Below are 144,179 nucleotides of genomic sequence, written 5' to 3'. Positions count from 1 at the left end.
AAACTCAACATTCAAAAAACTAAGATCATAGCACCCAATCCTATCAATTCGTGGCAAATAGATGGGGAAAAGCAGAAACAGTGAACGAATTCATTTTCTTGGGTTCCAAAATCACTGTGGATGGTGACTGCAGCCATGAAATTAAAAGACATTTGCTCATTGGAAGAAAAACTATGACAAGTTTAGACAGCACATTAAAAAGCAAAGACATCACTTTGATGAAAAAGGTCCATCTAGTTAAATCTGTGGTTTTTCCAGTAGTCATGTACAAATGTGAGAGTTGGATCATAAATAAGGCTGAGCACTGAAGAACTGATGCTTTTGAACTGTGGTTCTAGAGAAGACTTTTGAGATTCCTTGGACTGCAAGGAGATCCAACCAGCCAATCCTAAAGGAAATCCATCCTGAATATTTATTGAAAGTAACTGATTCTGAAGCTGCAATAATTTGGCCACCTGATGCAAAGAGCTGACTCATTGGAAGAGAACTTGATGCTGGAAAAGGTAAAGGCAAGAGGACAAAGGGGCCACAGAAGATGCGATAAATGGATGGCATGTCTGACTCAATGGGTGTAAGTTTGAGCAAACTCAGGGAGATAGTGAAGGATAGGGAAGCCTGGCATGCTGCAGTTCGCGGGGGTGCAAATTTTCAGATATGACTGAACAACAATGTCATTTATCTTCACATCTCATGATGTTTAAAAGAGTATATGGCACACAGGTGTTCATTCACAGTTTTTGAATCACATAGTCCTTTTGAACGAGACAGTGGATATTTTGTTCAATCAATGTTATGGTCTGAACTGTGTTCCCTCCAAGTTCATATATTGAAGGCCTAATCCAGAGGACCTTAGAAAGTGATTATTTGGGGATACAGCCTTTCAAGCGGTAATTAAGTTAAAACAGGGTCATTATATTGGAGCCTAATTATTGGGCTTCTCTGGTGGCTAAGATGGTAAAGTGTCTGCCTGCAATGTGAGGGACCTGGGTTTGATACCTGAGTCAGGAAGATCCCCTGTAGAAAGAAATGGCAATCCACTCCAGGACTCTTGCCTGGAAAATTTCATGGATGGAAGAGCCTAGTGGGCTACAGTCTAGGAGGTCAAAAAGAGTCGGACACGACTGAGCGGCTTCACTTCACTTCCAATATTATTAGGATCCTTATAAGGAGATGAGATTAGGGCAAAGACAGAGAGAAGTCCATGTGAGGACATGGTGATATGGTAGCCATCTACAAGTCAAGGAGAGAGTCCTCAAAAGAAACCAAACTTGCCAACACATTGATCTTTGAATTCTATCCTCCCTAGAATTGTGAAAAAATACATTTCTGTTGTTTAAGTCACTAGTCTAGTGTTTTGTTATGGCATCCCTAGGATACTAACAAAATCATTTAAGTTTTGTACACAATCTAAAATGAAATACATTATTCTTTCATAAAGTTACCATTTATTGAAGCAGGATGATTCACAAAAATTGTTTCAAGTTTCAAATTTCTCACCATGACATTGTAATAATTATAAAACTACTCCATATCATGGTTTTGATATGAATTATATAAATGCATATAATGGACATAGTTCACCAGCTTTCACATAGTCAGTTTTTGACAAATGCTGCCTGTTTCCTATTACCTTCATATTTATTCACATGTAATTGATTTCAGGTCAAAAATAGTGTGTTTATAACATTTTCTCTCTTTGTGTTGAGTGTTGTTTGATCTTTTATCCACTTATTAACGTTACAAAACAGAATGTCATAAATGTTATAAATATTATTCCATTTATCATTTTGCATTTTGTCATCTCTTTACTTTTATATTAAAATTTTTGTGACTTATACACTCATCAAAAATGTATTTTTTTAAGTTTTTACTTTTTTAGATATTATTCTAGTCACTGGAGATATCAAAGTGTCTTCACTCATAAAATATACACAAAATACAGAGAAATAACGCTCTGAAACACTATGCAATAAATGAGCTTATGGCAGGATATCTAAAGAGAAAACAAAATATACAACAAATCAAAAAAATAAGATCTAAATTATATCCCTGAGGAATAACAGAAATTTATATTATTCCATAGAAATGTTTTTGTTACTTCTCTCATTGACTACTCATAAAAAGACTGAAAGCCTCTGATTCAATGTTCCTTTGAAATTTAAAGTGCTTCTGGCTTAATTTCTCATGAGACATATGGATTATCAATTTTCAATTGCTCTTACATAAAGAAATAAGGAGACACTGATAGTTTTGTTTTTTGAATCTATATTTCATATGTCATCTGCACAGTTTATATATATATAAAGAAATCCAATGTGTGAAGGAAGGAAGGAAAGAGGAAATAAAAAGAAAATGCATTTTGAATATTGGTCATCATTGTTTCAATCCTTAAAGGTAGAGAGATAAGCTTGACTGAGAACAAAATGGAGAAATGAGGAATAGAAAGCATCTAAAATATCCCTGATAAGACTGATAATCCTTTCTCAAGTTAAGTAATATTGAAGCTAAAACCAAAAATTAAACAGACAATATAGAAATCTTTTTAAAATTTCCTGACAAAGTTTGTGGAAATTTGGAAGATCCAGAAGTGGTAGAAAGCATAATATTATTGATAAGATTTTTTTTTTAAATTCAAGACGGTTGACTATTTATTGTGAGATGAAGAGAGGCAAAATATAAGGCTGTGATTAACATGATCCATATTTGTTTACAATCTTATTTCTTATCTCCTCTACTAGAACAAATTCTAGGAGAAGGAAAAGTTTTTGACCATCTTGCTTGCTATAATATACTTACTACAATATACTCACTAAAATATGGTTATTTCCATGGATAGTACCTGTTTTTATGTTATCTGATTGGGACCTCCTTTCCATTGATAAAATGTCCCAATTTGGACAGAGAATATTATTGCTATCTTAAATAGCATTTACTCAAAAATTATCTACTGAGTGGATGAGTGATAGCAACATTCCCTTCAGTTCAATCGCTCAGTCATGTCCGACTCTTTGTGACCCCATGGACTGCAGCATGCCAGGCTTCCCTGTTCATCATCAACTCCCAGAGCCTGCTCAAATTCATACCCATTGAGTTGGTGATGTCATCCAACCATCTCATCCTCTGTTGTCCCCTTATCCTCCCACTTTCAATCTTTCCCAGCATCAGCGTCTTTTCAGATGTGTCAATTCTTCGCATCAGGAGCCCAAAGTATTGTAGTTTCAGCTTTAGCATCAGTCCTTCCAATGAATATTCAAGACTGATTTCCTTCAGGATGGACTGGTTGGATCTCCTTGCAGACCAAGGGACTCTCAAGAGTCTTCTCCAACACCACAGTTCAAAAGCAGCAATTCCTCAGTGCTCAGCTTTCTTTATAGTCCATCTCTCACATACAGAGATGTATAGCCTTGAGTAGATGGACTTTTGTTGGCAAAATAATGCCTCTGTTTTTTTAATATGTTGTCTAGGCTGGTCATAACTTTTCTTCCAAGGAGCAAGCATCTTTTAATTTCATAGCTGCAGTCACCATCTGCAGTGATTTTGGAACCTCCTCAAATAGTCTCTCATTGATTTCATTGTTTATCCATCTAATTATCATGAAGTAATGGGACCAGATGGAGAAGGCAATGGCACCCCACTCCAGTACTTTTGCCTGGAAAATCCCATGGACGGAGGAGCCTGGTGGGCTGCAGCCCATGGGGTCGCTGAGAGTTGGACACGACTCAGTGACTTCACTTTTACTTTTCACTTTCATGCATTGGAGAAGGAAATGGCAACCCACTCCAGTGTTCCTGCCTGGAGAATCCCAGGGATGGCGGAGCCTGGTGGGCTGCCTTCTATGGGGTCACACAGAGTCAGACATGACTGAAGCGACTTAGCAGCAGCAGCAGCAGCAGCAGCAGCAGCAGCAGCAGCAGCAGCAGCAGCAGCAATGGGACCAGATTCCATGATCTTATTTTTCTGAATGTTGAGTTTTAAGCCAACTTTTTCATTCTCCTCTTAGGGCTCTTTAGTTCTTCTTCCCTTTCTGCCATAAGGATAGTGTCATCTGCATATCTGTGGTTATAAATATTTCTCCCTGCAATCTTGATTCCAGCTTGTGCTTCATCCAGCCCAGAATTTCTCATGATGTACTCTGCATGTAAGTTAAATAAGCAGGGTGACAATATATAGCCTAGATGTACTCCTTTCCTGATTTTGAACCAGTCTGCTATTCCATGTCTGGTTCTAACTATTGCTTCTTGACCTGCATACAGACTTCTCAGCAACATTGTGAGGAATATAAAATTATACAGTATTATTTATTGTTTATTAGTTTAAAAGTAAAAATATTCATTATATATATAAATATATATATAAATATTCATTATGTATATATATAAATATATATAAATATATATATAAATATTCATTATGTGTATATATATATATATATATATATATATATATATATATATATATACATATGAATTGTTTTACCAGAATGGTGGTTTATAGTCTGGATTGAATGGATAGCAAAAAATTTGAAAAAATTTTACTGGACCCATGATACTTTTGGAGAAAATTAATAATCTGTGATTATTTAAAGATGCTATGTAAATTTTGAGCTTGTGCAAGTTGATGGAATGTTGGTATTTGGAATAAGGAACACAAGAAAATTTCTAAACCAAAGGAATTTTTTTTTCTTTGTCAGGTGTTTATTTATTTTTTAAAATATAAATTTATTTATTTTAATTGGAGGTTAATTACTTTACAATATTGTATTGGTTTTGCCATAATTAATTAACTTCACATACATTGAGATTGAGATACTTCTGAAAAATCTGGAATGTCAGACAGGCAGGTGGCAAACTGTTAAGGAGATTGGATATGTAAATCTATGTACCAATTGCACATTTTTGTAACATATCCTGCAGGAACATATACAATTTACTCCAGAGATAAAGTACAATGAAAGTTAGTATTGTCTTTGAACTTAAGTAATTTCAGCTTTTAATGTTATGTAAAAGACAAGCAAATGAGATAAAGATAAAGTAGGTAAAAGGTTGAGGACAAAGAGGATTTATCATGAAAGCCAAATAAGAATATTTCAACACAGAAAAGAACTGAGTTCTTGCTTACTGAGTAACTTACAGCTTGAAAAAAGTCAGTTCGATTTAACATATGGAAATCATTGATTACCTTGTATTAAGACTTGTGGAAATGATGAATATCGTCCAAACAAGCACAAAATGCATTGAGATTGAGTTGGGCTGGAAGAAAAAAAAAAAAAAAAGAGAGAGAGTGAATGTAAATAGGCTCTTCAAGAAACCTGATTTTGAAGAGGAGATGAATAGAGAATTAAACATGAGAGATGAAATGAGATGAAACATTGGAAGGAAGTAATTGAATATGATAAGACTGAAAAATATTATTTTTAAGATTTTCAATTTAAAATGGAATCTACTGATTCTTCAGTGAAAAGAAAAAAAATGAATTAGATAAAATAATACTGGCTTGGGTATTTGGGCAGTTGTACTATGAAAAGTGAGAAGAAAAAGACTTTAAAAACATTGGTAATAATACTAAAATCAAAATCTATGGAAACTAATCTGAGTAAAAATGAAAGTGAAAAAATATATAGTTAATTATTTGGAAAATAACTAAGAATGGCCCAGACTTCCCTGGTGGCTCAGACTATAAAGAATTTGCCTGCAATGCGGGAGACCTAGGTTTGATCCCTCAGTTGGGAGGATTCCCTGGAGGAGGGCATGGCTACCCACTCCAGCATTTTTACATGGAAATTCCCAAGAACAGAGGAGCCTGGCAGGCTACAGTCCATGGGGTCACAAAGAGTCAGACGTGACTGAGTACAAAATACAGCACTGCACAGCAAGAATGGCCCACTGATTCAAGGTCTAACCAAGGTTTTAAATGAACAAACGAGTTAAAAATATTACTGTAAGAATAATCTTTTGCCAAAAAAAAAAAATTATCCTTTGAAATAGTGATTTTCTAGTTGAAACCATTATAAGTAATGACAAGATCCAATGTGTGATCATGGCCATTAGGGGCTGATGCAAAGCGCAGCCAAGATCAAATGTAGATGAAAACTTCAAAGCACTGGAAGTTACAGATAGTTGATCATGTGAGGTTTATAGTATCACATGATTGTGGTAGGGCTTAAGGATTAAAGGACAATGAAGAGGAGTAAAGGTGAATAGGGCGTGCATGCCATGCTAAGTCACTTCAGGCTTGTTCAACTCTGAGTGACTCTATGAACTGTAGCCCACCAGGCTCCTCTGTCCATGGGATTCTCCAGGCAAGAATACTGGAGTGGGTTGCCATTTCCTTCTTCAGGGGGTCTTCCCAACCCCGGGATTGAACTCGTGTCTGCCTGTGTCTCCTGCATTGCAGGCAGATTCTTTACCCACTGAGTCACCTAGGAAGGTGACTCAAATATTATTCAAAAATGGCAACAAAAGTATCATCAGCTACACCTCCTAAAACTGAGTTATATGTAACCTAAGAAATCATATAAAAACAACATAAAATGGCTATAAAGAAGATTTTTTAATGAGAACATTTGAGTCTACTCTCCTAGCAGATTTCAATTATGCATTACAGGCTTATCAACTACAGTCACCATGTTTTTCATTAGATCTTCACACCCTCTTTATAAAGATAGAGTATTAAACTACTTGGAGAATTAGGTTTAAGATAAGGCATGGAATTAATGCCTTCAGGAAAAAGGTTGGAAAATACTTATTTTTCTGATCTCCATCTCTTAAGAACCGAGTAGGTGCAAGAGAGACCCCTGGCCCACAAAATCTATTTCCTAGCTCATCCTATCCAGAAAAGGTTTTGTTTCATTTTTCCGCTTTTGCTTATTTTTGGAGGGAGAAAGATTTCTTGACCTTATTTTTGTCCAAAAGAAACAATGTGTGTGTGTGTGAGTGTGCCTGTGCTTAGTCGCTCAGTCGTATCAGACTCTTGTGACCCCATAGACTGTAGCCTGCTAGACTTCTCTGTCTATTGGATTCTCCAGGCAAGAATACTGGAGGGAGTTGCCAATTTCTTCTCCAGGGGATCTTCCCAACTCAGGAATTGAACCTGGGTCTCCTCCATTGCAAGCAGACACTTACTGACTGAGTTATGAGGGAAGCTCTAAAAGAAACAATGGGTGCAATCCTCCTGTGATTGTTATTATTCAGTCACTCAGTCGTGTTCGACTCTTTGCAATTCCATGGACTATAAAGAATCAGGGTTTATTTTCTTTGGGTTGATTAGTTTGATCTATTTGTAGTCCAAGGGACTCTCAAGAGTCTTCCCCAACACCACAGCAAAAGTATCAATTCTTTGGTGCTCAGCCTTCTTGGTGGTCCAACTCTCAGTCCATACATGACTACTGGAAAAACCATAGCTTTACTTATACAGACATTTGTTAGAAAAATAATGCCTTTGCTTTTTAATATGTTGTCTAGGGTGATCATAGCTTTTCTTCTAAGGAGCAAGAATCTTCTTCTTCTTCTTCTTTTTTTTTATGGCTGCAGTCACCATCTGTAGTGATTTTGGAGCCCAAGAAAATAAAGCCACTCACTGTTTCCATTGTTTCTCCATCTATTTGCTATGAAGTGATGGGGCCGGATACCATGATCTTAGTGTTTTGAATGTTGAGTTTTTCCCTCTCCTTTTTCACCCTCATCAAGAAACTCTTTAGTTCTTCTTCCCTTTCTTCCATAAGTGTGGTTTCATCTCCATATCTGAGGTTATTGATATTTCTCCCTGCAATGTTCATTCCAGCTGGTGCCTCCTCTAGCCCAGGATTATCTTTTAGGATTTGAAATAGCTCAGCTGGAAGTCCACCATCTCCATTAGATTTGTTCATAGCGTTGCTTTCTAAGACCCATGTGACTTCACATTCAGTGACTGATCACATCATCATGCTTATCTGGGTCATTAAGGTCTTTTTTATATAGTTCGTCTGTGTATTCTTGCCATCCCTTCTTAATATCTTCTGTTTCTGTTAAGTCCATACCATTTCTGTCCTTTATTATGTCCATCTTTGCATGAACTATTCCTCTGGTATCTCTAATTTTTTTGAATGCTCTCTAGCCTTTCCCATTCTATTGTTTTTTTCTATTCCTTCACATTGTTCAGTTAGGAAAACTTTCTTATCCCTCCTTGCTCTTCTTTGGAATTCTGCAAAAAGTGGTATTCTTGTGATACCTCCTTGTTAAACTCAATGTCACAGATTTTCCTATTTTGAAATGTAAGTTACAATGCTGGTGATAATATGTCATGTCAGCTTAGTCATTCAGAAACTGAAGGTGAGTCAAGCATGGAAAATATAAAAAGAAATAACTGTGGTAAATGTTCTCCAAGAGGATTTTTGTTGTGTTTTTAAATCAGGGTATAGTTGTTTTCCAGTGTTGTTTCAGTTTCTGCTGTACAGTGAAGTGAATCAGTCATATGTACACATATGTCCCTTCCTTGTTGAACTTCCATCCAGCCCATCTAAATCACCACAGAGCACCAAGCTGAGCACCCTGGATATGCAGCTGGTTCCCAGTAGTTATCTGTTTTACATGAAGCAGTGCGCATAGATCATTTCCAGTCTCCCAATTTTTTCTGTTCCTCCCTCTCTAACCCACCACCCAAATTCCAGACATCCATTTTCAACATCTCTACTCCAGCCCTGAAAATAGGTTCATCTGTACCATATTTTTTTTCTGCCTATGTAAATTGTTCCAACACTGGTTGTACCTGGTTTTCTATTCTCTTTGTTGCCTCCTTCATGCATGACACTTCCAACTGTTTAGTTGGGAATGTGTGCTCCCTGTTTTTAGAATCCCGATGGAAGTGAATTTATGGCAGATCAAAATTCCCCTATACATTGAACTTTATTTTAATGTAACAGTCTATATTTTCCCACTGAAGCCATCTCTTTACTATACTTTTTCTGTGAAATAAAAAGTTGCTCCTGAAGCTCACCATTTCATTATGTCCATATGTAACTTGAGGGACATTTGTGATACTCATTAAGAATTTATATTAATAATGGCAACAAAACAAAATTTATATAATACATATATGAAAACACTTGAGAATTAATATTTTGTTACTTCCTTCCACTTTGAACTTTGTTTACTCAAACTTTGTTTGGTACAAGTTTAGCACTTATACTAGCTGGCAACATTAACTAGTTTGGTGAAAATAGGATATTTATATATATTTCGTTTTCTTTATAATTTTATTTAGTTCTAGGAACTTGTACGCTTGAATTTTTATTACCACCATTAAAACAAATCAGATGTCTTAAAGACTTTAATGCATACATACACGTTTATTCCATTTTCATCAAATACCAACACTGGTAAACACTGTGGTAAACCTTTGTTTTAACAGTGAACTAACTGGCAGAATTTTTCTTTTTTATTGCATATTAACTAATGGTACAGGTATAGACAGAGACCATACATAATTAACACAAATAACCTGAAATTTTCTATGGTTTACCTATAAGGTACTAGGGCTTATAGTCTGGTTTACAAAATATTTTATATCAAGTTATTGACTCTAGATGTTTTATTTCATTTTAAGAGCTTTAAAATATCATTTATTTTGTTTTCTTAACTAAATTTTATTGCCTAATAAAGGTAGCGTTTTCTGACAAGACTATATATATAGTTGTTGTTGTTGTTTTTCTATTTACTGATATAATCTAGAGTAAGGCTTCATGTCCCTGCTCTTTAACAGAGGTTAAATTGCCAACATCCACTGGATCATGGAAAAAGCAAGAGAGTTCCAGAAAAACATCTATTTCTGCTTTATTGACTATGTCACAGATTTTGACTGTGTGGATCACAATAAATTGTGGAAAATTCTGAAAGAGATGGGAATACCAGACCACATGACGGCCTCTCGAGAAACCTATATGCAAGTCAGGAAGCAACAGTTAGAACTGGACATGGAACAACAGACTGGTTCCAAATAGGAAAAAGAGGACATCAAAGCTGTATATTGTTACCCTGCTTATTTAATTTCTATGCAGAGTACATCATGAGAAATGCTGGGTTGGAACAAGCAAAAGCTGGAATCAAGATTGCCAGGAGAAATATCTTTATCCTCACATATGCAGATGACACCACCTTTATGGCAGAAAGTGAAGAAGAACTAAAAAGCCTGTTGATGAAAGTGAAAGAGGAGAGTGAAAAAATTGGCTTAAAGCTCAACATTCAGAAAACGAAGATCATGGCATCTGGTCCCATTACTTCATGGCAAATAGATGGGGAAACAGTGGAAACAGTGGCAGACTATTTTTGGGGGCTCCAAAATCACTGCAGATGGTGATTACATCCATGAAATTAAAAGACACTTACTCCTTGGAAGAAAAGTTATGACCAACCTAGATAGCATATTTAAAAGCAGAGACATTACTTTGCCAACGAATTTCCATCTAGTTAAGGCTATTTTTTTTCTGGTGGTCTGTATGGATGTGAGAGTTGGATTGTGAAGAAAGATGAGCACCAAAAAATTGCTGCTTTTGAACTGTGGTGTTGGGGAAGACTTTGATAGTCCCTTGGACTGCAAGGAGATCCAACCAGTCCATTATAAAGGAGATCAGTCATGGTTGTTCATTGGAAGAACTGATGCTAAAGCTGAAACTCCAGTACTTTGTCCACCTCATGCAAGAGTTGACTCACTGGAAAACACTCTGATGCTGGGAGGGATTGAGGGCAGGAGGAGAAGCGGACAACAGAGGATGAGATGGCTGGATGGCATCACTGACTCAATGGACGTGAATTTGAGTGAACTCTGGGAGTTGGTGACAGCCAGGGAGGCTTGGCTTGCTGCAATTCTTGGGGTTGCAGAGTCAGACACAACTGAGTGACTGAACTGAACTGATATATACATATGTACTATTTTATAATCTGTCCTTTTTGATCTAAGCTGGTAAAATATCACAGATTTTAGGTTTCAGGTGGCACCTTAACACTTCCTGGTACAACAAATCCATTCTAGGTACCTAGTTATCTGTCTAGTTATCTATCTATCTAGTTATCTATCTGCTGCTGCTGCTCTGCTGCTCCTAAGTCACTTCAGCCGTGTCCAACTCTGTGCGACCCCATAGATGGCAGCCCACCGGGCTCCCTTGTTCCTGGGATTCTCTAGGCAAGAATACTGGAGTGGGTTGCCATTTCCTTCTCCTATGCATGAAAGTGAAAAGTCAAAGTGAAGTAGCTCAGTCGTGTCCAACCCTTAGCGACCCCATGGACTGCAGCCTACCAGGCTCCTCCATCCACAGGATTTTCTAGGCAAGAGCACTGGAGTGGGGTGTCATTGCCTTCTCCAGTTATCTATCTAGTTATCTGTAAAAATCATTCCATACTGAATGGGTTTACACAACAGCAATTTTTAATTTTGCTCAAGAATCTGAGTTTGGGAAGATCTTTTTCCCAAAGGTAACAATGCTGTGCTCTCTGTAGACTCAGCTGGACAGATTGACAGAACAAAAAGGTTGACTTAAAGGCAGCTTAGTTCAAAGAGTGGGACATACATGCTTCCTAATACCCAGAGAGCTCAGCAGGCAAGGGTCCTTCTCTCATTCTCATCTCGGGGTTCTACATGAGGCTTTTCTTTTCCCCCAGCTTGGTAGCTTGTTAAGTGAAAGCTACCAGTATTTTCTCATCTTTCAGTATTAAAGAGAAAATGATTTTATCATTAGGACTGATGTCTCTTCCAGCTACAGAAGTGAACATACAATCCAGTCTGTCCAGTAAGAACCTTGTATCTCCCTAACAATATTGATTCAGGCCTGAGCATCTGCCTTAGTTGAAGCCAAGTAAATCACAAACAAAAATTATAAGCAAATATTTGATAATACGCTATTTATAGTTAAAGGATGTTTGGATTTTTAGGGAATAGCTATGTAACTATTTGCAGAGTCTCTCTGGAAATTATAGCAACAGAGAAAAATGTTGTCATTAGAATAAAAATTATTTTGTAATAATGTGTATCTATCTTTGCCTTAAATAAATGCTCACTCTAGATTTTTCAGTTCTGGGAAAATACATTCCTATTTTGTAATAGTTCATTAACCTTGCTTGAGCTGGACTTACTGTCCCTTTCAAGAGATTGATCTCGATTAAAAATGTTTTGTTTCTTACCATCAATCTCTAATATGTTTATTTATTACACAATTTTCAGAAATATTTAACAAGAAGGTAAAGCTTATCTAGAGACTTTCCTGGCAGTGCAATGGTTAAGACTCTATGTTTCCACTACAGTGGGCACAGGTTCAATCCTGAGTCAGGCAACTAAGATCCCACATACATACCGTGTGCCATCTTTGCAGGCATGCTCATTTGCTCAGTTGTGCCTGACTTTTGCAACACAATGGACTGTAGCCCACCAGGCTCCTCTGCCCATGGGATTCCCCAGGCAACAATACTGAACTGGATTGCCATTTTCTCATCCAGGGGATTTTCCTCACCCAGGGATCAATTCTGCATTTCCTGCATCTCCTGCACAGGCACACAGATTCTTCACCACTGAGCCAGCTAGGAAGCCCATGCTCTGTGGCACATCAAAAAAAAAAAAAGATAAAGCCAATCAAAATTTTACCCAGCTTATATTTTCAGTCTTATTTCTATTATATCTATTTTTTATCCATGGAATAATTCTATATTCAATTAAAGTTTTAATTTATTTAATGCATTTGCAAAATTGCAACATTAGCTTAGATAGCTCTTTCCATACTTACTTGTAAAGGAAAAACCTACTTATATTTCAGCTAAACCTATAACTAAATCTTCAGCTTATCTAAACTTTAGCTGAAGTATCAGTCATCTGTGAAATTTTTAATACTCTTATCATAGATGAAATGTGGTATTTCATCTATGTTGCTTTCACTCTTATTTCATATCTTTTATTTTGTTAATGGCACATGTTACAGATACTGTATGTTATTAATTTGTACAAGACTATTGTTGAAAATTAAGATCAGTAAGATGCGAGGCATTATTTTCTCTAAACGTTGATTTGGAAGTCAAAAGTATTTTTTTTTTTTTGATTGTTAGAGTGCTTGCATCTAAATAATAAATTCAATGTGGAAAATACTGTTGAAATAATTTGGACACATGATATATATTAACTAGGATATTGCGGAAATAAAGTAATGCTTTGAAAATTTAAATATACCCTCAGAGACTAAAAATTCTATAATAGAGTAGTTGAATATTGGCTTAAACTTTATTCTTGTTTCCTTTTCTTTAAGAGAGTCTTTGAAAAATTTTCTTGTAATAGCTTTTCCAGTCTCAATTTTTACCCTCATCTCAATAATTTCAATAACTTTATCTTTATATATATTTAAAATTTAGTATTTCCATTCTTAGAAGAAATGCATTATGTATCAAAGTTTATGTAATCGTTATCAAGGTGAATGCTTCAGGTAATGTATTTCAAAGACTTGTGAAACTATTATCCATTACAGTGGAAAAAGAATAAACTACACTTTCCTTTATTTTCTGATAGTATACACAAGTGACATTGTTAAAATTAGTAAAGTTAATCCATGAAGAAAGATAAAAATATTACAGTTTTTGTGATGGTTGAAAACATCTGTACATGCATTGTTGTGAGTTTGGATTAGTATTTTCAAGAGGGTGTTTAAATACTGGTAAAATGTTCCATCTTCAATAGAAAGGGAAAAACAAAAGAAGTGGCTTAAGGGAATGATCAAACATTTTGTCTTAAGCATAGTGAATTTGATGTGATAGAAAGACTTTTAAGTAGATATGTCTGGGAGACAAAGAATGATATGGGACTACTCAGAAAGAAAGGGGTCAGAAGTAGGAGAAATCTTTCTCTCAGTGTAGGTAGGAAGCTGAGGTGGAAATGAGAGGTTTAACCACATGATTACACAGATGTAAGAAAACTGAGAATAGTCCATAAAATATAAAAGGAATTACCAGTGGCACCCCCCAATGCAGGCTTTTTTGTACTAAAATCATGTATATATTTTTTTTGCCATTCATGAAAAGCTTTCGCAGGCATTATATAACTGTGATAATGTGTGTAAGAGTGATAATTATAATTATTTTGTAGGCAATAGTGGTCTGGTCTATTGATTTACCAGCTATATTTTTAATAAGTCACAAGTGTCCCTAAATATGTCCCAGATTAACTGCTTAAGAAACAATTTGATAGAGAATGTATTTGAATGAAGATTCTGCTACTTCTTTCTTCACTGTAATGTTCACTTCCCCTAGCCAAGTAATATGCTCAATATTATTGTCCACCTGCTAGCCCCAAAATTTTGCCCACCTCCAAAGTAAACAATGTCAACTTTCCGCAAATTTTTGAGCAAGTCTTGTTTTCACTCACCCAAATCTCTCAACTATAATAATAGCAAAAATTACATAGCAACTAAGTGCCTATGGATATTGTATGTTTTTTATGGACAACGAGTCATTAACATCTCACCACAATAAGTTAGTAATAACTATTATCATTAAGAAGTTGAGGCACAGATAGGATAAGTGATTTCCCAAGATTACACAGGTAGTAAACGTCATAATTGGAATCTGATACTTGGCTTTCTGTTTGTATGTGTGTATGTTTGTGTCTGTGCATGCTTCACTAAGAGATGGTGATACTTAAAAATGGACAGCAGGTAATTTACTGATCAATAGTTTAAATTTTTGGTTCCTATAATACAAAGATTCATGTATTCCACTCATAAGCATCTTCTATGTGCAGACACATAGTATATAGAGGTAGTGCCTGTAAAGAATCCATCTGCAAGGCGGAAGTCCTGGGTTTGACCCCTGGTTTGGGAAAACCCCCTGGAGAAGGGAAAGGACACCCACTCCAATATTCTGGCCTGGAGAATGCCATGGACTGTATAGTCCATTGGGTTGCAAAGAGGTGGACACAATTGAGTGACTTTTATTTCACTTTCAAGCATCTTTTATGTGATGGACACATAATGTATACATTAGTGCCTATGCTTAGTCACTCAGTCATGTCTGACTCTTGAGATCACACAGACTGTAGCTTACCAGGCTTCTTTGTCCATGGAACAAAGATTTGAGTCTATGGTAGCCCTAATCTATTCCATAAAATGACCCTGAGATATTTTAACTAGATGCTAACTAGACTTATTGTGGTGATCATTTAACATATTTTGATATACAAATATTGAATCATTATGTTGCATGATTGAAACTAGTATAGTGTTGTATGTCAATTATATCTCAATAAATGGTACAAAAAATAAAAACCCTGAAAGAAAAGTACATGCAATATAATATATATGTGTGTGTGTATATATATATATATATATGCACACACAATACATATTTTTTCAGATGATATATGTCAAATAATAGTATAATGTAGTTATTATTTTTAATTCATAAAATTTGCTAATTTAATAGTGTCACTTGTGAATATAAATCAAAAGGTTGATAGAGATCTCTCTACTCTAGAGATAGAGTAGATTCATCCTTTTTCCACTATAAGAGATAAAAGTTACACTAGTCTTTGAAATACACTACCTGAAATACACACACACACACACAAATACACACACACACACACACACACATATATATATATAAATTAACAATTACAATGGGAAAGGGAAGAATACCTACTAGAACACAGTTCACAAGAGACAATATAAAAATGGCCAGAAATCACAGAAGAAAAGGTATTCAGTACCATTAGAACTGGACATGGAAAAACAGACTGGTTCCAAATAGGAAAAGGAGTGCTTCAAGGCTGTAGATTGTCACCCTGCTTATTTAACTTATATGCAGAGTACATCATGAGAAACGGTGGGCTGGAAGAAACACAAGCTGAAATCAAAATTGCCGGGAGAAATATTAATAACCTCAGATATGCAGATGACACCACCGTTATGGCAGAAAGTGAAGAGGAACTAAAAAGCCTGTTGATGAAAGTGAAGGAGGAGAGTGAAAAAGTTGGCTTAAAGCTCAACATTCAGAAAACGAAGGTCATGGCATCCGGTCCCATTACTTCATGGGAAATAGATGGGGAAACAGTGGAAACAGTGTCAGACTTTATTTTTGGGGGCTCCAGAATCACTGCAGATGATGACTGCAGCCATGAAATTAAAAGACGCCTACTCCTTGGAAGAAAAGTTTTGAGCAACCTAGATTGCATTTTCAAAAGCAGAGACGTTACTTTGCTGACTAAGGTCCGTTTAGTCAAGGCTATGGTTTTACCAGCAGTCATATGTGGATGTGAGAGTTGGACTGTGAAGAAGGCTGAGCACCGAAGAATTGATGCTTTTGAACTGTGATGTTGGAGAAGCCTCTTGAGAGTCCCTTGGACTGCAAGGAGATCCAATCAGTCCATTCTGAAGGAGATCAGCCCTGGGATTTCTTTGGAAGGTATTATGCTAAAGCTGAAACTCCAGTACTTTGGCCACCTCATGCGAAGAGTTGACTCATTGGAAAAGACTCTGATGCTGGGAGGGATTGGGGACAGGAAGAGAAGGGGATGTCCGAGGATGAGATGGCTGGATGGCATCACTGACTCGATGGACGTGAATCTGAGTGAACTCCGGGAGTTGGTGTTGGACAAGGAGGCCTTTCGTGCTGCGATTCATGGGGTCGCAAAGAGTTGGACATGACCTGGCAACTGAACCGAACTGAACTGAACCATTAGTTATTAGAAAACTGCAAATTAAAACTGCATTAAGATACTACTTCCGTTCACTGAGAAAGTTTTTTAAAAAGTTGACAGTAGCAAATGTCATGCAGATATGGAACAAGTGGGACTCTTAAACCTTGATAGTAGGAATGAAATAAAGTATAAGTACATTAGAAAACTGTTCTTGAGGAGAAAAAAAACTGATATTATAAAAAGAAACAAAATGAATGGATATGAAAGCTGTGGTACATATACACAATGTAGTATTACTCAGCCATTAAAAAGAATACACTTGAATCAGTTCTAATGAGGTGTATGAAACGAGACTATTATACAGAGTGAAATAAGCCAGAAAGAAAAACACAAATACAGTATACTAATGTATATATATGAAATTTAGAAAGATGGTAACAATAACCCTGTATACGAGACAGCGAAAGAGACACAGATGTATAGAACAGTCTTTTGGACTCTGTGGGAGAGAGAGAGGGTGGGATGATTTAGAAGAATGGCATTGAAACATGTATAATATCATATATGAAATGAATAGCCAGTCCAGGTTCAATGCATAATACTGGATGCTTGAGGCTGGTGCATTGACCAGATGGATGGTACGACCCAGAGGGATGGTACAGGGAGGGAGGAGGGAGGGGGGTTCAGGATGGGGAACACGTGTATACCTGTGGCAGATTCATGTTGCTGTATGGCAAAACCAATACAATATTGTAAAGTAATTAACCTCCAATTAAAATAAATAAACATATTAAAAAATAAAAAGAAACAAAGTAAAACAAGATATACAATGGAATTCACAGAGCATATTTATTCATGGTGTCCAAAACTTGGAAATATTCTCCATCAATGCAAAATTAAATACATAGATTACGGTATAAAAAACACTGAGTGCTGGAGAATTGAAGCTTTTGAACTATAGTGCTGGACAAGACTCTTGAGAGTCCCTTGGATTACAAGGAGATCAAAGTAGTCAATCCTAAGGGATTGGAAAGATTGTTGCTGAAGCTGCAATACTTTGGCCACCTGATGAAAAGAGCCAACTAATTGGAACAGACCCTGATGCTGGGAAAGATTGAGGACAGGAATAAAAGGGGTGACTGAGAATGAGATGGTTGGGTGGCATCACTGAGTCAATGGACATGAATTTGAACAAATTCCAGGAAATAGTGAAGGACAGGGAAGCCTGGCATTCTGCAGTCCATGGGGTCTTGAAGGTCAGACATGACTGAGGGACTGAACAACCACAAGAGCCAATAGAATGGAAAATACATCAGCATTTACCTGTGGCGGATTCATGTTGATGTATGGCAAAACCAATACAATATTGTAAAGTAACTAACCTACAATTAAAATAAATAAATTTATATTAAAAAAGGAAAAAAATATAAAATAAATACATCCCTAATAAAATAATAAATAAATAAGAACAAACAACAACAATGCACAAAATCTCAAAAGCATTGTTTTCAGCAAAATAAGCCAGGTAGATAAAATTATATACAGTGTTACTCATTCTACATAAGATCCAAATACAGGCAAACTTGAAACAGTTTTATGTTTATTAATATTATGCAGTGGTTCCAAAAATTATAAGAATAGGGATTTGAGAAATGTGATATTAACTGGATAAGGAATTTCCTAGCGGAAGAACAAGGAGCACTTGAGAGGGAGAAGGTGAAATGTTTTATATTTATTTTGGGTAGTGGCTACTCAAGTGTACACAACTGCCAAATTTCCACTGAACAGTTTATTACACATTGACTATGTCTCAATAAGGAACAATTTGTTATTCATATAACAGTCTTACCAAACTCATGTTCCGCTCCTCACTGCTTGAAAGTCAATACTTGAGAGACATGTGTGAATAGATAAGGAAAGGTTGCTTTATTCAGGAGGTTGGCAACCTAGGAAGAAGGCAGATCCATGTCCCAAAGAACAAATTCCCCACTGCCTATCAGGGGGCAAGAGCCTTTAAAGGGGGAGTTTCAGGAATGTACAAGTAGAGGGAAGGGGCTGTGTATAGAATGCCACAGTCAGCACTGATAGTCATTTCAAAATTTGTCATATAGTGGTCTAGTCACCATCAACTTGATTGTTTTAAGCGCAGTTAAACTTCAGTTCCACAGTTGGTTTGTTTCCACTCCCTTGAGGCCAGTTCTCAGAATTGTGTAAGATGGAGCAGCTTATGTCACGGCTACAGTGGGGTCACCATGTGGTTAACTTCGTCCACCTGGCAGAGGTTTCAGTGTCTGCAAAACTGCTCAAAGGATATGGCTCAGGATATTATTTATACCCTTTTAGTTCAAGGTCCTAGACTTTGGTTAATGGCTAAACTGTTATTATTTTATCTTTTTTGATTACTTTCCTTAGATTTTGCAGTTTCTCATTTCTTGGATTTAAACTTATTCCGTGACTAAAGAGTCTTTACAGACAAGGGGCAGGCAGAGGACAGGGAGGATCTCTCCTGGGAAGGCCCCATAGGGGCTGCTCCATTATCATGGATTCATAAATTTCAGTTTATTTCTGATTCTTTAATACAATAATTTTTTTCACTAGAGCAATGGAGTTTATCACTACTCTCTTCAGCTCAGAGTACTATGTTAAAAACTTGACAAAGCATGAGAAATATTTTAAGTTGACATCGATTATAAGCTACCAACAAGGAAATCACTTAGTCAGAACTGCTGCTTCTGCTGCTGCTAAGTTGCTTCAGTCGTGTCCGACTCTGTGCGACCCCATAGATGGCAGCCCATCAGGCTCCCCCGCCCCTGGGATTTTCCAGGCAAGAACACTGGAGTGATTTTTTTAATCACACAGAAATCCATAAACAGAAAAATGTTTGTTTAAATAGACACTATTCTATACATGATATATGGGTCAATTCAGCTTGGCTATCAAGGCCTTTTGTGATTTTAGCTCATTCAGTGATGGCCATTTATTCTCTTTTGCTTCCTTATAAGAAGTTACTTTTTCTGTTTGTAGATTACATGATTTTAAATATTGAAAATCCTAAGGAATCTAATTAAAAACGTAGCTAAGAAACAAGTGCAGCAAAATTGTAGTATATAAATGCAACATTCAAATGTAATTTTTTTCCTATACACCAGCAATGAAAAATCTGGTAATAAAAATTATATTGAGAAAATAGTTGTATTTACCATAACATCAAAAAAGAATAAAATGTTTAGAAATACATTTAAACAATAACAAGCCATACATTTAATATTACAAAACACTACTGAAATAGATCTACAATTATGTAATTAAAAAAAAAAAAACTGTGTTGATGGGGTGGCAGGCTTACTAAACTTGAAGTCCAATATTCCCAAACTGATTTGCAATTCAATGTAATCCTTTTCAAAATTTCAGCTGTCTCATTTTTTTTTCAACTGACACCAAAACACATGTGAAAATTAAAAGATGCTGATTAGTCAAAATAATCTTGCAAAATAAAGACAAAGTTAGAGGAGTCTTACTTTACAATTTTAAAACATTTTACAAATTCACTGTAATCAGGATTCACTGTAATCAGGACAGTGTGCTAATGACCAAAGAATAGACATATAGATTTGTGAAATAGAATTGAGAGTCAGAAATCAACACATGAGTCCTCATATTTAGTCAGTTGATTAGCATCAAGGGTACCAAGAACACTCAATGAGAAAAGATAAATAAATGGAAAAAATAAACATAATGTGTGCAACATATATTTCTGGGACAACTGGATACCCATCTGCAAAAGAATGAAGTTGGACTATTGTGATATACCATTTAGAAAAATTAACTCAAGATGGATCAAAGACCTAAAAGTAAAAGATAACAGTATTGAATTCTTAGTAGGAAACCAGTAAAAATTCTTCATACCTTAGGTAAAACTTTCCTAATGCACAAAAAGCAAAAGACATAAATAGGCAAGTTAAACTTGGTTAAAATTAAAAACTTTTGTTTATCAAAGGACACTATGAATTAAAGTGAAAAAAAATCAAAGAATGGAGAAAATTTCCACAGATTATATTTCAGATAAAGATCTAGTTTCTAGAAATATATAGAAACATCAGTTACAACTCAATAATGAAAAGGTAAATAATCCAATAAAGATGGACAAAATATGTGAATAGATATTTCTCCAAAGATTATGTATAAATGGTTAATAAGCTTATGAAACAATGCTTCATTCCATTAGTCATCAGGGAAATTCAAATCAAACCCACATCGAGGTACCACATCATATCTATTAGGCTAATTTTAGACTAATTTAAAATAATTGGAATCATATGAAGTATAATATCACATCAAGTAAAACTGAAGGCTAACAAGAGAAAGAAAATTGGAAAATTCACAAACAAGTTGAAAATAAGCAACACACAACTAAACTAACAAATGAGTCAAAGTAGAAATCACAAGTGAAAATGGAAAATACTTCCCTGTGATTGAAAAATTAAGATAGAGTATGTCAACATACAAGAGATGTCACTAAAGCAGTGTTTAAATATACCACATTACAAGAGAGGAATGATCTGACTTACCTGGTGGCCCAGTGGTTAAGCATCTGCCTGCCAATGGAGAGGACACAAGTTTGACCCCTAGTCCCAGAAGATCCTAAACACCATAGGGCTAGGTTTGTGAACCAAAACTACTGAAGCCTGTATGCCTATAGCCTGTGCTGTGCAACAAAAGAAGCTACTGCAATGAGAACTTATGCACGGCAACAAAGAGTAGCCCATTCATTGCTACTAGAGAAAGCCTGCATGCAGCAACAAAGACCAAGTGCCATAAATAAATAAATATATAAAATGAAAATTATATTCTAAAAAGAGAAAGGAGTGATCTCAAGTTAATAACCAAATATTTTCAAATAGGAAAAGGAGTACATCAAAGCTGTATATTGTTACCCTGCTTATATAACTTCTATGCAGAGTACATCATGAGAAACACTGGGCTGGAGAAAGCACAAGCTGGAATCAAGATTGCCAGGAGAAATATCAATAACCTCAGATATGAGATGACACCACCCTTATGGCATAAAGTGAAGAACTAAAGAACCTCTTGATGAAAGTGAAAGAGGAGAGTGAAAAAGTTGGCTTAAAGCTCAACATTCAGAAAACTAACAGCATGGCATCTGGTCCCATCACTTCATGGGAAATAGATGGGGAAACAATGTCTGACTTTATTTTTCTGGGCTCCAAAATCACTGTAGATGCTGACTGCAGCCATGAAATTAAAAGACGCTTACTCCTTGGAAGGAAAGTTATGATCAACTTAGACAGCATATTACAAAGCAGAGACATTACTTTGCCAGCAAAGTTCCGTCTAGTCAACGCTTTGGCTTTTCCAGTGGTCATGTATAGATGTGAGAGTTGGACTGTGAAAAAAGCTGAGTGCCAAAGAATTGATGCTTTGAACTGTGGTGTTGGAGAAGCCTCTTGAGAGTCCCTTGGACTGCAAGGAGATCCAACCAGTCAACCATAAAGGAGATCATTCCTGGCTGTTCATTGGAAGGACTGATGCTGAGGCTGAAACTCCAATACTTTGGCCACCTGTTGCAAAGAGCTGACTCATTTGAAAATACCCTGATGCTGGGAAAGACAAGGGCAGGAGAAGGGGACAACAGAGGATGAGATGGTTTGATAGCATCACCAACTCAATGGACATGGGTTTGGGTGGACTCTGGAAGTTAGTGATGGACAGGGAGGCCTGGCATGCTGCAGTTCATGGGGCTAAAGAGTAAGACATGACTGAGCAACTGAACTGACTGATTTCAATCTTAAGTAATTGAAAAAAAACAAGACTAAACTAAACCCAAAAGAAGCAGAAGGAAGTACATAGCATTGATTTCAGTGGAAATTAATGAAATAAGGTGTAAAAATAAATAGAGAAAATCAATAAAACTAGGAAGTCATTCTTTGAAAAGAATTAGGAAAGTAATACATTTTTAGCTAAAATAATCTAAAAAATAGAGAGATGAGTCAAAAGTTTTACTAAAATTGGCAATGAAAGAAGAATATTATTGCCATCCCTGCAAAAATTGAATAAAATAATGCTATTTTGATTTTAATATGAACAATTGTGAAATGATTGGATATATGCACCAGAATACTGATAAAATGCAAAAGTAGGAAGTCAAGTGATAATGGGAGTAACAGGCAAATTTGGCCTTGGGTTATGAAATGATTTTGGGAACACATGTAAGAATTAAAGATTTTAAAATTAAAAAAATAAAAAAACTAAAAAATAAAATAAAAATTAAAAAAAAATTAAAAAAAAATTAAAAAAATGAAACACGTCAAAAAGCTAACAGTTTTGACAAGGAAACACACTGAAAATAGCAAACACCCTGTTCCAACAACACATGAGATGATGCTACATATGGACATCATCAGATGTTCAATAAAGAAATCAGATTGATTATATTCTTTACAGCTAAAAATAGAGAAACTCTATAAAGTCAGCAAAAAGAAGACCAGGAGCTGACTGTGGCTCAGATCATGAACTCCTTATTGCCAAATTCAGACTTAAATTGAAGAAAGTAGGGAAAACCACTAGACAATTCAGTATGACCTAAATCAAATCCCTTATGATTATACAAGGGAAGTGATAAATATGTTCAAGGGTTTAGATCTGATAGATGGAGTGCCTGAAAAACTATGGAAAGAAGTTTGTGACATTGTACAGGAGGCAGTGATCAAGATCATCACCAAGAATAAGAACTGCAAAAAGGCAAGATGATTGTCTGAGGTGTCCTTACAAAGAAGTGAGAAAACAAGAGAAGCTTAAGGCAAAGGAGAAAAGGAAAGATATATCCATCAGAATGCAGAGTTCCAAAGAATAGCAAGGAGGGATAAGAAAGATTTCCTCAGTGGTCAAAGCAAAGAAATAGAAGAAAATAACAGAATGGGAAAGACTACAGATCTCTTCAAGAAAATTAGAGATATCAAGGGAATTTTTCATTCAAAGATGGGCACAATAAAAGACAGAAATGGTATGGACCTAACAGAAGCAGTAGATATTAAGAAGAGTTGGCAGGAATGCACAGAAAAACTATAGAAAAAGATCTCCATGATCCAAATAATCACAAATGTGTAATCTCTCACCTAGAGCCAGACACCCTAGAATGTGAAATCAAGTGGGCTTTAGTAAGCATCACTATGAACAAAGCTAGTGGAGTTGATGGAATTCCAGTTGGGCTATTTCAAATCCTAAAAAATGATGCTGTGAAAGTGCTGCACTCAATATGCCAGCAAATTTGGAAAACTCAGCAGTGTCCACAGACTGGAAAAGGTCAGTTTTCATTCCCATCCCAAAGAAAGGCAATGCCAAAGAATGCTCAAACTAGCACACAATGGCACTCATCTCATGCACTATCAAAGTAGTGCTCAAAATTCTCCAAGCCAGGCTTCCACTGTACGTGAACTATGAAATTCCAGATGTTCAAGCTGTATTTAGAAAAGGCAGAGAAACCAGAGACCAAATTGCCAACATCTGTTGGATCATAGAAAAAGAGAGTTCCAGAAAAAAATCATCTATTTCTGCTTTATTGACTATGCCAAAGCCTTTAACTGTGTAAATCACCACAAACTGTGGAAAATTCTGAAAGAGAAAGGAATACCAGACCACATGACCTACCTCTTGAGAAATCTGTATGCAGGACAAGAAGCAACAGTTAGAACTGAACATGGAACAGACTGGTTCCAAATCAGGAAAGGAGTGTGTCAAGATTGTATATTGTCACCATGCTTATTTAACTCGTATATAGAGTACATCACATGAAATAATGGGCTGGATGTAGCACAAGCTGGAATCAAGGTTGCTGGGAGAAATATCAATAATCTCAGATATGTAGATGACACCACCCTTATGGCAATAAGCAAATAAGAACTAAAGAACCTCTTGAAGAAAGTGAAAGAGGATAGCGAAAAAGTTGGCATAAAACAACATTTAGCAAACTAAGATCATGGCATCTGGCCCCATCACTTCATGGCAAATAGATAAGGAAACGATGCAGACAGTCAGATACTTTATTTCCTTGGGCTCCAAAATCACTGCAGATGGTTACTGCATACATTAAATTAAAAGATGCTTGCTCCTTGGAAGAAAAGCTCTGAGCAACCTGTACAATGTATTAAAAAACAGAGACATTACTTTTCCAACAAAGGTCTGTCTAACCAAAGCTATGGTTTTTCCAGTAGTCATGGACAGATGAGTTGGACTATAAAGACAGCTGAGTGCTGAAGAATTAACTTTTTAAACTGTGATGTTGAGGAAGACTCTCTAGAGTCTCTTGGATTTCAAGAAGATTCAACCAGTCAATCCTAAAGGAAATTAGCCCTGAATATTCATTGGAAGGGCTGATGTTGAAGCTGAAACCCCAATACTTTGGACGCCTGATGTGAAGAACTGACTCATTAGAAAAGGCTCTGATGCTGGGAAAGATTGAAGGCGGGAGGAGAAGGAGATGACAGAGAATGAGATGGTTGAATGGCATCACTGACGATCGCCATGAGTTTGAGCAAACTCTGAGAGTTGGTGATGGACATGGAAGCCTGGTGTGCTTCAGCTCACGTGGTTGCAAAGAGTTGTATATGACTGAGTGACTGATCTCACTGAACTGAATGATAAAATATATTCTTGCAAAATTTATACCTGGATTTTTATTACAACATTATTTAAAGGTGAAAAATTGGAAATGATTCAAATATCTATCAATTGATGAATAGATAAATACAGTGTAGTATATATCCATATAGTGATTGTGATTCAGCAACAAAATGTCTTAAAGCTCTGTGTCATGCTATGATGTGGAAAAAAAAAAAACTTGGAAACTTATACTAAATGAAAGAAATCAATAACAAAAGATTTCATATTGTAAGACCCCATTTACATGAAATGTCCATAATGAGCAGATCTGTAGAGACAGAAAACAGAGTAGTGATTCCTAGAGTCAGAAATATGGATTTTAATGGTGACTTCAGGAGGGCTGATTACAGCGTACAAAGTTTCTTTTTGATCTGAGGAAAATACAACCATCCCTCACCAGCTCTCATCTTCCCTCTGGCTCAGCTGGTAAAGAATCCCACCTGCAATGTGGGATACCTGGTTTCAATCGCTGGGTTGGGAAGTTTCCCTAGAGAAGGGAACAGCTACCCACTCCAGCATTCTGGCCTGGAGAATTCCACGGACTGTATAGTCCTTAGGGTCTCAAAGAGTCGGACATGACTGAGCGACTTTCACACTTTCTCAGTCTCAGACAAGGGTTGGTTCTGGATTCTAGAATCTGCATGCTCTCCTAGATAAAACAGTGTCGTTTCTGTGGGTTTTGCACCTGTGGATAGGGAGAGCTGACTCTGCTCTAAAACTGATGGAGTGATAGATACCATACTCTGAATATACTAAAAATCATGGTGTTGTGCACTTCATAAGGATGAATGCATGCCAGTGAATAATATCTCAAGCTGTTAAAAATATAGCAAGTATACATATAAATAACCACTATGATGATTTGACAAAACAAATGCAAAGATGTTTAACAAATAAAGATGTTTTGTTACTATTTATGGAAAGATGGAGATTCAAGAGAGAGATGCAAATGAAAAGAAGCAAGTAAACAAAGCGCACTGATGGTACTGCGTTGTAGAACTAAGGATAGAACTATCTCAAAGCTCTGCACCTGAGACCCAAATAAATACTAGGAGGTAAACGATATTACACTGTGAGGATTAAATGAGCTACAAAATGTCAGGCACAGAGGAGGAACTGAACAGATGGAAACTATCATTGTGATTAGTTTTGTTGTGAAAACAAGAGAGGGAGAATGACCTTCAGCATCTCAAGGCTTCTGGAGTCGATTTCTTAGCTCACAGTGCATGCCTGCGTGCTTAGCCACTTCAGTCTTGTCTGACTCTTTGTGACCCTAAGGACAGTGGGGTCATGGCTCCTCTGTCCATGGGATTCTCCAGGCAAGAATACTGGAGTGGGTTGCCATGCCCACTCCTCCAGGGGATCTTCCTGACCCAAAGATAGAATCATAATCTCTCATGTCTCCTGCACTGGCAAGTGGGTCTTTATCACCAGCGTCATCTGGGAAACCCTCCATATATATGTATATATACATAAATATTTATATATTATGTGGTTATTGGCAGGTTATTTTAACCTTGCAAAATCATTTGCGATTTTGACCAAAAATATTTACTTATTTTAAATTGTAAGGATTCGATAAAATTGTATGCTCCTGTCACTTTGAAGATACTAAATACCTTCTATCATGTAATTGTCTTAATTATGACAAACTATTCTGAAATGTTTAGCAGATCCTATGTAGCAAACTAAATTTGCTTAGTATTTGTAAAAATATAAGACATTTCTATAAAAATGAATAAAATGTAATTTTTCTGTGGCAAAACTTTAACTTTGAGGCATAATAAATTGAGAATATCATAAATCACAAATAAATTATGCAAAATATAGATATAATGTATTTGTAAGTACAGAGTAATTACAACCATGATGAGAATGTGAGAAATTCTGAAAATAATCACTATATTAAGCCTGTAATCATACAACATAGAACTAATTTGGTATTTGCATTTCCACTGACACAAATGATGAGCTTTAAAATCAAAGTTGACAGTTTTATGCCTACCTAAGACTATGACTATTCCACACTTACACATTTTTTCTTTGAACTTATTTTCTTAAAAGTCCTATTATTTGCTCTTAAATCACTTTTTTCTCTTTCATGAAATGATTGCTTTAAAATATGACAGTTAAAATAGTTACATTTTATTAATGGTATTTCATCATTCTCTGTCTCCACGATCAGCATTTGATTATATATTATAAGAAACTATCTATCATTCAGTAGTCATGTATGCATGTGAGAGTTGGATTATAAGGAAAATTGGGTATCTAAGAATTGGTGCTTTTGAACTGTGGTGTTGGAGAAGACTCTGAGAGTCCCTTGGACTGCAAGGAGATTCAACCAGCCCATTCTAAGGGAAATCAGTCCTGAATATTCACTGGAAGGACTGATGCTGAAGGTGAAGCTCCAATATTTGGCCACCTGATGCGAAGATCTGACTCACTGGAAAAGACTCTGATGCTTGGAAAGAGTGAAGGCGGAGGAGAAGGGGACGACAGAGGGTGAGATGGTAAAATGGCATTACTGACTCAATGGACATGAATTTGAGCAAGCTCCAGGAGTTGGTGATGGATAGGGAGGCCTGGCATGCTACAGTCCATGGGGTCACAAAGAGTTGTACATGACTGAGCAAGTGAAATGAACTCATCTATCATTCATTTATTTATCTAGAAAACTGTATGTAGATTATCTGTATCTATTTAAATAGTTTAATAAAAAAGAGAGCACATACATGTGTGTGTGTGTGTGTGTGTGTGTGAGTGATGCACTAATAGACACTGATAGGTTTCTACGGGAATGCTAGCAGATGGGTTACCTTTAGATTTCTGCATTTTCATTACCTTTGAACAGAGCAGTTTGTCGTTTATCTGTTCATTCATTTTCATACTTTCACACAGGATTGCTTGAAGAAAGAACACCCAGATGAGAAATAATGTTGGAAATCATCTCCTTTAGAAGATTAACTTTCTTGTTGTTAGCATGCACCTGCATCTTACCATATCCTAGCATGGAATGATCAGAGGCTTGAAAAATAACAGCTTCCTCTTGGCTTGCAGAAATATCACTAAGCTCTTAGGATAGAATTTTCCTAATTTAACAAACTCATTAAACAAGTTACAGAAACTATTACAGAGCTTTTAAATTAGAAAAAAATAAACAGGAAATAAAGGAAAAATCCTTCAGGTATATTTCCATTTTATCATAATTACAGAGAATTCCTGTGTTAGTAAGATTTCTATATAACTAATGATAAAGGCTTGATCTGAAAAAAAAATCTAAGAATCTTTTACATTTGTGTTAAGGATTCAAACTTGCTATAGATGAAATATTTCCTTTTTCTGTTCTAGAAAGTGTGTAAATTAGCAAAAACAACTAAACTATATTCTGCTTACATTTTAATAAGAGAATATTTATTTTTAAAAATTGATTACACATAAATATTATGTACAAATATAAAAGAAACAATAATCTTGAGAATCAATCACAAATCATGAAAAAAAGTTTTTCTTTAAAGCAAAAATATATATGTAAGATAAATAGAGATAAGTATACAATTTTATCTTGCCAGCATATTTGTCCATTTTATTAGTTGAGGCCATTCTATGCTATCAAAATAAGCAACATTCATATCTTAACTGAATGCTCAGCCATCTACGGCAACATTATATATAAAGCTCAGTCAAGCAAAAAGAATGGCATAGGGTAAGCTCTTTAATTAGTTGAGAGGATCTGTTCAGGAGTTCTGGAAGACAAGCATGTCAGCTGTAGAATTATCATGGCACCTGAAGCAGCTGATAAGTTTACATTGTAGCTATATCCTAATTCACGGAATAAACACCTGCCATCAACAGGTGTATGGCACCAAAACCTGTGCAGGTGGGTTCTGGCCTTAGCTTGGCCTTTTAATGAAGCTAGAGAACTCAGTATTAGAAACTGTTGATTCCTGACCCTGTGAACAATAGCATGCTATATCTCACATCCCTACTCAAAGAAGCACAGTCAATAAACTGCCAAGAGAAATGAAGGAGGTTTTTGACCTCAATTCCACAAGTATTTTCACCTTATTTCTGAAAGCATCCCACAGTCACCAGGCTGGCCACATGTGTGGCAGCTGAATTCCCTAGCAGGTGCTTTATGGTGAACTAAAGCCTGGCTGGTAAGTAGGAGAAGCAGTTTAAGGGCACTAAAGCAGAAATTAAAGTGGCATAGTATAGTGGCTTGTCTGCTGGGAAATAAGGGAGCAGCAGATGGAACAGACGAGAAAGCAGCAATCAAAGCCGTATACCATCAAAAACCTGAGGAAGATACTGATACAGAGCAAGAAGAAAAGCAAATTCCACCAGGCTCTGCAAATGTGACAGGCTCTACAATCATTTAACAATTCTCCAGGGTTCTTGTGTAACTTTTCGTCATTGATTGTATTAGCATAGCATTGTACAAATAGATAAGGAGAGGTTGTTTGAAATCCTATTCAGTATTTTAAATTTAGAAAGCACTGGTCTAAGTCTTGGGAGGAATCAAAAAAAAAAAAAAAAAAAAGCAATCCATATCCTCAAGTACAACCCAGAGGGAAATGCAAGACTTCTGCAGGACTATGTTCAATAACTATATGGATTATTTCTTCATCCATACTCTTAGACTAATACTGACAGGAAGGCCTAACGTGGAAACATTTTTAAAAACCCAATACACAATAGCCAGCTGCATGGAACCTCATTTCTAAAGGAGATCTGACTTCCTGGGAATGATTGTGAAGGCAAGGTGTGTATAAGAGCTTCCTAGGTGGCGGGACTGGTAAAGAACCCGCCTGCCAATACAGGAGATGTAAGAGATGCTGATGGGATCTCTGGATCAGGAAGATCCCCTGGAGAAGGGAATGACTACTCACTCTATTATTTTTGCCTGGAGGACGCCAAGGACAGAGGTGCCTGGCGGGCTATAGTCATAGCCTTGCAAAGAGTCGGACATGACTGAAGTGATTTAACATGCGTGGGGCTGTATCATAGGAGATCTGAAATAAGCTATCAATATAACATACTCGGCAGAAGGAACAGAAATTATTCTTAAATATTATGCACACAACCATTTTAGGGACACTGAAAATGAAATGAAGATATATATATCAGGGTCTAGTTCCAGAACGTTCAGTGATAAAGTCTAAATATGAAATGAAACAGTTAAAGAGAGCTATAAATGAGTTTTGTTCAAAATAGAAAGTATTCAGGAAAATACATTTGGAAAGTACATAGATAATCTTTGAATTAGGCTTTGAATAATAAGCAGCAATTCGCCAGGAAGGAACGGAAAGCTACCACTCCAGGAACATCTCACAGGAAGTAGAAAAGCAAAATATTAAATATCCCACCACTCAGTTCTTCAGTATGCTTGTTAAAAACTACTTCTAATATTTTTTCTAGTTTTTGTAAGCATCTATAGTTTCTCTAAGTTTTTTAAACTACGGCAAATGTTGCTATAGCTCCTGTATCTAGTACAAGCTTCTTATGTAACACATGTTTGGTAAATATTTTAAATAATGAATAGAAGAGTGAAAATTTCACTTTGGTCCCCTAATGTTTACTTATGTCACCATTCATATGAAAATACTAGCTTACTGGATGACATAAATGCTAGGTGCTCTAGTAGATAAACCTCAAAATATCAGTGGTTTCACACACTTCAAGTTTATTTCTACTCAAATCGCATATTGCAAAGCAGGTGTATCTGACCCACAACTTACCTCTGGGAGAGGCAGAGCACTAAAATTTGTTCCAGCTTGTGGATGTTTACTATCTTCTCCTCATGGCTCCCAAGGTTATCCTGAATATTTAATTACATTTGTGCCAGCTAGAAGAGGAAATGGAAATGGTGGGTTATCTATGAAGCTTTTTGTTTCAAGTGAGAGGATTAAAAGTAGTGTATATTTAGTGATGTCCTGAAGCTGGCTTGTAAAGGCTCTGGAGAGCCAACTGTGCAACTCTCTTTCCAACTCTGTGTTCAGTTCATGTTGTTAGTTTGATATTGGCCATAGTCAGACTATTTAAACCACGGAGATAGGCCAACTCCACAAAGGCAGGTTGTTATTATTTACTATTATTAGTGTTACTAATCTTATTTTATGGAAAGCCTATTGCAAATCAGCGTAATATTACTTCAATTCACTTTCTATTGATCTAACAATGTAATACAATGCAGGATGCCCACTAATATTTAAATTTCAAACAAAGAATGAATGTGTTTTTTAGTACAGTTGTAGATGTCCCAAATATTTCATGGAACATATTTGTACTAAAAACATATACCTGTTTATTTAAAATGCAAATTAAAATGTATCTTCTGCAATTATGTACATGTGAAGGAAGACTGGGAAGTGGTTTACCTGTGTCCTCAGGAAGACTAGGACAGAAATTTTAGCTAACACACAGCAGTATGTGTCATACTAACTTAAATTTGTTTTACATGTATAGACTGAATGTTCTTTTTGCCTCTCCAGATAAATTTCCCCCATCTTCAGCCTGCCCTGTTTTTGGATTAGACTGTCACTCCTCCACCACACACACACACACAAACACACACACACAGACATGCATTTTTTGTCCTTCTGCTTCTGGATGAATGTGGTCATTAGGAGAAAGAGGAAGGAGCCTGAAGAATCAGAATGAATTTGGATCAGAATATTTATTCTTTGCCATGTCATCATTGCATGGCTCCATTCCCTTACTGAAGACCACAGTTCTGTCAAAAAACTTCTCTTTTATATGTATATGGAAGTTTTTAAACCTATTTTCATCAGCTCCTCTTTGCATATGTATACACTTTGAAAGCATTTGCTGAGATTTAGAATTAGCAATTAGATATCTATCATTATCCTCCTAGGAACATAGACCATGTGGCTGAGAATCTTGAAGCCCCAAATATCTCTAAACTTTCTTACCAGAAGGAAAGAACTCTATTGCTCTGAATAAATAAATAGCCTCTTGGATAAATAAACAAGCACTATCAATGACTAGATTTGAGGACATAACCTTGCAAGGATATCATTTGTCCTCAGAAGTCATACTTACCAACACTGTTTTCCATAAAACAAATAGTTTAGGGTACAGAACTCACAGGAGCATGAAGGAAGTGTATCTTAACGGTTTGACAAGGTAAGCTTGAAAATCAAAAATTATATATATATATAAATTGTTAAAAATAGTAAGAAAATATATGAACATACACACTCATCTGTATGCGCACACACACACACACACACACACACACACAAATCTCTCAAGTACATGATTTCTTTATAGTAGCCTGAAAGTCCTAGTCCTGTGGGGGGGAAAAAAATTAGCCTTTAGCTTCTGTTGTGTCAGATATATCTTAGGTTTGTATGGCAATATTGATTTTTAATAAATTATAATTCTCAACAAAATGCAATAATTTTGATAGTTCAGATCAGTTCAGTTCAGTCACTCAGTCGTGTCTGACTCTTTGCGACCCCATGAATCGCAGCACCCCAGGCCTCCCTGTCCATCACCAACTCCCGGAGTTCACTCAGACTCACATCCATCGAGTGAGTGATGCCATCCAGCCATCTCATCCCCTATTATCCCCTTCTCCTCCTGCCCCCAATCCCTCCCAGCATCAAAGTCTTCCAATGAGTTAACTCTTCACATGAGGTGGCCAAAGTGCTGGAGTTTCAGCTTCAGCATCATTCCCTCCAAAGAAATCCCAGGGCTGATCTCCTTCAGAATGGACTGGTTGGAACTCCTTGCAGTCCAAGGGACTTTGGAGAGTCTTCTCCAATACCACAGTACAAAAGTATCAATTCTTCAGTGCTCAGCTTTCTTCACAGTATAGCTCTCACATCCATACATAACCACAGGAAAAACCATAGCCTTAACTAGACAGACCTTTGTTGACAAAGTAATGTCTCTGCTTTTCAATATTCTATCTAGGTTGGTCATAACTTTCATTCCAAAGAGTAAGTGTCTTTTAATTTTATGGCTGCAGTCACCATCTGCAGTGATTTTGGAGCCCTCAAAAATAAAGTCTGATACTGTTTCCACTGTTTACCCATCTATTTCCCATGAAGTGAGGGGATCAGATGCCATGATCTTTGTTTTCTGAATGTTGAGCTTTAGGCCAACTTTTTCACTCTCTTCTTTCACTTTCATCAACAGGCTTTTTAGTTCCTCTTCATTTTCTGTCATAAGGGTGGTGTCATCTGCATATCTGAGGTTATTGATATTTCTCCTGGTAATCTTGATTCCAGCTTGTGCTTCTTCCGGCTCAACATTTCTCATGATGTACTCTGCATAGAAGTTAAATAAGCAGGGTGACCTTATACAGCCTTGATGTACTCCTTTTGCTATTTGGAACCAGTCTGTTGTTCCATGTCCAGTTCTAACTGTTGCTTCCTGACCTGCATATAGGATTCTCAAGAGGCCAGTCAGGTGGTCTGGTATTCCCATCTCTTTCAGAATTGTCCACAGTTTACTGTGATCCACATAGTCAGAAGCTTTGGCATAGTCAATAAAGCAGAAATAGATGTTTTTCTGGAACTCTCTTGCTTTTTCGATGATCCAGCAGTTGTTGGCAGTTTGATCTCTGCTTCCTCTACCTTTTCGAAAACCAGCTTGAACATCAGGGAGTTCACAGTTCATGTATTGCTGAAGCCTGGCTTGGAGAATTTTGAGCATTACTTTACTAGCATGTGAGATGAGTGTAATTGTGCGGTAGTTTGAGCATTCTTTGGCATTGCTTTTCTTTGAGATTGGAATAAAAACTGACCTTTTCCAGTCCTGTGGCCACTGCTGAGTTTTCCAAATTTGCTGGCATATTGAGTGCAGCACTTTCACAGCATCCTCTTTCAGAATTTGAAATAGCTCAACTGGAATTTCATCACCTTCACTAGCTTTGTTTGTAGTGACGCTTTCTAAAGCCCACTTAACTTCACATTCCAGGATGTCTGGCTCTAGGTGAGTGATCACACCATCGTGATTATCTTGGTCATGAAGATCTTTTTTCTATAGTTCTTCTGTGTATTCTTGCCACCTCTTTGTAATATCTTCTGCTTCTGTTAGGTCCATGCCATTTATGTCCTTTATAGAGCCTGTCTTTGCATGAAATGTTCCCTTGATGTCTCTAATTTTCTTAAAGAGATCTCTAGTCTTTGCCATTCAATTATTTTCCTCTATTTCTTTGCATTGATCACTGAGGATGGCTTTCTCATCTCTTCTTGCTACTCTTTGGAACTCTGCATTCAGATACTTATAACTTTCCTTTTCTCCTTTGTTTTTCACTTCTCTTTTTTTCACAGTTATTTGTAAGGCCTCCTCAAACAGCCATTTTTCCTTTTTGCATTTCTTTTCCATGGGGATGGTCTTGATCCCAGTCTCCTATACAATGTCACGAACCTCCTTCCATAGTCCATCAGGCACTCTATCTATCAGATCTAGTCCCTTAAATCTTTATCACTTCCCCTGTATAATCATAAGGGATTTGATTTAGGTCATACCTGAATGGTCTAGTTGTTCTCCCTACTCTCTTCAATTTAAGTCTGAATTTGGCAATAAGGAGTTCATGATCTGAGCCACAGTCAGCTCCTCATCTTGTTTTTTTGACTGCTGGGAGCCAGCGTGAGGAACTCCACCCTTGGCAAAGGTCATGAGGAAGGAAACTTCGGCATACGCAAAGGCAGATCGAGCCTCAAGAAACCCCCTGTTCCCAAGCATCTACCCCCAAACCAGAGTCTACCTACTTTGCTGTTTCATGCTCTCACCTATACCCCTGACTTTACAGGGGGCTAACCCCCATTACCCCTCTCTGATAAGGATTTAACTTACAGCTCCAAGTCAATAAAAATTCCTGGGCATGACAAGAGTGTTTCAACTTAGGAACTCCTCTGAAGGTTATCTAGTCTGCCTGTACAGGTTTGTCCGGCCACAGGTGATTGTTTACAGCCTCCCAACTTTGAGACGCACGAGATGTTTTAGACTTACTAAAGGCAGATTCTTTTAGGAAGTTAGAAATTATTAGTATAGTGGGTTGGTTAGGAATTATATTGGTGAAGGGTTTTTCATTTGTTGTGCCAATAATTGCTGCTAATTCCCTGCCCTGGGTGTGACAGGGTGTCTTAGGTCAAACCTCTCTGCTGACAGACTAGCTTGTGTGACAACCTCTCAACCATGAACAGCACAGAGAGTTTGGAGTATTTTGAAAGTCTTAATTAACATAGGGCTTTTCTCATTGTTGAATCAATGATTGCCGCCAGGCCTCCATATCCTTAGGCACCTGGGAATTTTTAATCAATGTATTTGGAATACAGAAAAGGAAATACAGTAATTTTTGATGTTACCAATACTAGAACTTTTGAGTTAATGAATTTTCTCTTTTGTTATAGATCACTGTACTTTGTTATAAATCACTGTGTCCTTGCTATGTAAAAATGTTAACTTTGTCACTATCTTAAGACTAAATAGATCTTAAGGGGAACATTGGTGAAGGGTTTTCATTTGTTGAGCTCATGTTTGCTGCTAAATCTCCATATTCCCTGCCCTTATAATGAATATAACTAGCATATAGGAGAAATAAGTATTAACCATTAAGATTAATCATGTTAACCTTAGGTTAAATAAAGTCCTTTCTTAGTTGTAACCCACTACAGCCTCACCTTATAGGAATGCAACTTTATCTGGTACCTTCAGTGGGTGGCGCCTGGTTTAAGAAAAAACACCCTTGGAAAAAATGTTTTTTTTTGTTATCAGAAAGAAAGGATCATAAAATGTCAGCAGGCCTCATAGCCAGAAGATGATGTAAAACGCCCAAGACCTTTTTTTATACTTTTATGTGAAGCACCTGATTTTGATAAATGTCAGGACTGCTGAGCCCTGCATGACTTTAAAATTTCCATTTGTCTCTATGTATAACAAAAGGTATATAAGCAAACCTAAAAAATAAAGAAATGGGATCAGTATCCGGAAAGACTGATTCCCTTGTGCCATTTCTTTTTTGCTCCCCGTTTTTCTGGCTGAATTCCTATCTGGGGCGTGGATACTCACCAAGCCTGCTAATTTTGCCTGGGCTTCTAAGATTGGACCGGGGAGGCCTCAGTGCCTCCTCTCCTTTGGGAGAACGGAAAGATGCCTGTGGCCTACATAGGTGGCGATTGGTATTCCGCGTAAACCAAGTTATTCAGCGTCTTTTTCTCCACTAGTATTCCCTACTACACTATCCGTTTCTAATCTCTCTATATATCTGTAATTAAATAAGTTTTTTCCTAGGACGCCTACTCCATCTCCCCTTTGAATTACACTGGATCCACCGGGGCTGGACCCCAGCAGTTGACTGTATAGAGCCTCTCCATCTTTGGCTACAAAGAATATAATCAATCTGATTTTGGTGTTGACCACCTGGTGATGTCCATGTGTAGAGTCTTCTCTTGTGTTGTTGGAAGAGGGTGTTTGCTATGACCTGTGCATTTTCTTGGCAAAACTCTATTAGTCTTTGGCCTGCTTCATTCCATATTCCAAGGTCAAATTTGCCTGTTTCTCCAGGTGTTTCTTGACTTCCTACTTTTACATTCCAGTCCCCTATAATGAAAAGGACATCTTTTTTGAGTGTTAATTCTAAAAGGTCTTGTAGGTCTTCACAGAACCATTCAACTTCAGCTTCTTCAGCATTACTGGTTGGGGCATAGACTTGGATAACTGTGATATTGAATGTTTTGCCTTGGAAACAAACAGAGATCATTCTGTCGTTTTTGAGCTTACATCGAAGTACGGCATTTTGGACTCTTTTGTTGACCATGATGGCTACTCCATTTCTTCTAAGGGATTCCTGCCTGCAGTAGTAGATATAATGGTCATCTGAATGAAATTCACCCATTCCAGTCCATTTTAGTTTGCTGATTCCTAGAATGTCGACGTTCACTCTTGCCATCTCCTGTTTGACCACTTCCAATTTGCTTTGATTCATGGACCTGACATTCCAGGTTCCTATGCAATATTGCTCTTTACAGCAGTGGACCTTGCTTCTATCACCAGTCACATCCACAACTGGATATTGTTTTTGCTTTGGCTCCATCCCTTCATTTTTTCTGGAGTTATTTCTCCACTGATCTCCAGTAGCATATTGGGCACCTACTGACCTGGGGAGTTCCTCTTTCAGTATCCTATCATTTTGCCTTTTCATACTGTTCATCAGGTTCTCAAAGCAAGAATACTGAAGTGGTTTGCCATTCCCTTCTCCAGTGGGCCATATTCTGTCAGACCTCTCCACCATGCCCGCCCATCTTGGTTGGCCCCACAGGGCATGGCTTAGTTTCATTGAGTTAGATAAGGCTGTGGTCCTAGTGTGATTAAATTGACTAGTTTTCTGTGATTATGGTTTCAGTGTGTCTGCCCTCTTGCAACACCTACCATCTTACTTGAGTTTCTCTTACCTTGGACGTGGGGTATCTCTTCACGGCTGCTCCAGCAAAGCGCAGCCGCTGCTCTTTACCTTGGACAAGGGGTATCTCCTCATTGCCGCCCCTCCTGAAATTGAACATGGAATAGCTCTCTGAACTTGGAATTTTGATAGTAGTCTTTATTTTATTTGTATTTTATTTAAAGTAGTTGATTTACAATGTCATATTAGTTTCAGGTATACAACACAATAATTCAATTATATGTCTATACACATATAACTCAGTGTATATATATATAGATAAAACAGAATAAGGATATAATCCCTGTAACTGAATATGTATGCATACATATAATGAATTACCATCCTGTATTTTATATATATATATATATATATATATATATATATAAATAATATGTATTATAGGTTATGTAGATTCTTGAAGGTCCCTTGGACTACAAGGAGATCCAACCAGTCCATTCTGAAGGAGATCAACCCTGGGATTTCTTTGGAAGGAATGATGCTAAAGCTGAAGCTCCAGTACTTTGGCCACTTCATGCGAAGACTTGACTCATTGGAAAAGACTCTGATGCTGGGAGGGATTGGGGGCAGGAGGAGAAGGGGATAACTGAGGATGAGATGGCTGGATGGCATCACGGACTCAATGGACGTGAGTCTGAGTGAACTCTGGGAGTTGGTGATGGATAGGGAGGCCTGGCGTTCTGCGATTCATGGGGTCGCAAAGAGTCGGACACAACTGAGCGACTGAACTGAACTGAACTGATGTAATATATATTTATATTCTTTTTTTAGATTCTTTTCCCTTATAGGTTACTACAAAATTTTGAGTGTAGTTTCCTGTGCTATATAACAGGTTTTCTAATTATTTATTATATATATAGTAGTATTTATATGATAATTCTAATCTTCTAATTTATCTATTTCATCCTCTTTTCCCTTTGGTAAATATAACTTTGCTTTCTATGTCTGTGGGTCTATTTCTGTTTTGTAAATAAGTTCTTTTTTTTTTTTTGATTTCACATATAAGTGATATTATATGATATTTGTCTTTCTCTGGCTTAGTATGACAGTCTCTAGGTTCTGGGTCTATCCATGTTTCTATAAATAGCATTATTTTGTTATATTTTATTCCTTCATGCCTTGAGTATTTTAAATATTGTTGCAATAAGCATTGAATTTCTTGTATCTTTTTGAGCTATAGTTTTCTCTGGTTATATGCCCAGGAATGGGATCTCAGGATTATATGATGACTCTATTTTTAGTTTTCCACTGCTACTGCTAAGTCACTTCAGTTGTGTCCACCTCTTTGCAACACCAGAGATGGCAGCCCACCAGGATCCCCCGTCCCTGGGATTCTCCAGGCAAGAACACTGGAGTGGGTTGCCATTTCCTTCTCCAATGCATGAAAGTGAAAAGTGAAAGTGAAGTTGCTCAGTCGTGTCCCACTCCTAGTGACCCCATGGACTGCAACCTACCAGGCTCCTCCGTCCACGGGATTTTCCAGACGAGAGTACTGGAGTGGGGTACTGTACTCCACAGTAGCTGTACCAATTTACACTCCCATCAGCAGTGTAGGAAAATACCTTTTTCTCCACATCCTGGATAACATTTATTATTAGTAGACTTTTTGATGATGGCTATTCTGAATGGTGTTAAGTGATCACTCACTGTAGTTTTAATTTGCATTTCTCTGGTAATTAGCATTGTTCAGCATATTTTCATGTGCCTCTTGGCCATCTATATGTTTTCTTTGAAGAAATGTCTATTTAGGTCTTCTGCTCATTTTTTGACTGCTTCAACTTTTTACTTTGTGTTGGGGTATAGATGATTAACAATATGGTGACAGTTTGGGTGAATAGCGAAAGGACTCAGCCGTAGGTATACATGTATCTTTTCTACTTATAGCACGCTAAACTCTGCTTACTGTTGTCACAGCCTAGATGAGGGGGGAGTTTCCGGGAGAATGGGTTGATTTTTATTTTTTAAATATTAAGCTCTATGAGTTTCTTGTATATTTTAGAAATTAAAATCTTATCAGTCACATTGTTTGCAAATATTTTCTTCCACTCTGTAAGGTGTCTTTTCATCTTGTTTATGGTTTCCTTTGCTGTGCAAAAGGTTTTAGTTTAATTAAGTCCCAATTTTTAAGTTTATTTTTAATTTCCATTATTCTAGGAGAGTGAGCTAAAAATATATTACTGTAATTTATGTCAAAGAGTGTTCTGCCCATGTTTTCCTCTAGGAATTGTATCATAGTCACTCTTACATTTGAGTCTAGAATCTATTTTGTTTTTATTAGCGTACATAGTGCTAGTGTTCTAATTTTATTCTTTTATGTATAGCTGATCAGTTTTCCAAGCATCATGCATTGAAGAGACTATCTCTTGTCCATTGTATTGATATATTCTCGTCTCTCTCGTCACAGATTAATTGACCATTCAGTTAAGTTCAGCTCAGTCGCTCAGTCGTGTCCGACTCTTTGCGACCCCATGAATCACAGCACACCAGGCCTTCCTGCCCATCACCAACTCCCGGAGTTCACTCAGACTCACGTCCATCGAGTCCGTGATGCCATCAAGCCATCTCATCTTCGGTCATCCCCTTCTCCTCCTGCCCCCAATCTCTCCCATCATCAGAGTCTTCTTCAATGAGCCAGCTCTTCACATGAGGTGGCCAAAGCACTGGAGTTTCAGCTTCAGCATCATTTCTTCCAAAGAAATCCCAGGGTTGATGTCCTTCAGAATGGACTGGTTGGATCTCCTTGCAGTCCAAGGGACTCTCAAAGTCTTCTCCAACACCACATTTCAAAAGCATCAATTCTTCGGTGCTCAGCCTTCTTCATAGTCCAACTCTTACCTCCATACATGACCACAGGAAAAACCATAGCCTTGACTAGACGGACCTTAATTGGCAAAGTAATGTCTCTGCTCTTGAATATACTATCTAGGTTGGTCATAACTTTTCTTCCAAGGAGTAAGCGTCTTTTAATTTCATGGCTGCAGTCACCATCTGCAGAGCTTTCTGTCCTGTTCCACTGATATCTGTGTCTATGTTTGTGCCAGTACCATATTGTAATTTAATGTTTATTAAAAAGATGGAATAGAAGCAAATATGGGACCAAAGGATGTTGCGACATGTTAATAGTGAAATATTCTCTCAGTTATTGATACAATATTTTATTCTTCTCTTAATAACTGTGTTTGAATTAAGCTTAAAAATGTTAATAGCATGAGTGGAAAAGCACTATCTTATTTTAGTATAACTATTGGTATTTTAAGCAAGATATAACATGACAATTTGAATTAAAATTTAATTGTTCACCTTCAATTAAAGCACAATACTTGCACTGACTTTTCTGATAATTTCTGTTTAGAAAATAAAAATTAAATTGATTATGAAATTAGTAAATTTAAAAAAAGATTTGAAATTCTATATCAATACTTAACCTGACATACAACTGGAATGACTGCATATCAAATATTTATAATGTAAACAAATCTATTCCTTATATCTGATTAAGCTTGGATAAGTTTACAAACACTGCTCATTTTCTAAATGTCAGACTCGAAATAAAATGAACTAAACTGTCATCAAAGAAAACAAGATATCAGTAGCTGGAGGGATCGATCACAGGCTTATGACCATTAAAGGAAGAACACTTCATGACCATTCAAGCATTAGCCATTCTGTTGGTTTCAGGTACTTTTAAGACTGGTCTGATTAGATATTAAGTGTCTTTATTCATCTTTCCATGGCCCATATAAAAACTGTAACTGTTATTTAAATAGGCATTGACAATCCCCAAAACTTTCATTCAAATCTAGCTTAGATAAAATTTGTAAATGCACAAAGAAATAAGTTACATAGTCTTCTGATGAATTCTATTGAAGACAGTACAATTTACTAAAAAGTGTATGTGACAATGAGGTTTTCTTCAGTTTAAAACACGTACAGCTGTTTCCTACTTTTAATATTTGATTATCTGTGTTCGTATACTCAGTCACTCAAAATGCATTTTTTAATCTATCTTGTACATTTTCTGTTTTGTGTATATTATGAAGATAACAAGTTATATACTGTCCTCAAAACTTTATTTCTCTATAGAAAGACTTAGGAAATATAGCTCAGAAACATATTTACTAGAAAGCCCACAATGAATTTCTAGATGGATTTAATAGTTTTATTTTGTGCTCAAAACAGCTTATTCATAGTTCTATAATTGATTTACTATATTTCATGAAAGTATTTGCCTGTTTCACCAACTAACCTATTGGTTAGGAAGGCAAGAGATGTATTTTATGTCTTTCAAAAAAAAATATATATTTGTGTCTTTAAAAATGAAAATACCCTAGAACAAAAGATAGAATTTGTGTGCATGTGCATGCATGCTCAGTCATGTCTGACTTTTTGTGACCCCAGGGACTGTAACCCACCAAGTTCTTCTGTCCGTGGAATTTTTCAGGCAAGAATACTGGAGTGGGTAGCCATTCCCTTCTCCAGGGGATCATCCTGACCCAGGGACTGAACCCACGTGTCCTGCCTTGCAGCAGATTCTTTACTATTTGAGCCATCAGGGAAGCCCCAAATAAGAATAAATTAAGCTAAATTAAATAAGTCTATACAGTTCAAGGGGTTGAGAAGCTGTCATTTGGTTTTTGCAAATGGAAGGAACTGGAAGAAACTAGAGAGATGGAGGCATGTAAAATAGAGATATTTTTCTTTCAGTCCTTAACTCACTACTCTTATGATGCAAACCTCACCAGAGCTGTTTTCTTGGGTTTATACCAACTATGTTCCCTTTATCTTTCAAGTATAAAGGTTACATGGCTTTCTCTGTTTGCCAGTCCTGAAGTACTAGTTCAGCCTTTATTAGGTTTCTGATGTTTCCCGAAAGCTGAAAATTAAAACAAGTATTTATTTATATCCGGCTGGTGGTGCAGTTAAAGAATCCTCCTGCCAGTGCAAGGGATGCAAGGGACCAGTGTTCAATCCCTGGGTCAAGAAGATCCTCTGGAGTAGAAAATGGCAACCCATTCTAGTATCCTTGCCTGAAGAATCCCATAGGCAGAGGAGCCTGATGGACTACAGTACATGGGGTTGCAAAGAGTCAGACATGACTGAAGCAACATGGCATGCACAACACACATGCAGGGCTGCCACTCTATTCCTTTTTTATATGCTTCCATCTCTCCATTTTCTTCCAAATTCCTTCCATTTGCTGGACCAAATGACAGCTAGAGAGCAAGTCTGTTTGGACAGCCTTTTGAGTGAGAAAAAAAAAGTAGAATGGAGAAGTGTAAAAATGTGAATATAGAGACAATAGAAAATACCCATCACAATAATATGTTAAAACGTGTGTGAGTGCTCAGTCACTAAAGTATATCTGTCTCTTTGCAACCCCATGCACTGAAGGATTTCTCTGTCAGATTCCTCTGTCCACAGGGTTTTCCAGGCAAGTATACTGGAATGGATTGCCATTGCCTCCTCCAGGGAATCGTCTGACCAGGGATGCAGATTCATCCTTGGGTACTTAAATAATGATACTTAAAGAAAAGTGTAGTTTTGCATTAGGATTTACTGAAACATTATGGATCTTTGGATGCAAACCTACAATGTTCTCAAAATTAAGCTGTTGTCTTTTAGAAAACATATAATACTGTAGACATCTACTGCAAAGGAAAAGACAATTATGAAAAAAAAAAGACAGAGAAAAAAAAAGGACTCTAAAAAATTTAAATGTAATTCCATATAATAGAGACAGACCATTGAAAAGGGACAACATCTACAGTATCTGAAAAAATATAAAAGCTCTATAGTCCAAAGATCCACAATGACACTTAAAGAAAAGTGAAGTTCTCCACTAGGGTTTACTGAAATACCAATTATCTAGAAGATAGATAAATAAAAGGAAAGTTTCAAGTATTTATACTACTTTACTAGGTAAACTATGATTCAGAATAACCAAAGAGCTAATCAGGAAAGCTTTTCATATTTAGAGAAGTTTGAAATTAAAAATGAAGAGTTTTTCATTATTGTCTTATAAATATAATGAAATAATGTTGTTTACCTGATAAGTTATGTCTCTTTTTTAAATATTAATTCATTTATTTTTATTAATTCATTTTAGTTTATTTTAAAATATTGTATTAGTTTTGCCATACATCGACATGAATCCACGGGTGTACATGTGTTCCCCATCCTGAACCCCCGCCCCCACCAATATCCCTCCACATCCCATCCCTCTGGATCACCCCAGTGCACCAGCCCCAAGCACCCTGTATCATGCATCAAACCTGGACTGGTGATTTGTTTCACATATGATAATATACTTGTTTCAATGCCATTCTCCCAAACCATCCCACCTTCGCCCTCTTCCATGGAGTCCAAACGACTGCTTTGTACATCCGTTTCTCTTTTGCTGTCTCGCATACAGGGTTATCATTACCATCGTTCTAAATTCCATATATGTCTAAATTCCATAATACTATACTGTATTGGTGTATTTCTTTCTGGCTTACTTCACTCTGTATAATAGGCTCCAGTGTCATCCGTCTCATTAGAACTGATTCAAATATATTCTTTATAATGGCTGAGTAATACTCCATTGTGTATATGTACCACAGCTTTCTTAGGCATTCACCTGATGATGGACATCTAGATTGCTTCCATGACCTGGCTATTATAAACAGTGCTGCAATGAACATTGGGGTACACGTGCTTCTTTCACTTCTGGTTTCCTCCGTGTGTATACCCAGCAGTGGGATTGCTGGGTCATAAGACAGTTCTATTTCCAGTTTTTTAAGGAATCTCCACACTGTTCTCCATAATGGCTCTACTAGTTTGCATTCCCACCAACAGTGTAAGAGGGTTCCCTTTCCTCCACACCTTCTCCAGCATTTATTGCTTGTAGACTTTTGGATCGCAGCCATTCTGACTGGTGTGAAATGGTACCTCATTGTGGTTTTGATTTGCATTTCTCTGATAGTGAGTGATGTTGAGCATCTTTTCATGTGTTTGTTAGCCATCCGTATGTCTTCTTTGGAGAAATGTCTGTTTAGTTCTTTGGCACATTTTTTTTTTTTTTTGGATTGGGTCTTTTATTTTTCTGAAATTGAGCTGCAGGAGTTGCTTGCATATTTTTGAGATTAGTTGTTTGTCAGTTGCTTCATTTACTATTATTTTATACCATTCTGAAGGCTGTCTTTTGATTTTGCTAATAGTTTCCTTTATTGTGAGAAAGTATTTCCATTTGTTTATTTTTGCTTTTATTTCCAATATACTGGGAGGTGGGTCATAGAGGATCCTGCTGTGATGTATGTCAGAGAGTGTTTTATCTATGTTCTCCTCTAGGAGTTTCATACTTTCTGGTCTTATGTTTAGATCTTTAATCCACTTTGAGTTTACTTTTGTGTATGCTGTTAGAAAGTGTTCTCAGTTCAGTTCAGTTCAGTTGCTCAGTCGTGTGCAACTCTTTGCGACCTCATGAATTACAGCACGCCAGACCTCCCTGTCCATCACCACCTCCCGGAGTTCACTCAGACTCACGTCCATCAAGTCCGTGATGCCATCCAGCCATTTCATCCTCTGTTTTCCCCTTCTCCTCCTGCCCCCAATCCCTGCCAGCATCAGAGTCTTTTCCAATGAGTCAACTCTTCACATGAGGTGGCCAAGGTACTGGAGTTTCAGCTTCAGCGTCATTCCCTCCAAAGAAATCCCAGGGCTGACCTCCTTCAGAATGGACTGGTTGGATCTCCTTGAAGTCCAAGGGACTCTTAAGTGTCTTCTCCACACCACATTTCAAAAGCATCAATTCTTCGGCACTCAGCCTTCTTCACAGCCCAACTCTCACCTCCATACATGACCACTGGAAAAACCATACCCTTGCCTAGGTGGACCTTTGTTGGCAAAGTAATGTATCTGCTTTTCAATATGCTATCTAGGTTGTTCATAACTTTTCTTCCAAAAAGTAAGCTTCTTTTAGAAGTGGTTGACCTATTTTCCCAGCATCACTTGTTAAAGAGATTGTCTTTTCTCCATTGTATATTTTTGCCTACTTTGTCAAAGATAAGGTGTCCATAGGTGTGTGGATTTATCTCTGGGCTTTCTATTTTGTTCCATTGATCTATATTTCTGTCTTTGTGCCAGTACCATACTTTCTTGATGACTGTGGCTTTGTAGTAAAGCTTGAAGTCAGGCAGGTTGATTCCTCCAGGTCCATTCTTCTTCTCAAGATTGCTTTGGCTATTCAAGGTTTTTTTTTTTTTTTTTTTTTGTATTTCCGTACAAACTGTGAAATTATTTGTTTTAGCTCTGTGAAAAATACCATTAGTAGCTTGATAGGGATTGCATTGAATCTATAGATTGCTTTGGGTAGTATACTCATTTTCACTATATTGATTCTTCCAATCCATGAACACGGTATATTTCTCCATTTATTTGTGTCGTCTTTGATTTCTTTCACCAGTGTTTTATAGTTTTCTATATATAGATATTTTGTTTCTGTGTCTAACTATTTTGCACCCTCTTTAATTGTAGCTTGCCAGGCTGCTCTGTCGATGGGATTTCCCAGGCAATAATACTGGGAGTGGGTTGTCATTCCAAGGGATCCTCAGGGGATCTTCCTGACCCAGGGATCAAACTTGCCTCTCCTGTGTTGGCAGGCAGATTCTTTACCCCAGAGCCACCAGGTAAACCCCATAATGAAGTAATAGACCCCTGCAATTATCATCAGTGCAAGTTAAACTGTTGGGTAAGTGAGAGATGGGGAAATTTATTTTGAATAGATTAAGCTGAAAATTCTTGATGTTATTTCTGGAAGAAGGGACAAATAGCACTGTGAAGATTATCTTGTTATGCAATAGAATGTAAACCATACAACTTGTGTATTTTTTATTGCCAAATAATGAACTTTAATGAAATAACTTTCCAATAGGTTTTTAGAAAATATTATTCAGTTGAAGAAAAAGCTAAACAGCTATATGAAGAATTCACTTAAAATTTGAGGGAAATCCTCCAACAAAAGACCCATTTTTATCAGGCATGATATGAAAATGGCATAAAAATGGAGAAATGAAATAAAATGTGTTTAAAATATTAAATAAACATGACATATATCAGCTCAGTAAAACCTGTTAACATTTTCATGTTCTAACACTGTGTTAAAGATCCTATCCTAATATGTTTGAACACTTCTATTGTGAAAGTGAAAAAAAATAAGAAAAATAAACACTTTAAATGCTATGTAAAAATGGATTATATATATTTCAAGCAGGGAAATGGGAAGTTACTGAAATTACCTCAAAAAGAGAAGATGGTGAAAAGGAGGAGGGGAAGGAAAAAAAGAAAGATGAAAGGACAAAAATAAGAGGTGAGGAAGAGGTGGAGAAAGGAGGGGAAAAACAATTTAAAAAAACCCAAATGTATATAAGTAAAATTCAGGGTTTAGATACATGTAGCTTTAGCCACCCTAGCAAGGTAGAGAGTTAGTTCTTTCAAGGTAAATGGTATTTAACAGATGAAATAGCTTTTAGTAACATTTTGAGGATTGCTCTTTACTTTTCTTTCTTTTGGATTTTGTAGTAGATAAAGAAAAATAGTTTAATCATTTGTGTGTGTGTGTGTGCGTGAAAATGACCTTTGATATGTTTGAAGTCATGTTGTATGTTCTGTTTCAAGTTTTTTGGGCCAAGCTATAACTCCAAACATCCATGGTCAAAGTAAAGATTCTTACTTTTATCTAAAATGGGTGCTATTTTTTCGATGTCTAAAGATTACAACATTTCCTTTTGTGTCCCTTTGAAAGCAGCGAGAACATTTTTATATTAAGGAAGTGATCATAATCAGTCAACTTGCAGTATCTTTTCAATTTTTACTCAAATTTGAAAATTTATTTATACCACCTTTAACTGAGGATCATTATCCTTCAAAAGCATTATTTCAATCTGTTTTGGGTTGTCCTGCAGACATTAAAAAAAAATTGCTGTGGTAGTAATATTAGTGACTTGCAATTTTGCACAGAGAAATTATGAGCACTTTAGGTAGAAACTACTTACTTTACTATTGCTTTTTTTCTTACATCTAGTTCTTTCAAGCATTTGCCATACACTTCCTGTTTCTGAATATTCTTAAAATTAAAGACACCACTGCATCCAACGTTGTCTTGATTATATTTTTGGTTTTGTACATTTTGCTCCCAGGATATTTGTCTCATAATATCCATACAAATCGAGGTAAAGACAAAAAAAAAAAAATAAGATTTTTCTTTATTCATGTAATCATCTAATAATCTGATGTCATTTTATCTTGATTATTTTTCAATGAACTTTTATAGATATTAACAATACCTTACTCTGCATCTTCTTATAAAGTATGTTCTTGCATTTATCAGCAAATATTTATTGTTGATACCTTTGAGTGAAGGTTTACCAGTCTGCCGAATAGAAAAGGAAAATGGTATGTAGAATTTGCTTTTACTTCTTCAAGCCAGTAATTTCAGTTTCTGTCTCTGTTAAGCTCTTGTGTAATTATTGCATAATTGCATATTAATAATGGAGATTTTATCACCCTTAACAGAAGTTTGATAGTCTTCTCTATTATCTTATATCAGCAAAATACAAAATCATAATTCTCCATAATGCCCAATTTTAATGGATTTAGCTATGGTATCTGAATTGTCAGGAAAACATTATATTTTGCAGCTAAAATCTTTTTTCACTTTTAAAATTTTCTTTTTCCTATATTCAGTTTCAAAAAACACATTCTTTTAGAAATTAGTCTGTTTTTTTTTTAATTTTCTTTCCCTAACAGATGCTAACCCGCTGTTTTCCTTTCTTGATGGACAGCAGTTTGTTCTATGATATAGACTCTAAATTAGTGATTTACAAGCTGAAATTCTATTCTGATTGTTTCCTTAAATTGTCAGCTAAGAATTATGATTGTCTCAAACAATAATAATAACTGATAAATATTTGTGTTTAATTTTTTCCAGACACTGTTCAAAGCATTTAGTAATATACTGTCTTTTTTTATTGTTTTTTTTTTAATTTTTTAAATTTTAAAATCTTTAATTCTTACATGCATTCCCAAACATGAACCCCCCTCCCACCTCCCTCCCCACAACATCTCTCTGGGTCATCCCCATGCACCAGTCCCAAGCATGCTGCACCCTAAGTCAGAAATGGACTGGTGATTCAATTCTTACATGACCGTATACATGTTAGAATTCCCATTCTCCCAAATCATCCCACCCTCTCCCTCTCCCTCTGAGTCCAAAAGTCCGTTATACACATCTGTGTCTTTTTTTCCTGTCTTGCATACAGGGTCGTCATTGCCATCTTCCTAAATTCCATATATATGTGTTAGTATACTGTATTGGTGTTTTTCTTTCTGGCTTACTTCCCAGAATTCTGGAAATAAAAGCAAAAATAAACAAATGGGATCTAATTAAAATTAAAAGCTTCTGCACAACAAAGGAAAATATAAGCAAGGTGAAAAGACAGCCTTCTGAATGGGAGAAAATAATAGCAAATGAAGCAACTGATATACTAAGTCTTAATTAAAGAAATTCCTCAGACAGAGTCATCTTTAATAGGTACTTTATCTGTTTATCAATATCTATTGCAGGTACACAGGAGGTTTCAATTCTCCATCAACCAGAAGTTAGTTATGGCTGTGTGATTTACTTTGGTAAATTAGATGTGACTGAAAATAATTTGCTACACTCAAAGATAGGATTATTTAATTGGTTGAGTTCAACTCCTCAGTTTCTTCATGTGAACCGTGCTTTCCTGTGATATTATGGAAATACTATAAATTCCAAACAATCTTGGATTCTAAGCCCACCTATGGATAAAAGTATTCCTGATAAGTCACCCAAACCAGTAATACACTTTGTATAAAGGAAGACTAAACTTTAGTTGTATTAATTTATTGAGGGTTTGATGTGAAGGTCTAATGTACCTCAGATATTTTCAAAGAATTCTCTGAAAAATAAAAACTCTTTTATATTTAAAAAGCCCTACATACACGTACATAAAAATCACTGATATGTATTAATAGATGATATTTAAAGCCATGAGATTGGAGAAGATCTTCAAAAGAAAAGGATAAAGACTGAGGCATGCAAACACTCCAAAATTAAGAAATCAAAGAGCAAAGAACAGTAAAGGAGTAAGAAAGGAGAAACAAAAATGTAGAATCAACCATGTCAAAATCTTCTGATAACTGAAATAAATTTATATTCAAGACTTAATGATAGCACTTGGCAAAGGTGGAATGTTGGTGACTTGAATGAAACATATAGAGAAGAGCGATATGCAGAAAAAAACAATTTTTAAGTAAATGTACACTAGTAAGCTACACTATATGTTAGGGAACTCATTTCCATAACATAACTAAATTATTGATATACAAAATATATTTGTTTAAAATCACAATTTGAGTATATAATTTAGGTATTTTTATTGACCACTTGAACTGGAAAAAATCTGTTGCATTCAAAAACTAATGTGAGAACAGATTTGAAACACAGATATAAACATTCACATATACCAAATTTTACATAATTGATGCAATTTATAAATAATACTAGCATATGCTATAGCAATCAGGTATGACCTACATCAAATCCCTTACAATTGTAAAATGGAAGTGACAAATAGATTCAAAGGAATAGATTTGATAGACAGAGTGCCTGAAGAATTATGGATGGAGATTCCTGACATTGTACAGGAGTCAGTGATTAAGACCAACCCAAAGAAAAAGAAATGCAAAAAGGGAAAATGGTTGGCTGAGGAGGACGTACAAATAGCTGAGAAAAGAAGAGAAGCAAAAGGCAAAGGAGAAAAGGAAAGATATACCTATTTGAATGGAAAGTTCCAAAGAATAGCAGGGAGAGATTAAAAAAAAAAAGAAAGAAAGAAAGAAAAGGCCTTCCTCAGTGATTAATGCAAAGAGATAGAGGAAAACAATAGAATATGAAATACGAGAGATCTCTTCAAGAAAACTAGAGATACGAAAGGAACATTTTATGCAAAGCTAGATACAATAAAGGACAGAAATGGTATGGACCTAACAGAAGCAGAACATATTAAGAAGGGGTGGCAAGAATACACAGAAAGTGAAAGTGAAGTCACTCAGTCATGTCCGACTCTTTGCGACCCCGTGGACAGTAGCCTACCAGGCTCCTCTGTCCATGAGATTCTCCAGGCAAGAATACTGGAGTGGGTTGCCATTTCCTTCTCCAGGGGATCTTCCCGACCCAGGGAAGAACTATACAAAAAAATATCTTCATGACCCAGATAACCATGATGGTGCAATCACTCACTTAGAGCCAGAATCCTGGGATGCAAAGTCAAGTGGACCTTAGGAAACATCACTATGAACAAAACTAGTGTAGGTCATGGAATTCCAGTTGAGCTACTTCAAACCCTAAAAGATGATGCTGTGAAAGTGCTGCACTTAATATACCAGAAAATTTGGAAAACTCAGAAGTAGCCACAGGACTGTAAAAGGTCGGTTTATGTTCCAATCTCTAAGAAAGGCAATGCCAAAGAATGCTCAAACTACCCCACGGTTGCACACATCTCACATGCTAGCAAAGTAATGCTCAAATTTCACCAAGTGAGGCTTTAACAGTACGTGAGCAAAGAATTTCCAGATATTTAAGCTGGATTTAGAAAAGGCAGAAGAATCAGAGATTAAATTGCCAACATCTGTTGGATCATAGAAAAAGAAAGAGTACCAGAAAAACATCTACTTCTGCTTTATTGACTATGCCAAAGCCTTTGACTGTGTAGATAACAACGAACTGTGGAAAATTCTTAAAGGCATGGGAATATCAGACTACCTGACCTGCCTCCTGATAAATATGAATGCAGGTCAAGAAGCAAGAGTTGGAACTGGACATGGAACAATGCACTGGTTCCAAATCAGGAAAGGAGTACATCAAGGCTATATATTGTCACACTGCTTACTTAACTTATATGCAGAATGCATCATGTGAAATCTTGGGCTGGATGAAGCACAAGCTGGAATCAAGACTGCAGGAGAAATATCGATAACCTCAGATGTGCATAACCACCCTTACGGCAGAACGCGAAGAGGAACTAAAGAGCCTCTTGATAAAAGTGAAAGAGAAGAGTGCAAATGCTAGCTTAAAACTCAACATTCAGAAAACTAAGATCATGGCATCAGGTCCCATCACTTCAAGGAAAATGAAGTAACAATGGAAACAGTGACAGACTTTATTTTCTTGGGCTCCAAAATCACTGCAAATGATGACTGCAGAAATGAAATTAAAAGATGTTTGCTCCTTTGAACAACAGCTATGACCAGCCTAGACAGCACATTACAAAGCAGAGACAGTGATTTGGCAACAAAGTCCATCTATTCAAAGCTATGGTTTTTCCAGTAGTCATGTATGGATGTAAGAGTTGGAGCATAAATAAGGGTGAGTGCCAAAGAATTCATGCTTTTCAACTGTAGTGTTGGAGAAGACTCTTGAGAGTCCCTTGGTCTGCAAGGAGATCAAGCTGGTCAATTGTGAAGGAAATCAGTCCTGAATATTCATTTGAAGGACTGATGCTGAAGCTGAAACTCCATTACTTTGGCCACCTGATGCGAAGAACTGATTCACTGGAAAAGATCCTGATGCTGGGAAAGTTTGAAATCAGGAAGAGAAGGGGGTGATAGAGGATGAAATGGTTAGGTGGCATCACTGATTCCATGGACATGAATTTGAATAAGCTCTGTGTGATGGTGATGGATAGGAAAACCTGGTAGGCTGCAGTCCATAGGGTTGCAAATAGTTGGATATGATGGAGTAACTCTACTGAACTGAACTGCAATAACTTTCAAATCGTACTAAGATGCATTTTTCAGACTCTATAGATATGAATAATATCTAGAGTTTTTATGATCTTAATATCAACTTTTTCACACTAGCAAGATAGTATTTCATAAAAGCAATTGGGATTTCCTTCAACATCTTACACAAACCCCCTGAATTTTTGGCCAACCCAATACATACATCTTTGGAAACACATAGTTTTGTAGATAAAAATGCAGGTGGTATAGAGCCAAACATCTTGAACAAATGACAGAATTACAAAAGTCAATCAATTAATAAAATAATGACATTAAAACTAAACTTTTAGCTCATCCTGTTTCTGATGATTTGGAAGGCAGTTTGAGATCAGGAATTGCTCAGGTTATCCTTGGGAGCAAATGGTATTGATAGATTACATGTGAGAATTATTATTCAAGTCAAAAATGTATCGCCTTTTATTTATGTATGATAACGAGAACACTACTTGCATCAATAGAAACTTGACTTGCAACTATTCTCATGCTACACGTGATGTTAAAAATTATAATTTTAATTTCTTTTAGCATGAGATTTTGAGATATGGATCATAGTATTGATGAAACAATACACTTTCTGAGTACATTGTAGAAAGCAATCATTTGGTTTAGTGTTCTCTTATTAAAAATATATTCATTGTCTAACTATTTTGTGCTTACACTATTCTATCTTTGAAACATTTACATATATGCCCATTTCATTTTATTTTAATGATGTGCAACTACATATACCAAATAACATATATTTGATAAATTATAATAACTATTTATACATTTCCAGCTCTTTGTGACTCCATGGACTGCAGCATGCAAGGCTATTCTGTCCTTCACCATCTCCTGGAGTTTGCTTAAACTCATGTCCATTAAGCTGGTGATGCCATCCTACCATCACATCTGGCCAAAATATCAGAGCATCAGCTTTAGCATCAGTCCTTCTAATAAATATTCAGATTTAATTTACTTTTGGATTGACTGCGTTTCATCTCCTTGGTATCCAAGGGCAACTCAAGAGTCTTTTCAGCACTACAGTTCAAAGGCATCAATTCTTCAGTGCTCAGCCTTTTTTAATTGTTCAACTCTAACATCCATACATGACTACTGGAAAAACCATAGGTTTGGCTAGATGGATCTTTGTTGGCAAATAATGTCTCTGCGTTTTAATACACTGTCTAGGTTTGTCTTTGTTTTTCTTCCAAGGACCAAGAATCTTTTAATTTCATGGCTGCAGTCACAGTCCACAATAATTTTGGAACCCAAGAAAAAAAAGTCTCACTATTTCCATTGTTTATTTGCCATGAAGCAATGGGATCAGATATCATAACCTTAGTCTTTTGAATGTTGAGTTGTCAGCCAGCTTTTTCACTCTCTGTTTCATCTTCATCAAAAGTCTTGCTTATTCTTCTTAACTTGTTGCCATGATGGTGGTGTTATCTGCGTATCTGAGGTTATTGATATTTCTCCTGGCAATCTTGATTCCAGATTGTGCTTCATAGCCTGGCATTTCACATGATGTATTCTGCATATAAGATAAATAAGCAGGATGACAACTTACAGCCTTGACGTAGTCCTTTCCCAATTTGGAACCAATCCATTGTTCCATGTACTAATGTCCTAATGTTGCTTCTTGACCTGCATATAGGTATCACAGGAGGCAGTAAGGTGGTCTGATAAGGTGGTCTTGTAGAATTTTCCAGTTTGTTGTGGTCCACAAGTTCAAAGGCTTTAGCATATTTAATGTAGCAGATGTGTTTTTCTGGAGTCCTCTAGCTTTTTCTAGGATCTGATGGATGTTGGCAATTTGATCTGTTTCCTCTGCCTTTGGTAAATCCAGCTTGAGCTTCTGGACATTCTCCGTTCACATTCTGTCGAAGCCTAGCTTGAAGAATTTTGAGCATCTTTACCAGCATGTAAAATGAGTCTAATCCTGTGGTAGTTTGAACATTCTTTGGCATTGTCCTTCTTTGTGACTGTAATGAGAACTGACTTTTTCCAGCACTGTGGACACTGCTGAGGTTTCCAAATTTGCTGGCATACTTAGTGCAGCACTTTGACAGCATCATATTTTAGGATTTGAAATAGCTCAGCTGAAATTCCATCACTTCCACTAGCTTGTTTCATAATGTTGCTTCCTAAAGCCCACTTGACTTTGCATTCCAAGAGGTCTGTCTCTAGGTGAGTGATCACACCATCATGGTTATCTGGGTCATGAAGACCTTTTTTATAGTTCTCTTATGTTTTCTTTCCACCTCTGCTTAATGTCTTCTGCTTCTGTTAGGTCCATAACATTTCTGTCCATTTTTGTCCCTGTTTTGCATGAAGTGTCCCTTTGGTATCTCTAATGCTCTTGAAGAGACCTTTAGTTTTCCCCATTCTATTGTTTTCCTCTTTTCTTGGCATAGCTCACTTAGGAAAACTTTCTAATCTCTCCTTGCTATTGTTTGGAATTCTGCTTTCAGGTGGATATATCTTTCCGTTTCTTCTTTGCCTTTTGCTTCTCTTTTCTTATCAGCTATTTGTAAGTCCTCCTCAGGCAACCATTTTGCCTTTTTGCATTTATTTTTTACATATAGTTTTCATCACTGCCTCCTGTACAATGTTATGAACCTCTGTTCATAGTTCTAAGGCACTCTGTCTATCGCATCTAAACCTATGAATCTATCTGTCACTTCCACTGTACAGTCTTAAGAGATTTAATTTAGGTCATATCTAAATGGTTTAGTGATTTTGCCTACTTTCTTCAAGTTAAGTCTGAATTTTGCTATAAGGAGTTCATTATCTGAGCCATAGTCAGCTCCTGGTCTTGTTTTTAGAGATTGTATAGAGCTTCTCTATCTTTGATTGTAAAGAACATTATCATTCTGATTTAAATATTTACCATTTGGTGATGTCCTTGTGTAGAGTCATCTCTTGTGTTGTTGGAAATGGTATTTTCTATGACCAGTGCATTCTCATGGCAAAACTGCTAGTCTTTGCCCTGCTTCATTTTGTACTCCAAAGCCAAGCTTGCCTGTTAACTCCAAGTATTTCTCGCCTTCCTACTTTTGCATTCTGGTCCCCTATGATGAAAAGGACATATTTTTTGGGTATTAGTTCTAGGTCTTGTAGTTCTTCATAGAACCATTCACCTTCAGCTTCTTTGGTGTAGTAGTTGGATTACTGTGATATTGAATGGTTTGCCTTGGAAATGAACCAAGAATATTCTTTCATTTTTGAGGTTGTGACCAAGTGCTGCATTTCAGACTCTTTTGTTGACTCTGAGGGCTACTCCATTTCTTCAAAAGGATTCTTGCCCATAGTAGTAGATATAATAATCATCTGAATTAAATTTACCCACTCTTGTCCATTTTAGTTCACATTGAAAATATCCTTTTTCTAATCGACTCTGTGTGACCCTTTGGACTGTAGCATATTAGGCTCCTCTCTCCATGGTCTTCTCCAAGTGAGATCCATGACCCAGGGATCAAGCCTACATATTTTACATCTTCATATTGACAGGTGGGCTCTTTACCACCAGCACCACCTGGGAAAACTACTAAATATACCAAATAGTATATATTTGATGAATTATAATAGCTATGTATACATTGAAATATCCTTGTTTTAACAAGTAGATCAAAATATTGCTGTCTCTTCTTCATTACAAGTTGGAAAACAAGAAATTTTGAGTATACCAATAAATGGTAGGAGTGACTATGATAAAATATTGTATGCTATAATTGTAGAAGCAAGAGTGCTAAATAGATTCACTCATGTGTTTATTAGTACTTTTAAAAGGAGTTGAATTTTATTTATGAGCATCTAGTGTCAAACTTTTCAGTATACCATTCTTAAAAGTAATACACAATCTAGTACTTTTCTGTAATTTCTATTCTCTCTGCAAAGAGTATGGGACCTCAGTTGTCTTGAAAGTGATGATGCTAGTCATCAAATATTTGTCATCATAATCATATAAAATAACAGAAAGCCTGTGAGCCTGTGTTGAAAAGTTCGAAATTAAAGTTTTCAATGCATTAGACATAACAACAACAACAAATTGCAAGTCTAAAGTAAGATCTAGATTCTCTGTGACAATTGAAAAATAAATATACTTGGTCATCTGTTGAGAACTCTGTTAATAATGGACAATTTTACAGATAAAGCCAGCTTAAGTGTTTGCACTAGAGCAAAAATGAAAGCTGAACAACATACTATAAATCTCTTTATAGACTACTGAGATAGAAAAACAATGGTTTCCCCCTATTTTCTTGTTTTCTACTACAGTGTGTGTGTGTGTGTGTGTGTGTGTGTATGTGTGTGTGTTGTGTATGCTCAATTATGCCTGACTCTTTGTGACCCCATGGACTGTAGCCTGTCAGGATCCTCTGTCCATGGAAATTGGGGATTTTGTCAAGCATGAGTAAAGGAAACTGAATGAATTCTTTATACTTCATTCTGACAATGAAATTTACAACTAGAAAAAAAAAACAATGATAATAGGATTATTTCTTTTTCAGTTTTTATGAGCAAATTATCTACTAATTAATCTTTTTGTATATTTATCTTTTGATTCTCCTTTCCTTATAGTTCTATCTATTAAGCAATAGTAATCATTGGAAAAAGTCTAAGGTGAATTTCAAATACTGCGTAATATTCTCTTTACTTTATACCTTCCTAATTGATATCATGAGAAATGCTGGGCTGGACGAAGCACAAGCTGGACTCAAGATTGCTGAGAGAAATATCAATAAACTCAGATATACAGATGACACCACTCTTATGGCAGAAAGAGAAGAGGAGCTAAAAAGCCTCTTAATGAAAGTGAAAGAGGAGAGTGAAAAAGTTGGCTTAAACCTCAACATTCAGAAAATGAAAATCATGGCATCTGGTCCCATTACTTCGTGGCAAATAGATGGGGAAACAGAGGAAACAGTGTCAGACTTTATTTTTGGGGGCTCCAAAATAGCTGCAGATGGTGATTGCAGCAATGAAATTAAAAGAGGCTTACTCCTCGGAATAAAAGTTATGACCAACCTAGATAGAATATTGAAACGCAGAGACATTACTTTGCCTACAAAGCTCCATCTAGTCAAGTTCAGTTCAGTTCAGTTCAGTTCAGTCACTTAGTCATGTCCGACTCTTTGCGACCCCATGAATCGCAGCATGCCAGGCCTCCCTGTCCATTACCAACTCCCGGAGTTCACTCAGAGTCGCATCCATCGAGTTAGTGATGCCATCCAGCCATCTCATCCTCGGTCGTCCCCTTCTCCTCCTGCCCCCAATCCCTCCAGGCATTAGAGTTTTTCCCAATGAGTCAACACTTCGCATGAGGTGTCCAAAGTACTGGAGATTCAGCTTTAGCATCATTCCTTCCAAAGAAATCACCAGGTTGATCTCCTTTAGAATGGACAAAGCTATGGTTTTTCCAGCGGTCATGTATGGATGTGAGAGTTGGATTGTGAAGAAAACTGAGCACTGAAGAATTGATGCTTTTTACTGTGGTGTGGAGAAGACTCTTGAGAGTCCCTTGGACTGCAAGGAGATCCAACCACTCCATTCTGAAGGAGATAAGCCTTGGGTGTTCTTTGGAAGGAATGATACTAAAGCTGAAACTCCAGTACTTTGGCCAACTCATGCGATGAGTTGACTCATTGGAAAAGACCCTGATGCTGGGAGGCACTGGGGGCAGGAGGAGAAGGGGATGACCGAGGATGAGATGGCTGGATGGCATCACTGACTCGATGGATGTGAGTCTGAGTGAACTCCGGGAGTTGGTGATGGACAGGGAGGCCTGGTGTGCTGCGATTCATGGGGTCACAAAGAGGCGGACACGACTGAGCGACTGAACTGAACTCAACTCAATTGTTATCTATTCTGTACAAGGTAGGTTTACTACAATTTGCAAAAGCAGAAACGTTTCTCTATCTCAGGAGCTTCAGTTCAGTTCAGTTCAGTTGCTCAGTCATGTCCGACTCTTTGAGACTCCTTGAATCACAGCTCTGCAGGCCTCCCTGTCCATCACCAACTCCTGGAGTTCACTCAGACTCATGTCCATCAAGTCAGTGATGGCATCCAGCCATCTCATCCTCTGTCATCCTCTTCTCCTCCTGCCCCCAATCCCTCCCAGCATCAGAGTCTTTTCCAATGAGTCAAATCTTCACGTGAGGTGGGCAAAGTACTGGGGTTTCCGCTTTAGCATCATTCCTTCCAAAGAAATCCCAGGGCTGATCTCTTTCAGAATGTACTGGTTGTATCTCCTTGCAGTCCAAGGGGCTCTCAAGAGTCTTCTCCAACACCACAGTTCAAAAGCATCAATTCTTCAGTTCTCAACTTTCTTCACAGTCCAACTCTCACATCCATACATGACCACAGGAAAAACCATAGCCTTGACTAGACGGACCTCAGTCGGCAAAGTCATGTCTCTGCTTTTGAATATGCTCTCTAGGTTGGTCATAACTTTTCTTCCAAGGAGTAAGCGTCTTAATTCATGGCTGCAGCCACAATCTGCAGTGATTTTGGAGCCCCCCAAAATAAAGTCTGACACTGTTTCTACTGTTTTCCCAATTATTTCCCATGAAGTGATGGGTCCGGATGCCATGATCTTCGTTTTCTGAATGTTGAGCTTTAAGCCAACTTTTTCACTCTCCTCTTTCACTTTCATCAAGAGGCTTTTTAGTTCCTCTTCTCTTTCTGCCATAAGGGTGGTGTCATCTCCATATCTAAAGTTATTGGCTTGCAATATGTTAAAGAACAGAATAAAGTGTGATAACAGACTTGCATACATACATAGGCAAGAACTTACATGGTACTGGTATAGAGTGATACTATAGTTCAGAGGAGTGATGGATCACTTATAAAATATTCCCTATGAGAGAAGAAATTCTAAATTTAAACCAATGTACTACTGACTTCAGAGAAGGCAATGGCAACCCACTCCAGTACTCTTGCCTGGAAAATCTCATGGATGGAGGGGCCTGGTGGGTTGAAGTCCATGGGGTCGCTAGGAGTCGGACACAACTGAGCAACTTCACTTTCACTTTTCACTTTCATGCATTGGAGAAGGAAATGGCAACCCACTCCATTGTTCTTACCTGGAGAATCCCAGGGATGGGGGAGTCTGGTGAGCTGCAGTCTATGGGGTTGCACAGAGTCCGACATGACCTAAGGCACTTAGCAGCAGCAGCTACTGACTCAAGAGGTGATACTGGAGAAATCAGAATAGACCAAATAATGAAATTCTTGCAAGAAGCCTTGTAGTGTTTAGAGTTTATTCTGATAACATTAGGGAGGTAGGGAAGGATTTTTAAAAATAATATACGATGAAATCAAATGAAAATATAAGTATATTATCCTTCTTTCTTGGCCAATAACTGTGGTTCTTTATAAAAATTTGTTAATTCACAAAGCAGAAAGAGCTTCACTTAGTGCAAGGGTTACTTATTTTTGATGAGGTTTTCAAGATAACAACACAGAATTTTAGAACAAATCATCAGGGATTATTTTTGGAATACAATCATCAACAATGAGCCAAATGGATAAAGATCACCTGAGTCAGAGAAACATTCATTTGTTGGATTGCTTTAAGATTTTAAATCTTGCAGTTTTAGAATTAATGATCTCCAGTAATCTACAGTAAGTTCATCTGCTCCATTCTGGCTGCTGAGTATAAAAAAAGTAGTCAAGTGTGGGTATACACTTTGAGTTGAGTTCACTATGGGTGTACTCCTATAAATCTTTGAATCTTTGTTAGGATTGACCAAGGGTCTAATAATCGAAAGCTGCTGAATTTAGAGGAAAGGGCTATTTAGGAGTTAACTATAAACTCTCTTCTTCCAATTAGAGACTTCATATTTGCAACAATATAGGAAATGTAAACAGAGGTGCTATGTAACTAAGGTAATGAAAGTGAAAGTGAAGTCGTTCAGTCGTGTCTGACTCTTTGTGACCCCATAGACAGTAAGTAGCCTACCAGACTCTGCCGTCCATGGGATTTTCCAGGCAAGAATACTGGATCTTCCCAACCCAAGGATTGAGCCTGGGTCTCCTGCATTGCAGATAGACACTTTACCATCTGAGCCACCACAGAAGCCAAAATAAGGTAAAAGCAACTGGAAAAAATAAATTTATATAGTTGAGAGAGTTAATTCTTAGGTAGGTTGATAGGAAGTCCAGTGTCTTCAAGGAGGAGAAAGGGGTCCAAGACCTTGAGAAGGAGCAAGGGGTCCAGGACTCTAGAGGAGGAAAAAGCGATAATGTTTCTTTTTCTTTTTTCCTACTTTGCTTTGTCCTAGTCAATGAAGACATTTTTTCTTAAACTCTGAGTTCTTATGACAGCAGTCTTTAAGACTAAATTTCTTTAAGCCCAGGCTAATGATTACACAACAGAACAATTCATCTTGCATGACGATATGTTTTTCTTTAAGCTCTGTGCTAATGATTATACAACAACAGTGTATTTGAACATTTTTTCTCCTTCTTAACAAGAACCTTCTGACTAATCTTGTTATATTAAGAGGTATGTGGTGGGAGTGGGTCTGGTAAGACCTTTCTATTGTTAGTTCTAATCTTGTTAATTTAAGTTGTATCTGGTGAAAGCATATAAGGCGTTGATAAGACTAACCAGTAGGAGCACTTGGTAGGTGCCCAATATGCTACTGGAGATCAATGGAGAAATAACTCCAGAAAGAATGAAGAGACAGAGCCAAAGCTAAAACAACATCCAGTTATGGATGTGACTGGTGTTGGAAGCAAGGTCCAATGCTGTAAAGAGCAATATTACATAGGAATCTGGAATGTTAGGTCCATGAATCAAGGCAAATTGGAATTGATCAAACAGGAGATGGCAAGAGTGAAGGTCGACATTTTAGGAATCAGCGAATCAAAGTGGACTGGCATCGGTGAATTTAACTCAGATGACCATTATATCTACTACTAGGTGCAACAATCCCTTAGAAGAAATGGAGTCATCATAGTCAACAAAAGAGTCTGAAACGCAGTACTTGGATACCGTCTCAGAAACAACAGAACGACCTCTGTTCGTTTCTAAGGAAAACCATTCAATATCACAGTAATCCAAGTCTATGCCCCAACCAGTAATGCTGAAAAAGCTGAAGTTGAACAGTTCCATGGAGACCTACAAGACCTTCTAGAACTAACACCCCCAAAAGATGTCCTTTTCATTATAATGGACTGGAATGCAAAAGTAGGAAGTCAAGAAACACCTGGAGTTATAGGCAAACTTGGCCTTGCAGTACAGAATGAAGCAGGGCAAAGGCTAATAGAGTTCTGCCAAGAGAATGCATTGGTCAGAGCAAACACTTTCTAACAACAACACAAGAGAAGATTCTACACATGGATATCACCACATGGCCAACACTGAAATCAAATTGATTATATTCTTTGCAACCAAAGATGGAGAAGCTCTATACAGTCCGGAAAACAAGACTGGGAGCTTACTGTGGCTCAGATTATGAAATCCTCATTGCCAAATTCAGATTTAAGTTGAAAAAAGTAGGGAAAAATACTAGACCTTTCAGGTATGACCAAAATCAAACCCGTTATGATTATACACTGGAAGTGGGAAATAGATTTAAGAGACGAGATCTGATAGACAGAGTGCATGAAGAACGATGGACATGGCATTGTAAAGGAGGCAGTGATCAAGATCATCCCCAAGAAAAATAAATGCAAAAAGGTAAAATGATTGTCAGAGGAGGCCTTACAAATAGCTGAGAAAAAAAGAGAAGCAAAAGCAAAGGAGAAAAGGAAAGATATATCCATTTGAATGCAGAGTTCCAAGGAAGAGCAAGGAGAAACTTAAAAAAAAAAAAAAAAAAAAAAAAAAAAAGCTTTCCTCAGTGATTGGTGCAAAGAAATAGAGGAAAACAAAAGAATGGGAAAGACTAGAGATCTCTTTAAGAAAATTAGAGATATCAAGGGAATATTTCATGCAAACATAGGCTCAATAAAGGAAAGAAATAGATTGGACCTAAGAAAAGTAGCAGATATTAGGAAGAGGTGGCAAGAATACGCAGAAGAACTGTACAAAAAAGATCTTCACGACCCAGATAATCATGATGGTGTGATCACTCACCTAGAGCCAGACATCCTGGAAAGTGAAGTCAAGTGGCCTTAGGAAGCATTACTATGAACAAAGCTAGTGGAGGTGATGGAATTCCAGTTGAGCTATTTCAAATCCTGAAAGATGATGCTGTGAAAGTGCTGCATTCAATATGCCAGAAAATTTGGAAAACTCAGCAGTCGCCACAAGACTGGAAAAGGTCAATTTTCATGCCACTCCCTAAGAAAGGGAATGACAAAGAATGCTCAGACTACTGCACAATTGCATTAATCTCATATGCTAGTAAAGTAATGCTCAAAATTCTCCAAGCCAGGCTTCAGCAATACATGAATCGTGAACTTCCAGATGTTCAAGCTGGTCTTATAAAAGGCAGAGGAACCAGAGATCAAATTGCCAACATCTGTTGGATCATCTAAAAGGCAACAGAGTACCAGAAAAAAAAAAAAAGTCTATTTCTGCTTTTTGACTATGCCCAAGCATTTAACTGTGTGAATCACAATAAACTGTGGAAAATTCTGAAAGAGATGGGAATACCAGACCACCTGACCTGTCTCTTCAGAAACCTGTATGCAGGTCAGGAAGCAACAGTTAGACTGGGCAAGGAACAACAGCCTGGTTCCAAATACAAAAAGAAGTATGTCAAGGCTGTATATTGCCACCCTGCTTATTTAACTTATATACAGAGTACATCATGAGAAATGCTGGGCTGGAAGAAGTACACGCTAGAATCAAGATTGCTGGGAATGATATCAATAACCTCAGATATGCACATGATACCACCCTTATGGCAGAAAGTGAAGAAGAACCAAAGGGCTTTTTGATGAAAGTGAAAGATGAGAGTGGAAAAAGTTTGCTTAAAGCTCAACATACAGAAAACTAAGATCATTGAATCTGGTCCCATTACCTCATGGCAAATAGATTGAGAAACAGTGGAAACGTTGGCAGACTTTATTTTTTTGGACTCCAAAATCATGGCAGATGATGACTTTAGCCATGAAATAAAAAGATGCTTATTTCTTGGAAGGAAAGTTATAACCAACCTAGAGAGCATATTGAAAAGCAGAGACATTTCTTTGTTAACACAGGTCCATCTCGTCAAGGCTATGATTTTCCCAGTGGTCATGTATGGATGTGAGATTTGGACTATAAAGAAAGCTAAGTGCTGAAGAATTGATGCTTTTGAAGTGTGATGTTGAAGAAGACTCTTGAGAGTCCCTTGGACTGCAAAGAGATCCAACCAGTTCATGCTAAAGGAAATCAGTTTTGAATGTTCATTGGAAGGATTGATGTTGAAACTGAAACTCCAATACTTTGGCCACCTGATGTGAAGAGCTGCCTCATTAGAAAACACCCTGATGCAGGGAAAGATTGAAGGCAGGAGAAGGAAGGGATGAAAGAGGATGAGATTGTTGGATGGCATCACCAACTCAAAGGATACGAGTTTGAGTAAGCCCTGGGAGTTGGGCATGGACAGGGAGGCTGGTGTTCTGTGGTCCATGGGTTCACCAAGAGTCAGACATGACTGAACAACTGAACTGAGCTGTGGGAGTCGATCTGGTGAAAATATAGAAGGACTTGATAAGACTACCCAGTAGGGGCACTTGCCTTCCTCTTCTGATGTTTATGTCAGAATCGTTCTATGTTCCTTTTCACTGTAATATAACTTCTTCCACACAAAGCACTGAGTGATCAAGCCTGGTCCCTGATTCGGAAGCTAAATCTTCTTTAGAGATCATGAATTCACCATAAGTGACCATATCCTAGAGGTAGAATCCATAGGAACTAGCTCTTGGTAAGCGTTCAGGGAGGATTTATGGAAAGAATCAAGGATTATAATATCTATGGTTCTATGCTAATAATTGGATGAATGGATATAATTAATTGGCATATAGAATATGGATAAGGTGATACAGGTTGGTATCAAAAATGGGGAATCTGATATAGTAATTAGTTGAATTCAGAAAATTCTAGGAAACTGTCAAGCACTTTAGTGTGAATAAAACATTAATTCATAATTTTAAAGATAGTATTAAGATCAGTTTCTTAGTAGAAACTGATCAATTTCTTAGCTAAGAAAGTCTTTATACAAGGAAAATTCAAGCAGCATATAATTAGGAAATATTAAATTTTAATATTGCCTACTTCCAGCTGTATACTGATGGATTAACTCATATGTCTCTATAAATATTTATTTCAAAAAAGCTGAATTATATCTATGAGAATCTACTGACAAATTTGAATTTTAACTGAAAATGTCCATATTTCATATATCTTTTATTCTTAAAAGTACTACTCCATACATAAAAGTTATGGTATAGTTGTCTAGAATTTAACCTCTGCAAAATAGAATTGCTAAAGTGCATGAGAAATGGTGGTGACTGTATTGTAAGAGGTTAAATTCCAGACATATTCAGCCAAGAGATGGGAGATTCATTTCCTATATCTAGCATCCAGGTGTGACAAGTCAAGAATATTGGGCCCTGATTTCTCCCAATCTGGAAGATTGATAAATGGAAAGTAAGGGACACTATAACTCTTAAAGTTAAAATTTAATAAGCATGAGGAATAAAATGCTGCCAAAAATATTACAGAATTCTAAGTAAAAGGGAAATCTCATTTTCTTGCCTGCCAGTAGTAAATAACACAGATTTTGTGATACTCAAACTTGAGTTGTAACTTTTAGTTTAAGTCAAATAAAAACATATCTTTTCTGCCTATGTATTTTTGGGTAGTTTTTCAGCCTCTTTTTATTTCTTCTCTAATGTGGGGGATGATATTCAAGACTATAATAATGGGAAACATGATACATCTCTGTTAGTTTTGATAAGCAAGATTAAAATGTTTTCAGTTTCTACACCATACTGTTACTGTTTTATTTACCTTTGCAATAGATTGTTTAAAGCTCTTGGAGACATTTTGGAACTATGCAACTATCCTTCTCCTCATGATTTAGCCTCTTTTTCTGCTTCTGAAAGCACTATATATTTTTGTAATGTACATGTTTATGTAAGTGCCTTTCTTAACAGAGTAACAGAATATGTAGAATATTTGATGATGGGTAATATGCTTTGAACCTCTCCCATGGTTCAGTGATAAAGGATCTGTATGCAATGCAAGAGCCACAGGGGATGTGGGTTTGATCCCTGGATCAGGAAGATCCCCTGGGGAAGGGAATGTCAATCCAATCAAGGATTCTTGCCTGGAAAATCCGATGAACAGAGGAGACTAATGGGCTACAATCCGTGGGGTTGCAATGAGTCAGGCACGATTGAAGTGACTTGACATGCATGCACAACATGCTGTATTCATCTTTGTACCCCTACTGCCTAATTTAGGTCCACTCCACTTGCCTACAATGTGCATGTTTAAAACATGTTTAAGAATAAATAAATAGTTGTTCATTAGCATTAATTAAGTGAATATAAGTTAGCTTTGGTTTAATTGTCTAAACCTTAATCACCAGTGATAATTGCCTTACAAGTAAAATAAATACTATTAATATAGCCTTTACAATTTGTCATTAATAATCAGTTTTGTGCTACTTTTACAAGGTTATAAGCATTATGGATATGAAAAAATGACTTTTTCAATACTCATTATTGCATTTTATTCACTTAGACTCAGGGAGGTATATTTTTCACTACATTGTATCTTCTGAGCCTATTCTCTCAAATTTTTCTCTCCTGCATCTCTGCAGTTTCAAATTTTACATATATTTCAAGATTCAGCACATGTCTACATTTCTTTATTATTAAGGTTAATTTTAATCTTCAGTTCAGTTCAGTCACTCAGTCATGTCCTACTCTCTGGGACCCCATGAACTGCAGCATGTCAGGCCTCCCTGTCCATCACCAACTCCCAGAGTTCACTCAGACTCATGTCCATCGAGTCGGTGATGCCATCCAGCCATCTCATCCTCTTTTGTCCCCTTCTCCTCCTGCCCCCAATCCCTCCCAGCATCACGGTTTTTCCAATGAGTCAACTCTTCACATGAGGCGACCAAAGTATTCAACTTTAGCATCAGTCCTTCCAATTACCCTTCTCTATATCTTGTAATTCCATATTCCAGTAATAGTATGTTGCCCTAATTATAATCAAATTACATAGAAAACATACTAGATTGTTTGATGGTATATCTTACATCAAATGAATACTTTGAAATTCCCACAGCGTTTGAAAGATTATTATACAAAATATTTTGTAATTAATGTGATACTTTAGTTTTAAGTAAATCAGCAAGTATGGCATTATATTAGTATACATAAATCATAGTGTTATGCTAATAATATGATAATAAACATGTTTAATATAATGACAAAAAGTACTTCGCATGTTTATGATTTACAAATGGATAGTATAGACTACTATGATTAATTAATATGCACGGCTTCCCTAATAAAATAAGGACAGAGTTCTTTTTGTTTTTTATGATAGATAAATATGTGATGTTTTGAATGTTTATATTTCATGGAATCCAATATCACTTAGATGGCATCACCGATTCAATGGATGTGAGTTTGAGTGAACTCTGGGAGTTGGTGATGGACAGGGAGGCCTGGTGTGCTGCAATTGATGGGGTCGCAAAGAGTCGGACATGACTGAGTGACTGAACTGAACTGAAGATGTGGATCAAAATCAAATTACAAGTTTTATCTTCTAAACCACCTTTGGTGAACCAGGCATCACATGTTAATTATTAATTTATGAAAACAGCAACATAGATATAGAATAGATGTGCAGCATATGTTCCAAAATTTCAGGCTTAAAGAAGACTTCTATGGAATTATTAAAAGCAAATGTAGTTTCCTTTATTTATTAATGCTTTTTTAAAGACAACTTCTTAGTAAAGGGGGAAAAAATCACAGTATGCCTGCTTTTACTTTTCTAAAAGAAAAAAAAAATTGGTATTTGAAGGTTTATTATGAAAGAAATATAGAAAAGCCTCAGTTCACTTCAGTTCTGTCGTCGTGTCTGACTCTTTGCGACCCCATGAACCACAGCATGCCAGGGCTCTCTGTCCACCACCAACTCCTGGAGTTCGCCCAAACTCATGTCCATTGAGTCCGTGATGCCATCCAACCATCTAATCTTCTGTCGTCTCCTTCTCCTCCTGACCTTAATCTTTCCCAGCATCAGGGTCTTTTCAAATGAGTCATTTCTTCTCATCAGGTGGCCAAAGTATTGGAGTTTCAGCTTCAACATCAGTCCTTCCAAAGAACACCTAGGACTGATCTCCTTTAGGATGGACTTGTTGGATATCCTTGCAGTCCAAGGGACTCTCAAGAGTCTTCTCCAACACCACAGATCAAAGCATCAATTCTTTGGCACTCAGATTTCTCTATAGTCCAACTCTCACATCCATACATTTCTGAAAGAGATGGGAATACCAGACCACCTGACCTGCCTCTTGAGAAACCTGTATGCAGGTCAGGAAGCAACAGTTAGACTGGACATGGAACAACAGACTGGTTCCAAGTAGGAAAAGGAGTACGACAAGGCTGTATATTGTCACCCTGCTTATTTAACCTAAATGCAAAGTACATCATGAGAAATGCTGGGCTGGTAAAAGCACAAGCTGGAATCAAGTTTGCCAGGAGAAATATCAATAATCTCAGATACACAGATGACACCACCCTTATGGCAGAAAATGAAGAACTAAAGAGCCTCTCCTCTTGAAAGTGAAAGAGGAGAGTGAAAAAGTTGACTTAAACCTCAACATTTAGAAAACTAAGATCACGGCATCTGGTCCCATCACTTCATGGCAAATAGATGAGGAAACTGGAAATAGTGGCTGACTTTATTTGGGGTGGGGGGGCTCCAAAATCACTGCAGATGGTGATTTCAGCCATGAAATTAAAAGATGCTTATTCCTTGGAAGGAAAGTTATGACCAACCTAAGCAGCATATTAAAAAGAAGAGACATTACTTTGTCAGCAAAAGTCCGTCTAGTCAAGGCTATTGTTTTTCCAGTAGTCATGTATGGATGTAAGAGAACCACCTCAGAACATAGTAATAGGTTTAAGTTTCAAAATGTACTTTATAATATTGAGAATGAGAATATTTAGCACAAGACCCTTTAATAAGTCTGAAATATACTTAGAGGACAAATAATACATGGTATTTTTATCAAAATTAGTGAGAAAAAAAAAGCTCTATTCCACTCAATCTCAGTTTCTCTGTCTATAAAATGTAATTCATTCTTTTTCTTAAATGATTCGTATTCCACATAGCTTTTTTCATAAAAATAATATAATGTAAGTTACAGGACTTGAGAAAAAAAATTATGATATTGGAAATGATGAATTTCATGCAATAGTTCTTTTTTGGTTTTGCTACCTTTGAGGGGTTTTAATATTAGATAATGAAAAATCACTACTTTTGTTATGCAATGTTAATAAATTCTGCTTTGGCATTTATTGAAGAGCTTTCAGATTCTGTGAGCTTTTTATGCTTACAGATTTTTCCTTCACTCTTTTCTTTCTTCCTCCCTTTCTTTTTTCTTCTTTTCTCCCTCTTCCTCTTTTCCTCTCTCTCTCTCTCTCTCTCTCCTATTTTCACTCTTTAACTTCATTTATTCAAATGTGAAAGCATTAGTCGCTCAGTCATGTCCCACTCTTTTCAACCCCAGGGACTGTAGTCCACCAGGCTGCTCTGTCCATGAGATTTCCCAGGCAAGAATACTGGAGTGAGTTTCTGTTTCTTTCTCAGGGAATCTTCACTGTTCAGGAATTAAACCCACATCTCTATGTCTTCTGCATTGGCAGGAGGATTCTTTTCCGCCTGAGTCACCAGGAGAGCCCTCATTTATTTAAAGGGTACTTACTAAGTGAATGCTCAATGTTAAGTGCTAGTGAAGAAATGGCTAAAAATAAAGTCAGAATTGGTGCACTTATCAAGTTTAAATTCAGTGACAGAAATAGAAAAAATCAAACAGAAAGCAAATATAAAAATTATAGAGTAAGGTAAGTGCTGTTAAGGGGGAAAAAAGCATATAAACGTATGAAACAATAACTGGAGGTGAGTTGAAATATATTTTTATTGTGTGATTAGAAAAATTCTCAGTGGAATTTAAACTGAGAAACAGAAGGAGGTATCATTGTACGTTTTGAAGAAAGTGTTAAACACAGAAAAATGTGAAAATTAAATAAAGCAGCCAAGAGCTTGGATATTTGGAGGCACTAAGAAAGGCAAGGTGGGAGTTTCCTGGCAATACAGTGGTTAAGCATAGCAAAGGTTTGATCCCTAGTCAGGTAACTAAGATCCCATATGCTTTGCAATACAATCAAAAGAAAATGATAATACTTAAAGAACACCAAGGTGACAAAAGAAAGTTAGGGGATATTGGAGGAAAATACCAGTCAGATTTAAGAAATTTTAATTTTGTTCTGTGTTGATAAGGGGAACACTGAAAAAATTTAAGCAGGGGTATGATAGGACACAGTACAGGATTTGTGTAATGTGCAGATAATATCCATTCAGACTTAGTAGTTTTCAAATAGTATGGAGGAAGTAATATTTTTTGTACCAATATCAATGTAACAGGGTACGAAGTATTAATCACCAGCTAAAACATTAAATTTCATATTATATTTTATTACAAAAATTAAGATCACTAACCCTCACTGAAAATAGAACACTGATTTCAGATGCAACATACACTTTAGCCTGTGTTACAAACAAGAGATCCAGATTTTGCCCTGTGGGTTCTCTCAAGTGCAGTTCCTTTGCAGTTTCTCCACTGGTCACTTAAGGTCTCTCCCTCAACCTGTGGAAATACAGTGTTCCACTCTTTTGGGGAGTTCTTCTTGTCTGTCCCTGTAGCCCTCTAACAAGATTCAAGATGATTGAAATTCAGTTCTTTCACACATGATCCACACTTGTTTGTTACCAAAGCAAACATTGAGAACACAGGCTAAACCCCATGCAGTGTCCAATCTTACTTATCAGGGCATCAGAAAGCACATTAGTCATTAATTCCATGCTTCTTAAAATGAGTCGCACAAGGATCTTTTAAATTCTAGAAAATGTACGTTACAACTATTATGCTATCAGAGTAATTCCCTTAAGCCCTATTTCTCTGAAAGTTAGATGAACAACAAAGCATGTATTTTTCACTAGTAAAAGGTGGGAGAAAAGCATAGCACTTCAAAAATGTCACTCTAATCTTCATCTTATCCATGGGTCTACCTTTATAACTTTAGTTAATGGAGGCTGCAGTTAGATCATTTGTTAAACACGGAAAACTGGTTCTTCAAGGTGGTTGTGTATCTCATATTGGATTTATAAATATATGTAGTATATATATATATATATATATATATATATATATATATATATATCCGATCACTCAAAAAAAAAAGACTGGAAGAGTTCAATTTAATATTTATTTAATATCAAAATAAAAGCCATAATGGTGTTTTTGAACAAAGGAAACATTCAGTCTACTTTAAGTTTAGATTGTGAATGATTAAGATAGCTAAGTGAATTTGAAATGATGATTTTTATAATTATCCATTTAAATAACAGCTAAATACTAAGAAATGCCAAGATACTGAGAACTGTGGAGGGCACAGATAAAAGTGAATGTGTTAGTCACCCATCGTGTCCGACTCTTTGCCATCCCATAGACTGAACTGTCCATAGAATTCTCCAGGCAAGAATACTGGAATGGGTTGTCATTTCCTTCTCCAGGGCATCTTGCCACCTGAGGGATTCCACCTTTCAGGTAGATTCTTTACCATCTGAGTGACCAAAGAAGCCACTGGGCACAGATAACATACCAATAAACAAGATCACTCTTTTACATTATAATCTACTCTGTGAATATATGTACCAACAGATTCCAGCAAATTCACATGAAATGTTTGGAGATAGATACACATATCTATCTAAATATGTATATACATATATACATATATGGAGAGAAATACATATATAAATATACACACATACCTATATAAGTGATAAAAGTAGGACTAGTTCAGTTATCAGTGCTGCTGACTCTTTGTGATCCCATGGACTGCAGCATTTCAGGCTTCCCTGTCAATAACAAACTCCCAGAGCTTGTTCAAACTCATGCCCATGGAGTTGATGATGCCATCCAAACATCTTGTTATGTCATGCCCCTCTCCTTCTGCCTTCAATCTTTCCCAGCATTAGGGTCTTTTCCAATGACTCAGTTCTTTGCATCAGTTTGCCAAAGTGTTGCAGTTTCAGCTATAAGATCGAGTCTTTCCAGTGAATATTTAGGAGTGGTTTCCTTTATTATTTTTTTTAATTTTTTTTTATTTTTTAAATTTTAAAATCTTTAATTCTTACATGCTTTCCCAAACATGAACCCCCCTCCCACCTCCCTCCCCATAACATCTCTCTGGGTCATCCCCATGCACCAGCTCCAAGCATGCTGTATCCTGCATCAGACATAGACTGGCGATTCAATTCTTACATGATAGTATACATGTTAGAATGTCATTCTCCCAAATCATCCCACCCTCTCCCTCTCCCTCTGAGTCCAAAAGTCCATTATACACATCTGTGTCTCTTTCCCTGTCTTGCATACAGGGTCGTCATTGCCATCTTCCTAAATTCCATATATATGTGTTAGTATACTGTATTGGTGTTTTTCTTTCTGGCTTACTTCACTCTGTATAATCGGCTCCAGTTTCATCCATCTCATCAGACTGACTGGCTGGATCTCATTAAGTCCAAGGGACTCTCAAGAGTCTTCTCCAGCAACACAGTTCAAACGCATCAGTTCTTCAGTACACAGATTCTTCATGGTCCAACTCTCACATCCATTCATGACTACTGGAAAAACCATAGCCTTAACTAGACGGATAATAAAAAGAGGTGGCAAGAATACACAGAGGAACTGCACAAAAAGATCTTCATGACACAGATAATCAAGATGGTGTGATCAGTCACCTAGAGCCAGACATCCTGGAATGTGAGGTCAAGTGGGTCTTAGGAAATATCACTATGATCAAATCTAGTGGAGGTGATGGAATTCCAGTTGAGTTATTTCAAGTCTTGAAAGATGATGCTGTGAAAGTGCTGCACTCAATATGCCAGCAAATTTGGAAAACTCAGCAGTGGCCACAGGACAGGAAAATGTTAGTTTTCATTCCAATCCAAAGAAAGGCAATGCCAAAGAATGCTCAAACTACCACACAATTGCACTCATCTCACATGCTAATAAGTAATGCTCAAAATTCTCCAAGACAGGCTTCAAATAATACAACAACTGTGAATTTCTAGATGTTCAAGCTGGGTTTAGAAAAGGCAAAGGAACCAGAGATCAGATTGCCAACATCCACTGGATCATCAAAAAAGCAAGAGAGTTCCAGAAAAACATCTAATTTCTTCTTTGTTGACTATGCCAAAGTCTTTGAATGTGTGGATCACAATAAACTGGAAAATTCTGAAAGAGATGGGAATACCAGACCACCTGACCTGCCCCTTGAGAAATCTATACGAAGGTCAGGAAGCAACAGTTAGACTGGACATGGAACAACAGATTGGTTCCAAATGCAAAAAGAAGTACGTCAAGGCTGTATTTTGTCACCCTGCTTATTTAACTTCTATGCAGAGTACATCATGAGAAATGTTGAGCTGGAAGAAGCACAAGCTGGAATCAAGATTGCTGGGAGAAATATCAATAACTTCAGATATGCAGATGGCACCACCCTTATAACAGAAAGTGAAGAAGAACTAAAGGGCCTTCTGATGAAAGTGAAAGAGGAGAGTGAAAACTTTTGCTTAAAGCTCAACATTCAGAAAACGAAGACGATGGTTTCCAGTCCCCTCACTTCATGGCAAATAGATGGGGAAACAATGTCTGACTTTATTTTTCTGGGCTCCAAAATCACTGAAGATGGTGATTGCAGCCATGAAACTAAAAGACGCTTACTCCTTGGAAGGAAAGTTGTGACCAACCTAGACAACATATTGAAAAGCAGAGACATCACTTTGTCAACAACAGTCCATCCAGTCAAGACTATGATTTTTCCATTGGTCATGTATGGATGTGAGAGTTGGACTATAAAGAAAGCTGAGCACTGAAGAATTGATGCTTTTGAGTGGTGATATTGGAGAAGACTCTTGAGAGTCCCTTGGACTGCAAGGAGATCCAACCAGTCCATCCTAAAGAAAATCGGTCCTGGGTGTCCTTTGGAAGGACTGATGTTGTAGCTGAAACTCCAATACTTTGGCCACCTGATGCGAAGAGATGACTCATTTGAAAAGACCCTGATGGTGGGAAAGAATGAGGGCAGGAGGAGAAGGGGACAACAGAGTATGAGATGGTTGGATGTCATCGCCGACTCAATGGACTTGGCAGTTGGTGTTGGACAGGGAGGCCTGGCATGCTGTGAGGCTGCGAAGAGTCAGACACGACTGAGCGACTGAGCTGAACTGAATTGACTAGACTGATCCTTTTTAGAAAAGTAATGTCTCTGCTTTTTAAAATGTTGTCAAGTTTGGTCATAACTTTTCTTCCAAGAAGTAAGTGCCTTATTATTTCATGGCTTCAGTCACCATCTGCAGTGATTTTGAAGCTCCCAAACATAAGGTCTGCCATTGTTTCCACTATTTCTCCATCTATTTGCCATGAAATGATGTGACTGGACACCATGATCTTAGTTGTCTGTATGTTGAATTTTAAGCCAACTTTTTCACTCTCCTGTTTCACTTTCATCAAGAGGTTCTTCAGTTCCTCTTTGCATTCTGCCATGATGTTCATGTCACCTACACATCTGAGGTGATTGATATCTCTCCTGACAAACTTGATTCCAGCTTGTGCTTCATCCAGGCCAGGATTTCACATAATGTACTCTGCCTAGAAGTTAAGTAAGCTAGGTGACAATATACAGCCTTGACATACTCCTTTCCTTATTTGGAACTAGTGCATTTTTCCATGTCTGCTTCTAACTGTTGCTTCTGGACCTGCATACAGATTTCTCAGGAGACAGGTAAGGCGGCTTGGTATTCCCATCTCTTTAAGAATTTTCCACAGTTTGTTGTGATCCACAAAGTCAAAGATGTTAGTGTAGTCAATGAAACAGAAGTAGATGTTTTTCTGGAATGCTCTTGCTTTTTCTTTGATCCAGCAGACATTGGCAATTTGATTTGTGGTTCCTCTTCCTTTTCTAAATCCAGTTGAACATTTGGAATTTCTCTGTTCATGTACTGCTGAAGCATTCCTTGGAGAATTTTGAGCATTACTTTGCTGGTGCTTGAGATGGGTGCAATTGTGCATTAGTTTAAACATTCTTTGGCATTGTCTTTCTTTGGGATTGGAATGAAAACTGACCTTTTCCAGTTCTGTAATCTGTGCTGTATTTTCCAAGTTTACTGACATAATGAGTGCAGCACTTTGACAGCATTATCTTCTAGGATTTGAAATGGCTCACCTGGAATTCCATCACCTCCACTAGCTTTGTTCATACTGATGCTTCCTGAGTCCCACTTGATGTCACACTCCAGATGTCTGACTTTAGGTGAGTTATCAAACCATCGTGGTTATCTTTGTCATTAAAACCTTTCTTGTATAGTTCTTCTGTGTATTTCTGCCACCTCTTCTTAATGTCTTCTGTTTGTGTTAGATTCGTACTGTTACTGCCCTTTATTGTGCCCATCTTTGCATGAAATATTCCCTTGATATCTCCAGCTTTCTTGAAGAGATCTCTAATCTTTCCCATTCTATCATTTTCCTCTATTTATTTGCATTTATCACTTTAAAAGATGTCCTTTTCATCATCGGGGTACAAAATGCAAAATAGTAAGTCAAGAGATACCTGGAGTAACAGGCAAGTTTGGCTTACAGCACAAAATAAAGCATTGCAAAGGCTACCAGAGTTTTACCAAGAGAATGTGCTGGTCATAGCAGACACCCTCTTTTAATAACACAAGAGACAACTCTATATATGTCCATCACCAGGTGATCAGTACAGAAACCAGATTAATTATATTCTCTGCAGCCAAATATAGAGAGGCTCTATACAGTCAGCAAAAACAAGACCAGGAGCTGACTGTCGCTCTGATCATAAACTCCTTATTGCCAAATTCAGACTTAAATTGAAGAAAGTAGGAAAAACTACTAGACCATTCATGCTATGCTATGCTATGCTATGCTATGCTATGCTATGCTAAGTCGCTTCAGTAGTGTCTGACTCTGTGCGACCCCACAGACGGAAGCCCCCGAGGCTCCCCCATCCCTGGGATTCTCCAGGCAAGAGATCATTCAGATATGACCAAATCTAATCCCTCACGATTATACAGTGGCAGTGACAAATAGATTCAACGGATTAGATCTGATAGAAAGATTGCCTGAATCACTATGGACGGAGGTTCCTAACATTGTACAGGAGGTCGTGATCCAAACCATATGCAAGAAAAAGAAATGCAAAAAGTCCAATGATTGTTTCAGGAGGCCTTATAAATAGCTGAGAAGAGAGTTTTGAAAGTCAATGGGAATAAGAAAGATATATCCATCTGAATGCAGAGTTCCAAAGAATAGCAAGGAGAGAGAAGAAAGCCTTCCTAAGTAACCAATGCAAAGAAATAGAGGCAAAGTAGGACTATGAAAAGGAAATAATAAGTGTTTGAAAAGCACTTAAAATATATACGTTCCTGAACTGTAGGGCCTTGAAAAAATTTAACCGTTTTTAGTGAAGACTATTATACAAATAAATTATGCAAGTTTTTATTGTTCATTTACTAACTTGTGCCTGACTCTTTGTGACCTTATGAACTGCAACCTGCCTGGCTTGCCTATCCTTCACTATCTTCCAGGGGTTACTCAAACTCATGTCTATTTAATCAGTTATGCTATCTAACCATTTTATCCTCTGTTGCCCCTTCTCATCTTGCCCTCAATGGTTTTCAACATCAGGTTTTTCTTGTATTTTGACTTCATTATTTCAATATTATTATTTCTTACAATTATCTACTTATCTTTGGCTATTATATATTTATTAAAGAAAATCACCATGCTAATCTAATCAGCAAATTGGTGAGCCAATGTTCTATGCCAACTTAATATAGCAAAGCACACTCTATTACCAAGAAAACTACAAGAAAATGGCATTACCTGTAAAAGGCAAAAGTGGTACAGGAATAAGGTGCTTTAAAACCAAAAGATATTTGCATAACATTTTTCTAAATTTCTATATCTTTTATGTGATAATAAAATCATCTCATGATATATTGACTGTAGAAATTCCTTAAGCATTAACATATCAAGATTTAAGTGAGAATAACACTACTATGAAATGATTATTATCCAAATATTTACATGTTAATAAATTGATTTCTTCTGGAAACAGTACACAAGGTGATTTTTTTTTAAATTTACCCTTTGGTTTTTAAATGTTCTTGATATTAATTTTGCTGGGCTTTATGCCATTGTTAATCAGCTTTTAGTAGTCTGAGTTCATATGACTATAAAACTCATGGAAAAGAGTCAGATACGACTGAAGGACTAACACTAACATGATTTTTGATTCTTGAATATCTATCTTCATTTATTTAAATACCTTTAGAAGTTTGGTTTCCATTTTAAGATATTTGTGATAGAAGAAAAATAATTTTCCCATTGTGAAGTTAAAGGCCAATTTCAAATAAATCCCTACAGTCACATGTGTCTCTGGACGACTTCATCATCATTGCCATTGAATAACATAGAGGTTATCTGAAAGACTATGTATTGCTATGTTTGTGTTTTATTTAGTGTTTCCTTGGGGGCAGAATTTATTTCTTTTTTTCTTTTTCTTTTTCTCCCTCAGTACGTGAGGGAGAAATACTACTGACACATGGGGCCATGAAAACTTGTATATTTCAAAATAATTTCAGGGTACCTAGTACAAGAATCAAAAAGCGATCAATATTATGGAGAGTACTAAATTTGAGGGAAAATGTAACTTTAATTTGCAGTTTGTTATAATAGCATTTATCATAATATATCAAGATTAAATAAAATACTTTAAAATATTAATAAATCTCATGGACTTCCTTGGTGGCTCAGATGGTAAAGAATCTGCCTGCAATGCAGGAGAGCCAGGGTTGATCCCTGAGCCAGGAAGATCCCTTGGAAAAGGAAATGGCTACCCACTCCGGGATTATTGCCTGGAGAATTCCATGGACAGAAGATCCTAGTGATCTCCAGTACATGGAATTGCAGAGTCAGACAAACCTGAACGACTAACAGTTTCACTTTCATGAAAACCAGATAGCAATGATTTTATGTGGATTGGAAGTATCTGCTTAAATGCATGCTACATTTTATCTTCTCATAATTATTTTTCTAAGATAACTCTTGCTTGAAGATTTAATTTATTTCTGTCCTGGTGTCATCATCCATAGATTCAGTACCAAGGAGAAGCAGTATAGTTTGCTCCAACAAGACATCAAAACTATTTTCTACTGAAAGGATACAGGACTCGTTGGCTCCTTATTTAGTAGAGGAGAATTCAAGATGATCCTGATATCTTGCGATTATCAGAAATCAAGATTTCGCTGACAGGTAGCAGGATCTCAGTGAATACAACTACCTCACCATCATGTACAGAGAGGTGATGTAGTGACAACTTGATCATCCAAAAGAAAATAATGACAACTAAGTAGATCCAGATGGCTCTGTGTCATAAGTTTGTGATGCTCTACAGAATACACGGATATAAACTGTACTAGAAATAAACTCATGTTCCTAATTCTTGCAGTAAATATGAGGAAAAAATCATTTGAATGATAAATAAATTTGAGAAGTGGTAAGTTAAAAAACCATACAATATCTTTCTTACATGAGAAAGTTAAAATAAATGTTACAGTGAAATGATAATATATTTAATTTGTTTTCTTCCTACAACATATGAAGTAGTACATTTTAGAAACATTCTCTAATATATATGGTCTTGTTTCATTTTGTCTTTATTTATATAGTCACTTATATTTCAGCTTTCTCATCTTTGCTATTCAGTTGCAATTTTTCAACTGCTTTCCATTTTCAGAAATTTTATGGTTCTTCACTTTTTCATTTTTCTTTCCTATCTCAGAAAACAAACAATATCATGAAATTAGTGTATAATGTTTCTGTTTTATCTGTATTGTTAATTATGCAATCATCTTAAATAATAATATGTCACCTACTGTTTAAGTACAAAAGGTGTTCTAGAATAAATGTAAGGAAACAGAATGATCTTTTCAATAGTATAAAATTTTAACAAGATATATAGCTGCCAAAACTAGAGATAGATTTTCTGTCTCTTTTGTGAACTCATTTGGGCATGAAATATGAACTAGTGTAATGTATGCAAATTTCTTGTTTAAAAGAACGTCAGTTGGTCTAGAGTCCCTCTCTTCAACTCTTTCTCTAAACTTTGCATGTGGCCTGTCTTTAATTAATGCTGCTTGCAACTGGATGGACAAGATTGTCCAGTTTAGAGTGTGATAGTCCATTTGGGTGTACATACAGGTATGCCTTTCATTTATGCTTTAGTAGTCATTTATCTGAATAGTTAAAATATATCATTTGACTTCCTGTTCAGACTTTTGGTAGGGAAGAAAGGATTTTACACAGATCTCTCACCCTATGTGGCAAAGTTTAAAAATCATGATTTGTTACCCATTGCTTCCATATTCACTTAGACTTTAACCGCTCTATCTAGGATATGTACATTTGAATTTTTGCTTCTAAGTTTACATTCTTCAATTTTTCTTCCCTCAGTTTAGTTTCCTCAACTAGTTCACATATTTACCAAAAATAATCCAAGTGTTTCTGCTGCAAAGTGTACAACTTTTAAAAACTTCAAGTATATAAATTTTCTCATAATAGTATTATCAAGCAAGATAAGATTTATTAGTAAGAGTTATCTTCACAGTAAAAAATGTTTTAAAAAGTTAATTTTCACAGTCTTGTTAGACTCTGTAAACCTGTCAAATGGTAGCCAAGGATGTAAATCAAGTTCTTTAAATATTTTTATTAGGATCATAAACGTCTTTAAACGGCATATTAAGCCATCTTTTCAAAAGTAACTAAGATTTATTAGGCATAGACCAAACACCATGCCAAGTACCTTATCCATATCACTGTTTATTTCTTCTAGAAATTATATGAAGTAAAGAGAATAGCTTCATTTTATGGAAAACTAAGACATAATTAGTAAGTAACTTTCATAAATTTGTATAGTTGGTAAATAGACAGCAGATACTGAAATCCTGATTTGACTTCAGAGTATCTTCCTTTAACCAATATATTGCTTCATAAATATTTGGTGTTTATACATATTTTGGCCTCACAAAAGCATTAATTTAAAATAGCTAGCGGCATTTTAATATATTAAGAGAACTTTAGAAATCCTGGATCATTCTCATTTGTGGTAGAGTTCATATTTGTGGATGTGGCAAAAAAGAATGGGAATTTGGAATTAGGCTATGTTAGAATTGAGGAAAATTGTAAGAGATGGTTATCTGAGGGTATGAGGACATGACTATTCTTGGCATCTTACAGACAATAGATAATTCAGTGAAGAGCTTCATAAAACAGTGCAAATGATATGTTTTAAAAATAATAACTTTTTTTTCCCAATTTCCTCTTTTTTAGCATTGGTCATTGTTGGAATCAATGAATATGTCAGAGGGATCAGAGAGAAGGCCACATGGTGAGTGACATCAACAACAATTTCATGGTGATCAGTTCTGGAAACTATAATTAATCTGCTATTCTGTATCATAAGTGACAGCTTTAGCCAGAAGGGATAGGTTAATTATTAAATAATAATGAAATAAAAGCAGTTCATTGCAGAGTGATTACTCCTTACTCCTTTGGTTGCATAATGAAGCATTAGGACTACAAAACAATTTTATAACCTAAAAATCGCATGAAACTTTCAGCAGATGAATTTGATGATATCTAATTGGCATTGTGAAATTAAATTTGTAAATAAACATATGGGAATTAGCTTCATGCTGTTCATAATTGACACGGTTAGAAGTTTTACACACAATTTAAAAACATTTATAAAATCAATATTCCTGTTTTGTTCTCTAGAGTATCTGTTGGTACATCATGAATAAATCATTAATATTGTGGATAAAAATTTAAATATAGTTGCTTACTTAATGGGTATTTCATAAAATGTGCTTTATGTTTTATAGTTTCTGAGGATCTTGTTTCTATAATAAAAGTTACACATAAAGCTGTGCTTTAACAGTGAAATCATAGAGCAGTTTCTGAAAACATGCAAACTTAATCTCAATATTGTGTATTTTAAAACTTCCGTGTGTATGGTGGTATCTAATTGAGGAAGCATATTACATTAATGTAGTTGCATATAAAATTATTAATAAATTAAAAGAGCATATTCCTTTTTAACACTCAGTTCAGTTCAGTTCAGTTCAGTCACTCAGTCGTGTCCGACTCTCTGCGACCCCATGAACCACAGCACGCCAGGCCTCCCTGTCCATCACCAACTCCCGGAGTTCACTCTGAGCCGCGGCCATCGAGTTAGCGATGCCATCCAGCCATCTCATCCTCGGTCGTCCCCTTCTCCTCCTGCCCCCAATCCCTCCCAGCATCAGAGTCTTTTCCAATGAGTCAGCTCTTCGCATGAGGTGGTCAAAGTACTGGAGATTTAGCTGTAGCATCATTCCTTCAGTTAGGAAGTCTAAAAATTAAGAATTTTGTTACAGAAAACTAACTTCTTTAGAAACTGTCTTTAAAGCTATTCATTCAATTTTAGACCTATGTGAATGTTATCTAATAATCAGATGAAAGTTACATTAGCATAATAGATAGTGTTTAATATAAGAATTTATTCCTCATCTTTGAGTTTGATCTTAGAAGTAAAATGAGAACACAATTGCTGGGTAATTTCATTCTATCATTCAGTTCAGTTCAGTTCAGTTCATTTCAGTTGCTCAGTCATGTCCGACTCTTGGCGACCCCATGAATTGCAGCACACTAGGCCTCCCTGTCCGTCACCAACTCCCAGAGGTTACTCAAACACATGTCCATCAAGTCGGTGATAACACCTAGCAATCTCATCCTCTGTCGTCCCCTTCTGCTCCTGCCCCCAATGCCTCCCAGCATCAGGGTCTTTTCAAATGAGTTAAATCTTTGCATCATGTGGCCAAAGTATTGGAGTTTCACCTTCAGTGCCAGTCCTTTCAATGAACACCCAAGACTGATCTCCTTCAGAATGAACTGGTTGGATCTCCTTGCAGTCCAAGGGACTCTCAAGAGTCCTCTCCAACAACACAGTTCAAAAGCATCAATTCTTGGGCGCTCAGCTTTCTTCATAGTCCAACTCTCACATCCATACATGACTAGTGGAAAAACCATAGCCTTGACTAGATGGAACTTTGTGGGCAAAATAAGGTCTCTGTTTTTCAATATGCTATCTAGGTTGGTCATAACCTTCCTTCCAAGGAGTAAGCGTCTTTTAATTTTATGGCTACATTCACCATCTTCAGTGATTTTGGAGCCCAAAAAAATGAAGTCTGACACTGTTTCCACTGTTTCCCCATCTATTTCCCATGAAGTGATGGGACCAGATGCCATGGTCTTAGTTTTCTGAATGGTGAGCCTTAAGCCAACTTTTTCACTCTCCTCTTTCATTTTCATCAAGAGGCTTTTTAGTTCCTCTTCACTTTCTGCCATAAAGGTAGTGTCATCTGCATATCTGAGGTTATTGATATTTCTCCCGGCAATCTTGATTCCAGCTTGTGCTTCTTCCAGTCCAGCGTTTCTCATGATGTACTCTGAGTAGAAGTTAAATAAGTAGGGTGACAATATACAGCCTTGACGTACTCCTTTTCCTATTTGGAACCAGTCTTTTGTTCCATGTCCAGTTCTAACTGTTGCTACCTCACCTGCATATAGATTTTCCAAGAGGAAGGTCAGGTGGTCTGATATTCCCATCTCTCTCAGAATTGTCCACAGTTTATTGTGGTCCACACAGTCAAATACTTTGGCATAATCAATAAAGCAGAAATAGATGTTTTTTCTGGAACTCTCTTGCTTTTTCCATGATCCAGCAGATGTTGGCAATTTGATCTCTGGTTCCTCTGCCTTCTCTAAAACCAGCTTGAACATGTGGAAGTTCCCAGTTCACATAGTGCTGAAGCCTGGCTTGCAGAATTTTGAGTATTACTTTACTAGCATGTCAGATGAGTGCAATTGTACAGTAGTTTAAGCATTTTTTTGGCATTGCCTTTCTTTGGGTTTGGAATGAAAATTGACCTTTTCCATTAGTGAAAGGATGTAGAAGAGGGTTTAGAGAGAGTGCAGTTCAGTTCAACTCCTCAGTTTGTTTCTGACTCTTTGTGACCCCAAGGACTGCAGCATGCCAGGCCTCCATGTCCATCACCACCTCCCAGAGTTTACTCAAACTCATGTCCATTGAGTCCGCGATGCCATCCAACCAGCTCATCCTCACTCATCCCCTTCTCCTCCCACCTTCAGTCTTTCCCAGCATCAGGGTATTTTCCCATGAGTCAGTTCTTTGCATCAGGTGGCCAAAGTATTGGAATTTCAGCTTTAGCGTCAGTCCTTCCAATGAATACTCCGGACTGATTTCCTTTAGGATGGACTGGTTGGATCTCCTTGCAGTCCAAGTGACTTTCAACAGTCTTCTCCAACAGTTCAAAAACATCAATTTTTCAGCAGTCATCTTTCTTTATAATCCAACTCTGACACCCATACATGCTTACTGAAAAAACCATAGCTTTGACTAGATGGACCTTTATTGAAAAAGTAATGTCTCTGCTTTTTAATATGCTGTCTATGTTGGTCATAACTTCTTCCAAGGAGCAAGCATCTTTCGATTTCATGGCTGAAGTCACCATCTGCTGTGATTTTGGAGCCCAAAAAATTAATAGAGACAGTACACTAGGTTAAAATTGTATACATGTTTCCAGTGTATATTTACCTTAAATTTTAAATCTCTAAAAGTAAAATTACCTTTCCTTAAAGTTCTAGAAGTGAAGTTGCTCAGTCATGCCAGACTCTTTGCGACCCCATGGACTGTAGCCTATCAAGTTCCTCCATCCATGAGATTTTCCAGGCAAGAGTGCTGGAGTGGGTTGCCATTTCCTTCTCCAGAATTTACCTCCAACCAAAATAAATAAATTTATATTTTTCAAAAAGTGAAAAAATAATTTAGCATGTAATCTATCTTAAACAAAGATTTGGAGTACCAAATGAAGCAGGGCAAAGGTTAACAGAGTTTTGCTGAGAGAACTCACTGGTCATAGCAAACATACTCTTCCAGCAACACAAGAGACAACTCTACACATGGAATCACCACATGGTCAATACCAAAACCACATTGATTATATACTTTTCAGTCAAAGATTGAGAAGCTCTATAGAGTCAACAAAAACAAGACTGGGAGCTGACTGTCACACAGAACTTGAATTCCTTATTGCCAAATTCACACTTAAATTGAAGAAAGTAGGGAAAACCACTAGAACATACAGGTATGACAAAAATAAAATTCTTTATCATTACAGAGTGGAAGTGACAAGCTGATTCACGGGCTTAGATCTGATAGACAGACTGGCTGAAGAGCTATGGATGGACGTTTATGATATTGTACAGGAGGCAATGATGAAGACCATCACCAAGAAAAAGAAAACAAAAAGGCAAAATTGTTGTCTGAGGAGGTACTACAAATAACTGAGAAAAGAAGAGAAGCTAAGGGAAAAGGAGATAAGGAAAGATACAAATTTGTATGTAGAGTTCCAAAGAATTGCAAGGAGATAAGAAAGCCTTCCTCAGTGGTCAATCCAAAGAAATAGAAGAAAACAATAGAATGGGAAAGACTAGCGATTTCTTCAAGAAAATTAGAGACACCAAGGGATCATTTCATGCAAAGATGGGTACAATAAAGGACCGAAATGGTATGGACCTAACAGAAGCAGAAGATATTAAGAAGAGGTGGCAAGAATACTCAGAAAAACTATACCAAAAAGATCTTCATGACACAGATAACCATGATGGTGTGATTACTCACCTAGAGCCAGACATGCTGGGGTGCAGTCAAGTGGACCTTAGGAAAAATCACTACGAACAAATCTAGTTGAGGTGATAGAACACATCCTGAAAAATGAAGCTGTGAAAGTGCTACACTCAATATGCCAGCAAATTTGCAATACTCAGCAGTGGTCACAGGACTGGAAAAAGTCAGTTTTCATTTCAATCTCAAAGAAAGGCAATGCCAAAGAGTATTCAAATTATCACACAATTGCACTCATCTCACACACTAGTAAAGTAATGCTCAAAATTCTCCAAGCCAAGCCTCAACAGCACATGAACCATGAACTTCCAGATGTTCAAGCTGGATTTAGAAATGGCAGAGGAACTAGACATAAAATAGGCAAAAATCCGTTGGATCATTAAAAAAGGAAGAGAGTTCCAGAAAGCATCTAGTTCTGCTTTATTGACTATGTTAAAGCCTTTGAATGTGGATTACAACAAGCTGTAGAAAATTCTTAAAGAAATGGGAATACGAGACCACCTTTCCTGCCTTTGGAGAAATCTGTATGCCAGACAAGAATCAACAGTTAAAACTGGACATGGAACAACAGACGGGTTCCAATTTGGGAAAGCAGTGTGTCAAGGCTGTATATTGTCACCCTTCTTATATTGCCATCTTTCTTATATTCAGAGCACATTATGTGAAATGCCAGGCTGGATGAAGCACAAACTGGAATCAAGATTGCCAGGAGAAATATCAATGAACTTATATATGCAAATGATACCACGTTTATGGCAGAAAGTGAAAAAGAACTAAAGAGCCTCTTGATGAAAGTGAAAGAGGAGAGTGAAAATGTTTGCTTAAAACTCAATATTTAGAAAAGTAAGATGACGGCATCCGGTTCCATCATTTCATGGCAATTAGGTGGGAAAACAATGGAAACAGTGACAGACTTTCTTTATTCAGTTCAGTTCAGCCGCTGAGTCCAGTCCCATTCTTTGCGACCAAATGAATCACAGCACACCAGGCCTCCTCGTCCATCACCAACTCCCGGAGTTCACCGACTCATGTCCATTGAGTCAGTGATGCCATCCAGCCATCTCATCCTCTGTTGTCCCCTTCTCCTCCTGCCCCCAATCCCTCCCAGTGTCAGAGTCTTTTCCAATGAGTCAACTCTTCGCATGAGGTGGCCAAAGAACTGGAGTTTCAGCTTTAGCATCATTCCTTCCAAAGAAATCCCAGGGCTGATCTCCTTCAGTAAGAACTGGTTGGATCTCCTTGCAGTCCAAGGGACTCTCAAGAGTCTTCTCAAACACCACAGTTCAAAAGCATCAATTCTTCAGTGCTCAGCTTTATTCACAGTCCAACTCTCGCATCCATACATGACCACTGGGAAAACTATAGCCTTGACTAGACGGCCCTTAGTCGGCAAAGTAATGTCTTTGCTTTTGAATATGCTATCTAGGTGGGTCATAACTTTTCTTCCAAGAAGTGTCTTTTAATTTCATGGTTGCAATCACCATCTGCAGTGATTTGGGAGCCCAAAAAAATAAAGTCTGACACTGTTTCCACTGTTTCCCCATCTATTTCCCATGAAGTGATGGGACCAGATGCCATGATTTTCGTTTTCTGAATGTTGAGCTTTAAGCCAGCTTTTTCAGTCTCCACTTTCACTTTCATTTTCATCAAGAGGCTTTTTAGTTCCTCTTCACTTTCTGCCATAAAGGTAGTGTCATCTGAATATCTGAGGTTATTGATATTTCTCCCAGAAATCTTGATTCCAGCTTGTGTTTCTTCCAGTCCAGCGTTTCTCATGATGTACTCTGAATAGAAGTTAAATAAGCAGGGTGACAATATACAGCCTTGACGTACTCCTTTTCCTATTTGGAACCAGTCTGTTGTTCCGTGTCCAGTTCTAACTATCGCTTCCTGACCTGCATACAGATTTCTCAGGAGGCAGGTCAGGTGATCTGGTATTCCCATCTCTTTCAGAATTGTCCACAGTTTCTTGTGATGCACACAGTCAAAGGCTTTGGCATAGTCAATAAAGCAGAAATAGACTTTTTTTTTTTTTTTCTGGAACTCTCTTGCTTTTTCCATGATCCAGAAGGTGTTGGCAATTTAATCTCTGGTTCCCGTGCCATTTTTAAAACCAGATTGATCATCTAGAAGTTCACGGTTCATGTATTGCTGAAGCCTGGCTTAGAGAATTTTTAGCATTACTTTACTAGCATGTGAGATGAGTGTAATTGTGCGGTAGTTAGAGCATTCTTTGGCATTGCCTTTCTTTGGGATTGGAATGAAAACTGACCTTTTCCAGTCCTGTGGCCACTGCTGAGTTTTCCAAATTTGCTGGCACATAGAGTGCAGCACTTTCACAGCATCACCTTCCAGGATTTGAAATAGCTCAACTGGAATTCCATCACCTCCACTAGCTTTGTTCATAGTGATGCTTTCTAAGACCCACTTGACTTCACATTCCAGGATATCTGGCTCTAGGTGAGTGATCACACCATCGTGATTATCTTGGTTTTGAAGATCTTTTTTGTACAGTTCTTCTGTGTATTTTTGCCAACTCTTCTTAATATCTTGTGCTTCTGTTAGGTCCATACTGTTTCTTTCCTTTATCGATCCCATCTTTGCACGAAATGGTCCCTTCATATCTCTAATTTTATTAAAGATATATCTATTCTTCGCCATTCTTGTTTTCCTCTATTTCTTTGCATTGATTGCTGAGGAAGGCTTTCTCATCTCCCTTTGCTATTCTTTGGAACTCTGCATTTAAATGGGTATATCTTTCCTTTTCTCCTTTGCTTTTCACTTCCCTTCTTTTCACAGCTATTTGTAAGGCCTTCTCAGACAGCCATTTTGTGTTTTTGCATGTCTTTTTCTTGGGCGTCATCTTGATTCCTGTCCTCTGTACAATGTCATAAACCTCCATCCATAGTTCATCAGGCACTCTGTCTATCAGATCTAGTCCCTTAAATCTATTTCTCACTTCCACTGTATAGTAATAAGTGATTTGTTTCAGGTCGTACCCAAATGGTCTAGTGGTTTTCTCCACTTTCTTCAATTTCAGTCTAAGTTTTGCAATAAGGAGTTCATGATCCGAGCCACAATTAGGTCCCAGTCTTGGTTTTCCTGACTGTATAGAGCTTCTCCATCTTTGGCTGAAAAGAATATGATCAATTTGATTTTGGTGTTGACCATCTAGTGATGTCCATGTATAGAGTCTTCTCTTGTGTTGTTGGAAGAATAATTCATTTCAAATTCCCACTCTGATATGCTAGCTATGTAAAGTTATTTAAGGTACTGTTTTCTTATCAGTATAAAGATGACTATAATTTTCATGAGTGTAGTGGTTCAAATAATAATATGTGCATGGTGACTAGCACAATGCCTAACACATAGTGAATAATTACTGGATAATAAACATATAATTATTGGTTTATTTTTTAAAATCATACTTTATAGAAGAAATTCACTGAGAATTTTATAACTTTTACAGAAAAGACCTCAGATGTTGGATGATGGTTTAATATTTCTTTTGAAAAATCTATCTTAAAAGAGTGTCTTTTTCAATTTAAAGCTAATGTAAAGTGAACTAAAGATGTGAATCAAATTTATGACATTTGCTGCTGAAATATTGGACTTTGAGTATGAAGTATAAAGTATGATGTGTTAACATGTCTAGAATAGCTCTACCAATGTGTAATAGAGAATGACAGTCTCTCTCATGCTTTCATCCACCCACATGCCAGAAATATTAATGACATATTTTTGGACCCAAATCTGAATGCCTTTCTCTAAACACATAGAGATAATTTAAAGAATTACTAGATATAAAACCCCTGGAGAAGGAAATGGCAACCCGCTCCAGTATTCTTGCCTTGAGAATCCCATGGACAATGGAGCCTAGGAGGCTACAGCCCATGAGTTCTCAAGAGTTGGACATGACTTAGTGACTAAATCATGCAAAGAACAGTGACATTTTCTACCATGAAAAGTGTATAGAAGAGTGAAAATTTTCAAATTTTGCAGGTTGACAATGCCAAAATTAGGTTTTGGCTAGCTTCCCTGGTGGCTCAAAGGTTAAAGCGTCTGCCTGCAATGTGGGAGACCTGGGTTCGATCCCTAGGTCGGGAAGATCCTCTGGAGAAGGAAATGGCAACCCACTCCAGTATTCTTGCCTGGAGAATCCCATCCCATGGATGGAGGAGCCTGGTAGGCTACAGTCCACGGGGTCGCAAACAGTCAGACACGACTGAGCGACTTCACTTCTTATAAACAAAAGAGAAATAAGGGAATAGAGGTGTTAAGAAAGAGATTGTTGTTGTTGTTGTTGTTGTTTCGTCACTAAATCTTATCCAACTATTGTATGACTCCATGGAATGTAGCCTGCCAGGCTCCTCTGTCCATGGGATTTTCCAGACAAGAATACTGCAGGGGGTTGCTATTTCCTACCACAGGAGATCTTCCCTGACCCAGGGATCAAACCCGGGTCTCCATTGGCTGGTAGATTGTGGCTTTACTACATAGTCACCAGAGAAACCCAAAAAAGGGGTTAGAGAGATTGTTAAGGAATGAAAGATTTGTTACATGATGAATTATATAATCAGCTAAGTTTATGTTCAGCTCTAAGACATTAATTTAGTTGAATGTACTACATTCAAAATATACTAATACCAAAGAATTCTAAAACAAGCAGGTAGAATCTAGGAACATTTTTAAGAAACAGTGTATCTAAATGATAACTTCAGTGTGTAGGCAATAACCATTGCTTTGATATTCTTAATATAAACTCAAATGTTCTAAAAAGAAAAAAAATTCTATTCAAATTTAATTCCTATTCAAACACTCATTTAAATGTTTTCTACCATTCTTTGCAAAAGTATAAGCCACCCATTTTGAAAAAATAAAAGTAATCCTCAATTAAATAGATTTGGGAGATCAGAATAGCAATCTCTTGTGCCCTGAGATGATAGTTGAGCCCAAGAGGAAGAAGAAAGACACTGTATTCCTGGCAGGAACTCAGTTAATGAAAAACCATGGATTCTGTTTACTATAAACTTTCAGTTTTCCTTTCTCCTCTATAAAAGCATTCCTCTTTTCTTGCCTTGGGGAATCTTTTCACATGGATTGTCATGGTTGCAGTCCCCAAGTTGCAATTTTCTGATGATCCCTAATAAACCCATTCATGTTTAAGAAATATCTATTTGTTTTAGGTCAAAAATTTGTAACTAACTATATGTAAGAAAAGAGCAGTTCACAATAATGTCTGGATTCCAACTTTGACATGAATGTATTTCAGTAATATATTTATGTAAAAGAGAAAAAAAATCATAAAGATGAAAACTTTGCTGAAAATATCAAATATCAGAAAATTTTTTCACAAGTTAATCAATGGCAGGATCCTCTTTAGAAGGAAAGATTATTATACTCATTTTCTTAAAAATTGGGTAAAATTAATGGAGCATTGTTTTCTAGTCTGCTAAAATGGAGAATAGATTAGGATTATGATTCTTTAAAAAATAAAGAACTCTGTTTTGCTATTTGCCATTTGAAAGTTGCATCAGTGTCCTTTAGATATTATAAGTAAAGCATTTTGTATGCTTTAATATTATAAAATAGTTATTCTTGAGTAGAATGAAAATAATAATATATAGTGCTAAATATTAATTATCCATTTTTTCATCCACTCTTCTAACAATGGACCTAAACTCTAAGTTTTCTCATCCTCAATAAATTTGGTTTTATGGTGTCCAAAGTCAACTGGAGTTCTAATGATTTCAAATACATTAATAAGTGCTGTCTTTTTTTTTTTTTTTTGTAGCACAATGCATAAACTTTAGTCAAGGGATGTTTTTCTAAATATTTCCCTAATTAAATACTTTAAAGAGTTGCCAAGATTTTGACCATAACAGAATGTAAAAGTAATTGGTGTAATATTTCCTAACATGTCCCTAAGTGTTTCTGGAATGATATCATTACAACTACTTTTCAACTCTGAAATGTATAAGGTTATACAAATCTTTCCAGAAGCTGTTCTCTGTTAATATCATTTTCTCGGAGCCACAGAGCTCTACATTATGTGGCCTTTCACATTTGTAGCTTTTAATAGCATACTGATATTCTATCATTGGTTTTGAGTGTTAGTGGCACAATGCATTAAGAAATGAAATCTAATCTCATATAATTAAAGTTTAAGTATATGCCATAAAAACATATCAATGCACTGTAATTTTGTTGGGCTGATTTATCTGTAAGGTTTCATGTGGGCCAAAAGGAACAAAAAAATGAGATGAACTAACTGGTGACAAGCCTGGTATTTTTGATGATACATATGATTTTACTTGTAGAATAAATCCATGTAAGGATTGTCAAGAGATTTGCTTTTTATGATGACATGACTATCATTAATATGTATTCAGAAAACTGAGTTAGACATCTAAGATATGTATAAAAATGGAATAAGCTTCATTTTGATTCAAAGTCCTCTATGAACTACATATGTAGGACATTAATCATATATTATACTGTGCTCACTCAGTTTTGTCCAACTCTTTGCAACCCCATCGACTGTAGCCCACCAAGCTCCTCTGTCCATGGAATTTTCTAGGCAAGAATACTTGAGTGGGCTGCCACTTCCTTCTCCAGGGGAACTTCCGAACACAGTGATCAAACCCATCCCTTGCATCTCCTGCATTGGCAGATGGATTCTTTTTTTACCAATAGCACCTAGAATATGAAGTCAAGTGGGCCTTAGGAAGCATCACTCGAACAAAGCTAGTGGAGGTGATGGAATTCCAGGTGAGCCATTTCAAATCCTAGAAGATGATGCTGTTAAAGTGCCGCACTCAATGTGCCAGCAAATCTGGAAAACTCTGCAGTGGCCACAGGACTGGAAAAGGTCAGTCTTCATTCCAATCCCAAAGAAAGGCAATGCCAAAGAATGCTCAAACTATTGCACAATTGCACTCATCTCACGTGCTAATAAAGTAATGCTCAAAAATCTCCAAGCTAGGCTTCATCACTACGTGAACTGAGAACTTCCAAATGTTCAATCTGGTTTTAGAAAAGGCAGAGGAACCAGAGATCAAATTGCAAACAAAGGTAGTCATAAAGCATATTCATTTATAATTCTATTTTTTTGTGCCAACAATATTTTTGTAATGACAAATTTATGCTTCTTTTAAAACCTGCTCATAAAATGATTTTTTTCCCTCAGTTGCCCTCAAAAAACCAAATACAGTGATACTTTAATTTAAAAGAATGATTTCAAATTAAGCTTGAATTTTATTAAAATTAGATAAATATATATATATATATATATATATATATATATATATATATATATATATAATTCCAAGAGAAAAAATCCACCCTGCTTCAGACTCCTTTCAGGTATTGTAATTATTTCTTAATTTGTATTGTCTGAAATTTACTTCCAAATCACTATAGAAAACTCAATCAATAATTTTTGCTAAGAAAATATATTTGAATGTTTCATTCGACTAAAAATATGATTAAGGAAAAAATATATAATGGCAAAATGGCATGGGCCATCTAAATTTCTGGTGTATACACACAAATATTTGTGTGTATATGTGTGTGTGTGTGTGTGTGTGTGCATTTCAAATAGTCTAGAAGTTCAGATATAGATATATCAGTTCATTTTGGTTATAAACTTTAACCTAGGTTATTTTAAAATGCCATCTTATTTAGCTATTTGTATTACGCTTTTTCCAAGGTGGCTTTGTTCATGCCTGGTGTGTCTCTGATTGCTGCCAAATAATTTCTCTTATATCTTTCCCAGAAATGTAGACTTCCATGTGTTTTTGGAATTTTTCTTGTCTGTACATACATTATTACCTGATCTTCTTTAGCCAGCTTATATAAATATCAGTCAAATTTAGGATTTTCTGTATATTCTAGATGAAGAATTTCTTTTTATACTTGGATTTGATTTAATAAGAATAATTTTTCCTTATTAATTTATTAATAAAAATATCTGTACATTTAAGTTTTGTTTTATCCATAAAGTGTACAATGCTTTATATACATTTCATTTTTAATTAGCTGGATGTATAAATATGCAATTTATATATCATTAGACAATTTGCTTAAGAACTATTTTTTCCCCTCTAAAATGAGAACAAAGTTTTCTGCTTCATGAATGAAAGAAAAAAATGGAATAAAACATTCAGTACTAGAATTGGATACAATAAATGCTACCCTTAAGTAAAAAGATATTGAACATATTTAGTTTTATGTAAATAATTCAGTCGAGGTATTTTAAAGGGAAAAATTAAATAGTATAAATAAGTCTCAAAAGACTGGAAACAAACCAAGAATACTTATATACAGAAAAGTCCTATATTCTCTTGTAACATGGCAATGTGTAAATAAATTTTAAAATGATTCTATTTATCTTTATCAGTATTGTAAGAACTAAATGTGGGCCTAGATTTCCATGTTATAAAAGATGTAATATCAATATTATTATAACATAATCCTGGAAAGACATACATAAATTACTCTTTGGAAGAGAAAAGTGGTTATATATATATATATATATATATATATACTATAGACTATATATATATACTATAATATATATACTATATATAATATATATACTATATACTATATATATATATATATATAAATTGAGGTGAGTATAATTTTATCTCAGAAAAAATAAAATCCACTTTTATAGATTGATTTTTCTCATTCACAAACTCAAATAAATAATTGCAAGACGTTCACATTAGCGCATTTGATAACTGATTATTTTCCTAACGGGCGTAAATAGAAATAAAATATTGCTCATCTTGAGTCTTCTGCCACTTGAAAACAAATAGGTTGTCACTTATTATATGTAATAAGCAACATATATTTTATATACATAATTAGAGATCCTTTCTAGAGGATCTCATAATTTATCATTTATTTTGGCTTTTATTATTTACTTATCTTGATACAGAAGTCAGCTTTTGTTATGTATATATAGACAAAAATAATGTTAGCTAAAATATTGAAATCCTTGTTTCTTTCTTTTTTAAATTAATTAATTTATATTTTGGAGGCTAATTACTTTACAATATTGTATTAGTTTTGTCGTATATTGACATGAACCCACCACAGATGTACATGTGTTCCCCATCCTGAAACCCCTCCCACCTCCCTCCCCATCCCATCCCTCTGGGTCATCCCAGTGCAACAGCCCAAGCACCCTGTATCATGCCTCAAACCTGGACTGGCGATTCTCTTCACATATGATAATATACATGTTTCAATGCCATTCTCACAAATCATCCCATCCTTGCCTTCTCCCACAGAGTCCACAAGACTGTTCTATGCATCTGTGTCTCTTTTGTTGTCTTATATTCAGGGTTATCATTACCATCTTTCTAAATTCCGTATATACGCATTAGTATACTGTATTGGTGTTTTTTCTTTCTGGCTTACTTCACTCTGTATAATCGGCTCCAGTTTCATCCACCTCATTAGAACTGATTCAAATGTATTCTTCTTAATGGCTGAGTAATACTCCATCATGTATATGTACCACAGCTTTCTTATCCATTCATCTGCTGATGGGCATCTAGGTTACTTCCATTTCCTGGTTATTATAACAGTGCTGCGATGAACATTGAGGTACACATGTCACTTTCAATTCCGGTTTCCTCAGTGTGTATGCCCAGCAGTGGGATTGCTTGGTCATAAGGCAGTTCTATTTCCAGTTTTTTAAGGAATCTCCACACTGTCTTCCATAACAGCCATACTAGTTTGCATTCCCAGCAACAGTGTAAGAGGGTTCCCTTTTCTCCACACCCTCTCCAGCATTTACTGCTTGTAGACTGTTGGATCACAGCCATTCTGACTGGCGTGAAATGGTACCTTATTGTGATTTTGATTTGCATTTCTCTAATAATGAGTGATGTTGAGCATCTTTTCATTTATTTGTTAACCATCTGTATGTCTTCATTGGAGAAATGTCTGTTTAGTTCTTTGGCAAATTTTTGGATTGTAACATTTATTTTTATTTTTTGGAATTGAGCTACAGATATTGCTTATATATTTTTGAGATTAATTCTTTGTTGCTTTGTTTACTATTATTTTCTCCCATCCTGAAGTCTGTCTTTTCACCTTGCTTATAGTTTCCTTTGTTGTGTGAAAACTTTTAATTTAATTAGGTCCCATTTAATTATTTTTGCTTTTATTGCCAATATTCTGGGAGGTGGGTCATAGAGGATCCTGCTGTGATTTATGTCAGAGAGTGTTTTGCCTATGTCTTTCTCTAGGAGTTTTATAGTTTCTGGCCTTACATTTAGATCTTTAATCCATTTTGAGTTTATTTTTGCGTATGATGTTAGGAAGTGTTCTAATTTCACTTTTTTACAAGACGTTGACCAGTTTTCCCAGCACCACTTGTTAAAAAGATTGTCTTTTCTCCATTGTATATTCTTGCCACCTTTGTCAAAGATAAGGTGACCATAGTTGTGTGGATTTATCTCTGGGCTTTCAATTTTGTTCCATTGATTTATATTCCTGTCTTTGTACCAGTACTATACTTTCCTGATTGCTGTGGCTTTCTAGTAGAGCCTGAAGTCAGGCAGGTTGATTCCTCCAGGTCCGTTCTTCTTTCTCAAGATGGCTTTGGCTATTTGAGGGTTTTTGTATTTCCATACAAATTGTGAAATTATAGTTCTGTGAAAAATACTGTTAGTAGCTTCATAGGGATTGCATTGAATCTATATTGATTCTTCTGATCCTTGGACACGGTATATTTGTCCATCTATTTGTGTCCTCTTTGACTTCTTTCACCAGTGTTTTATAATTTTCTATATATATGTCTTTTTTTTTTCTTTAGGTAGATATATTCCTAAGTATTTTATTATTTTCATTGCAATGGTGATTGTAATTGTTCCTTATTTTTTCTTTCTGTTTTCTCATTGTTAATGTATAAGAATGCAAGGGATTTCTGTGTGTTGATTTTTATACCCTGAAACTTTACTATATTCATTAATTAGCTCTAGTAATTTTCTGGTGGAATCTTTCAGGTTTTCTATGTAGCGGATCTTGTCAGCTGCAAACAGTGAGACTATTACCTCTTCTTTTCCAATCTGGATCCCTTTTATTTCTTTTTCTGCTCTGACTGCTGTGGCCAAAACTTCCAAAACTATGTTGATGGTAGTGGTGAGAGTGGGCACCCATGTCTTGTTCCTGACTTCAGGGGAAATGCTTTCGATTTTTCACCACAGAGGATAATGTTTGCTGTGGGTTTGTCATATATAGCTTTTATTACATTGAAGTATGTTCCTTCTATTCTTGCTTTCTGGAGGGTTTTTATTATAAATGGATGTTGGATTTGTCAAAGGCTTTTTCTGCATCTATTGAGATAATCATATGGCTTTTATTTTTCAATTTGTTAATGTGATGTATTCCATTGATTGATTTACAGATATTGAAGACTCCTTGCATCCCTGAGATAAAGCCCACTTAGTCATGATGTAGAATCTTTTTAATATGTTGTTGGATTCTGATCGCTAGAATTTTTTTTTAAAGATTTTGCATGTATGTTCACCAGTGATATTGGCCTGTAGTTTTCTTTTTTTCTGTGTGGCATCTTTTTCAGGTTTTGGTATTAGGGTGATGGTGGCCTCATAGAATGAGTTTGGAAGTTTACCTTCCTCTCCAATTTTCTGGAAGAGTTTGAGTAGGATAGGTGTTAGCTCTTCTCTAAATTTTTGGTAGAATTCAGCTGTAAAGCCATCTGGTCCTGGGCTTTTGTTTGCTGGAAGTTTTCTGATTACAGTTTCAATTTTTGTGCTTTTGATGGGTCTGTTAAGATTTTTCATTTCTTCCTGGTTCAGTTTTGGAAAGTTATACATTTCTAAGAATTTGTCCATGTCTTCCAAGTTGTCCATTTTATTAGCATATAGTTACTGATAGTAGTCTGTAATGAATTTTCTGTGTTCTCTGTTGTGATCTCTCCATTTTCATTTCTAATTTTGTTTATTTGAATTTTCTCCCTTTGTTTCTTGATGATTCTGGCTAATGGTTTGTCAATTTTATTTAACTTCTCAAAGTACCAGCTTCTGGCTTTGTTGATTTTTGCAATGGTCTCTTTTGTTTCTTTTGCATTTCTGCCCTAATTATTGTGATTTATTTCCTTCTACTAACCCCTGGGTTCTTAATTTCTTCCTTTTCTAGTTGCTTTTGGTGTAGAGTTAGGTTATTGATTTGACATTTTTCTTGTTTCCTGAGGTATTTCATATATATTCACTGGTTAAGTATTTGTGGTTCTATTTAATACATTTAAATATGTATACTTTCCAATAATTTAAAATTCACTTCTAAATAATCTTCATGAACTTATTTATTGATGTATGGCATTAATGTGCATACATTCCCAGATTGTGCAGTGGTAAATAATCCACCTGAAAATGCAGGAGACACAAGAGATGTGCATTTCATCCCTGCATCAGGACTATCCACTGAAGAAGGAAATGGCAACCTACTCCAGTATTCTAGCCAGGAAAAGTCCATGAACAAAGGAGTATGGGTTAGCTACAGTCCATGGGGCTGCAAAGAGTTGGAAACAACTGAGCACTCATATACACACACATATGCCATTATTGCACATATGTATGAAGATAAGTACAATCTCTCACTTGTTACTCTGTTAAAGGATGTACCACATATTTCGTATTTAATTATTGAACAATTGCAAGTGTGTGTGGTATATAAGCATATATATGTTATATATGTGTTTTACATACATGTAAAATGTATACATGTTTTATATGTATACTTATGCATATACTATATGCAAAACATATAAGCATCAAGTTATTTAAAACAAGTAAATATATATATATACAATTTGCACTTTGCTCCATATAGATTAAAAATTTCAATATATTTTAAAATTTGTATAGAAATAGATGCAACTATATATTTAGTTTAGCATGGAAACATATTATATACCTATCCTACAAAATATGACCTCAATATATTACTTTGGTTCAGCTACTTGTAGATAAGCTGATATATAAGAATTAAAATATATTTTAACAATGAGCATTAGGTAATAATATTTGCAAAAATATGATTTGATTTAAAAGATTTTATAATGAGACTGCTCAATTTCAAATCAAAATTACTTATACAATATAACTTGAGTGTTCAATGCGATCATTTACCTTTTACATAAATATATATCATTTATAATAAGATAAGGCTATACTTTACAAGCAAACATCATCATGAGAAATGCTGGACTGGAAGAAACACAAGCTGGAATCAAAATTGCCGGGAGAAATATCAATAACCTTAGATATGCAGATGACACCACTCTTATGGCAGAAAGTGAAGAGGAACTAAAAAGCCTCTTGATGAAAGTGAAAGTGGAGAGTGAAATAGTTGGCTTAAAGCTCAACATTCAGAAAACGAAGGTCGTGGCATCTGGTCCCATCACTTCATGGGGAATAGATGGGGAGACGGTGGAAGCAGTGTCAGACTTTATTTTGTGGGGCTCCAAAATCACTGCAGATGGTGATCGCAGCCATGAAATTAAAAGACACTTACTCCTTGGAAGAAAAGTTATGACCAACCTAGATAGCATATTCAAAAGCAGAGACATTACTTTGCCGACTAAGGTCCATCTAGTCAAGGCTATGGTTTTCCCAGTGGTCGTGTATGGATGTCAGAGTTGGACTGTGAAGAAAGCTGAGCACCGAAGAATTGATGCTTTTGAACTGCGGTGTTAGAGAAGACTCTTGAAAGTCCCTTGAACTACAAGGAGATCCAACCAATCCATTCTGAAGATCAACCTTGGGATTTCTTTGGAAGGAATGATGCTGAAGCTGAAACTCCAGTACTTTGGCCACCTCATTTGAAGTGTTGACTCATTGGAAAAGACTGATGCTGGGAGGGATTGGGGGCAGAAGGAGAATGGGACGACAGAAGATGAGATGGCTGGATGGCATCACTGACTCGATAGACGTGAGTCTGAGTGAACTCCGGGAGTTGGTGATGGACAGGGAGGCCTGGCGTGCTGCAATTCATGGGGTCACAAAGAGATGGACACGACTGAGCGACTGAACTGAACTGAACTACAAGCAAAAATCATGCAGTTGCTATATCTACAGCTTTGATTGTACAAATGTTATCTGCACGTTATTTTTTAAAATTTAAATTTATTTATTTTAATTGGAGGCTAATTACTTTACAATATTGTATTATTTTTGCCATACATCAACATGAATCTGCCACGGGTGTACACGTGTTCCCAGTCCTGAACCCTCCTCCCCCCTCCCTCCCCATACCTTCCCTCTGGGTTTTGCATGAGTCACTCAGTGGTATCTGACTCTTTGTGACCCTATGGACGGTAATCTGCCAGGCTGGCTCCTCTGTCCATGGAATTCTCCAGGCAAGAATACTGGAGTGGGTAGCCATTCCCTTCCCCAGGGGATCTTCTCAACCCAGGGACTGAACCCAGATCTGTTTCATTGCAGGCAGATTTTTTACTGTTTGGGCCACCTAGGAAGCACCACATTTTTATGAATGACATGAAAGAGAATATTGTTAGCTTTTGAGAAATACATTAAAATCAGAGGGATTTCCCTCCTATTTTTATAATTCACTTTTAGCTTTCATTTCTTTATAAAATTTAATTGGTGAACAGTTTAACAAAATATTAATAATTCTTATTTAAAACAATTCATATTCAAAAGTACAATATTTTATGAAAATTTTCCAACAGTCTGAATTTCTTAATTGAAACCCCTCTCATTCCTGGTCAAGAGAATTTTTCTTGTATTACATTTAGTCCTTGTCCATTTTAAAACAAAACTAGGATAAAAATCATGGCATATAACTGACTAATATCTCAGAATTTTTGAAGTACAAGAATTTACTAATAAAGTAAAAGAGAAAAAAATTTTTTAAATGAATGAGCTTCAGATGCTAAAATAAGAGTGTATATAACTCGTGATGAATTTTAAAAATTTCTTAATTTCATGATAATATCCACTTGAAATTACCTTACTATTGATTAAAATACGCTATTTTGCACTCTGGATTATAAATATAAAGATAAAGCAAAGTACTTTGGGAAGCTGAAAAAAAATGGAATAAAAGATTCTGGGCATATATAATTTATTCCACATTTAAAAATATATATAATTAAGTTTAGTTTCACACATAAATATGTGTTTATGTGTTGTTTTTTTCTTTTCAAATAGGAGTCATCCTAGCATATGATAGATATTGAGTGTAGTATTTCATAGCAATTCTAATTGTTTCACTGCTTTTCTTGACTTCGTTATAATCCTGTTTTCCCATGTTGTTGTTCAGTTACTAACTTTCATCCAACACTTTGTGACCCCATGGACAGCAGCATGTCAGGCTTCCCTATCTTCACTATATCCTGGAATTTGCTCAGACTCTTGTCCATTGAGTTGATGATGCTATCAAACCATCTTATCCTCTGCTGCCCCCTTTTCATCTTGCCCTCATTTTTTTTTTTTTTTTCCTTCATGAGGGCCTTTTCCAATGAGTCAGCTCTTTGCATCAGGTTGCCATGGATATTCAGCTTCAGCATCAGTCCTTCCAATGAATATTCAGGGTTGATTTCCTTTAAAAATGACTAGTTAAATCTCCTTGTATTTCAAAGAACTCTCAAGAATTTTCTCTAGTACCACAATTTGAAAGCATCAACTCTTCAGCACTCAGACTTCTGTATGGACCAACTCTCACATACATATAGTAATACGGAAAAACCATAGCCTTGTCTGGTTCTAACTGTTGCTTTTTCACCTGTATACAGGTTTCCCAGGAGACAGGTAAGGAGGTCTGGTATTCTCATCTCTGTTTGTTGTGATCTATACAGTCACAGGAGTAGTCAATGAAGCAGGAGTGGATTTTTTTTTTATTCCCTTACTTTCTTTATGATCCAACAAATGTTAGCAGTTTGATCTGGACCTCTGCCTTTACTAAACCCAACTTGTACTTCTGCAAGTTCTTGGTTCATGTACTGTTGAAACCTCACTTAAAGGATTTTGAGCATTGCTTTGCTAGCATGTGAAACGAGAACAATTGTACAATAACTTGAACATTCATTCTTTTTCTACTTAATTAATATCTATTGTCTTTTGTACTGGAAATATAGAAGCCATTTTTGTATCATTGTTTCAACAACTATCACTGTCTTATCTAGAGGGACAGTTTCAAATTGCATATTTTTGATGCAACTATTTAAAAACATGTCCACTCAGATAAAAAAAAAAATAGTATATGTAAAATGATACCAAAAATATCTGCCTATGAGAATGGCAGAATAGATTGCCTCTTACAATAACTTTTGTCATGAACAATGAGAAAAGAAATGAACAAAATAAAAAAGTGCATCAGACACTTGTCAAATGAACAGAAAATCAATTCATCAGAAACAAAGAAATATATCTAGAGGAGCAAGATTAGCATCTGAGCTAATTTCACCTTTCAGGAGTTTTCTATTTCCTAAGATAGTAACACAACAATGAGAAGACAGAAAGCTTCACGGATGCATGAGTCAGGTACAAAATAAAGCTTAGAGCTCACTAAAGTTTGGAGATCCTAGCAAAATCCCAGGTTTTCCTGTGGGATCCCAAAATGCCAATGAGCAGGCTCTCTAGGATTGACACATATATTCAAATTGTTTTTTGTTTCCTGTGTGAATTTAGGGTTTTTACATAGTTAAAAATAATTTTAACTAAAAACATGAAATATATTTTCATTTTGTATATATTGACTAAAATTATGTTGACTAAGAAGATGAGATAAAAACAAAAACCTAGGTGGCATACAAACCATAGGAATAGCCTATTGTCAGATAATAATTTCAGAATAACTTTTCAGTAATATAAACAGGTAGTTTTAATACCCGAATGACTGCTAGAGAAAATGAAAATTCTAAGAAAAACAGTAAAAAATTTAAAGCTAAAATGTAAAATTCACAATAACAGTTTAACAATTCAGTTATAAGTTTAATAGATTAAGCAGAGCAGTAGAAAAAATAGGAAACAGAAAGAGATAATTGAATAAATATTTAGAGTGAAGCACAGAGAAATAACGTTAGGAAACATAGAGTATAAGGTTTATATGAAATGAAGATGCAAATTTATTTGTGATATTGGCTCAGACAGTAAATAATCTTTCTATAATGCAGGACATGGATTTGATCCCTGGGTCAGGAAGATCCCCTGGAGAAGGGAGTTACATCTCATTTCAGGTTTCAGAATTCTTGCCTGGAGATTCCCATGGACAGAGTCAGACACAACTGAGTGACTAACACACCGACACACACATGAATTCCAAAAATGAGAGGAAAAGAATTGGTGCCTTAAAGAAGAAATTGTACCCAAAATATGATTACTTTGGAGAGACAGCCTGTTAATTCTGTCTTAGCTTGCCATATTAGAGATTTCTAATGACTTGTTAACATCCAAGTGTTACAAAGTATGTGAGTATGAAGCCTATGACAATCTCAGATATAGGGAGTTTCCCACACATTTCCTGGCGATTCTTTCAGGAAGAGCACCAGAAATTTCTTGGATATGTGTGGGAAAAAGTAGAGCTTAATTCCTTTCTCTTTGAAAGTGAACAGTGCATAGTGACTTGCTTCTAATGAGCAGAATATGAAGCTGTAAGTATAAGTAACCTTACTGTGTTAAAAATCAAGGTGAACTTTACTTGCAAAGAGATATAAAAATTTATATCATGTATCACTTGATGTGAAGCAAAAAGATTTCCTTACTTTGCATACCTTACTATGTACTTTCTCACAATTTTTTATGCTTTAATGAAACATTAAAGATAAAGTAAGAAAAAAGTAATATAAAGTTGTTAAGTCAGCAAGTTGTGTCCGACTTGTGACCCCCATGGACCACAGCATGCCAGGGTTCCCCATCCTTCAATATCTCCCAGAGTTTGCTCAACCTCATGTCCATTGAGGAGGTAATGTTATCCAACCATCTCATCCTCTGTCATCCTCTTTTCATCCTGCCCTCAATCTTTCCCAGGGTCTTTCTCTGTGAGTCAGTTGGCTCTTCACATGAGGTGGTCAAAATAATGTCACACAAAATATACACAATACACTTGCGTGAATTTGAAGACAACTTTTTTTCTTTTTTGGTGAGGAAAGTCTATTTTAGTAATATATAATTGTTAATTTCTCCCATACAAATATGAAATTTTAGTGTAATCCACACATAAACAGAAGTGAGTTTTATTCGTTATCCTAGGTATTTTAAAATAATTCTGTTGTTCACATAGAGAACCAACATTAACATCCAATATTAGAAGATATTTAATAAAGAGGTAAGTGAAAGAGCAAACATCTTTCACAGGTGTTAAAACATTTGTAAGCCTCTATAATTAAAGCAGAATAGTGGCCCATGAAAAGATGGACCATAAGGGCAAAATATATAAAGCCTAGAAACAGAAACAAGCAAATCAGGAAATCCAATATCTGTTAAGTGCTTTATGGAGAATATGAAATTGTAATATGCTAAGATGGGATATTTTGATAGCCATTAAAAAATCTGACATATTAAATTCAAGAAAACATCGGTACTAGTAAAAGACATAAATATTTAAAAAATAAATATCTTAATTAAAAACATCAATTAATTGACATATATACGTATAGTGAAAGGCTTCCAACTGTGGTTCAAAATTGAGATATAAAAAGAAAAGACTGATAAATTAGATCGCAACATTCTAGAAAAAAATTCATGATAAAACCATAAACAATGCCAAAAATAAAATTTTAAATGATCTGAAAAAGTGTTTGCTATATATATATATATATATATATCACAATGTTAAGGGGGCTATTTTTTCATATATGTGTCACATATATGTGTATAGGTGTATAATACATAAATATTTTCAAAAATTCAAGGGAATAAAAAGCAAAGAGAATGAACAGATTTCACATAAAAGTATACAAATGACTCAAAAGTGAAAAGTAATGAAAAGCAAGCTTCACATTACTCACAATAAGAGGAAACAAATTAAATTACATTGATTTGCCACTTCTGAATTATTTCTTTGGAAATATTGAAACACCTGACGCAAAGCTCTTTTAATGAGACAGCAGGGAAAATAAGTACTCTTATAGATTATAAGTGAGAATGAAATGCAGTAAAACACCTACAGAGGAAAATTTGGCAGTATCTAACTATATATGCATTTATCAGGGCTAATATTCTGATAGTGATAAAAGCTGTAAGTATTCAAGATGTTACCATTGGGAGAAACTGAGTACAGGATGCTTAGTATTTCTCTGTTTCTTACAACTGCATGTAAATCTACAATTCTTTCAAGGTAGAAAGCTTAATTAGGAATAATTACCTCGACCTAATGATTACATTTTGGAAAAGGAGAAGCAGTCTAGTAAGGAGAATAATGAGATTCTGCAATATTGATAATTTTCTCTTAACAATCTGAATGATGGTAAAAATAGCCATTATTAGATAAGTCACTGAGGTGAACAATTATTAAATTTGGAATATTCTATATGTTATATTTCAATTAAAAAAATAAAAATAAAAGCAAACTTGGCAAAATGCCTGAAATTGCTAGGCATTTTTGGCTTGTTGATAAAACTTTCAAAACAAGAAAAGTTGGTAACATGAGTGGACTCTAAAAAGTGGGGTGTAGAAAAGGAGTGATCTACACTTTAATTTTCATTTATACACAAAAAGAGGGTTTTTTATTTTTTATTTTATTTTTATTTGCATTTATTTATTTTAATTGGAGGTGAATTACTTTACAATATTGTATTGGTTCTGCCACACATCAACATGAATCCACCATGGGCCTACACGTGTTCCGCATCCTGAACCTCCTTGTACCATCCCTCCAGGTCATCCCAGTGCACCAGCCCAAAACATCCTGTATAGAACCTGGACTGGTGATTTGTTTCTTATATATTATACATGTTTCAGTGCCATTCCCACAAATTGTCCCACCCTCTCCCTCTCCCACAGAGTCCAAAAGACTGTTCTATACATTCCTGTCTCTTTTGCTGTCTCGCATAGAGGGTTATCCTTACCATCTTTCTAAATTCCATATATATGCGTTCAGTTAGTTTAGTTCAGTCACTCAGTCGTGTCTAACTCTTTGTGACCAAATGAATTGCAGCACGCCAGGCCTCCCTGTCCATCACCAACTCCCGGAGATCACTCAGACTCATGCCCATCGAGTCAGTGATGTCATCCAGCCATCTCATCCTCTGTCCTCCCGTTCTCCTTCTGCCCCCAATCCCTCCCAGCATCAGAGTCTTTTCCAATGAGTCAGCTCTTCTCATGAGGTGGCCAAAGTACTGGAGTTTCAGCTTTAGCATCATTTCTTCTAAAGAAATCCCAGGGCTGATCCCCTTCAGAATGGACTGGCTGGATCTCCTTGCAGTTCAAGGGACTCTCAAGAGTCTTCTCCACACCACAGTTCAAAAGCGTCAATGCTTCGGTGCTCAGCTTTCTTCACAGTCCAACTCTCACATCCATACACGACCACTGGAAAAACCATAGCCTTGACTAGATGGAACTTTGTTGGCAAAGTAATGTCTTTGCTTTTCAATATGTTATCTAGGTTGGTCATAACTTTTCTTCCAAGTAGTAAGTGTCTTTTAATTTCATGGCTGCAGTAACCATCTGCAGTGATTTTGGAGCCAAAAAAATATATATATGAATTAGTATACTGTATTTGTGTTTTTCTTTCTGGCTTACTTCACTCTGTATAATAGTCTCCAGTTTCATCTTCTGATTGGCTTTGACATCACTATTTTAGTTGTAAAGAAACCACTGATAATCCAGAGCACGATTTGACAGTTTGTGTTGTTTGTTGATAAGTCCTGTCTGACTCTTTTAGATGTGGATTGCAGCAGGCCAGCCTCCTCTGTCCTCCACTCTGTCCCAAATCTTCCTCAAATTCATGTCCATTGAATCAGCAACGCTATTTAACCTTATCTCATCCACCACTGCCGCCTTCTCCATTCGCTTTCCATCTTCCTCAGCATCAGGATCTTTTTCAATGAGTCAGCTCTTTTTACCAGGTAGTAAAAGTATTGGACCATCAGGTTGAGTAACAGCATTTCCAGTGACTGTTCAGGGTTGATGTACTTTACTACTGACAAGTTTGATATCCTTGCTGTGTAAGGGTCTCTCAAGAGTCTTCTCCAGCACCAAAATTTGAAAGCATCAATTCTTCAGCACTCTGCCTTATGGATCACTTCTCATATTCATATATGAGTACCAGGAAAAACATAAATTTGACTATATGAACCTTTGTTGACAAACTGATGTCTTTACTTTTTAATACGCTAAGATTATCATAGCTTTCCTTCCCATGAGCAAGTGTCTTATAATTTCATGGCTACAGTCACCATCCACAGTGTTTTTGGAGACCAAGAAAGGAAAATCTGTCACTGCTTCCAATTTTCTCCTTTTATGAAATGATGGGAATGGGTGCCACGATCTTAGTTTTCTGAATGTTGTGTTTTAAGCCAGCCTTTTCACTCTCCTCTTTCACCCTCATCTAGAGGCTCTTTATTTTCTGGAGGTTCCTCTTCACTTTCTGCTATCAGAGCGGTATCATCTGCATAGCTGAAGCTGTTGATATTTCTCCCAGAAATCTTGATTCCAGCTTGTGATTCATCCAGCCCAGCATTTGGCACGATGTACTCTGCATTTAATTTAAATAAACAGGATGACAATACACAGCCTTGTCATGCTCCTTTCCCAATTTGGAACCAGTCCATTGCTCCTTGTTCAACGCTAACTGTTGCTTTTTCATCTGCTCCTTGACACAGGTTTCTCAGGAGACAGGTAAGCTGCTCTGGTATTCCAACCTCTTTAAGAATTTTCCAGTTTCTTGTGATTTGAACAGCCAAAGGTTTATTGTAGTCAATGAACTTGAAGTATATATTTTTCTGGAACTCCCTTGCTTTCTCCATGATCCAGTGGATGTTGGCAATTTGATCTCTGGTTCTTCTGCCTCTTTTAAACCCAGTTGTACAGCTGGAAGCTCTCAGTTCACATACAGCTGAAACCTAGCTTGAAGAATTTTGAGCATAACTTTATTAGCATGTGAAATAAGTGTGATTTCTTGGTAGTTTGAATATTCTTGGTATTGACCTTCTTTGGGATTGGAATGAAAAGTGACATTTTCCAGTCCTGTGGCCACTGCTGAGTTTTCCAAATTTGATGACATATTGAGTGCAACACTTTAACAGCATCATCTTTTAGAATTTGAAATAACTCAACTTGAATTCCATCAACTCTGCTAGTTTAATTGGTAGTAATGCTTCCTAAGGCCCACTTGACTTCATACTCCAGGATGTCTGACTCTAGGTGAGTTATTACACCATCATGGTTATTTGGGTTATAGCTTTGGTTATAAAGTTCTTCTGTGTATTCTTGCCACCTCTTCTTAATATCTTCTGTTTCTGTTAAGTCTTTACCATTTCTGTCATTTACCATGCCAATCTTTGCATGAAATGTTCCTTTGATATCTCAAATTTTCTTGAAAAGATCTCTAGTCATTCCCATTCTATTTATTTCTGCTATTTCTTTGCAATCTTACTCTGCATTCAGTTGGGTATATCTTTTCCTTTCTCCCTTGACTTTCTCTTCTCTTCTCTCCTCAGTTATTTGCAAAGCCTCCTCAGACAATCACTTTACCTTCTTGCATTTCTTTTTCTTTGGGGTGGTTTTTGTAACTGCCTCCTGTACAGTGATACAAAACTCTGTCCATAGTTCTTCAGGCACTCTATTAGATCTAACCCCTTGAATGCATGCATCACCTCTACTGTATGTATAATCACATGTGATTTGATTGGTGGCTCAAATAATAAGGAATCTGCCTGCAATGTGAGAGACGTGGATTTGATCCCTGGGTTGGGAAGATCCCCTGGAGGAGGGCATGGCAACTCACTTCAGTATTCTTGCCTGGAGAACCCCCATGAAAAGAAAAGTCTGCCAGGCTACAGTCCATAGGGTCACAAAGAGTCAGACATGACTCAGCAACTAAGTACACACACACATACCTGAATAGCTTAATGATTTTTCCCTATTTTATTCAGTTAAGCCTGAATTTTCAATAAGGAGCTCATGATCTGAGACACAGTCAGCTTCAGATCTTGTTTTGCTGACTGTAGAGAGTTTTTCCATCTTTGGCAGCAAAGAACCTAACGTTATTGATCATCTATTGGTGTGCACTTGTTGAGTCATGTCTTGGTTATTGGAAATGGAAAAGGGTACTTTCTATGATCTGCATGTTCTCTTGACAAAATGTTGTTAGTTTTTGCCCTTTTGCATTCCAAGAACAAATGTGACTTCTCCTTTTGCATTCCAATCCCCTATGATGAAAAGAGGATTTTTTTCATGGCATTATTTCTAGAATGTGTTGTAGGTCTTCATAGAACTGGCCAACTTCAACTTCTTCAGCATCTGTGTTTGGGGCATAGACTTGGATTACTGTGATGGTGAAGGTTAGCTTTGGAAACAAACTGAGATCATTCTGTTGGTTTTGAGCTTGCCCCTAAGTACTATATTTTGGACTCTTTTCTTGACTATGAGGGATACTCCATCTCTTCTAATGATTCCTCCCCACAGTACTAGATATAATGGTCATCTGAATTAAATCATCCCATTTTTGTCCATTTTAGGTTATTGATTTCTAAGATATTGATGCTCAATCTTTCCATCTCCTGCTTGATTGCATCCATTTACCTTGATTCATGGACGTAAAATTCCAAGTTTCTATGCTCTATAAAGAAATATCATTCATTACAGCATCTTACTTTTCTTTACACATCCACAGCAAAGAGTCTTTTCTACTTTGGCCAGAAGCTTCTTTCTTTATGGAGTTGTTAGTAATTGCCCTCCACTCTTCTCCAGTAGCATATCAGATACCTTGCAACTTGGAGGACTCATCTTCTGGTGTCTTATCATATATTTTTGCCTTTTCATACAGTTCATGGCGTTCTCCTGGCATGAATACTATAGTGTGTTGCCAGTTCCTCCTCCAGTGGACCATGTTTGCTCAGAACTCTTTTCTATGACTTATCCATCTTGTGTAGTCCTGCATGGCATGGGTCATAGCCTCATGAGTTATACAAGCCCCTTCACCACAAGTCTGTGATACATGGAGAGATTTGACAGTAGAAATAAAAAAAAAATTCACTGTTGGATACATATAATCATACATTTATAAGAAGCAGGACTTCTTGATGACACATTTTCAAATATTTTTTGTCAAAGTAATAGTATATGAGATAAGCTGGGTGATCTGAATGTCACAGCAGAAAGTGGGAAAGCTGGAGCTCCACGATTCAAGTTCCCAGATCAAGAAATACATAAATGACATGGAAGTTTCTATATCTTCCCTGAAATTAACACTGAAATTTCTCTTATAGACACAGAGTGAGACTGACAAAACCTAAGCTCAGAATTTTACTCTGCAAGTTGCCAAATTACAGCAAAATAAATTCCCAGCCTTAAATGTGTTTCAGGAGAGGAAAATGTCATGTCATGATCGTACCTGCAGGAGTCCTTAGGACTTCTTGCCACATGAGGATTCTTGGCTTCATTCAGGAAAGAATTCAAAAGTGAGCCAGAATAAAGGGAAAGTAAGCTTATTTAGAGAGATAGGCATTCCATAGACAAAATGCAGATCATCTCAAAATTGAGAGTGGTCCTACAGTATGGAATCATATGTTTTATGGATTAGGTAATTTCATAGGCTAATTCTTGTTGTTCAGTTGCCTAGTCGTGTCTGAATCTTCAAGACTCTATGGACTACAGCACGCTAGGCTTCTCTGTCCTTCACAATCTCCCAGAGTTTGCTCAAACTCATGTCCACTGAATCAGTGATACCATCCAACCATCTCGTCTTCTGTTTCCCTCTTCTCATTCTGGCTTCAATCTTTCCCAACATCAGGGTCTTTTCAAAGAGGCGCCTGTTCAAATCAGGTGGCCAAAGTACTGAAGCTTCAGTTTCAGCATCAGTCCTTCCAAAGAGTATTCAGTGTTGATTTCTTTTGAGATTGAATGGTTTGATCTTCTTGCTTTCCAAGAGAGGAATTCAGTCTGGGACCAATGATAAGGCTTGATCACTCAGAACTTTTTGGGTAATAAAGTTTTATTAAAGTGTAAAAGAGATAGACAAAGCTTCCAACATATACATCTGAAGGGGGCAGAAAGAGTGGCCACCTTACTAGTTTTAGCAACTGTTTTATGTCTGTTAGAAGGCTATTAATCAGATAAGAGATACACCTCAAGGCTGAGGGAGTTTCACCAGGCCCCTCTCCCACACTATGCATTTTTGAGATATGATGGCACAAGGGGGGTCATCCCCCAGCCATAAAACAGTTGATATGAATCCTGGTTTGTTAAGCTATTATCAGCCCAATGTTTGAGAAAAGAAAAAAAAAAGTCTTAGGTGGAACCATTTTGAAGAAAGGCAAATTCCAAAGCAAATACATAGTTTCATTAACATAGATTAAGAAAAATATTTCAATAAGAAAAAATGTGTTGATTAGCTCAAGGTTTGAGAAAAGTTAAGTTTATATGGAATCAGGTGTCATCATGGCAACACAAAATTTTAAGAGAAACCTCCTTTTAATTTTGTATAGAGAAGAAAAAAATATCTGACACTTGTAGTTTGTTTCCTCCAGCTGCTTAAGGGAGAGGTAAAAAAAAAAAAAAATGTCTGACACTTGTACCCTATTTCCTCCATTTGGAGACCCCTGGCCTTCCTGCCTGTTACCCTCTCAGTCTCATTGAGCAGAGATTCTGTATTTACTGTTCTGTTAGAGTAAGAAAGTGTCTAACTGGCTGGTTGCTTGACTGAAACATGAACCAAAGAGTGGCTCATGGTGAGTGAGTTAGAAAGGCCGGGCATGACTTGGTTTAATGTAGAGAACAGAAATCAAAGTCTTAGAGGGTTGGCACGTTAGTGTGGATTTGTCATTTAACTTACTTACACTCACTTACACTAGTAGGGTCCAGAAGGCTCTTACCACTTTTCAAGTCCTTGAAATGCTCTGTGATCTCTTTTCTCTGTAGCCCTGATCTTCCAGTGAAAACTACAGACTCTGAATTAGGCTATCTAAATACAATAAGAGAAATTAGATACCTGGGTCACAGGGCCCAAGTGGTGGCACTGGACCACAAAGGCAAGAAGGTCATAATTACCCTAGTGGACAGAAGAGTGAAAACAACAATCAAAATAGTTTTTATGCCAAACTTTCAGCCTCTGTGCACTGGTGCCAAGTCAAATCTCAGAGATAGAAGTTTTGGGTGAAGTATAAAAGAATAGCTTTATTGCTTTGCCAGGCATAGGAGGACACAACAAAATCGAGCCCTCAAAAACTGTGTCCCAACCCAGGGGGATTTGGTGAGGAATTTTATAGTGATGGTTCAAGGGCAGGTTTGCTGGTAAGGATCAGTGTATGCAGGACCTACATTCTTTTAATCTAGCCTCAGATGGTCTCTTAATGACCTTCTGTAGTTCTCTAGGATACAAACTATGACCTTCCTTCTGGAATACAGATTGCTTAATCAAGCAGTTCATCTTCCATTTGTTAGGGGTTTTAGTTCTGTAGAAGAGTTTAAAGAGACTGTTATGTGTATCGCTCAGAATTTTTTCCCGAAGCTGTACTATTTTTTTTTTCCTTTTTTTTTTCTTATTTAAATAATTTTATTTATTTATTTTATTTTGGGCTGTGCTGGGTCTTCATTGCTGTGTGGGCTTTTGTCTAGTTACGACAAGCAAGGGCTACTCTCTAATTGAGGTGCATGGGTTTCTCATTGCAGTGGCCTCTCTTTTGGAACACAGGCACTAGAACACTTGGGTTTCAGTAGTTGTGGCACATAGGCTCAATAGTTGTGGCTCCTGGGCTCTAGAGCACAGGCTCAATAATTTCTGTGCACAGGCTGAGTTGCTCCACAGTATGTGGAATTTTCCTGGATCAGGGATCGAATCTGTGTCTCCTGCATTAGCAAGTGTATTCTTTACTACTGAGCCACCAACAAAGCCTTCACTATTATTTTCTGACTATCCCTCCCTTGTCTCAACACTCCTTCCCTGATTAACAATTGTTTTAGTCTGTCCTTTGAAACTCAACAAGGTCATGAAAACCTATTTCCTACATATAAGAAATAGGGGACAGAGAAAATCTTCTGTACCCAGGAGCTCCACATGGTCCTGTTCTGTTTTGATCTGACTTGCACAGAACTTTGTCATTGGCTACTTAATTACATTGTTCCCCAAATGAAATTGACAGAAAGTCTTCCAAAATATTTCTTGATCTATATAAGCAGAAAAATTGCAGGCCAAGTGAACATAAGTTTAAGTTGAATCATAAAAACCATGAATCATGGCTCCTGAGTCAATTCTCAGTCTTAAGCCCCTTGAAGGAAGGGGAGGCTAGATCTCCTTCAGAAAAGACGTCAGTACACAACCAAAATTTATACTTTTAATCTTTCTCACAGTCTTCCTGAAAATGACCTTTGGTCTACTACATGGGTAACTGCATTGGGAAAGAGGAAATGATCAAACCTTTTGGGGACTACTGGACACTAACTATGAATTAACATTAATTCCATGAGAAACTAAATGCCACTGTGGTCAACCAGTAAGAGTGGTTTATAGCAATCAGTTGGTCAACTAAGTATTAGTTCAGATCCATCTCAGAGTGAGTCCCGTGGGTCATCAGACCCATTTTGAAGTTATTTACTCAGTTAAGCAATGTAAAATTGTAATAGACATATTGAGTGGTTATCAAAATCCCCAATTGGTTTCCTGACATGAAAAATGAGAGCTATTTTGTGAGAAAGGCCAAGTGGAAGCCACTAGAACTGCCTCAACCTAGGAAAACAGTAAATAAAATGTAAAAGTGCATTCCTTGAAAGTTTACAGAGATTAATAGTACCATGAAGAACTTGAAGGGGTGATGATTTTATGACATTTCCATTCAACAGGCCTATGTGTCCAGTGTGGAAGACAGATGCATATTGGGAACAATATTATATTATCATAAGCTTATCCAGGTGATTACTCCAGTTGTATTTTTATTGGTGCCAGATGTGTATTTATTACCTGAGCAAATAACAGATTCTCTTGTACTTGATATATGGCTATTGATCTTGCAGATGCTTTTTAAAAATCTACCCATGTTAAAACAAACAAACAAACACCAGAAGCTGTTTGCTTATAGCTTGTAAATCAAGCAATATTGTAAGTTAAGCAATGCATTTTTATTCTCCTTCCTCATGGATATACAAGCTCTGTAGCCATATCCTCTAAATTAGGTTATAAGGCTCTTGATTGGCTTTCCTTTCTCTGAGATGTCACATTCCTCTGTTACATTGATAAGAATATGCTGACTGGAATTAGTGAACAAGAAGTAACAACTAATTTAGACCTATTTCTAAGATATTCGTGACCGTTGAAATAAAATAAATGAAAAAAATCAAGGATCTTCTATCTTACTAAAATTTCTAGGAGTTTAATGATGTAGGGCAAGTGAAGATATCCCTACAAAGGTGAAGGATAAGTAGCTGCATCTGATCCTTCTATAACCAAAAAAGGAGACCCATGCCTATTGGGCCTCTTTGAATTTTGGAGACAACATAGTCTTCACTGGAGTATGTTACTCTGGCCCATTTACAAAATCCCCTGAAACACTGGTAGATTTAAATGGGGACCAGAAAAAGGGAAGACAGTACAACAGTCCAGACCGTAATGAAAGCTGTTTTGCCATTCAGGTCATTTGATCCAGCAGTCTCAATGGTACTTGAAGTATCAGTGGCAGATAGAAATGGTGTTTGTAGCATTTCATAGACCTTTATGGAGGAATCTGAATTTAGGCCCTTAGCACTTTATTAGCAAAACTCTCTGTTACTCCACAGATCTCTGCTCTCTTTCTTGAGAAACAGTTCTTCGCTTCCTAGTGGGACTTAGTAGAGACTAAATGCTTAACCATGGGCCATCAAATTACCAGGCAAACTGATTTGTCTACTGTGAACTGAATGTTATCTAACCCACTGAGAAATACATATTGCCATGCACGGCTGTATTCATCTATAAAGTGATAATAATGATTACACCTATGTTATAAGTAAATAGCGGTAAACATTGTGTTGGACAAAAGTTTTATTTGTTTTTTTTTCCTTAAAATGATGCTAGCAGTTCTTAGCTTTAACTTCATTTGACACAATTTCATTAGATTGCATTGTGATGTGATAGCTGTCATATTAGTGTGAATTAAAAAAATCAGAAGTCATGAATCTTGTGTAGCCATTTTAATATTGAAGGTAGAAATTTAAAAAGAGACACTTTCAGTATAGTATGCTTTATTATTTCAAGAAAGGTAAAAACACAATTGAAACACATAAAAAATATTTGTGCAGTGTATGGAGAAGATGTGATGACTGATTGAATGTGTCAAAAATGGTTTGTGAAGTTTTCTGCTAGAGATTTCTCATTCAACAATGCTGCTGCAAGGTCTAGTAGACTGGTTTAAGTTTATTAATTAATTAAGTCACTCACTCAGTCATGTCTGACTCTTTGCAACCCCATGGACTGTAGCCCATGGACCAGGCTCCTCCAACCATGGGATTCTCCAGGCAGAATACTGGAGTGGGTTGCCATTTCCTTCGACCCAGGGATCGAATCCAGGTCTCCTGCATTGCAGGCAGACATTTTAACCTCTGAGCTATCATGGAAGCCCTTAAGTTGATAGGGATCAAATCAAGACATTAATTGAGAAAAATCAATGCTATATCATGTGGGAGATAGCTGGCATAACCAAAATATTCAAATCAATGGTTGGAAAGCATTTGAGCCAGCTTTGTTATATTAATTGCTTTGATGTTTGAGTTCCACATAGGTTAATTGAAAGAAACCTTACTTAAATATAACAAAAGGATTCTGGTTTTAAGATAAATGGTGGCAGGCAGTGCAAAATGGGTATTGTACAACAATGGGGAACAGAATAGGTCATGGGGCAAATGAAATGAGCTACTACCGATCACATCAAAGGCAGGTCTTCATCCAAAGAAGTGACGCTGTGTATGTTGGTACTGGATGGGAGTCCTCCATCATGAATGCTTCCTGGAAAACCAAAATCCAACAAGCATTTCTCTCAGGTTGACCAACTGAAAGTAGCACTTTATGAAATCATCCAAAATGAGTCAATAGAAAATATATAATCTTTCATCAGTATAACACAAGTGTGCATATTTGTTTGATGACGAAGCAAAAGCCATTACAGCTTGGCTGGGAAGTTCATCTAATTCATCAGACATTATACCTCCATATTTCCATTTATTTTGGCCTTTACAAAACTCTCTTAATAGAAAAACTTGCAATTCCCTGGAAGATTGTAAAAGGCACCTGGACTAGTTCTTTGCTCAAAAATTTAAAAAGTTTTGGGAAGACGGAATTATGAAGTTGCACACAAAATGGCAGAAAGTAGTGGAACAAAGCTGTGAATATGTTGTTCAATAAAGTTATGAGTGGAAATGAAAAGTGTGTCTTTTATTTTTAATTTAAAAACAGAAGGAACTTTTTGGCCAACCCAATAGATTATGAATAATGCATATGTAAAGGAATTTACAAGAGAGTTTGAAACAATTACAATATAAACGTTAATTATTATCATAAATTGGATGCTTATTTTATCAGAAATTTGATAGGACTAAAAGGTATATGAAAAAATTCAATTAATGCTCTTTCAAACAGCACAATCTATGATTCTTCAAGTAATTTCTGAATAATTTTCCGAAGTAAGTTTACCGAAAGCAAAGTCAGTTACTTGGATGAGTACATAGTCTTGTAGGAAAAAAATAAAATTTAAGATATGTTATTGTAAAGATGTTAGACATTATTCTAAATTTATTTGTCTGGTTTTGTGGGCTCTAAAAAATCCTGCATGTTCAGCCAAATTTGGGCTGACTCTTTAATATCCCTCATTATATTTCAACATGAATGGCTGTTTATGCATTTCCAAAAATAGCATTCATGGGTCAATGGAGATATAAACTGCTCACACTTGTTCCAAGCGTTGATGCATTACAAGTGTAAATAAAATACATTGGTCAAAATGAAAACTTTGACACTACCCCATATGCCACAGTGATATTTTTAAACTCTGAGCTATAAGATACACTAATTTCTTCTCATTACTTTTTGCCAACTTGCTGAAAAATCATTGTACACTTTTATTTTTTTCTTGCCTTTTTCTCAGCTATTACTTCATTCAACAAATATCTATCAAGCAACTACCACCCATCAGGAAGTCTTCTCTATACTGTTAAAAAGCAAAACATAACAAATAAAAAAAAAAGATTCAGGAGGATTTTATATATAAATGGGAGAGAGAGAAAAATATATTATATAACACATAATGTTATATAATGGTAAGACTTCAGGATAAAAAGCAAAGAAATGTGATGCAAAGTTTGGGAAAGTCATCCACTGAGCTTTTGTTTAGGTGATCAGGAAAGAACGAATCAGCTGGAGAGTTTATAGAAAATTATACTTAGGTAAGAATCCAACAAAGTACATGTAAGACCTGTTGCTGAATAAAATAATGATGAAAGAAATAAAAAATCGAAATAAATGTATGTGCTGGTTTAGTCACTGATTCATGTGAGACTCCTGCAACCCATGGACTGTAGCCTGTTAGGCTCTTCTGTCCATGGGATTCTCCAGGCAAGAACACTGCAGTGGGTCACCATTTCCTTTTCCAGGGGATCTTCCTGATCCAGGGATGGAATCCAGATCAGTTGCAGATCAGTTGCACTGCAGTTGATCTCCTGAACTGTAAGCAGATTCTTTACCAACTGAGTCACCAGGGAAGCCTCAAATAAATATAAAGATATACTGTTTTGATGGCTTGGAAGATGCAAATTCATATATAGATTCAGATATAATCTGAGAGCTATATTTGTAAAGAAGCAGATGTTTATTTTAAAATCTATGAGAAAAATAAGAAAAGCAACTTTCCACTGAACCAATTATAAGCATTTAACATATTACAGTCATTTCTATATAAATTTTCAGATAAGTTTGACAATTATCAAATAAAAAGTTCCTATAATATAAACTTGCTAACAAATATAGAAAATATTGCAATGTATATTATAATTATACAGTTATAATTATAAAATCATAATAGTTGTTTTATATTAACAAATATAGAAAACTTTACAAATACAGGAAATCAGCTAAATCTATTCATAAAAGTAAAACACTGAACAAAGAATCAGTACCAAATATAAACTTATAATTCTCAAAATAGTCAAAATCCCTACATGGATATATATATAAAAGCATTAAAGAGAATATAAAACTGATAGAATATGAGTAGTTCTACTAAAGATTTTCTGGATAAATGGAAGGAACTCCATTAATACAAATAAGATAAGCAAATTAAAATGCCCACAGATATAAATAAGCTATTGACATATCCAATATCTTTTCCAAATTTAAAAGAAAATACTCTAACATGCATCTTCACATGAAAATTAAAGAGAGTGACTAATAATATTGCTCGTATCTTTTAAAATAGCTATATTATTGTTAATAACAATAATTAAGCTATTAATTCAAGTATGCTGGCATTAAAAACAGTAATAATTCTGGAAGATATTTCTAGTACAATAAAGCAGATAGAATATAGCTTCTGAAAAATTCACATGAGGGTTATGTAACTCTGAAGAATACACATATTTTTAAAAAGTATTAAATATATCCATGACCAAATTGAAAATCAATTTTATAATATCTAAGTCTTTTATTACATGATAATCTCAATTGGAGGGAGTTTGCTTGATTTTTACAAAATTTGGAAATAATTAGCCATTGTTTCAGAGAAGGCAATGGCAACCCACTCCAGTACTCTTGCTTGGAAAATCCCATGGACGGAGGAGCCTGGTAGGCTGCAGCCTTATGTGGTCGCAAAGAGTTGGACACCACTGAGTGATTTCACTTTCACTTTTCACTTTTATGCATTGGCAAAGGAAATGGGAACCCACTCCAGTGTTCTTGCCTGGAGAATCTCAAGGATGGGGGAGCCTGGTGGGCTGATATCTACAGGGTCGCACAGATTCGGATATGATTGAAGTGACGCAGCAGCAGCAGCAGCAGCAATTGTTTTGGAGATTTTGCTCTCAGATGAAATTTAATTTTTAAGGATTTAGCCTTAATGAAAAGGGGTAAGCAATATGTGATTTCTCACAATTTAGTAAAATCAGTCCCGTTAGGAAATGTCTCATTTTTACATGCCTTATGATTTTCTTAAAGATATCATCCTTAGCAATGTGTGTACATGTATTTATGTGTGTACACAGATGTGTGCATGTGCAATGAGGGTGGGTAAATGGAACAATGAGTATTCACGTGTGTTTTTATTCCGTGTATATTTATATTAAATAGTTGAGAAATTATTTGAGGAATAGATATAAATCATTTAATGAGTAATATGTTTCAATTCTATAATTACTCATTGACTGATACCTTATAGAAACACCTGCCATGAGGTCTATTCTCAAACAATAGATGCAGTTAAGATTGTTGCTTGACAGCTCCATTTCTCTGGCTTTGAGAACCCTTCACAGTTTGTTGTGATGCTACTGTGCTGATACTGAGGAAGAAATCCTTGTATTGAATCACGACCATCATCCCAGCCCTAGTATTTTCCAGTACTATATATACAGATAAACCATTTAACATTGACAGGTGGAAACTGAAAATCATACAGGCTTCTCCAAGACATGGTAAAACTTTTCTTCATTCCTTTACATTTTTCTACCAGTATTTTACATACTGTGTTCATTTGAACCATAAAGTTCAACTGGCTTAGCGATGATAATGATCCCATATATTAGCTGTTTATTTCCTGCAGAACTACATAATATTTTGGGGCAAACAGTTGCTTTTAAAAAAGGATAAATAAAATCCTTATATTAACATGAACAAAAATTAAGCTCCTCATGATCATCAAGATCAAAATATAAAGCTATATCACTCAAGGAAGTATGATAGTGACATGAAGATTAACAATTAGACCAACATGTAGAATAGATTCTAGAAAAAAATCACACATTCATATAATTTATAACAATGTGACTCTGGCATAAATTAGAGAAATGGTCATTCTAATAATTGTTCTGGACCAACTTAATGTCCATATGGGAAAAGAAAAAAGATAAATCTGGATTTTTATCATGCATTATATACAAAAGTAAATTCCTGATGAATTGTAGATACAAATTCAGATGGTAACATCATGAAGCTTCTAGAAGAAAAGTCATAGACCTGCCTTAAAATACTTTTAAAGCAATCAAAATCATGAAGATAAAATAAGTAGTTTAATGTATTAAAATTTATTACATCTGTTTTAAAAACACCTGATATTAGAAAAGTACTTCACAAAATGAGAGGGAATACTTCCAATTCACACATAAGATATAAAAAATCAGAAAATAAGCCAGCTTTCAAAAACCAAAATTAAAAGTCAAACAATCCAATAAAAATGGGCATGATAGTTGAGAATGCATTTTTCCAAAGAGAATATCAAATAAGCCAGTAAGTATATGCAATGATTCTGTCTCCTTAGTTTTAGAAAAATTAAAGAGTAATACAACACCACCACCAAAAGCACAATGTGACACCACAACATATAGCATGGAATGGAGATTATAAACTAAAATACAAAATAGATATAAATATTGATAGATTATAAATAAACATATAAATGAAGAGTAAAGTGAATTTTAGAATGTGGATAAACAAAACCAATCACAGGGTGCCAGTGAGATATAATTGATACAACCACTTGGAAAAGCTGTTTGGCAATTTCTACCTAGTCTGGCTAAAAAAAAAAAAAAAAAAAAAAACACAACTATTGCTGCTGAAATTTTGTTCTTTGTACACCGGCACCAAATCAAAATCACCGAGACAGTTTCAGGTAAAGAAGCAAAGAGTAGCTTTATTTATTTGCCTGTCAAAGGAGGGCAAAGCAAGCTCGTGCCCTCAAGACTGTGTCAACATGTTAGCTCAAAATATGGTTCTTGATAAGGATCAGGGAAGGGGCCAGGCAGTGAAATATACTTTGAGATGATATAATAGCTATTACATATAGAATTATTGGGAACTGATTTGAGAAATGAAGGTGTAGAAAATTTGCCTTTGGATAAAATTTGCATTTAACTTACAAAGAATTTGTAATAAATATTAATTGTGAATACTATTTGCATTCAAATTACATTTAAATAATTGTCTCTGGGGTTATCCTACATGACTTTCTCTTCTGGAGTGAAGAATGCTTACAAAGAAGAAGAGTAGTAGGTAGTGTTTCAAAGAGGAAAAACACCAGATGCTTGACAGAGTTTTAACTAAGATGTGTTACTTTAAGCAATTAGGTGCAAAGGAATCATTCCCTAAAGAAAGAAAGAGAGGGAAAACACACAGAAAGAGAAGGACTTGCAATGTGAAGCATCAGGTCACAGATCTAGCTAGTCCAGTCAGTTTTGGCTCTACACTAGGACCTAGTGAATCCAAGTCTAAATAGATATTCAACAGAAACTTATGCATGTGTTCATGAGAAATCCATATGACACTGTTTATGGGTTTATTATTTGTCATAGGTCCAAGCTGAAAACTAAACAATTTTGCATGGACACTGGAAAAATAAATGAATTATAACATGTAATGAAATGGCATGCTGAGATGAAAATAAAGGGTCACAAACATAAAATCAAATAAAGGCAAACATGAAAGTGTGCATGCTATATGATTGTATTTATAGAGTGTAAAAAACAGGAGGAGATAAATACTTTGTTAGAAGTCAATATAAACTTTAAAGGTACGGGTTACTGACTAGAAAGAAAGAAGTGGCTTCTGTGGTGTTAGTAATATATGTTTTTTTTTTTAATTTATAGAGGTTCAGTTCAGTTCAGTTCAGGCACTCAGTCGTGTCTGACTCTGCGATCCCATGAATTGCAACACACCAGGCCTCCCTGTTCATCACCAACTCCCAGAGATCACTCAAACTCACGTTCATCGAGTCAGTGATGCCATCCAGCCATCTCATCCTCTGTTGTCCTCTTCTCCTCCTGCCCCCAATGCCTCCCAGCATCAGAGTCTTTTCCAATGAGTCAGCTCTTCACATGAGGTGGCCAAAGTACTGGAGTTTCAGCTTTAGTTTCAGCTTTCATTCCTTCCAAAGAACACCCAGGACTGATCTCCTCCAGAATGGACTGGCTGTATCTCCTTGCAGTCCAAGGGACTCTCAAGACTTCTCCAACACCACAGTTCAAAAGCATCAATTCTTGGGCTCTCAGCTTTCTTCACAGTCCAACTCTCACATTCATACATGGCCACTGGAAAAACCATAGCCTTGACTAGACAGACTTTTGTTGGCAAAGTAATGTCTCTGCTTTTAAATATGCTATCTATGTTGGTCATCATTTTCCTTCCAAGGGGTAAGTGTCGTTTAATTTTATGGCTGCAATCACCATCTGCAGTGATTTTGGAGCCCTCCCCAAATAAAGTCTGACACTGTTTCCACTGTTTCTCCATCTATTTGCCATGAAGTGATGGGACCAGATTCCATGATCTTAGTTTTCTGAATGGTGAGCTTTAAGCCAACTGTTTCACTCTCCTCTTTCACTTTCATCAATAGGCTGTTTAGTTCCTCTTCACTTTCTGCCATAAGGGTAGTGTCATCTGCATATCTGAGGTTATTGATATTTCTCCCAGCAATCTTGATTCCAGCTTGAGCTTCCTCCAGCCCAGCGTTTCCCACGATGTATTCTGCATATAAGTTAAATAAGCAGGGTGACAATATACAGCCTTGATGTTCTCCTTTTCCTATTTAGAACCATTCTGTTGTTTATAGAGGTTACACAGGCATAAAATTTCTGAAAGTTCAGTGATCTATACTATCACATGGGCATAATTTGAAGTATTTTATATTTTAAAAATGCTAAACTTTATTCCCTAGTTTGTACTAGATTTCTCAAAAGAATAAATATGAGGCTTTTAGTCTTTAGTTGAAACACTAAAATTACTGAAAATGCCTATGTTTTTCTTTATTATAAAATAAATTACATGTACAATGAAATATGATGGTTCTGGTGACAGATGTAGATTATTTTTTCTATGATAGAAAGGTGACAGAAAGCTTACTTTGAAAAATTCCAAACTAAATATGATCACCTTGAAATGCCAAAGCACTGGACATTATTTGTGGACCAGAATACTTCTAAAATCTTTTCAATTTGATTTCCATAATGTTCAGCTTTTCATTCAAAATAGTACCCAAAATTAATATTTATTACAAAGTCTTTGTAAGTTAAATGTAAATATTATCAAGAGGCAAATTTTCTTCACCTTCATTTCTCAGATCAGTTCCCAATAATTCTATCTGTAATAGCTATCATATCATCTCAAAGTATATTTTTCACTGCATTATTGACTCCCATATATTTTGTCTAGAGTTTAATTTACAGATCTTAAGGGACAGTGGAACATTTGTCTTATTTTTTCTAAGCACATTTATGTACAGAAAATTCAAATTATTTTACATAAATCTTGCCTATGGATGCAAAAAGTACTTTTTAAAAAAAGAATGTGCATGTGTACATAATCAATAGATCAGGCACCATTTTATTGTAATAAGAACAGATAATTTTAGCAACAGTTTAGCAAAATTAAATATTTTTTAAAAAATTTATAAAATTATAAACTCCAAAGGAAAAGATTTCTAGGAAGATGAGCACTGAAATAAATATTTGGCCTTAGTAGTAGTAGTAGTGGTATTGTAAATTATATGAACTCTAAACATTACAGCTTATTTGCCTTACACTGCAAACCTACAACATATGTATCTCTGTTTTCCAAAAGCGGAGATACATATTATTCCAGAACTGGCTGAATATAATGTCCTTAATCTTGATTTCATGTTGCCTGATATGTGCTAGTACTTTGAGTAACAGATAAGAGCATTTCAAGCATTAGATAATGATGTTCACTCCCACTATAAACATTTTTTGAAAGTATTTTATTTTTTTGTTTATTTTTTAATAAATTTATTTATTTTAATTGGAGGTTAATTACTTTACAATATTGTATTGGTTTTGCCATACATCAACATGAATCCGCCGCAGGTATACACGTGTTCCCCATCCTGAACCCCCCTCCCTCCTCCCTCCCTGTACCATCCCTCTGGGTCATCTCAGTGCACCAACCCCAAACATCCAGTATCACAGATCGAACCTGGAATGGCTATTTGTTTCATATATGATATTATACATGTTTTAATGCCATTCTCCCAAATCATCCCACCCTCTCTCTCTCACACAGAGTCCAAAAGACTGTTCTATACATCTGTATCTCTTTTGTTGCCTCGCATACAGGGTTATCATTGCCATCTTTCTAGATTCCATATATATGCGTTATATACTGTATTGGTGTTTTTCTTTCTGGCTTGCTTCACTCTGTATAATAGGCTCCAGTTTCATCCACCTCATTAGAACTGATTCAAATGTATTCCTTTTAACGGCTGAGTAATACTCCATTGCGAAAGTATTTTAAAAAGCTTTAGTCATTTGTGTTCAGCAACTGATTTCTTAATACAAATTCAGACATCACATGGGTAAGACAACATAACTTTAGAGCCCCTCCCAACCCTGATGTTTTTGTTGATGTTGCTGTTCAGTCATTAGTCGTGTTGGACTCTTTGGGACCCCATGGACTACATTAGGCCAAGCTTTCCTGTCCTTCACTGTCTCCCAGAGTTTGCTCAAACTCATGCCCACTGAGTTGATGAAGCCATCCAAATCTTATCCTCCATTGCCCGCTTCTTCTCCTGCCCTCAATCTTTCCCATCATCAGAGTCTTCTGCAATCCTTATGTTAAATGTGTGCATCATTGTGAGGCCCACAGTTTTTTCTTGAGTGGATATGAAGTTCTGGAAGATATTAACCAAGTATATGGTCCAGGCCAGACAAGCTGTTTCACAGTATATGTTGAGGGCTGAAGATGAACAGGAAAGAAAAAGGAAAAAAAAAAATAAAACATACATTAAAAATTCAAAACAATCAATTTCTGGTTTGTGTGTGTCAAATACTGAAAGTGAAAGTGAAGTCTCTATCATCTGAGCCACCAGGGAAGCCTGTCAAATACTGAGCTGTATCTAATATTATTTCACAAAAGCTCTCAATAATTTCAAATAATTCTAATGAATCTTATTTTACTAAGAAGGAAACTAACTCCAGGAGTAAGTAAACTTTCCAAAGATACAACTACTACCAAGGATTATAAGGGTCCATATTCAAGCATCTCTTGAGTAGGCATTCACCTTTTTAATGATGTATGCTTTATGTATCAGGCTTCCCTAGTGGCTCAGTGATAAAATCTGTCTGCCAAAGCAAGAGACATATGTTCTATCTCTGATCTGGGAAGATCCCCTGGAGAAGGAAATGGCAATTTACTCTAGTGTTATTGCCTGGATAATCTCATAGGCAGAACAGCCTAGCGGACTACAGTCCATTGGGTCACAAAAAGTGGGGTACAACCTAGTAACTGAACAACAATATTTTATATACAGTCTTAGAATAAATATGTTGTGATTTTTTGAACTTGAATTTTAATTCATATGATGACAGAAGGTCTGCTGCTAAGTCACTTCAGTTGTGTTTGACTCTATGCAACCCCACAGACATCAGCCCACCAGGCTCCCCCATCCCTGGGATTCTGCAGGCAAGAACTCTGGAGTGGGTTACCATTTCCTTCTCCAATGCATGAAAGTGAAAAGTGAAAGTGAAGCCAGTCAGTTGGTTCCAACTCTTAGCGACCGCATGGACGACAGCCTACCAGGCTCCTTCATCCATGGGCTTTTCCAGGCAGGAGTACTGGAGTGGGGTGCCATTGCCTTCTCTGGACAAAAAGTCTATCATAACTCAATTACCAAATTCCTAATTCTCACTGATATTTAAGACTTAAAAAGTGAGATATTTCCATTGATCTGTGATATATTTTAACTTATACAGAGTAGACTCGTTATGGGTCTCCTGACTTTAATGCCCTTGGCATAAGACTGGTAAAATATGTGTTAATATTAACATAAAATCACATTACTATAAATCTATCAGTAAGTGTAACCAAAGCATTTGGGATACCTTCAAATGTAATTTTTAATATTTAAACTAAAATTATTATGCAAGTATCATTATTGTTTTGCCATTAGTTAAGAATCCAGAGCTAGGAATTAATTACTTCAGTGTATAATTTACCAATATTTTCTATATTAAAATTATTGACATGTGAGACATTCTATTTATATAATTTTTCATATTTTTCAAAGTAATTTTTCCATCTAGATGTATTTATACTCCCTACAGTGAAATATAGATAGCATTTTTCTTTTACATTGAATCATAGAGAAAATTACAAATATTCATGATTTAAATCTCAAAGATATGCAGAATATTTGTGTTGTTTTTATGACTTTATTTTTATTTATGCTATATTCTGAGTGTGATTAGAATAATTGTCCCTGTTTAAATAGCCATCAAAAAATTTCCTAGGAAAAATACTGATTAAATTGAAGCCAGACTACAAAATTTCAGATTCTCAAATCTTTATAAACTACCCTCATTACGTGTCATAGTTAAGTACAAGTCCAAAGGCCTTGGGGATTTATAAATATTATCATTCCTCTTTTAGACATACCATTTTTATCTATACTGTCTCCTGCTGCTGTTAAGTAACCTCAGTTGTGTCCAACTCTGTGTGACCCCATAGATGGCAGCCCACCAGTCTCCCCGGTCCCTGGGAGTCTACAGGCAAAAACACTGGAGTGGGTTGCCATTTCCTTCTCCAATGCATGAAAGTGAAAAGTGAAAATGAAGTTGCTCAGTCGTGTCCGACTCTTAGCGACCCCATGGACCGCAGCCTACCAGGCTCCTCCGTCCATGGGATTTTCCAGGCAAGAGTACTAGAGTGGGTGCCAATGCCTTCTCCGCTATACTGTCTAAAAAGTAGAAATTATTTGATTTAATATTTAATATACAGGACAAATTAGCATATCCATTAATGTACGGGTGAATGCTCATACATGGTACAGTCCATCCATTCCTCTCCTTTCTGTTATCTAAACTGAACGATGACCCATTGCTCCTTGAGTTTAGAAATTTCCCTATAAATCTAAAAATAAAAGCTACAGTTCCACAATAATCTCTAACAGTCTTTTGGTCAGTTCTCTTTTAAAAATTATCAAATATATTCAAAGTTTGATATTAATATAAACACACACACTCTCTCTCTATATATATATATATAAATATAATCAACAAGGACCTCTTTCACAGAAAAGGGAACTCTACTCAATATTTTGTAATAGCTTATTAAGAAAAAGATTCTGAAAAAAATATATGTATGTAAAATTGAATCACCCTCTTGTACTCCAATAAAAGATAAATATAATTCATCTCAGTTCAGTTCAGTTCAATCACTCAGTCGTGTCCGACTCTTTGCGACTGCATGAATCACAACACGCCAGGGCTCCCTGTCCATCACCATCTCCCGGAGTTCACTCAAACTCATGTCCATCAAGTCAGTGATGCCATCCAGCCATCTCATCCTCTGTCGTCCCCTTCTCCTCCTGCCCACAATCCCTCCCAGCATCAGAGTCTTTCCCAATGAGTCAACTGTTTGCATGAGGTGGCCAAAGTACTGGAGCTTCAACTTTAGCATCATTCCTTCCAAAGAAATCCCAGGGTTGGTCTCCTTCAGAATGGACTGGTTGGATCTCCTTGCAGTCCAAGGGACTCTCAAGAGTCTTCTCCAACACTACAGTTCAAAAGCATCAATTCTTCAGCTCTCAGCCTTCTTCACAGTCCAACTCTCACATCCATACATGACCACAGGAAAAACCATAGCCTTGACTGGACGGACCTTAGTCAGCAAAGTAATGTCTCTGCCTTTGAATATACTATCTAGATTGGTCATAACTTTTCTTCCAAGCAGTAAGCATCTTTTAATTTCATGGCTGCAGTCACCATCTGCAGTGATTTTGGAGCCCAAAAAATAAAATCTGACACTGTTTCTACTGCTTCCCATCTATTTCCCATGAAGCGATGGGACCAGGTGCCATGATTTTTGTTTTCTGAATGTTGAACTTTAAGCCAACTTTTTCGCTCTCCTCTTTCACTTTCATCAAGAGGCTTTTTAGCTCCTCTTCACTTTCTGCCATAAGGGTGGTGTCATCTGCATATCTGAGGTGATTGATCTTTCTCCCGGCAATTTTGATTCCAGCTTGTGTTTCTTCCAGTCCAGCGTTTCTCATGATGTACTCTGCATAGAAGTTAAATAAGCAGGGTGACAATATACAGCCTTAACGTACTCCTTTTCTTATTTGGAACCAGTCTGTTGTTCCATGTCCAGTTCTAACTGTTGCTTCCTGACCTGCATACAGATTTCTCAAGAGGCCGGTTAGGTGGTCTGGTATTCCCATTTCTTTCAGAATTGCTTCCCTGGTGGCTCAAACGTAAAGTGTCTGTCTGCAATGCAGGAAACCCGGGTTCAATCCCTTGGTAGGGAAGATCCCTTGGAGAAGGAAATGGCAACCCACTCCAGTGCTCTTGCCTGGAAAATTCCATGGATGGAGGAGGCTTGTAGGCTACAGTCCATGGGTCGCAAAGAGTCGCACACAACTGAGCAACTTCACTTCACATTGTGATCCACAGAGTCAGAGGCTTTGGCATAGTCAATAAAGCAGAAATAGATGTTTTTCTGGAACTCTCTTGCTTTTTCCATGATCCAGCGGATGTTGGCAATTTGATCTCTGGTTTCTCTGCCATTTCTAAAACCAGCTTGAACATCAGGGAGTTCACGGTTCACATATTGCTGAAGACTGAATTGCAGAATTTTGAGCATTACTTTACTAGCATGTGAGATGAGTGCAATTGTGTGGTAGTTTGAGCATTCTTTGGCATTGCCCTTATTTGGTATTGGAATGAAAACTGACCTTTTCCAGTCCCGTGACCACTGCTGAGTTTTCCAAATTTGCTGGCATATTGGGTGTAGCATTTTCACAGCATCATCTTTCAGGATTTGAAACAGCTCAGCTGGAATTCCATCACCTCCACTAGCTTTGTTCGTAGTGATGCTTTCTAAGGCCCACTTGACTTCACATTCCAAGATATCTGGCTCTAGATTAGTGATCACATCATCATGATTGTCTGGGTCGTGAAGATCTTTTTTGTACTGTTCTTCCGTGTATTCATGCCACCTCTTCTTAATGTCTTCTGCTTCTGTTAGGTCCATACTATTTCTGTCCTTTATCGAGCCCATCTTTGCATCAAATGTTCCCTTGGTATCTCTAATTTTCTTGAAGAGATCTCTAGTCTTTCCCATTCTTTTCTTTTCCTCTATTTCTTAGCATTGTTTGCTTAAAAATGCTTTCTTATCTCTTCTTGCTATCTTTGGAACTCTGCATTCAGATGCTTATATCTCTCCTTTTCTCCTTTTCTTTTCACCTCTCTTCTTTTCATAGCTATTTGTAAGGCCTCCCCAGACAGCCATTTTGCTTTTTTGCATTTCTTTTCCATGGGGATGGTCTTGATCCCTGTCTCCTGTACAATGTCCTGAACCTCATTCCATAGTTCATCAGGCAGTCTATCTATCAGATCTAGGCCTTTAAATCTATTTCTGACTTCCACTGTATAATCTTAAGGGATTTGATTTAGGTCCTACATGAAACATCTAGTGGTTTTCCCTACTTTCTTTAATTTAAGTCTGAATTTGGTAATAAGGAGTTCATGATCTGAGCCACAGTCAGCTCCTGGTCTTGTTTTAGTTGCCTGTATACAGCTTTTCCATCTTTGGCTGCAAAGAATATAATCAATCTTGATATAGTTGTTTCATTTATAACATAGTAGTGGATTAGAGTATTTCTAGCTCAGACATTTCATTTGGAATAGCACTGTAACAATTGGGACCTTCTTTAATTTCATTAGAGTTTTGAAGATACTGGTTTACTTTGATCTTTATTGATCCAAGTTCTCTTATTGAAACACTTTGTGCCAGATATATTTCCAATTGAGAGGTTTTCACATTTAATAAATAGATTAAATTTACATGATAATGCACACTATTCTCAGCATGGGCTTGGACAGCAATTTCTACTTATATTAAACTTTCTAAAAATATATTAATTAAAATATTAATTATAAAGGTAGAATTAAAATAATGTTAGGTTCAGTTCAGTTGTCCAGTCGTGTCCGACTCTTTGTGACCCCATGAATCATAGCATGCCAGGCCTCGCTGTCCATCACCAGCTCCCGGAGTTCACTCAGATTCACATCCATCGAGTCGGTGATGCCATTCAGCCATCTCATCTTCTGTCGACCCCTTTTCCTCCTCCCCCCAATCCCTCCCATCATAGTCTTTTCCAATGGGTCAGCTCTTCACAGGAGGTGGCCAAAGTACTGGGTTTCAGCTTTAGCATCATTCCTTCCAAAGAACACCCAGGGCTGATCTCCTTCAGAATGGACTGGTTGGAATCCTTGCAGTCCAAGAGACTCTTAGGAGTCTTCTCCAACACCACAGTTCAAAAGCATCAGTTCTTCAGTGCAAATAGTCTTACATCATTTAGAAGTGTGTCTTCTATCAAATGAGTTCAAACAAGTCAGATTTTGCATCAAAAGGGTACTTTTTAAAACTTTCCTACTTTATAAAAGAAAATTTTAGAACTTGGTATTGAGGATTTGATTTTTATAGTCTACATAAATATTTCATATATGGTCAGGAGGTCTAAAATCCATTTGCTTTTAAATGCAAAATAACAGCACCCAAACAGTAGCCAATTAATTACTAGTCAGTAACCTAGCAAGCTTTTAATCCATATCCCTGAATTTTCAGTGTCTTTTCTTTGCAATAGAAGGAAAATGCCTTTGACTGCCAAATAAAATTCCTTTTAGATCTACAATTCATCCAGCATTTTAAAAATTGAGTAATGCATCTGTCATAAACAATTGAGTTTTATTTTTTTGTTGTTGTTGTTTTGATGGGTTAAGAGTATAGAACACTTTTGTATGCAGTGTATTATTCATCTTCCTTTTTGCCCTATGTGTCAGGTAATATGAATTATGAGTCTAAGTCCCAGAAAGACTGTAACCTTCCCAAGTCTGTTCAGTTAGTACACGAAAAAGTCAGAACTAAAAATGCCAGAGCAATGATAAATGCAGTTTTGAATCTAATGCTTTACCTAAACAGTATTAGAATATAAGGAAGACAGGTAACTTGGCTTAAAAAAAAAGAGAGAGAGAGAGAGTGAGAGAGGAAGCTCTGTGGTCATGATGATCTGAGTTTGAATTTATACCTATTTCTTTGAAACTATATAATCTTGGGCAAGGTACTAATACTCACTTAATCTTATTGTGTTCTTTCTTTTTAGTCTTTGCATATTTTAATCAAGACCTATTTTAAGATCCCCTTCACATTCTTTTGGAGAAGGGAATGGCAACCCACTCCAGTATTCTTGCCTGCAGAATTCCATGGACAGAGGAGCCTGGTAAGCTACAGTTTATGGAATCGCAAAGAGCCGGACAGGACTAAACGACTTTCACTGTCACTTCAGTTCAGTTCCATTCAGTTGCTCAATCGTGTCAGGCTCTTTGTGATCCCATGAACTGCAGCACCCCAGGCCAGCCTATCCATCACCAAATCCCAGAGTCCATGCAAGCCCATGTCCATCGAGTCAGTGATGCCATCCAGCCATCTCATCCTCTGTTGTCCCCTTCTCCTGCCCTCAATCTTTCCCAGAATCAGGGTCTTTTCAAATGAGTCAGCTCTTCACATCAGGTGGCCAAACTATTGGAGTTTCAGCTACAACATCAGTCCTTCCAATGAACACCCAGGAGTGATCTCCTTTAGGATGGACTTGTTGGATCAACTTGCAGTCCAAGGGACTCTCAAGAGTCTTCTCTAACACCACAGGTCAAAAGCAGCAATTCTTCGGCACTCAGGTTTCTTCACAATCCAACTCTCACATCCATACATGACCACTGGGAAATCCATAGCCTTGATTAGATGGACCTTAGTCAGCAAAGTAATGTCTCTGCTTTTGAATATGCTGTCTAGGTTGGTCATAACTTTCCTTCCAAGGAGTAAGCATCTTTTAATTTCATGGCTGCAATCACCATCTGCAGTGATTTTGGAGCCCCAAAAAATAAAATCTGACACTGTTTCCACTGTTTCCCCATCTATTTGCCATGAAGTGATGGGACCAAATGCCATGGTCTTAGTTTTCTGAATCTTGACGTTTAAGCCAACCTTTTCACTTTCCTTTCATATGCCTTTAAAATATGTGGTTCTTTCTCTTTCAATTTTTTTCATTTCTTTCAATTTTAAAATCTATTTTCATATCTGTGGATTTCCTGTTGTGCTTTGTCATTTTGCCTGTGAAATTAGTTTAAGTGGAAGTTGCTCTCTGATGAAGAAATTTGTCCCTCCGTAAGTCATCACTGCATATCAGTAGCTAGAAAGGTAAATGATCATTAAATAAATTATTATGTTAAATGAAATGATAATATTCTACTGGACAGAAACCAAAACCTTTAAGACATGTCATTAAAATTCCTTTCAAATAGCTTTTTAAAGTTTTGCTTAACTAGGCTACAGATCCTACCCTTTCCCCACTTATTGACAATGCCAAAGTCTTCATCAATATACCAAAGTTTCATGAGGTTCTTTACTCTTTGCTGTCCCTGAGAATATGAGGATATTATATACCTATATATAAAAGAAAAGCTGAAAATATAATTAAGGAAAGATTTCAAGTCACTGGTTTGTAAGCATGCTTATTACTTTCCTTAGGCAATTCATGTATACATAGACATATATATGTATACATTTTACATGTATTTATGTTAAATATATATGTAAACATTTTGCATATACCTGTGGGGTGTGTGTGTGTGTGTGTGTGTGTGTGTGTGTGTAAAATCTGGAGGTTTTATTTTCCACAACACTTTCATGGGAGTCAACCATATATCATGAGATGTGAAGTTTACAAATATAGAATTTACACATTTCACATTTATTTTACCAGACTCTACAGGTTTCATGAATTGTGGATCCCTCTCTTTTCTCTCCCATTTTTGGTTTGTTTGTGGTTTGGTTTTAAATTGGAATTTCTGTGCTGGCAAGTGGTAATCAGGATTCAAAACCTATTCAAAGAACAGACTTTGAGCTCTCTTTTTTTTTCTTTCTTTCTTTAACTCTTCCCATTGAAAGAAAATATATCACAAAGTTTTTTTTTTGCAAAAACATCACAAAGAGCACATTTTTCTTCAAATGTTTACAACTAAATTGCCAACTAAATAAGGCCAACTCATTTTCACATATGTTTTAGTGTGTAGTTCCTATGCAGTAGGACTCTACTGCATAATTACAGTGTAATCATCAAAGCCAATAAATTAATATTGATATAATAAAACCAATAAAGTTTCACAGATCTTTCTAATAATGTCTTTAAAACAAATGTATCCACAAGAATCATGTTTGTATAAAGTTTGCATGTCCTCATGCCTTCATTAAATACAGAAAAATTTCTGTTTTTTCATCTTTCATGATGGTGATCATTTCACTGGTTACAGGCCGTGTGTGTGTGTGTGTGTGTGTGTGTGTGTGTGTGTGTTAAGTCACTTCAGTTGTGTCCAACTCTTTGTGACCCAGTGGTCTGTAGCCCTCCAGGCTCTTCCATCCTTGGGATTCTCTAGACAAGGATACTGTAGTGGATTGTCACACCCTCCTCCAGGAGATCTTCTTGACTCACGGATCTAACCTGCATCTATGTCTCCTGCTTTGACAGGTGTTTTCTTTACCTATAGCGCCACCCGGGAAGGCAATATGTAGAATATTTCTCAGGCTGGGCTTGTTAGAGACAGATTTTGCATCTTTAGCAGTAACATCATACAATGATGCTGTATTATCATTGCATTATATAGGTAGCATGAGTTATTGTATTTGCTTTTATCCTATTTTCAGTGTTGTTAAATCTGCAGATTTGATTTGGCTAATATATTCATGTAGTTCAAAATCAAAAAGTACATTATAAACATTTACCTTGAGATGGTTAACTCATTAGCTGCCCAGGAAGAAATCTGCATCTAATGTCCTTTGCTCACTCAACAGACTTTGATTCCAGTCTTCTTTTTCCTGCTTATGATGCCCCCAAATTTGGTTAATCCAGGGAAATATTTGTGATTGGTCTAAACTACTTGAGCTGGTACGTACATCTAGGGATGAACACTCTTCCCTGGAGAATCCCATGGACGGAGGAACCTGGTGGGCTGCAGTCCATGTTGCTGCAAAGAGTTGGACACGACTGAGCAACTTCCCTTTCACTTTTCACTTTCATGCATTGAAGAAGGAAATGGCAACCCACTCCAGTGTTCTTGCCTGGAGAATCCCAGGGATGGGGGAGTCTGGTGGGCTGCTGTCTATGGGATCACACAGAGTCAGACACTATTGAAGTTACTTAGCAGCAGCAGCAGCAGGGATAAACATGTGATATGATTCTGGCTAATAAGAAGTGTGAAAAGACTTCTTGGCATGTAATTTGGGAAAGTTCTTGTTTTTCTGAAAAAAAGAAAGAAGAGGAACACAGCATTCAGATTTTTTTTCCCCTTCTCTCATTTTCTTCCTGTTTGGAATGCCTATTTCATGGTTGGAGGTGTAATAGATATCTTGGAATCCTAAACAACAAAACCAGCATGACTGTACAGAAAAACAAAAAGACTGTTAAGACTGCTCTGAAATCAATGTCTTCATAGCTACATTTGACAACCATAAACTTGTTTGCATAAGATACAAACACCCAAAAATCATTCCCAGACAATTATTAAAATTTTAAGTAAGCTAATCCACTTAAATTGAATTTTCATAGTACTTTATACATGCTATATGATCAATATGTTAGTTATTTTACTTTTATTTTTATTCTAGCCTATGTTATCATAAGTAGAATAAATAGCTTAAAAGACTAACATGACATAGAAATATAAGAAATAAAATGTACAAAAATATAATACTTGCCCTTAAGAAACCTACAATTTAATGAATATTGATTTGAACACTAAATCAAATCATAAATGGTTTTCTTTCTTTCACCCATATTTTGGTTTGAGGCTACCTATTGTTGATTCACAGTTACTTGGAAGTCACATTTTGCCTAAAGCATTTTCTTATAGAACTATAAGATTTGCCAACTAAACAATAGTATGAACACTCCTATACTTAGAATGTAACACGTCTTGATTTTACCATAGAGTTTGCTGTTGATTTCAATATACTTTGCTGATATTTTTAAAATTTCACATCTGAGTTTAACAAATTAAATAATTAATCAGTACTTCAAATACCACTCCCCCTCCCCACCCCCACCCCTGCCCCTCTTAATGGAGGTTTTCCAGGCAACTTACCCCATCATTCTGAGTTTTAATAGGATAGATTGATTTTAACTAGTTTTATAAGAAACATCTTATAGCAACCAACTCCAGTATTCTTGCCTGGGAAATCCCATGGACAGAGGAGTCTGGCAGGTTACAGTCCATGGGTTGGCAAGAGTTAGACAGGACTTAGTGATTAAACCATTACCAAAATAGCTATAAATGGAGTTATGGAGTTTATATTTGTTAATATCTGGCTTCTCTCAATATCAATTTTGTGAAATTTATTTATACTAATGCACATGGTTATCAATTTGTTCTCATTGCTATATACAGTCTATTTCCTAAAAGCACACACAATTCATCCTTTATGTATACTCTTGATGGATACTTGGGTAAGGTTCCACTTTTCAGATAATCCAAATAGTATCACCATAATCATCCTACTACATCTCTTTGCTGAACATATGCTTTCATATATGTTGGATATATGAATATTTAGTGTTATATTTATATATATATGCATATTTATATACACAAAATTTTTAGGTCACAAATCTATTTATATTATGGTTTAATAGACACTGCTAAACACTTTCCTAAGTGGTTATCAATTTATTCTCCAATGAATTATGCATGAGGGTCTTAGTGACTCAACATTTTTGCTAACATTTAAGGTTGACAGCCTTTTTTATTTGTTTTTAATTTTTGTTTTTGACCAATACTCTTTGTTGTTTTGTTCTGTGATATGTGGTTTTAATGTGTATTTTTCTAATGTTAAAATATTAAAAGGTTAAAAAACAGAAGGAAATTATGTAGTGAATATATGTCAAGCACTTTATCACTTTCATTAGTTCATGAAGAAAATGTACTGTGGTGAAACTAGTTAAAAGCTCATTTAAGCTGTATCTACAATCTAATAAAAAGAATGCAAGATAAAATTAGATTTTTAGATCCAGAGCTCATTTATGTCCTTAAGACAATATATTGTAATCTTTAAACTCATCTTTTTTAGCAGGCACACATTTCTTTTATCTTTACTTGAAAATAATCTACAAAATAAAACTTCCTTATAGAATGTAAAATAAACCAGTCAGCAGAAAATCAGTCTAAAGGTACAAGATTGGAAATATCCTAAAGGAATAACTAATAATCTCTTCTGCTTTTTACCAATGTGCAGATAACTTCTGACAGTCTCCCACTGCCATTGTGATAAAAATCTTCAAAGATCAATCTTAATCATGTTAATCATCTCATAAGAGTTGGACTGATTATTAAACATATGAATCCAACAGGTGTTAACTGATTACATATAGTTCTTTGATCATGGAATATCGAACACATCAATACCAGAGAATTCACTTTCATCTAGAAATTTTCATATGGAATTGAGATTGCACATCTAAAATCCTCTATTATTTGTTTTTGTGTATTGCGGCTAGAAAACTAAGGATAAAACCCTCTCTCTACTTGTTTATATATACTAAGTTGGATTAATTACATTCTTTCTGAGGTTTTCAAACTTTGCTAAAGTTTGTAAACTTCCTTACCACTTGTGACACAGATTCTGAATATCAAATAACGAAATGTCAGTGAAAACATTACAAACAATATTCCAAATAAAGTAAGAATTGCAATCCTCTCACTAGTTCATTCAGTTTTGTGGAATTAATTTTGGGTTGTCTGATTTTGAGTCATTAGTCTCTCTGATTATGAGTTAAATTCCCAAAATTCTAACAGTGACTAATTGCACAGTTAAGAGCTGTACATACAGCGAGAGCTGGGTAGCCTGCACAAAGTTACCTATTTTATGACATGTGAATCTTTCAAAGGGCATGATGCAATTCTTTGCACAGAGCTCTGAGACTGTGAAGACCATTTCTAAACTACAGTGGGGAATATACATGAACTATATAGGGAAGCAAAGATCTGTTCGATTTCAAGACTGAATGGCTGTCAGTAATTTAGTAACTATATAAAAATGGACTATTGTAATTTTGGCTTTGAATTATAATACATAACTATTTAATAAGGATGTTATTCATGTTTCTCCAAAGGTCATATGGCAAGTATGGATATACCCAGTGCCCTCCCTCATCACTTATGAAGCATATAGTTTCTGAAGTATTTATATTAACAATATTTAACAGTAGAAGCTTGACTTAGAAACAGGTGATATGTCTTCCAGTTTCACAATTTTTCCCATGCAGCTCCTCCAATAGCTATGAGATAACATAAAATATATACTTTATACATACAAAACATTCCTGGCATCTTTTATTGCATAGTGAAAGAAAAAATCTTTGTGATTTCAAGGGCCTCTGAGAAATTCTAAAGATAGTTTGTGGTGAAAAAGCTCTTTCCCCCCCTAAAATATAGAATCAGACACTGGAGGAACATTATTGTCAGAGAATTGTAAGGGAGTTGTCAGAGAATGTGTGATCCTTTGATTAAGAATAATAAATGCAAGGGAAAGCACTCGATTGCAATAAAAGTGAGCGGCAAATATACAAAGAACCAACCAAACAAACAAACAAACAAAAAAAAACTAGAACATAGATGTTCTGTCACCTTTCACTTGTTAGGGTACAGATCTTCATCATCCATCTAATAAAAATATCCAAATTATCAGACTAAAAATCAAACTCTAAATTATAGTCACATTGGGAAGTAAGTTACTGGATGTGTGTGAACTAGTAGCCAAAAACAGAAGGAAAGGGAGAGGGAAAGAAAGAGGTAGAGGAAAATTCTGTTGCTTCTCAGATTTACAACTGGAGGTCAAGAAAGAAAAAAGATGTGCCTGAACTTACCCAGCCAATGACGTGCTCTTTTCAAGCAACAAAGTATACTTGACCACATCAAGTAAATCCATTGTGGTAACAAAATAGGATACACAAAACTGAAAATATAAAACAATATGTATCAAAAGTTTTATTAAAATAATATATTAATAAGGAGATATTAGGACCAGTTCAAAATTCATAAAGAAGAGCTGGGTATTTGTAGATAATGCCATAAATGCATATTGAGAAAATAAACAATAATAATTCTGGTTATATTTCCCAGTGGCAGAAAATATTTGAATTTTTTCCACTTGTTAAAAATTTAAAAATTAACGTATTTCTATTGACTTATAATATATGTAAATATATCAAAGTTGCAAACACTAAATTGTACTTCACTGCAAGAAAGTTGAACAATGTCTTTGGTGTATTTCCAAGTTTCAGATTATTTCTCAGAAAATCTTCTTATTAAATTACCATTTATCAATACATCTTCCATGAAGAAGCATTCTAAATTTTATTTCAGCTGCAGTCTTTATTTTTCACATTGATATTTAGAATGAATTTATGTGTACTTTTGTATATACATTTCTTTTCAGTTTTTGCTTTTTTTTATTTTTAAAATTAAATAAGGGTTTGATTGAAGTAGTTGATTTACAATATTAATTTCAGGTGTACAACACAGTGATTCACTATTTTTATAGGTTGCACTTCACTTAAAGTTATTACAAAATAATGATTATACATCCTTGTGCCATACAGTACATATCCTCGCTGTTTTTAAATTTATGCAGAATAGTTTATGCCTCAGTCACATACTCCTCAGTCTTCCCTTCTTTCTCTCTAATGGAAACCACTAGCTTTTTCTCTATATTTGTCTTTTTTTTAACACAAATTTATTTTTACATTTCACATGTAAGTAATAATAGTGTATTTTTCTGACTTATTTCACTAAATAATTATTTCTAAGTTTTCACACATTGTTCCAAATGGAAGGATTTTATTCTTTATGTCTGAGTAGCTTTCCATTTTGTGTGTGTGAGTATATCACATCTTATTTATCCATTCATCTAACCTAAATTGATGGGCACTTAAGTTCCTTCTGTGCATGGGCTATTATAAATAATGCTGATATGAAAATTGGGATGCATGTATCATTTTGAATTAGGGTTTTATTTTTGTTTTTCCTAGATCTATATCCAGGAGAGAAATTGCTGGATCTTATGGTAGTTCTCTTCTTTAATTTTTTTGAGGAAACTCCATACTATTTTCCTTAGTGGTTACACCGATTTACAACCCCACCAAGAGTGGGTTCCCTTTTTACCAAATGTGGAAAAAACATTTGTTATTAGTAGACTCTTATCAACATTTGTTATTAGTAAACTCTTTGATGATAGTCCATTTGACCAATGTGAGGAGGGTATCTCATTTTGGTTTTGATTTGTATTTCTCTGATAATTTGCAATGTTGAGCACTGTTTTCACATGCCTGTTGGTTATCTGTATATCTTCTTTGGGGGAAAAAAAAAGTCTGTTTCAGTCTTCTGCCCATATTTTAATTGGGTTTTCAGCTTTTTGATATTGAGTTGCATGAACTGTTTCTATATTTTGGATATTAACCCCTTATTGGTAATATCATTTACAAATATTTTATCTTATTAAGTTGCCTTTTTGTTGTATGGATGGTTTTGATTTCTGTTGTGATTATTGTAGCTGTATAGTTGAGTTTAAAATAAGTGAACATCATAACTCCAGGTTTGTTCTTTATTCTCAGTATTTCATTTGCAATTTGTTGTCTAGTGCAGTTCCATATAAACCTTAGAATTATTTGTTCTAATTCTGTGAAAAATGCCATGGCTATTTTGGAAGGGATTGTTTTAAATCTATAGATTGCTTTGGGTAGCATGGATATTTTAACTGTATTAATTCTTCCAATCCAAGATAATGGGATTTTCTTTCTTTATTTCTTTGTATTGTTTTCAAATTCCTTCATCAAGGTTGTATAGCTTTCAGAGTATAGGTCTTTCCTCTCCTTGGTTAGGCATATTCTTAGGTAACTTATTCTTTTTGATGTGATTATAAATAGTATTAATGCTTTAATACAATTTTCTTTAAAAAAATACTTTACTTGTTTATTTTTTGCTGCCCTGGGTCTTCGTTAGTGTACATGGATTTTCTTTAGCAGTAGCAAGCAGGGGTTACTCTTGGTTGTGGTACACAGGCTTCTCATTGCATTGGCTTCTCTCATTGCAGAGTGTAGGCTCCAGGCATGCAAGCTCCAGTAGTTGTGGCGCATGGTCTTGGTCACTCTGTGGCATAGGGGATCTTCACCAATCAGGGATAAAACCTGTGTCCCCTGCATTGTCAGGAGGATTTTTAACCACTAGACCACCAGGGAAATCCAATATATCTCTGTTCACTATTAATGAATACAAAAGCAATTGATTTCTAAATATTAATCTTGCATTCTTCAAATTTACTGAATTAATTTATTACTTCTAACCAATTTAGGTGGAGACCTTAGGCTTTATATATATATAGTGTTTTGTAATCTGCAAATAATGAGAGTTTTAATATTGTTTTATTCTGATTTGAATGACTTTTATTTTCTTTTCTTATATGATTGCTGTGCTAGAATCTCCAGTAGAGTATTCAGTAGAAGTGAGGAGAGTGGGCATCCTTCTTGTTTGAGATTTTAGAGGAGAAGCTTTCAGTGTGTTACTGTTGGTTATGATGTTAGTTGTGGGTTTGTCATAAATGACTTTTATTCTTTTGAGATATGTCTCCTCTATACTCACTTTGATTAGAGTTTGCATCAGAAGTGAATGTTGAATTTTGTCAAATGCTTCTTGTGCATCTATTGAGCTAGCCATGAGATTTTTTATCCTTCCTTTTGTTAATGTGGTCTGTTGTATTGATTGATTTGTGAATACTGAATCATCCTTTCTGCCCTTGAATAAAACCCACTGATCACAGTGTATTATTATTTTTATATATCATTGGATTTGATTTGCTAATATTTCATTGATGATTCTTGCATATATTTCTATCAAAGATATTGACCTGTAATTTTCTTTTCCTTTTTTCCAGTACTGTATTTGGTTTCAATAACAGAGTAAGGATGACCAAGAGCCAAGTAGAGTGAATTTGAGAGTGTTTCATTCTCTTCAATTTTTTGGACTATTCTGGAAAGTATACTTATTGGCTCTTCTTTGTATGTTTGGTAGAGTTTCCCAGTGATGCTGGGAAAATTCCAGTCCTGAAGTTTTGTTGGGTCTGTTCAGATTGTCTGTTTCTTCCTGATTCAATATTGGGAGGATGTGTGTTTCCAGAAACTTGTTCATTTCATCTAGATTTTCCAATTGTTGGCATACAAGTATTCATAGTATTTTCTTCTGATTTTTTGTATCTCTTTGGTGTTGTTATTCCTCCACTTTTTTTGTTATTGTTTTTTGTTTATTTGGGTCATCTATCTTTTTTTTGATGAGCTTAACTAAAATTTTGTCTTTTTTTTTTAATCTTTTCAAAGAAACAATGCATGATTTCCTTGATTCTGTTTTTTTTTTTTTTCTTTTTGGTCTCTATTTCATTTATTTTCTCTCTAATCTTTATATCCTTCCTTTTGCTGACTTTCAGCTTTGTTTTCCTTTTTCAAAATCCTTTAAATGATGTTAGATTTTTAATTTGAGATTTTTCTTATTTTTTGAGGTAGACTTGTCTCACTACAAACTTTCCACTGAGAACTGCTTTTTCTGTGGTCCATGGATTCTGGAAAGTTGTGCTTTTATTTGTTATACTGGAAGTTGTCAGGTTGTTTCCTGATTTCTCATTTAATTTCTCCATTGATTCATTAGTATTTTAATAGTATGTTATTTGGTCTCCAAGTGTTTGTGCTTTTCCCAAATTTCTTCCTGTAACTGATTTTTATCTTCATATGACTGTGGTTGCAAAAAAATATGCTTGATACAATTTCTATCCACTTAAATGTGTTGAGACTTATGCAGTGGCCTAGCATGTTTGTGATCTATACTGGAGAACATACATTTTACATGAAAAGAGTGTATATTCTGCTGTTGTTCAGTGGAATGTCCTATTTAGTCCAATTCGTTTATTGTGCTCTTTAAGACTACTCTTGCTTTATTGATTTTCTGTCTGGATAATTAGCCCATTGATAACAGTGGGTTTTAAAGTCTTCTATTATATGATTGCACGTTAATTATTCTTTTATGTCTGTTATTACTTGCTCCATAGATTTAGTTTTTCCTGTATTGGGTTCATGTATGTTAATGAGTCTAATATTCTCTTGTATTATTCCTTTCTTTATAATAAATGTTCTTCATTGAATTTTTCTAAAGACGTGATCCTCCTCCTATTTTTTTTTTTAATTTGAGTATCACTACACCTGGTTTCTTGTCATTTTCACTTGCATGAATTATATTTTCCATTTCTTTATTTGCAGTCTGTATGTGTCTTTAGTTTTGAAGTGAATTTCTTGTAAGCAGCACATAGATGTCTTATTTTTTAAACCAATCCACCACCCTATGTCTTTTGATTAAAACATTTAGTACATTGACATTTAAAGTGATTGTTAACATGTATGTATTTAGTGCCATTTTATTAACTTTTTTTTTTAGTTCTTCCCTATTCTTTTATTCTTATTTTAGTTTCTTACCTTGTGTTTGATGATTTTCTTTATGATATGCTAGTGTTGTTTTCTCTCTTGTTTTGTTCATCTATGGTCTATGGTAAGCTTTTGATTAGTAGATACCATGGGGTTTATATAAGTGACTTATATCTATTTATTTTATTTTATTTTTTTTAATTTTTATTTTTACTTTATTTTACTTTACAATACTATATTGGTTTTGCCATACAGTGACATGAATCCACCACGGGTGTACATGCATTCCCAAACTTGAAGCCCCCTCCCACCTCCCTCCCCATAACATCTCTCTGGGTCATCACCATGCACCAGCCCCAAGCATGCTGTATCCTGCGTCGGACATAGACTGGCGATTCAATTCTTACATGATAGTATACCTGTTACAATGCCATTCTCTCTAATCATCCCACCCTCTCCCTCTGAGTCCAAAAGTCCATTATACACATCTGTGTCTTTTTTGCTGTCTTGCATACAGGGTCGTCATTGCCATCTTTCTAAATTCCATATATATGTGTTAGTATACTGTATTGGTGTTTTTCTTTCTGGCTTACTTCTGATCTAAATGTAAGACCAGGAACTATAAAACTCCTAGAGGAGAATGTAGGCAAAACACTGTCCGACATAAATCACAGCAGGATCCTCTATGATCCACCTCCCAGAATTCTGGAAATAAAAGCCAAAATAAACAAATGGGATCTAATTAAAATTAAAAGCTTCTGCACAACAAAGGAAACTATAAGCAAGGTGAAAAGACAGCCTTCTGAATGGGAGAAAATAATAGCAAATGAAGCAACTGACAAACAACTAATCTCAAAAATATACCTGCAACTTATGCAGCTCAATTCCAGAAAAATAAATGACCCAATCAAAAAATGGGCCAAAGAACTAAATAGACATTTCTCCAAAGAAGACGTACGGATGGCTAACAAACACATGAAAAGATGCTCAACATCACTCATTATTAGAGAAATGCAAATCAAAACCACAATGAGTTACCACTTCACACCAGTCAGAATGGCTGCGATCTAAATATATCTATTTGTTTTAAACAAGCAGTCCTTTAAGTTCAAACATACTGCCCTTTAAAGTTCAAACATTCAAAAATATCTATACTTTTTAGTCTTTCTACTGATACTTTGTGTTTTTGATGTCATATTTTATATCTTCATGTTTATCCATTTACTTATTATTGTAGTTATACTTAATATTACAATTTTGGTCTCAATATTTACACTGCTTTGTTTAAGTTGGTGACACATAAACTTTATATATATTTGCCTACCAGTTGATTTTTCCTTTTCTATGGATACATTATTGTCACAGCCCTTTCTTATCTGCTTAAAGAAGACCATTTAACATTTCTTTTTCAGTAGGTTTATTACTGATAAATGCTTTTAGTTTTTGTCTGAGAAGTTCCTTATCTGTCCTTCAGATATAAATGATAATCTTACCAGGTAGAGTATCACAGTTTTCAGATTCCCTCCCCCTCCTTTTAGCATTTTGAATATTGCCACTCATTTCTGCCCTGCAAAATTTTGTGGAAAAAATTATCTTGGAATCTTACAGAAGTTTTCTAGTATATTACTTTTTTTTACTGCCTTTAACATTTTCTCTTTATATTTAATTTTTGCCATTTTAATTATGATATGTTTTGATGTGGGTCTGTTTGAGTTTATCGTATTTGATCCCATCTGTGTTTACTATACCTTTATATCTGTTTCCATCTTCAGGTTTGAAAAGTTTGCAACCATGAGTTCATCAAATATATCCTTTTCTCTTTCTTTTTCTGGTATTCCTATAATGCTGACGATGGTACATTTGATGTTGTGCCAACAATCTCTCAAAAAGTGTTCTCATTTTGTAATTAATTTATGTTTGTTGTTCTGATTAGTTGATTTTTATTATTCTGTCTTCCAGGCTACTGATGCACACTTTTGTATCACCTAATCTGCTGTTCATTCTATCTAGTGTGTTTTTTATTTCAGTTGCTATATTCTTCATTATGATTGGCTCTTTTAACATCTTCTAGTTCTTTGGTAAATTATCACTGTGTTGATCTATTATTTTCCAATACAGTTATTATTATTACTAATGATTTGAATTCTTAATGGTAAATCATTTATTACTATTTCAGGAGTTGCATTTTGGTAGTTTTTTCTTGCTTTTTCAAATAAGGCAAATTCCTTTGTCTTCTCATTTTCTTTATCTTTGTCTATATGAAATTAGGTGAAATGATTAAAAATTATTTACTGAAGGAGTGTCCCTCACATATAGTGAGGATATACTATATATAGTCTGCAGTATAATCTACAGTAGCTATATAGTCTACAGTAGCTATATAGTCTACAGTAGCTCAGTAGCTGGTGTGAGAGCTATATTTGATGTGACCACTAGTCACAGCCTTTCTCTGGCAGCTGGCAGATGCGCTGTCACCTATGATCTTTGTTGAAAGCAGAGTTGGAATTGGAGGGGCTAGGACAGAGCTGGGTGTGAGGTGGAGCTTTCCCTCTGCTCAGTATCTGTCACACCCTATTTGTGATATCTTTAAGTCCTGAGAAATCTGTATGCAGATAGCAGCAGATAGAA

This window comes from Capra hircus, chromosome 15, assembly GCF_001704415.2.
Source record: "Capra hircus breed San Clemente chromosome 15, ASM170441v1, whole genome shotgun sequence".
Classification (NCBI taxonomy): Eukaryota; Metazoa; Chordata; class Mammalia; order Artiodactyla; family Bovidae; genus Capra; species Capra hircus.
The sequence above is the reverse complement of the archived record's forward strand: the minus strand, read 5'-3'. Positions refer to the sequence as shown.